We start from the raw sequence: 144,179 nt of genomic DNA, 5'->3' as shown, positions 1-144,179 counted from the left end.
GTGCCTCATTGGGGCCACAATCCTCAGCGACCACAGGGCCGAGCGGGGCGACAGCTGCCAAGCCAGAAAAACAACGGACGCCATTTTACTCCATGTGAACCCATGAGAAATTCCTGGAATGGCCGTGATTGTAATGTGGTCCTATAAGGTTACATAATGAGGGCGCTTCATAAACATAATCTCCGCTTCCCTTTTCCTTCCTCTTCCCTCGATGTCACCTTCTCATCTCCTGCCCGTGGACAGGCTCACGTTCTTGCAGCGCTGGATCCGTTTCCCACCCTCCTGCTGTCTTTTACATATTTCACATTATGAATTGGGACTTACACAACCGTGCTTACACAGCTGTTGTTTGATTGCAGTTATGATTTAGCTTATGCATGTCTCTTTTAATTTTAAATTTATTCCAGGTCATGAAACAGTAAATATCTATAATTCCTGGCATGTACCCGGGCTGAATGTTGATTTCTGAATATTTTGTTCAGCATCTTGCTATAAACAAAAAGGTCCTAGATGAACACAGCCAACAATTGTGTTCCTTCACAAGTAATTTATGCATTCATACTGTGATTGTTAACAGGGCTAAAAAAGGTTGTTATTACTCTTTGTAATATGATTTTTTTTTTAATCATGAAGGTTTCAAATTTCTTCCCAGAGCCAATGATATTATTTTCTATGTGTGTGACATTATCTGAATGTCAGTCTGTGTCAACCACAAATACAAACACATATACACTGAGAACATAAAAAGGGTTGGATGGACCTGCAAACAGCATGGATCCTCAGAAACCTAAAGCTTATATTATATGTGATCCATATAAAAGTGAGTTTTCTCACAACTTGACTGATAAGGCTGGTGTGGAAGCAAATAAACTCATATTCCAATCTAGTCTTTTTCCAAACCATTACCATGTAGTTTGCTACCTGAACATAACCAAGTAGGTTTGGTTTTAATCACAACGTTTAAAGCTGTGTATCATAAATAGGGAATGAGAATGGGTTGTAGCAGTTAAAAATGTTACAATTCAATGTTTCTGTGGTTCAGAAATGGCATCATTTAATTCTGGTAATTGGGTTGCATTTAAAAAAAAATCTGTGTCAAGTGAATGATGGTTAATCCAGCTGCTGTTGACAGTAGCTTGGCTATTAAAAATGAGGAGTTTGGTCAGAGAGAATCATCAGACATCCTGCACAATCAGTGATCTGCAGTGTTTTTAACTCTACCTTCTAGTATTGGCTCAAATCGCTTAGTACCTGCTGCCAAAAAGTACCAGGTACTATCCACAACCTTTGCTAATGGAAAATCAAAAAATAGTAAGTTAGTATTTCAGCACTTCAGTTTTCAGGGGATTCTGTTGGTAGATTGCAAGTTATTGAGCATATTTCATGTTAGCCAGAGGATAACCTCTTTATTCTGATGACCCAGTAGTGTTTAGTCAATCCCTAACCCTAAGGTCAGATATTGTGCAAGCTGTTTATTCTGCCGGGACTTGATAAACATGGATGCATATCAAGGTCATTAGTGGGCTTTTAGACCGTGAGCCAGACATTTCATGGTCATATTTTGCGCAAAACTTAGGAGTCATAGTGGTTGCATGTCAGATCTTTTATGTCAAAGCATCAGACTGAACTTTAAAAAAAAAGTGTATTTAACCAAACAATCCTGTTCAGTGTACATAACACTCTCTCTTCCCATCCAATTTTGTACGTCTTGCACATAAACCACTGGACCAACAGTGTTGACAGCATGAAATAACAACCATGTAACAGAAGAGACCGATGGCGCACTTTTTCCACAACAGAGGGGACTACAGTTTACGTCTGCTGTCCGTAAACAAGCAAGATCGGCTTCGATATGTTGAGTTTTGTTTATGGTGCACTCGTTCTCCTCTTGGCCGGCTCCTCTCCCTCCTCTTTGTTTCTTGGAGTACTTGGAGTGGGTGTTGTATGAAAAGGCCTATTTAAAAAGGACCTGAGGGACCCTTGGCTCTCCCCAACAGCTGCCCAGCTATGCCCCCTTGTCACTCGCCCCTACCCCTCAACCTCTCAACCACTCACCAAAGCCTTGACATCACAGCAGAAAAGCGTAGAACAGCACCAGCAGCTACTGTCCAGCTGTAATGAAAGGAGCCTTTTTCTGGGTTCTCAGGGTGATGCGAGGGTCAGTTTTCAATCTGTGTGAGGTTACCGGCTCAGTCTCATAAAAATATACTTTGACACTTTCTGTCTGCTGCAAAAAAACCTACCTAACTTCTTTGAATGTGATGTAATGAATGTTAATCAGCAGATCAAAAACCTGCATCTCATATCAGGAAGATGAACACTGATTTAACAGCACCCTGCATGCATTGTGTCACTCCTCCCGCCTCACCCTCGAGATCCACCCACCCCCCTTCCTCCTCACCCTCCTCATCCTCTTTCCTCAGGCAGGAGCGGCAGATGAAAGGGAGCCCGAGCAAGCATGAAAGGCAGCATCTTGGCAGTCAAGTTGACCTCCAGGCTTTTTTCTCCTCTCCTGCGTTTTTTAATCCGTACCCTCCCACCTATTCACCTGTAAAGCCCTCCACCTCTCCCTTCCTAATGCCCGTCTGCTCCTTCAGCAACCCCCAAAACCTCTCCTCCGTGTCTGTGGGTGGGATTCAGAAGTTCGAAGCAGGGTGATTAAGACTCCGTCATCCCATTATTCCCTGTTTTTACACCAGAGGGAGAGCCTTAAAATGTGCCCATCGTGGCTTAATGGGCAGATTTTATTTTGAAAGCACATTTTTGTTAATCGCAGAGGGATATTAAAGTGTTATGGCTATTCTGCAGGTCTTATTTTAGCTCTTATCCTTTTGCTGATAAAAAAGGATCAGAGCATGAGGTGGAGGGGGATTTGGTGCTTAGAAGAGGTTGAATGAAACTTGCTGATCTGAGGCAGTCGCCTTTGGACACGCCACAAAGGGCAGTGTGCAGCGTAAGCATGACCTCATTGTATGCAGGTGCGACTGTTATCAAAGGTGAAAGATAGAAAACTGATTTATGGATATTAGATGGTTCTAGCCAGCACCTAACAATGATATCTGTTCCATTATATAGCCCTTCATTCAGAGAATGCTTTTATTAGATGCTGCCCAGTAGAGTAAATTCACAAAGGCCTGTTAGAAAAGTTCTGACCTATTAGTTTATTAGTATTTGTATGCACCTACAATACAAATATTTATGTTAGATTATTTTAGTGTACACATTTAACACAAAGTGACAAGACTTCACACTATATCAATCAAATAGTCTCACTCTCATGAAATAAGTCACTTTATTTCTAGTTATAGTGCGTTGGTATTTATGCAAGATAAAAACAAAACACACATTCAACAGGAAAATAACACTATCTCTTCTTTCATCATTTTGTTCATAATTATCATAAAAATAAGGATTAATATTGCTGATCAAGGCACAAATTGGCAGCACACCCAGTACATAATATAAAGTGCTGATTTAAAAATGAATAAGAAAAAAATATATTTTTAAGCTTTATCAAGATGACTTCTGGGCTTTACGTGATGCATTTTTAATATTTTGTGTGTGTGTATACTTGTACATCCTACATGGTGAGGACCGGTATATGTTTTAATCAACAGAGTGAGGACATTTTGGTCTTCACTTCTTTAAAGGACTGTTTGAGGGTTAGGACTAAGTCGGAATTAAAATAACAACCAAAAATAATAAAGTAAAAGATAAATTGAAACAAAAATCGATAAATTATGTAAATTATTTTGTGAGTTATCATAGTATAAAAACAGAGGAAATAAAATGATAATAAACATAATTTAAATACTAACAGATTATTAATTAACTGTTTAATTGTAATTGAGTAAATTAAAAATATATAATAAAAATGTGAGTTTTCATAATAAAAACTGAAAAAAAAACTAATACAAAGTTTTGGATAAAGTTTAGGTGTTACTAAAGTCAGTATTTGAGAACTGCAGATGTGTTTACAACTGGTGAGTACCAAAGGAAGCAAAACATTTAAAGGCAAAGCAAACAACTGGTTGAACTCGACGTCCCATCACAGCAAAGCACCTGTCAGGCCTGCCCGTTGCTAGGCAACAGCTCCCCTCGCCTCTCTCATCCACTTCGCTTTATTATGCCGGTCTGTTTTTTTTTTTTTTCTTGCCCCTCTTGCACACACCCTGAAAACTAACCTGGGTGTTCTGCTTAGCGAAGAGGTTTTATTACCTCGGGGATGGGTATCGTTTTACCACGCCGAGAGGCAGTGAGCGGTGTTAGCTGCCACGGTGAGGACAGTTTCAGCGCCGGGGCTAACTAGGTTTGTGCTTCTTTCTCCCTCTCCTCTTTCCTCTCTCCCTCCTTTCATAGAGATGAACAGCAAGGCGCTAACAGCCATGACAAATCAGGCATGGAATTTATTCAAAAAGCAATTCAGTCTAAACAGTGGGGAAGATATGGAGCGGGCCTTTCACCAAAGCAGGCACCCACTGCAAAAACACCCACAACCCCTCTTCATTTCAACCCGAGAGTGATTAAATGTTGGAGCCTGAATGCTCAGGCTGTGACTTCTCAGCACATAATTCACGAGTTAACGAGCTATCATAATTACATACAGAACAATGTACAGATGATATAATAGGTTTTCATAACCTAACAGAAGCTTGCCATATAAATGCAAAATGCATTTTTCTTAGCTTTTAAACATTAGTGTATCTCTTTTTCTCCTGCTCCATCATGTGTAAAGATGAGCAGGACAGATTAGGTGCTGAGTATGTAGTTTTGTTGTCCACTGTTGTGATTTCTTTCCATTTGGGCTGACTATTAAAATGTCAAACTTATGAGGAAAGCGTGCAAAAACTCAAAAACTTAACTAATGCAACTTTGTGGAATCATAAACATGACTTAATCAGGCATTTTGTGTTTTATTTATAGTATATTTTAGTGTTTTTGAGTCCTCTGTGCTGATTTGCTGTTTTGTGCTGCTTGTCTTGGATGTCAAGTGATGCTGTCATTTTTTAACTGTCAGTGTAAAGTGTTAGAATGGATTTTGTACTTCTTTTGTTACTTCAGCAATGTTGGCAAAACTCTGTCCTGATAGAACAAAGAAGAACTCAGTGCCCAAATCTGACATGGCACATCTGTTTCATCAGAAAAGTCAGTTTTTGAAAACCGACATGGCTCAGTTCAAAATTCAGTTTCAAAACCAAACTCATCTCTTATTGACATGATATTGACACAGATGATTTGCTTCCACTGCACTTCATAGGGACATTTTTTCACACAGAGAAACTGTAGTCTCAGTTGTTACTGAATATAAATCATGCCTCTAACTGCATTAAATGCAGAAAGAAAAAAAAAACCCTGTTCTCTCAACCCAACCCTTCAGGTTAAACAGCAGCCTGGCAGATCTGACATGGCCGACTGCAGAGAGGCGCCTTTATGCTTTCAGCCTGATGAGCCAACGAGGAACAGCTGAGCAGGCAGCAGGTCAAAGGGATGATCAGCTGATGAGAGGCAGGTGTGCAGGAGCAGGAAACCTGCCAAAGGCTCTTAGAATTTGCAATTCATTTTGTGCATTTCATACTTCTGCCTTTTTAAAATCTGCCTAACATGCACTTTTTGTCAATATGCCATATGCAATGTCCTGCAGTGCATCGTTTTGCACAGCAGATGAACTGTAGGCCAATTATGGTAGAATACACACAACATTTATGTTAATTAATGTACAAGATCTATTACAGATAGATCTGCACTGTCCACTCTGGACGTGCAAAATACACACTGGAGTTCAGCGGTAATCACTGATTAAGGTTAGGGACAAAAAAACAGTTGGTTAGACTTAGAGAAAGATCACTTCTTCTGACTATTGGACTGTCGGACCGATGGGAGGTTGGAACAATCAGATGGCACCATCCGAGGAGTATGTGACTCCACCATTCACCAAGGCAGAAGTCTCACTCTCTGAATGCCTTCAGCATAATGTTTTGTAAGGTTCTAGTGCAGTGCATGTGCAATTAGCAGTTCTGTGCAAAAATGCTCAACCAAACAACTTCACATGCAATATTGTGCATCGTTAGGCTTTGAACAGCTGCCATGACGTAATTGTCTCTTCTAGACATGTAAGATATACTGCCACAATTAAATGATGGTTAGCTAACGTTAATTTAAAAGCTTGACAGGCTAATATAAAATTTGGCCGAGTGCCGATCTGCAGGTTTTGATTCCATTGTATAGCTCCACAGCAAAACTATTAGAAATCTTTTAGCCACAATATAAGCTTATCTTAATTTCACAGTTAGTGCTGCACTTGCTTGGGCCCAACACAGAAACACACCCGCCAAGTGTGACGTTGATCGGATGAATGCACACACACAGATTCCAAATCTAAAGTATGGACGACCCTAAGCGACAGGTGTTACCATGAGACATGCTCATGTTGCCTGCCAGTTCTTATTTTTATTCTTAACAAACCTAGATTGCTCATTTCCTAGAAAAGCACACCTTAAAGAACAAAAACGGCACACAGAATAAAGCTTCCAGTGATTGTTACAGATGCTTTCAAATCATCATCAAACATGTCTGGCACCTCGAATCTTATTTTGTTCCTAATGGCTGTATTCTGCAGGAGTCTGCAAGCTGCAGATAGACTCAAACTGCAATTTCTGGAAATGTAAGCTTCATACCTACTGCCAAAACTCCCAGAATGTTTTTGTCAGACTGGACTAAAATGTCTAAAGCCTGGTAATTTTCTTTCAGCTGCCAGTTTTTGTAATCTTTCCCACATAACTTGAAACATGTTTTAATGTCAGTATAGCCTGAGATAGAAAACAGTCCAGATATTTTAAATATGCTATTTTCAATAAAAATGCATATGAATAAGTTGCAGGTATAACATGATGCAACTCAGAAAAACAGCTACTTAGCATTTGCTGTCCACTCTTCTGTTTTATCAGCCGGTGATAAACAAGTCCAGGAAAACAAACTTTAAATTGTTTGTACATTTTGCACATTACGGAACATTTTTCTGCATCAGTTAAGCGAAGAGTTTAAAGGTCCAGATGGCGACATAGCGGTGACCCTGTTGTCTCTGGTCAGATGAAAGGGGCGAGCAGGTGGTGATGTTTGTTGATACGGGAGCGAGGACGTCAGGAAGAATGTTCCAGATGTGATAATTGTTCACAGTCTGAAGAAAAAAATGTTGAAAGAAAAAAAAGAAGAAGCAGAAAACCAACAAGCGGCAGAAGTGGAGAAGGTGAATAGTGAGAAGAAGAAACCTTTGGGCGCTCAGTGAGGGTCAAGATGTTGCATTGTATTCTACATTGAATTCACCAAAGCCTCCAACCTTTCTTCATCTTATTCATTCAAATTGCTTCCTTTTCTTCGTCTCATGTATTTTCTTCTGTCTGCTTTCATCTCCCACTTGTCAATCTTTTTCGGCTCCTTTTTTCTTCCCAATTCACACTTTTGTCATGTCAGCCTTCCTTGTACTTGTTCTTGCTTTTTCTTCCTCTTTTTGTCATTTATAAGCCAGTGGTGTGATCAAGGGTAAAGGCTCATTTATGCTTTATGCTAGATATGTATACAGCCGAAAGAAATGTCCACACGCTACATTGTGCACTATTTCCATGAGTGCAGTGTGGCTAAAAGTTCAAGAGGGACATAACCAAAGGACTTGAAGAAGAAAGTAAAAAAAAGAAAAAAAGACAGAACTTTTCGAAGAAATATTATAGTAACTGTATCCCACATCGAAGACGTTTGGTGCTTAGATCACTGATCAGACACATCTGCAATGCCGCACTTTCCGGTGTGTCACGGTCATTTTGAATAAGATCCCCACCACCAGTGAAGGTATAATTGATTTATACATATTTAACAATCTACGTGTGATATTTAGTCTATGTACATGGAGATTTACATGTCTAATTACAATACGAAAGTAACTCTGATGAGAGAAAGCAGTAAAAACGCTCGGACGACACTCAGGCAACAATCTTAAAAGTACATCATCTGTATTTTTACTGTACTGTATTTTTTTTTTTTTTTTTTTTTTAAATGTATTTTTTTGGGCTTTTTCATGCCTTTAATGGACAGGATAGCTGAAGAGAGACAGGAAACAGGGGGCAGAGAGAGGGGAATGACATGCAGTAAAGGGCCGTCCGATGTGGGACTCGAACCGGGGCCAACTGCAGCGAGGACTGTAGCCTCTACACATGGTGCGCCTGCGTAACCCACTACGCTACCGACCACCCCGCTGTACTGTATTTTATTGTGAAGGACGAAGTGTTTTGATAACAATGGTTGATAACGGTGATATTTATTTGGCTTACCCAGAAACATCCATTTCCCCCACGAAAAACTCAGCAGCGCCTGTTGTTTAACATCGAGGAGATGGAAGTGACCGATGTGGGATACAGATAGCACGGCTAATTCACCGGTGTTAGCATCCTTTTGCCGACTCAGGGCTAACGTACACTGTTAAAACAATTTACAGTCTCAAAGATAAGTAGTTAGACTCTAGTTGCACTCTGCTTAATTAATTGGAAACATAACATGATCATTTATATTAGTAGTTAATCTGATATTTTGATAGGATGTTAGCCAAAAGCTGATACAGTGATGCTAGCAAAAAGGATTCTCTGTTCAAATGTTACAACGCATTGAACTGCCTCACAGACCAACACTGTCTAAAACGCTTCCTTGCTTTTGCCTCTTTCTTCAGAAGTGAATTATCACTCCTCATTGCCCTGTTTGTTGTTGTCAGAAACTGAGATGCCCTCTCGTGAAAATATCAAAATTGATGCATCTACTTTGATCCAGATTGACACATTTGAACTATAGGATGGATATTCATACAGTCGGGTGCAGTCATATTCAAGGTTCCCAGACGAAGAATCCTGATGAGTTTGGCACATCTCTCACTCTTCCTCCATTAAAAGTCAAACATTCAGCAGCAGTTCAAAGTTCTCATTAATCAGGTAAAATATCTCCAAACATCTACAGGATGGACTGGCACAACGTTCTGTTGGTTTCAGACTTAAGACTTAAAATACTATGTAATAGATATAAAAAACTGGAGCACCATGTGCCCAAAGACTATATATATTATGATAACAAAAACTCACTAAAGGAATTTCAGAATTTCAGTTTTGGGGACTAACTGGTGATCCTCTGACTTTATCCTCTGATTCTCATGTTGATGATACATTTAGGTCAAAACATCTCTGCTGAAGTACAGTTACAGTTACTCTCCTCTCTTCAATGATTTTCCTCTGTTCTATTGCCTCCATATCTCTCCATCCTCTCCTCTCCTCCTCATAGATCCTAACTCCTTCCCTCCTTCCTCACCTCTTCTCTCCTTCAGCTTTCCTCGTTTTGTCTCTTTTGACATCCCTCTCCTCCCCCTCTCTCTGCTCTCGTTTCCGCTCTCCATCCCCTCTTCCTTTGCTTTTCTTGCATCGACCTCTTCTTCTCTACTTATTTCTCTGTGCACTGCTGCCTCCAGGAAGTGCCTCGTCAATGGGAGCCATTGAGCATGCCCGGCCCTGGCCCAGTTGGGCCTCCCTGGCCCGTCAACAGTTGTCTTGGAGAGGGACAGCGGCCGCCAGAGCTGGCCGTCCTCCTGCAGTGCTCCTTTGACCCGGCCCGGCCCGAAGCTGCCGGGCTGCCTGCTTCCAGCCCAAACAAGCCGGTCCAGGGCCAGCAGTGGTGCTGCTGGTGGAGGATGTGTGTTTGTGTGTGTGTGTTTGTGTGTGTGTGTGGCCTGCGCAGTTGGTTGAGCTCAGTGTCACAGCACAATAAACCTTCTGGCTGGGATCGACTGTCTGACAGCCACTGGCTGACGAGTGGGAGCAACAAGATTTTTGGGATTTCTGTGTTTGGCTTCATTTTTTATATGAATGTGAGAAACATTTTTAAAATATCTTTGTTAAAAACAATCATATTTTAAAACATTATGCAGTGAAAGGCTAATGTTTCATCTCCACAATGTGGAATCCACATAGTGCTCAGACAACAAACATTTTAAAAGTTGTGTGCTTATGGTCTTGCAGACAGACCTGACAAAGCATGAATTCAGACGTTTTACACAGCAGCATCATATTTTAATTATTTCAACATATATCTGATCCATTTATTGCAAAATCAGTTTATTTTGGGTACTACAGCTGTCATCAACTAAAGGAACACTATTATCAACATTGTTTATTAAATTGATCATGCAAAAGTACCAATCTGACTGTTTTCTTCACTGGAAATGTACTCATAAGATTTTTCTAAATAAATAATTCAGCGTACTGACTGATACCAAATCACTTGACCAGTCTACAAAGTGACTAATAGGTGGCAGACTTATGGGTATATAATGATAATATAAGACTTTACAGGCTAACTGTATAGTTTTACTTTAGCTGATTGGTGGAAATGCCCTGCTATGTATCCGAAGCAGTTGTTGATGACTTATGACCTCTCCCTACCAGTTTTGATGATATAAAACATTTCTTAAACAGGTTTATCAAACATTGTGAGCAAAGGTCGTTGAGCACAAATGTGAAAAAAAAGACAAGATATTTGGACAGAAATAACCTCTAAAGGCAAATAAAATAATCATCTATAAAGGAGGCTACAGAATATGTAGAATATAAAAACACTCTGAGCCATACAAAAGAGCTTCGTATCATATCGTGTTCACCCAATATCCATGTAGACACAGTTAAATCAAAGCTGACAGTCTGCACTTTAATCTCAGCCCTTTGTTCAAATCCAGTGTTTTGGAGAACAAAAAGAAAACATATCACTGTCTGACCACTTTTTGACTACACTGTACTTTAATTGCACATTGAATGTATGTTTTTATACATTCTGGCTTCAGCCCTCAGTGACCCTGAATAGGATAAACAGACGGATGAACGCATGGGTCTACTATATAATTATACTAATCAGTTGCAGCCTCTGTTTCTGAGAGAGAAAACGTCAGAAATATGAGATTTATGTGATTTTATTTAGCTCTCCATTGAAATACCATACAGAGACACAGCCTGTGTGTGTGTAAGTGTATGCAATACTGGAGTTACAACATATAGAAACTATGCTCAAAGCCACAGTTGTGGCTTCTCTCTAAAGAAGAGAGTGGCTGATTTATGTAATTATATTTGGCTCTTCTTTGGCGTGATGCAGGAAAACACACTGCAACTGTATGGCTGCATGTGATACTATAATTACACAATGTACACACTGCAGTATGTGATTATACAATAAACCACAACCTGCGGTTTCTTTCAACAAGAAAGGGTTGTTGTTAAGAATAAATGGGTTATAAAAAGTACAGTACAGACCTCTGTGCTTACCGGGCAGCTGTGGAGGGAAGACAGAATAAATGTGAACAAGTCGGATAAAACTTTTTAAACATTGCTCACAGGTTGAACTCTTCATCACCAATTTGGTCTGATCAGACATATGGAGCTCTGACTGATGACAATAGTTTTGTTTGCATCAACAAATTTCTATGTGCATTTAAGATTTTCATGAGAAGAGGCTTGATAGTGTAACCTTACTTATTTAATATATTTTTAGGTTATTTCAATGATTTAAGTTACTATAATATACAATAATTATGTATTTATTAATTTTGATGTGTAGTATTTAAGTTGAGATTACTTGTCCCCTTGGCCTAAAGTTAACTAGTTCCAAGAAATAAGGGTCACAGTGGAAACACCAAAATTCGCTTGAAAATGCACATAAAAGTTTTAACGCTCATTTGTGGTTGTTTGTCTTTTTCCGAAAAATAGTTAATGAGCTAAACAGGAGATGGAAATGATTTTTCAGAATAAGTTCTTATGTAGCAAACTTTTAACTCACATGACTTGTGGGTGGCCAAAGTTGACTTCTTCTACTGTTTACTGGCAGATTAGCCTACAGCAATACATCACACTGCCATCTTCTGACAAAAGTATGTTTATGCAGCTTTGTTTAATCACTCTAAACCAGTTGATGGAAAGGTCCCTAATTTGCATTTTCTTTTAATGCACATTTCAAAATTTTGCTACAAATTTGTTTTAACTTGAATGGAAACACAACGTAGAAGCCATTGACCTCCCATCAGTTTCAACCTTAAACTGGAATACTTTAAGTTACAGTTGGTTAGTGATCAGCCTCTCTACACACCTCTACCAGCTGTATGAATGCATGCATTTATGTATTTTGTCCACGTGAGGATTGGGCGATAACCAATCATTATAGCCTTTGTTCTTTGAAGACAAAGAAAACAGCAAGATTACGTCCTTTTATGGAATTTTAAGGAATGTGAGCTTTATAATAGCTATGCATATATGTACTGTATAATTATCTACACCACAGTTATGCAGACGGTTGTTTACAGGAAGAAGTGCACGTAACACTGTGCAGTATTTTCATCATATGTAGGCTGGGCAGGCTGCTGTGGTGATGAGTTCTGTTATTAACTCCTTACAAACAGGGGTGGGGGTAGATAGCAGTTGTGTACACCATCAAACAAAGCTGGGAACATGGAGATTAATATGAGATGCAGCTCAGCACTGTGTGGCACATTTTTCCAGTCATAAATAAGACATTTTTTTTTAACTCAAATAAATTGTGAAAGTGTGTAAGTACATTTGTTACACAGATTTAAAGATAAATGTAACCATTTTTGATGACAAGAATTGATTAGAAAAATAGCCAAAATCCTTCCAAAATACCACATTAAGACACCAAGACCACTGGGAACACCACAGAAAGATTTGATCTCAAAAGCTTTTAACAATTTTTAGATATCTGCAAGAATTACATGGCCAACACTTATTGTCAACATCCCGAGGAAAGCCATCAATCTTCTGCATGCTTGACGCCTCTAGTTTGTGCTTGAAATTGTGTGTGAAATTGTGAATTGTGGCTGAAATTAAACCATGGAGATTAACATCATCACACATGAATCTCACATTTCGAGTCATACCCAATTTATGCAATTCTAAGACTGTTTAGGGACCCCAGTATGCAGAAATATTCAAATACAAAAGGCAAAACAACATATTTGTACTGTATGAAAAAAACTACTTGAATTTTCCCCAATATTAGCATAAAGTGGGCATGTCTGTAAAACATATTTTAATTGTTGAGGTGAAAGGTCAAGGGACCCCTTTGAAAATGGGCATGTTGGATTTTTCTTCGACAAAATATAGCCTAACTTTTGAGCGACAAGATTCACGACCATTGGATTCTAGTTTCATATACTAGCAGCTTTTCTGTAGTGGTAAAACTGTGCCCACTGCAGCCTCAGAAGAGACAGAAGAGGTTAGAAAAGTGGTTAACAAAGAAGTTAATGCTTTAATCTTGCTCTGCTTTGGAAAAATTATAGAATTTGGAAAAGACAGAATATGTGTCAAATAGCCCCAAAATATAAATAAATGTACACATGAGAGCATGTAATGATATATGACACCATAGTTGAGCTACACAAGCTTCACATGTTTGATATTGAATGAAAAAAACCCATAGAAAGACCATTATGTACATAGTTTTGTTTGCTGTGTCATGTTGAAAGGAAAAGAATGATGGCAATACTTAATGCACTTGGCTGCAAAACAAGTTGCAGACTTTGAATACATTTCACATCATCAAACCAGCCACTGTGACACCTGCAGCCTCTGACTGATGTTTCAATAAAGAAGAGAGTTTATTTCCCTCAGTCAGTAATAATAAGGGACACAAGAAGAGTGGAAAGTATATGAAACTTCCCCAAATCACAATAACTCTGCAGGACTTTGAATTAAAATTACCAACCTATGGAGACACCTGCAGTATGTGACTGAGGTGAAAAAAGCAAGATGGAAAGTGCATAAAACCAGCTATAAACACACCACTATATATAAACACATTACTGAGCAGGTGTTTTATCCATCTTTAAAAGCACTCTACCATGATAAACTATATTTTACCGTCATTTTAATTGAACTTCTCCAACAGTGCTTGCGGTGTTTTCCAGCACTGTAACTCCATATTGATTGCAGAGAACAATGGACAACTGAAGGGCCTTTGTAGTCCGGCTCTTGACAAAGGGGCCTCGTGCCATTTGGAGACGGATAGAAATGCAGCGAGGAGTACAGAGCCGCCGGACTCACCTGTCACTGCACACTGAGGAGCGTTTAATCTCCCTCACAGCTCATCCATCACACGCTGACAGCACAGGAGACAGCAGCTATGTTTACATGTGCAGAGTGTTTCACTTCTTAACCTGGTTACTGGAGCGTTAGCAATATTTTAGTCCCGGGGACATGTATAGGACCTTTTCAGTAAATAATACTTTAATTTATTTCTGCAGCACATAGATCCACTGCCCTTGCTTTGAATGAAAAACAAATAAATGCTGAGAAACATTTTCTAATATTTAATTTTGCATGCACAGTAGCAGCCTGGTTTGGATCAATGCATATAAATGTCATAGCTGTGAATAACCTTGCTAAGCTCATAATTTAATTAAGGTTTATAGGTAGATTTGGATGTCAATAAAACGACATGGCAAGCGAGCAGTACCTACAATCACAGCCACTATGGGAATCCTCATTTATTTCCCCTGTAGGCTGTTAGAGGAAGCCTCAGCCACTGAGGGAGCTGCCAGCAGAAGCCTTTCATATATTTTATGCTGAAGACTCGAAGCAGACAGGATTTTTCTATTAACTTTTTTTTTGACAAGAGGGAAAGTCAATCCCACAGTATCAAAGGTTCATGTAAAGGACTGACAGCTTAACCTGAATAATACTGAATAATAAGTATGAACTGTAGCAGGGTGGCTCTGTACGATCCTTCATGTACTGTATTGTGCTGTACAAATGCTGGTAGTGCTGAATTAATTTCTATTGTGTTTCTTGCTCTGGTTATATATTTATTATACATTTTTATCCTGGCTGGCCACTTTCTAAAGGCTCAATTAGCAAATGTATCATAATGCTGTTTGCATTTTTTTTTGTCATAGGATGGCAGAGGAAGACATCCTCATCAAGTGTGAAGCGAATTTTTGCCTCGTGTTATCACCTGATTCAAATGTTTCAAAATCGGGTGAATGGGCATTCTCACTGGTTCATCATTAATAACTTTATTTATATAGCACCTTTAAAAGGGTTCCATTTACAAAGTGATTTGATGGACAAAGCCAAGCAAGAGCAGAAGACAAAAGGCAACATAGCAAAAGGTTAAACAGTGCGGCCGAACAAAACAAAAATCAGAGTAAAATACATACAAGATAAAGATGCAAAATCATAGTGGACAGTGGGCAAATGAACAAGTAATATTTATTAGAAAATATACAAATCTGGATACACAAACACCCAAATATGAAGTAGAAGCAATATAGACAATAAAACAGTAAAATGATGCCTCTAGTAATTATGAACAAAGTCAAGGAGGTCTCGGAGGATGACAGCAAAGAGAAAGCAAGGACAGTCTTTTAGCTGTTCTTGCAGGCTAAATGTTACATCACTCATGTTTTGGAGTAAAAAGTAAAATATTGGCTTCCAAAATGTAGCCGACTAAAAGTATAAAGTAGCATGAAATGAAAATAATCAGGTTATGTAACAGGTATATGTGTAGGACCCAGATGCAGCACACAACAAAGGAGAAACAGTTGGAAATTGCCTTTAATTGGTTAACACCAAACCATGGAAAGTACAGGCAGACAGTACAGTTGTTTCTCTGGGCTGGAGATCTCTAAAGGTTCGAACTCAACCCAGGGGCTTGGGCCGACTGAGCCGAACCGAAGAGCAGGTGAGTTCTTGTTGCAGGCAGATACAGGCCACTCACACCTCCATACAGGCTGGCTGTCAGAAACACTCACACGGAAGAGTTGGCAAGGAGAACCATGCAGCCAGAAACCAAAAAGGCTGAGGCAGATCTCGAGGTCAGGGACAGACGGCTGAGGTGTTACTGTGATTCAGATGAGGCAGTTTAGTCAGGAACAGGCTGGGTCGGCAACAGGAAAACAGTCTGAAGGTGAGTGTTGGAAAGTGTGGCATGAACGTAGAACAATCTGGCAGTGAGTGTGTTTGAGACAGGAGCCTTTCTACTGGGTTGATTGGTGATCAGAGAACAAGTGAGTAGAGTTGGCTGATGAGGTGTCAGTGGCTAACAGACTGGGTGATGCAGAACTGTGACAAGTAAAGATCAAGTACCTAAGAATTGTACCTAAGTGTAGTACTTCTTTCCATTCACTGCTGTTCAATCATTTTCCTTTTGAATCTTTAAATCTAACCTGAATCTCTGTTAAACAGAGACCTGATCCGTAAAGGTTTCTGCTTCATACTGGTGCATGGCTGGAGTGAACTACAGTAAACTTTCCAAAGTCAAGAATTAAAAGTAGAGATGCAAATGGCTTATTTACAAACCTGCAAAAGCTGCACTGTTGAAAGAAACATGAGCTATGCTGTTATTCTGCAGCATAAATAAGTGTGTTTCATCATGCTTACAGTATACTGGCTGATGGCAGCATTGTGGTAACTACAGGGGGTGAGGTTTTCATCCCTTATGCTATTGATCTGTTTGCAGTATGATATCTCAAAAAGTTGCAATCTTATTTGGCTGTTATGCATAAAACTCACATGGAAGCCTGTTTACAACCAGTATAAGAAAAAACAACAAAACTTAAAGTTAAGCACAATAAAAATACCAAACTTGAGATAGAAAGTCAAAGAATCGTGACATTTAAGCTCATAATTTGAGAAGCAAGTAACTTTTGAAGTGAAAATCGGAATAAAGTAATTCAAAAATTAGGAGATAATCATTCAAAATTGTTATGAACCCATACGACCACATAGGCTACAGGAGATTGTTTGTTCCTATCCTCTCATACAACCCACAGGAGTGTTTTCTGAATTAACACCCCTATAGGTGTCAGGAAATAAACACTTGTTTTAAATATGTGACTAATGTTGAGAGACAGACACAGTTTAGCTAGGTTTAAGCAACAAAACTACAGCATGTAAGAAAAAGATTGCGGTTTGGGTTAAGTAGTAAATAAAGTTTTGAGTACATTTGCTATTTGTTTCTTTACTTACTTTCATTATGTACATACCGTAGTTATGCATGCATTACATGTGATGTCGTTAAGTAAAGTTATAAGTCAACCTTGACATTTGGTTTCAGTCAGGAGACAAACTTTCCGGATTTTAGTCCTGTGTTTCTTTGACTCATGCATCTACCCTGACCTCCTGCCTACATAGACTTTGTCGCTCTTTATACCATCTCACCTGACTTCCTCCTTTGCTCTTGTAACCATCACTACGGCCACTAGAGTTCTTTGTCTAATGAAATGTAAATATTGGTTGCAATAAGCTGCTTGTACAAATTACAAATGTCTTTGGGTCTCAAATTTTCACTTACTGAGTAAAAACTATGAGAGTCATTTTCATTTTTTTTTAAACTATTTTATCATTTTGACTTGAGTCCACATTAGTAGGTTGAATTTGTTACTAGATCAAAATGAAGGGAAACATTTTGAGAAAGTTGAAAGTTTGACTTTGATGATGGAGATGATCTTTGAGATCACAAATTATCTCAATAAACCAGATTTTTCTGTTCTGTCCAAAACATACCAATCTAAATGCCCAAAACCGTGATGCTTATTTTTACCCTTTTTGCCTGTTGATTGTGTCGAAACTGTGTCCCACATTACAACAACAACAACGCCGAGGTCCTGCGATATGACCTGATGACGTCAGCATGAGTCAGCCTCTGTGGAAATATCCTCCGTTGCCGTCTGCAGCAGCCGTGAAGTTCCTGTTCACACCTTCTATCCATCGAAGTGTGCCCTGGCCCTGTGTACACGGTCAGCGTGAGCTGTCTCGACAGTAGCAGCTAAGTTTCACAGCTCCACTTTAAATTCCACATCGGTAGCATTGTGTTACCTCGGTGTCATCAGTCATGTTCATTTTTGGCTGACAAAAAAAAGAGGAGGGGGGGAAGAAGTGTGTTTCTGTGCATGATGAAAAACTCTCTGCAAGGTCAAACGAAAAAGTGAAATGTGAGGGTGAGAAAAAGAGATATATTGTTGGTGGTGTAAGTTGTTAAGTTTGTCATTGATGCTTCTTTGTAGGTCAGACGTGAGTGGGAGATCGGTACTCTCAGTGGGGCTACCGACAACCAGTTTAAGGTTATATAAATAAAAGAGTCGGGGCACGAGAGAGAGAGAGCTCTCTCTTTGTTGTTTACCTTGAACGTGAGATGGAGGACGGTTTTCGCATGTGGAACCATTTCCCCCAGCCTTAATGACTCCTAATTTCATGGCAAATAAACTAAACAATGATGCCTTTGAGTCGTGCTCCATTTGTGAAGCATTGCTAAGAGACAAAATCACATTCTTTTTCAGTCAAAGTGCAGCTTTAAATGCTCCTTATCTACAAATTGACCTGCAAATGCTCTCGGCTTGTTGTTGTGACCTTGTTTTTCTGGTTCTGCAGTGAGTTTAAGGTCTGGTGTCTCATGCTGTGAGCCTGTCACGCCAACACTTTATTTAGGAATTTATCTGGTTATTGGCATACCGATCGCTGCATTATGTACAGGCTCCAGAGTTAAACTTTGGTTGCTTTGAGTCTCAGAATAAAGTTACCCTTCATTTGTACAGCAGCTTATTATGACCAATATGTACATTTATTGTTTGGTGGTGTCCTGTAATGCCCATAGTAATATGGATGAAAGCCAGGATAGATATGGGCATAAAGTCTATTTAGCATCAAATAAACCCAGTAGACCAGTGTTTGTGTCCCCAGTGAAACCGAAAGTCAACATTGTTATTTTAAGTTACATTTCTAATTTAACTACGTCACATTAAACTACGTAACTTCTATAACTTCCGTGTCAGGAGGATGAGGTATGAGACACAGTTGTGGACTTGGGGTATCTTAAACTTATCCCAGAGAGATAACCACAAAAAACACATGTGATTGGATGGAAGAGGGGGAAATATCTAAATGAAGCAAAACAAAAATAAATAAGCTCTTTTAAATGAAAAGGCTTGGATACGGAGAAACAAAACCACCACTGCTGAGCAGCTGACCTAAGAAACGAACTCACAAGGCATAACATAGACCTAATAAACATTCATTCATTCATTCATTCATTATCCTTCTCCACTTATCCGCACTCTGGCAGCGGGGGGCTGGAGCTGCTCCCAGCTGACATTGGGCGAGAGGTTGGACAGGTCGCCAGTCTATTGCAGGGCAGACACATTAAGACAGACAACCGTTCACGCTCTCATTCACTCCTACAGGCAATATAGAGTCAAGAATTAAACCTAAGTGCATGTTTTTTGACTGTGGGAGGAAGCTGGAGTACCCGCTGAGAACCCACGCTGACACGGGGAGAACATGCAAACTCCACACAGAAGAGCTGCAGTCCGGAGTAGAACTGGCGACCCTCTTGCTGTGTAATTAACAATCACAAAAATGGCTGTAAAGGAAATATCTAAATAACACAAAGAGCTGGGCTTGATAACTACCCAGGGCAAAGAACCAGCAGACTAGAAGACACAAATAATCTCTAACTGCATGAACGGGGAAGAGGAGACACTCACTGCCTCTGAAGGTGAGATAATGAGTCAGCACAGCACACTGGAACCCAACTACATATAGGCCTCACACACCTGGTCCAAATCAGGGGCAATCAGAGACACACACACACCTGACACTGCACTGAGCTGATCACAGATCACACTCAATGAGCAAGTGTTAGACCTGCAGGCAAATCTGATTCAAATCAGATTCCTACTCAAATCCGATTTGTACGGCTGACTGTTTTTAGCAAGTGTCCAAATCGGATATGGCTCTGTTCAGACTGGGCCACATTATTGACTGATCTGACAGGTTGCTATTGTAATGGCGTCATATCATTGCGACGGCGACAAGAACAACAACAACAAACATGATGGAGGCAGGTCACCTCAGTATATCGGCCTTATCACTGTCCAGTAGAGGTGCACAACATCTCAGACGCACCAGGGGAGAAACCGGGCGGATGGACGCCCCCGTGGGGCCCGTATCAGTCGGGCGCAGCTGCCGGTGGACACCTCTTCTCGTCACGGACAGTCAAAACCGATCTGAGTGTTTGGAGCGGTTCAGACTGAGACGCTTCTGTCCAAATGTGATTTGAAACTACCTCCTGAAGGTGGTTTCGATCCGGTCTGCAAAAATCGGATTTCATGTGATTTGTGACTGTTCAGACTTCAAAAGAGCCATCCAGTTCCAATCCTACTCTGTAACTACCTCATGTTCTGCAGCAATTATATTGTGGCAATATATGTTTTCCTAAGACTAACCACAGAGTTTTGAACCTAAACCAAGACTCAAGACACAAAGCGGAGGGGTTGTCTGATCTTGAATCACCATGAAATATCATAAATTAATGTCATAAACACGATATAAGAAATTAACAGATGAATGCTGTATTGGATCAATCAGAATCATATATTCAGCAAATTCATGTAATAACTTAAGTTTTGAAATTTTTTCATAATTCAAACTTCACCAACCAAGAGAATCGTTTATTTTTTTTGGTGGGCAACCTAGCCAGCAGCATGGGCTGATTAATTTTTCAGGGATTTAAATGAACCCTCAATAATCTCCAGGTTTTTTTTTTTTTTTTTTTAAGATATACTGTTGAACAAGTGCTCCCTACAAGACAGGAAGATAAGTTGTAGGTGATAATCCTGTATTGTTATCCCTGACCTGAACATTTTTATTTTATTTTGCCAATTAAAGTTTAACAGAACATATGAATAAAACAAACATGCTATACTTTAAGTAGCAACAAAGATTAATCTCTGTGAGAGATTTGTCCAGAAAGAACTAGATTCTCACTATCCATTTATTTCCCACAGAGCCACTGGGCAGCTGCAGAACTGAGAAAAAAGAAAAATAATAGAAGATTTAATCTGTAGTTCTGTAACAGCCCAGTCTGTATTTTGTATTAATATGAATGTATTCAAATTATTGTACATCAGATGGTATGTTTTGTCTTGCCTCCAGTCTCTGTGTTCTGTCTCTTACTGTTGCATATGTGAAACAACAATTTTAAACATCTAGTTTGTAAACTCCATCATATGTGATATTCCCACAGTGAATATTCATGGTATCTGTTGCTGTATTGCAATACACAAAACCTACTTTTACTGTTTTTTTAATCAGTCATTTCAATAACAAACATGTAATTTGATGCATATGAATTTTTGTATGTTGAGACAATACTTTAGATTGAAATGTCATGTTTTTGTGAGTTATGATTTGTTTGCATGACCACCCTCTCTGTAAATCACCAAGGTCAGCTTCAGAAAACCACCAGAGGGAATCGTAAACATACCGTGCCCTCGTCTCCCTTGACTCATCCTCCACAACGCTATTGAACACTGAGATACCATGACCAACACCAACATTTTTCCCTCATGATCGCACATCATGGGTGAACATGTCAAAACAGCTCAGAGACGACTCTCAACAACCAGGGCCTCCCCGTCACCCTCTAATCCAGCAATTAGAGACAAGGCCAGAGAGATGGAACAGATGTTCCATAAATGGGAATGGCAGAGGGAGTCCTGGCCGCTGATGGTATTCCTAATCTCTCGGAGGACGACGACCAAGGAGAGAAAAAGGAGCAGCCACCCTGCTGCAGCACAGACTGGGGTCAAACAGTGATCTTGGAATAATTCATGGGGCTTGTTTTTAGCACTGTCAACTGCCAGAAGGGTGGGGTTTGCTTCTCAAGGAGTCATTATGCCTTGTATCATTTACCCCCTTCAGAAGGTTCACAAAGTCCAGGAGTGTAAGAAAGTAACAGGATTTTGATGTCCTCTCAAGCATGACTTTACTTACTTTTAGCACTTTTAGTACAAACAATTGCAACACTGGAGGTCTGGACACAACATTGAAGGCAGGGCCCTGTTTACCCTGAATTATCTTTGGCTCTTTAGCACTATGAGCCTCAAAGAACATGCTCAGCAGAGACTTCTAGTTTAGCCCTCTGCTAACTTCATTGGACATAAAATAATTCAGTTCTGCAGCTCTTATTAAATGGATCCAAGTGTATCAAACTCTGATAGTGAAAATGTGTATGAAAATAGTCTTTTGGGGCCCCATGGCATCACATGACGCACCTGGAAGTTGTAAAACGATGGTTTGGCCACGATGTCATAATGGCTTCACAGCCTAGCGCTTTCTGGATGCTTCATTTATTCTAGAATGCGCTTGAAAAATCAAAGAACATGATTCTCACATAAGCACCAGTTTCCCTCAGATGAGCAAGGGCACGGTGAAGCATGTAGAGGACAGCATCGTTCACTCCAATGTGTTGTTTGGAATTTGGGTGGATGCTGCTTTGGAGATGTACACATGATGAAGAGGAGGAGGAGGAGGAGCAGCAGCATTGGCATTGGCATTGGGTGAGGCCGCTGTATTGAATCTGTTGAAGAACTGGTTGAGTTCATCAGCTCTTTCTACATCACCCGCCACTGGCTGTCTTTTCTTGTTGTTGTAACGAGAGATGGTGTTGATTCCTCTCCACATTTCACGGATGTTGCTGTTCTGTAGATTTCTCTCCAGTTTATTCTTGTATTCCACCTTTGCCATCTTTAATCTCTTCTTCAACTTATATTGTACTAGTTTGAGCCGTGCTTTGTCACCATCTCTAAAAGCTGCCTTCTTCTCATTGAGCATTGCCTTAAATCACTATGGGACAGTATTTCTTTGGCCTTTACTTTGTCATCATGTTGAAGCTGTATTTTCTTAGTTTTTATAGATTTTCTTCTTTCTAGTGGTCAATATCAATTCTCTTAGCATTCCTGCAAATTCAACTTAAAATGCCTAAAAAAAAACACTGAAAATGTAAATTGAAAGCTGTTCTTGAATAGTTTGGAGTAAATGTGTGTGTGTTTTGTCACATTTGAAAGGTAACACTCTGGAGTTTATTCCCAAAGAGTCAGAATACTGTAAGTGCTGCTGTTATTGAGTGATGGAAGTTGAAACACAGTGAGAAAAAAAAATCGTTTTTTTATTGTCCACCTGAATATTTTTGGTAAATACAGTCCTGCAGATCATTATAGCTGGGACTTTTTAGCTGGAAAAAACAATTTAGTACATAAATATAACAGTATAGTAACACCCCTATGTCCCATATATGGGTCAAGGAACGCTAACAGGTTAAGGGAGCTTTAAATTGTAGATTTTGACTAAACAGCTACTCTAAAACCATAATAACAACAAAACATTGTAATTTCTTAAATTCTATGTGATGGTCTTGTGACGCCTTGAATTGCTCCACCATTGATAGCTGTTAGCTGTTGGCTGTCCTTGCTTTAAAAAACACTGAATTGAATTGAAGTGAGTAGTTCTTTAGGATCCAGGTTAAAGAGCTTGTCTGCACTGGACTGTTTCAGGTGGTGTGAAACTGATTTGCACAGTCAGGGTCAGATCCAAATGCGCTATGTTTCAAAGTTTTGTCCAGCAGTTTGACAGCGATCTGCTTTTGGCTGCTGAGTCAAAGGGTTTTATGTGCTACTTCTGGTGTCCAGAAATACAAACACCGTGAAATCAGTTACAGTAGAAACCTGCTGTGAACACGAAGTAAGACAGGAGGAGTATCTTAAAATGTATATGTAAAGTATTAAGTCAATCATCATTCACCTGTTGGCATTGTTACAAAAAACGTTAATACATGTACTTCAAAAGTTTTAAAGAGCAAGACCTTCATTGCAACAGTGTCACCTGTCAATCAAAAAATATAGGCGGTATTGTCTTTTCTCCATAAATGGATTTCCTGTTGATGTAGTTTGAGGGTCTTTACTTAGCTCTTTCCTTTCTTTTTCCTCTCTTCCTATTGTACTCAGAGATTATGTTTAGCTGTACAATAAGACTTCGGTTTAATTTTAAAACATTAACCATGAACCAAACTTCATTTATTTACAGAGTTTTAACCTGCATTTTCTTAGTTTTTCTGCTTTGGTTTGAAAGAAAAAAAAAAGAAAAAAATATCGAAAAGCAACTTTTGCTCCTCTGACCGACACCCGAGAAGAACCCCGCTGTCAGAGGGGCATCCACAACCCAAGCAGCAAACAAACCTATGTTGGTCCCTAAACTATCATCAGGTCTATTCCTGCAGCTCGGTGGGACTGGAGTTCTCCAAGGAGCGCTGAAAACCGGATTGTTTTACACACACCTGTTCCTGAACGTCACTCGGCTACACGCCTGTCTCACAGGGAGCGCAGTTAATCGCTGATTTGGCACACTTACAGTGACAACATACCAAGGTCCAGTTTCAGGAACTTAACACACGCACACACACACACACACACACACATATACACACACACACACACACACACACATGCAAACATACTCCCACGCTTATACACTCACACACAAATAGATGCACGTACAGCTTAAGTCCTATGACCCACACAGATCTACACACATTCACACACACACACACACACACACACACACACACACACACACACACACACACACACACACACTGGCACAATGGCTGTGTAACACAAACTGAAACCTCATGATGAGACAACCAGTCGGGCCACTCAGCCTCGGCAGCCATCTTTGATTTTCCTCTGACTGTTGACTCACCAAAATAACTTCAAACCATGCAAAACACATAAAGCTGCGTTTTCAAAGCTGGGCTGAAACTTGCAATTATTTTCAGTTGTCTGCAAAAAAAAAGAGAAAAGGGGGGGCTATAGTTTGTATATACTGGAAGGCTTGAAGCTTTGTGGCTTTGACTGAATGGGAAACAATTAAAGTGCTTCTTGGCAGCACATAAAGCCAGACGGCGATAAAAATGGCTGAGCTTTTTCAGCAAGTGAGGCCCCTCAGCTCGGCCCGTCTGGAGTCAGGAGAATCTTCTAGAAATGTTCCTCCTGGACTCTGCACTTTTTCCTCCTTAGTTTGTGAGCACATTGTACATAGCTGCAAAATACACCTTTCTTATAATTGCAAAGACAGTAAAATAAACAATAATTAGGGAGTTGATTAAAATTGATATGCGAATTCCTTGTTGCATAGCTTGCACACAACCATGCTCTTATCGACGCTTCCATCCGTTTGTTTTTGTAACAAAATGTCCCATCATCCACGGGGCCAACCAAAGCGATCTCATCAGCTTCTTCGTTCATGTTCACTGTGGTTTGTTGTTGTTTGTTGAACTCATGAACGCTAGTTGGTGCTCCAGTATACGTAATTGGTCCGCCTGAAACTCATCCAGTGAGAAATGTTTTGCGGTGCAAAAATAAGTTCGATAAAAATGTGTCAATTTTTTAACGCGTTAATTTTTGTGTAATTAATTAATCTTAATTAACGCGTTAAAGTCCCGGCCCTACAAATAATAAACAATATTTATTGCAGAGAACTGGGACTTGGACTGTGGAGGAGCGAGAGGGACCTGACGACACTGACTACACGCCTCTCTACACCTCAACCTGACTGAGACGAGTCGCTGCTAATTCATGTTAGCATTAACTGGAGCATTAAATGGGATGTTAATATTACTTACTTACCTGGAAACTGAACAACGACTCGTTGGAGTGTCTGTTAGTCCAACCAAACGCTGAACAAGACATTTTTAAATGAACACAATGTTGAAATAAACATTGTCATCAAGTATGAGTCATTAAGTGAAAATGAGACCAAATGAGTCCTTTTATTTATTGACACACTGCCGTGGATAGGCATTATTCTGCATCATTTCTGATGACAACTCATTTAGTAACTTAGTAACCTATCAATCAAAGGTAGCCAAGCTCCAAATCATATGATTTTTTATCGTCTATTTTCTTCTAAATGCTAGCAAACTAGCAAGCTATCTGTTAGCATGAGCCTGAGTTTGTTATCTTTCTACTACAATAGCATGGAGCTGTGGCCTCTCCATATTCTATTTCTGCAGACAGACACTTGGCAGGGCAACAAACTCACACATTGTCTTTAATTATCTCCGCCAGGCGTAAGTCTAATGGGGATCATGTGCTCAGTCGTGTCTGTGAGTCATCTATCATACTACTGGACCCATCAGACTCGATTTTTTGTGCACATATATGACTCTATGCTCAAGGACCTCTCTCGGCTAAAAACAAGCCTTACCTGATCTGTTGCAGGAAACATTTTGGTGCCTCAAAAAACTGACATCCAAGAAAAGTTTGGTCTCATTTTCAACTGGTGCATCTGCAGATTACGATGTTTGATGAATAAAATCCCTGTTGTTTTTAAAAAAATCTTTTGCGGCCATCTTGACTGTAACCGTGTTGTCATGCATGATGAGTTCTAGCCAATCACAGCACACTAGGCCAAGTCTGTAGTTGAACACTCTTGGAAAAAAGTAATGCAGCTGAAGGGACACTTGATTGAGGGACAGACACTTGGTGGAGATCTGCACTTTTCTAGTTCCATAATTGTCTTTTGTTGTCATATTTGTCTGACATTTGCCACAGACACAGAACAAATTCCAGAAAGGACAATAAACAAAGCTAAAACAAATGTCCCTGATCTTAGTCTGGCCAGGCAAACACATGCTCACACGCTGCTCACATGCTTTCTACAGTATTTTGAAGATTTGCATGAGAAAAGCTTGATGGAGACTTTTGAAAATGATGATGGAGGTTTTTACGCTCGAGCTTTGTTTATTCGCTCTAAACCAGTTGATGAAAACATCCCTAAAATCTCACGTTTTCTGTATTATTATTATTTAAAAAATTCACTTAAGATTCACTTAGACTTTAATAGAAGCATGGCTATGTATAACTGTTTTAACACAACATTAAATTATGTTACAAATTGCAGCTTGCACATTGGAAATTTGGTGAAAGATTAATTTTAGCAGATAATCTTATATCTGAGAATCTCTGAGAATTTATTGATGGTATATGCAGAACATTTATCTGAGAGATTTGCCTGAAACTGACATGACCAGTGAGATAACTTCCCAAGAGAACGTGGCAGCTCTGATAATGTATACACATATACATCTGCTCACTGTCGTGGAGTAATGTTAGTAATAAGTGATGATTATTTTCCAAACCTCAAATCTTTGACATTTGACATATATAGAAACCGACTTACAGAAAACACATTGAAGTTATGTTTGATTGAATATTCTTGAAGGGTATGTCATATTTTGAAAGGAGGTTTGCTTCCTACAATTCTTAATCAGCTCCATCAAGGAATGTTATGTTTTCAGCTTGGATTGGTTGTTTGTTTGTCAGCAGAATTACAGAAAAAACTACTGGTCTGATTTTCATACATCTTGTTAGAAGGGTTTACAATACCATGATCCAAGCAAGAACACATTACATTTTGGAGCGAATCTGAATCATGGGGCAGAACAAAATATGGCATTTGGCCTTGCTGTGCCCTTCTAGGTTTTTTTTCCCCTCAAGATTTTTTACATTGGCTTGAAAATAAATCATTTCCTTTTCCTTATTTGCTGTGAAAAGTTTAACAAAAAAAAAATCAGTTAAATATGAATTTGCTCTCTATGTCGTCATTATGAACCCATCATCATTTAAAGCTGCTATATAGCCACACCTCCTGCAGCTCCTCCCCCCTCTGCTCGGCCGGGTGAGAGGTGGTTTAAAGGTCGCCAGCAGCCTAAAGAGGGAGAGAGTGGGCTTGATGACCGACAGCCAAGCAGAGAGGGGAGTGGGGAGGAAGAATGGGGGGAAAGGAGGAGGAGGAGAAAAAGAGGGAAGGGGATGGAGAGAGGAGGAGGGAGGAATGGAAAGCGTCCACCAGCGCAAACACCTCTGAAACAGAAACATCCATTTAGCAGCGAAAACAAGCCCCCCTCACAAGACCTCCGTGAATGGGCCACTTCAGCCGGCCGAGGAAGTTCCAACGAGGGGCAGGATGTTCCCCTCAGGACGCACTTGAGACGGGCTGAGGGCCAAAAGCCTGAATACATAGACCCCTCTCTCTCTCTCTGTCACTGTCCAGCTTTGCCCTCCCACCCGGCCCGAGCGGCTTCAGTACCCCTCCTCCTCCTCCCGGGCCCCCCCTGCCTGCCAGCCTGCTCCTTCCCCTCCTACCAGCCGTTTACTGAGCTGCAGCCAGCGAGGCGGCGAGGGAGGGCGTGGAACTGTACTCAGCAAACAAAGACAGAGGGGCAAAGACTTTCCGTGATTAAAGAGCAGTTAAGATGCTATGAGAGGCTAATTTGTTCACTGTGTGACAGAATCAACAGGAACTGGGGGCAGCTTTTCCTGCTGCAGTTTAATGCAGAATACCGCTTTGATTTAAAGTTTAAGCTTGTTTACTTGTATTTACATCCAGTGCTTTCCACTCACTGCAGCCTTTATGCATGCCAGTACGTTATTACATGTGTTTTTAAATATAATTTCACTGTGTCAGTATTTCACTGTGTAAGTATATAAAGTATATTTGTATATATACAAATATACTTTGTATGAATATGCACACATGTAAATATCTAGAAGAAGAGACTGAAGACCCTACTCTTTACTCTTCACTCTTGATCTACACTGACGACTACGACAAGTATTGCACTGACCGATGACCACTTGTGTCCTAATGGACTCGAACTTGACCCATGGCACTTACTCTTGCTATGTTACTTGACTTCATCCTTGCTTGTGTTGTATTACTCTCATTTGTACGTCATTTTGGATAAAAGCATCTGCTAAATAACATTGTAGAATTGTAGATTGTACAACTCTACAATGTTAACCCTGTTAAGGGCTGACAACATCGCCAAGAAATCATAGTTTCTACAGCAGAAATATGACCCACTTTACAAGAAGAAACAGAAACAAAACAGAATTAATAAAAAGCATGGCAAAAAGACATTTCTTGGCAAACAGAGATCAGATCAAATAACACATGTGCACTGTTGTTGGTTACAGTCTTTGTTCAGGAAACAGAGCTGGCTCAGGTGTCATTAAGGGCGTTACAAAGATACTTCTGATCTCTTGTGTGTGGGTTTGTTATCGCACCTGATTTGAATGTAGTCAGACAATTGAATGGGCGTTTATCAGCGCTTATCGACCCATACCTATGGGCCAGTAGAGCCATGGTCCACCTGTTGGTAGGCCAATATATCTTTATCAGCCCTTTCAAATACGGACAATAGATTTATTTCTCGAAGGTCAGGGCTATAAAGTTCCTGGTTAGGCATTATAAAATAAACTTGAAAAAGTTAGATAAAAGCATATACGTAAATGCAAAAAACTGAAGTAGTTATGGGGATGACGTTAAAACCAGAAGTGAAATAGTCATTTGTGGTTAGTGCTTATTAGCAAATGTTAAATTAAATTGCATACAACCCATGCAACTGTGAGGCACGAGGCGACCTCTGGTGGAAGTAGTAATTATGGCAGAAGAAAAGCAAGTCAGGTGATGTAGTATAAAAATCGACAAAGTCCATGAGGCAGGAAAGTCCGAGTGGATGGATCATGGATGTATTTTAGGACCTGGATACCAGATCCAAAGATGACGTCTATTCAGTCCAATAAGTATATTGTATATATAATATTGTGGTCTTTGTGGAAAATGCTTTTTAAGCTGCAGGGGGATTTTTTCGCTGCAATACAGTGAGTGGCCACTGGGAAAAATTACCTGAAAGGCTGAGCGGTGCTGCAATAAACAGTTCTTGTAATACATTCTATGATGGATGGATAAAAAACACAGGATTTTTGGGATTAGGTTAATTAAAATGTAAGTTAACTTACTTATTTCAACCCAAACTATGAGCTTTTGAACCTAACCATGTAGTTACATTTGACCATTTTTGACCGTTTAAACTGTATCCTTTTCACAAAATTAAATGTGACAATATGAACGGGCATGTATTCAAAACAGCAAACATGTGACTGTTTCACACTTTAAAGTAGGACATCATTTGAATTTTTATAGTGGGAAACGATGACATGGCAAAGGTGCTTAACATCAGCACCTTAGCATTTAACTCAAAGCACTGCTGTCTCCAAGATCCACCAGCATGGCTGCATAAAAGCAAAATCCTAAAGTATATTTGTCTAATTTCTATACAAAATATCTAATACACTTAATAAACACCTTTTTTTAAAGACATATTAACAAGCAAATCTTCCATTGTTCCATTGCCAGATTTTCTTTTCATTTTCACTACAAGCAAGAAACACCTTTATATTCATTTTTCTTTGAGGTGACATTTTTCCAGTGCAGACTCTTATTCTTGCGAGCATGTGTGCCATCCAGGTCCAAAAGCTTGTTTGTATTCAGTTTCACCCGCAGTGAGTTTGTGTAGAAGGAAAACAAGCCCTGATATCCGCGCCTGTGCTGACAAAAGAGTTCAGACAAAACAAACCGAGACACTCTGCAAACAAACTCACTGTGGAGTGTGTATTCTGTGGTATTTTGGTTTCATTTCATTTACATAAACTTCCAAACTTTTGATTTGTTCACCATGAATTACAAAGTCTGTTTGGCTTTTTCTTCTTTTTTTGTGTGTTGGACTTGTTTTTGCCACAGGACCGGTTTGTTTTTCCAAATACATGCTCTCAGTGACAGACACAGCAATGACAGTGAACGCTATTATAACATGTTTATTGAAAACCTTTTTTGACAGCATAGTTTGTCAGGCACAGAGAGAGAGAGAGGGAGAGAGAGAGAGAGAGAGAGAAAGAGAGAGTTGTGAAATAGTTTTTTTTTCCCAGTGGGAGATGTTTGCCCAGAGGGTTTGTTGTGGTGGAATGTTACAGAGGATTCATCATGATCAAAACAGGTACATTGCAACAAACAAGCTATGAATTACAAATAAAAAAAAGTCACATAATGCCAAATGGTTAGTTCCACCTTTCTATGTTAGAAACATGAATACAGACGGAGGAAAAATAAATTATGTGGGACTGGAAAAAAAAGGACAAACATGATTTTGTCTCGCTATTGTTGTAAAAAAAAAAAAAAAACCTGAAGTGGAATGCAAAATGAGACAGAGCAGAAAGAAAATAAACTGTATATGAAAATCATTTCCTCTCTAAGATTCTTACAAAATAGCTCACACGGCTACATAAAACTCTACTCATGTACATCAGCAACGTAAAAGCATATTTCAAACTATAAATTAATCTGGAGCTAACATTGTCGGGTTAGAGCTGCGTGAGAAAATGAGAATGGGATGAGAAGCTGTGTTAAAACTAACCATTCCAACCTGGGAAACAAAACATTCAGTTTTGATATCTCTAGCATTGATTACACCCCATCTCCTCTCAGGTTCTCATCTTAAATCCTGATTTTCTTTTTGTAGAGCGGAAAAGAGAATAAATAAGTCAGTCAGAGTGGAGACGACAGGTGGTGAGAGGCTGATGTGTGACTGTACATACAGTAAAAGTCCCTCCCTGCTGTTTATTCAAAGAAAGCGTGTTCACTCTGAAAAGCATTTGTTGGCTTTAACTTGTGTCTAATGAGCAACACACATCTGGCACTACTTTCACTGCCAATACTGATATTGTTGCATTAGAGCTGAGGATATTTTGCTGATATAAATACTGAGTTTGTTTTGATGAAAAATATTCTGAAACAGAATTTAGACTCGGATACTATTTAATGCCCCATTAAAGTTTAATATTTCAGTTTTTTCCTCCTGGTTAAGCCGCATTATAACTCAAAAGCAACATTAATATATAATCATAACATTTTAAAAACAAAACTGTATCCTGTCTGTGTCACTGCTGTCCAATGAAATGTGTATTTTATCTCCAATTTTGTTGAAATAATGGATCAAAAGTTAAGTCTAACGGGAATCATTGCTAATATTAAACACACCCAGAAGCTTGTCAGTGTTATTTCTTTCTTTTTTGGCAAATTTACACTATTAACAATATGCCGAATTAGCTATTAACAGTTCTTGTTTGCTGCATACCCATGCATGTAGACAAAGGTGTCATGATATTATTTTGGTTGTGAAGAAAAACTAAAAACCTGGTAAGTCTGAGTTTTTTTTATCATGATTTCAAAGCAGATTTATGTATGTTTACATGCTGAAAAACTCTGCTTTAGATTAAACTACATTCCCTTAAACAAACTTGTAGATATAGAACACCCATTAGGTTATTTAAAAATGTCAAAAAGCTGAGAACAGGCAGGTTTTACTTAGACACCAACAAAATGTATCAGCTAATGGAAACACTGGTCTAATACTTGGAAAAATCTGAAGGGAGGTCAATAAATTTAGTTCTTGGTTGCCATTTTTTCTTCTATTTTGGATCTCCAGAATTCCACGCTAATGTTTTAATTTGTCTGCTCACACAACACACGTTAAAAACAACACATCCTTTTACAGAGAGAGACAGAGGCCTTCAGAGTTTCAACAGGCCAGAGGAGGGACTAAATAAAATAAAAATAAAAAGGGGGGGGGGGGGGGTCATTATCTTGTAAAATAACTACTCTACATCATCTGTATCATCTTCTGGCTCTTTAATGAAAAACAGCACTGAAAAAGCAGATAGCTATGAATAAAAATACTCTCACCATAGGGAAAGCTTTTACCCAGCATGGAAGAATAAATAAAACAAAACAACGTTTCATTAGATCCATCCAACCTTTTACACAAGTGCCTTTTTGTCTGTCTTGTTCACTCGGGAAAAAAAGAAGAAAAAAAAAGGCTAACACGTACATAGCCTGCTTCTGATAAGAACTGCTTCTTTTATTTTGATATATTTTTGTTGCAATTATACATTCAAACTGAATCAATTAATCTCCTTTTTGTTCGCTAAATTGTTCCAGGCACTTCATAGATTTGGGCCAAAACTGCAAAACTGTACTCAGAACAGAAATAACGATATTGGATGTAACTTTCACTTTACAAAGGCCTTGTTTCTGTAAATAAACCAATGAGAAAGCACGTCATTTGGTGCTAAAAAACATAAAAATCTCCCAGTGTAGCAAAAGAATTAAATACATAAGTACTTTTATTATTTGGGGGGCGTTCATTAAGTACTGACACAGTCTTGTTGGGTGTCTTGACACAAATTTAAAGTTCACACACTGGAATAAGGCCATTGCAGAGCAAAAGTGGTACCACCGTTTCCATTTAGCGAGTGAATCATGTTTCTGAACCCTTCAATTCCACTTAAACGTCGCTTTCCCTTTTGTGACTTTGCTAAAAAAAACCCTCTGTAAACATTTCAACCCTTACGCTTTTTTGGGGTCAGATGGAGAGAAGACTGCATATTAAAATAAAGGAAAAATAAAAGGGGAGATATCCATTTGGCAATCCCGTGATCCTTCCCTGCACGTGTAACCTCCGCCCGCCTACATTCGACAGTGCAGCATTTGGTTCAGAGATGTGGTGAACTCGGTGAAATAGACTTTTAAGACTAATTTGGCACTTTTTTTGTTGTTGCAACTAAGCTGTAAGGATCCACCACAGACTTCAGAGTCTCCTTTAACAAACAGATATATATATATATACTGTATATATTTTCTTTTGTTTGCTGTGTGATTTGTAAGTCGCACAGCATGCCTTCATTTCATTTCAGTATTAATACTATAGAGCAGCGATAAAATCTCGAGCGTCTGGGCAGGACTCAAGCACAAAAGGACATAACAGCTTTTTTTTTTTTACATTTCAAGCTGATGTTTTTATCCAAGAGTGTGCACACAGGTGCTGAGTGTCTTGCTCAAGGGCACTTTGACACCCCTCACACAGCTGATTAGCATTGACCCTGTGACCTTTCTGTTACAATATAAGAGTTTGAAGCCTTCAGAGAGACCTTTAACTAAAAAAATTCCACATATAAATGCTAAAAAACACCAGATAATGGTGAGTTTTTGCATGGATTTAATTAATTCTTGTATATTGATGTAATTTTTCATCAAGGCTCAGAATAAAGGAGCGAGACCTTTCTAGACTATTGACGTTCAGCAGTCACACGACTGTTTAAGAGGAACAGTTTCCGCGCTTTTACTGGACTCAAAGCCCCAGAATGCATTGCAGTGTAAAACAGAGTAAGTTTGTGGTAAGAAATGCAACGTTCACGTTTCTTTTTTGGTTCTTTTTGCTCTTAAAAAAATCTATTGCTTTTAGTTCTCTTTCACGTTTTTCGTGATTTTCTGAATGCTGCAAGTCCAAGCATGTTCTCCAATAACTGCTGAAAAGCATTCTGGGAAATGTAGTTATAACTAAAGTTGTGTAAGTAGGAGGATTTTTCATGCTGCTGAGGTTCTCTGAAGGCTCTTTATGATTCACAGCTAGTTGTTGTTGGTGTTTAATATGTCTTTAAGTACTTCAGCCGTACTAAAAGGCCTCTCTGTACATTTCTCGAAGCGCTGCTATTTCTTGCCCAGCAAGAGTTAATCGTTGCTTTGATATTGCAAACGTCAACTTTTCAAAGCCAGAATTTTGAACTAAAACATCCAGCTTCCCTTTCAGCGGGAGCCTTCAGTTCACGAGTCCTCCTCTGGAGGTCGAATCACACTCGCTCCCAAAAATCATCTTTGTGTCTGTCATACATTCTTATTAAAAGAAAGAAACAGTGAACAAAAAAAATAAAATAAAGATGGATCAAAAACCAGAGGAGTCTGTGAAAAATAACGTTGCAGTTCTGTTGTAAAATAAGTTACGAAAAAAAAAAGAAATAAAAATCTTTGCGTACAGTACTAAAATCCTAAACTAGACCTTTTCGAACTTAAAAACCACATGTTAAGTCTATAAATATCTATACAAATATACACGTTAATTATTCAAATAAACCTTTTCTGTATCACTTTAAATGATTAAATGTTTTACACTTTCATGACGGTGTCCTCTAGATTGCAATGCTTCCATCCTAAAACAATACTTTAAAAAATGTAATTTTTTGTCTTTTAAGTACATGGCTGTGAACAGCAATATGATACATATTTGCATTTATATATTTACAATAAATCATTTTCTAGATACATAAAAAAAACCCTCTGAACCTCATTGTACTAATTACTGAATGGCCCTGAAACTTCGCCTCGATGAGGAATTTGTTCCATGATTATCATGTTTTTTTTCGGGATGCTAACGATGGCGTTCATGTAATCCTTTTTGTTGTTGAGGGTTTTCTGTGAAAGAAAGAGTCCCATCATTGAGTTGATTTCTGGCTTTGCTGGTATGTTGTCAATGGATTATTTTGGATCGCAAACTTTTATTGCGATCTCAGGGCTCCGTGCAGACGAGAGGATAAAAATCTGAGGTCCTCTCCTACTGGTTGCCAACCAGTCACTGACCAATGCCCTTCATTCCCTCCTCTTTGATCCTTTTTTCAGTCTCAGGAGGTTTTTTTAAATCCCAGTAGGCACGGAATGGTTTCACCCCACAGATTGTCCGTAACAAAAGACTGGCCTGAGTACAAAAATATAATTTCATTTCTGAAAAGAAGAACACAAACACGTTTCAACGGCAAAAATAATCCTTCAATGTTTCAAGAGTCCCTTGGGGGAAGATGAGGAGGAGGAGGAGGAGGAGGAGGAGGAGGAAACCTCAGTCAAAGAGGATTTCGACCAAGAGTTTAAGACGAATCGAAGAGCTGAAGCACTGTGGAAGTATTGCATGCTGAGTTTTCATTTCCATATCTTGAGGAGTCATTGAGAAACTGTGAGAGGAGGTTAATGTCCAACTCGCCTCCCCCCAGCTCACGTTTTATGTCCTTATCACGCCGTTACTGGGAAGCTGTTTGGGAAGACAGGGCTCGTCAGGCAGCGGGTCGTGGGCGAACACTGAGTCGTCTCCTGACGAGCAGGTGCTGTTGGAGTCCTGACAGGTGGGCGAGTACTGCTCGAAGGGCACCGCCAGGTCCAGGTACTCCTGTCAGAGGAGAGGTCAAAGGTTACACTGGGGTGTCATACTCAAATCCTGCTTCTGTGCCCACCAAGAATAAGTGAAGAATCATGTAGTTTTACTGTATTATCACTTATATTTTTTAGTCTGTTTGTAAGTTCGACAAACATCATGTGTACCTTTCTTACATCATTTGTATTTTTTTCTTTGTCTTATATGATTTAGGTAATGGTAATAAAGAGAACAGTACTTTCTATTGCCCTGTTGGATTATTACTTGTGCAAATACATAAAGCTGCAAAAAAACTCCAAACCTTACATTTAAAAGACATGAAACAAAAAAAATATTTGTTCCATGTTCAAATCTTGCATTTTAGTGTTAATATTTCTCTTGTTATATGCTGAATGCATGTATATGTTAAAAAAGTGTTTTTATATTAGGGCTGTCACAATTCTCTATATCCTAAATCCATTAGACTCTTGATTTCATGGTCACAATTTGATTACATTTTCGATTTAAACCTTTTTTGTTTCAGCCCATTGTTAGACTATCGAGTCTTGATTCATAAAGTTATACCGATCGTTGGTTTTATGCCCTGACAGCTTTCATTTACCTTCTCCATTTATTCTTTGAAGTGTCATAAAACTGTCGTATGTTTCTGGAATATACTGAACTAAGGCTATATGGTCAAATTTTTTATCTTTTCAATCCTGCTTCTGACTTGAAACCTTCAAAACCTCAAAAATCATTCAACATTACAAATTGTGACGCCCCTATTTTACATTGTAATCCTTCCTGTAAAATATTTTTGATGAGTCATCTTGAAGTATTATTATTATTGCATTAGACTGAAGATAACTGCTGATCTTTCCAACACATGAGGTCTCTGTTTAGCTAGCATGATGTTTGTTGTAGGGCAACTTTTTCGGACAAATATCTGTGTGCATGCGATTAAAGCCTGATAATAATCTAAATAACCATTAAAAAAAACATGAAATTGCCCTCCTACTCTGAGACTGAGATAGGCAGGGGAGCATTGGCACTCCATGCGACAGATGACTACATCAGAGATACATTTTTTCAGAAAGCAAATCTCCACTCCATTAAAAACCTTTATTATCCATTATTCTGGAGACAGGGTTAGAAAATATGGGACAAACATTTACGGCCACAAGGGAACTGCCGATTTTAGTAAAATTGTCTTTTTCCTGTTCCAAACAATCATTAAATCAGCTTTTATAAATCCAATGTTGGTCGACCTCTAGTTTAGATCTCAACATCTATTATGATGTTGAGAATTCATTTGTCTGAGTAAAAGAATAAATAAGTCAATACAGGTTAAAATATAAGTTAACAGTTATATCATTAAAAACAGTTCATGTGTGTAATATGTGATTAGAAAGAGACTAAATTTAATTTCATTGATTTGAGGTTACATTAAAAAGACTTCATTTCCCAAGATGCTCTAGGAGCAGACGTAACGTACGTGATTACGTCAGAGTTTGTTGTGTTAGCAAGAGATGTGGAACCATGGCATGAACGCACACGCTGTATGTTTTTTTGCTCTTTTTTATTTTTCACTAAAGAACGTCTGAATATGAAAGAAAAGGTCTTGCTTCGTTATTTTTAGTCAAGAAGTATTTTCTGCTACAATTGATGATGAAAACAAAATATTTCTAAAGAACCTATTCTAATCTACTAATTTCTAACAATGGGGATTATTTTAGTTAAATTTCTAGAAAAGTTCCAGTGGTCCAAGGTGACAGTAAGGTAATGTTTTTGTTCTAGTGGTTGTGTGTGGTGAGTGAGCAGCAGCTGTGCAGCAGGCAGACTTACATCGGTGGAGGTCATTGATAAAACCCGGTCGTGATCTTCTACCAGCTGTCTGAAGGTCGGTCTCTGCGATGGCACGGCGTGCCAGCACTCCCTCATGATCATGTACCTGAAAACAGCCACATCAAGGTTCAGCTCCTCTGCATCGCTTCCATTAAAATGAAATATAAACCCACAGCGAGTGCTCTCAGATCTCGGGCAGCTTCCAGTGATTCGTACTGGTCTACTTGATCTGCAGCTGGAGGCTGATGGTCTGTAATTGAGGTTTAAGTAAAGTAAAGGCTCATTGTTTTTGGTTTTTACCAGTTTTTAGTTTCTTTTGCTGTGTTTCCAGCTGCAAGAAGACACTGTTCACCACAGTTACCACAAAAATGAGGAGAAACCCCAAATGAGCTGCTGATCGTGTCTTATAATCTTTGGATCTCTCTAAGCAACTGAAAAAAAATCGAAATATGGCTAAACAAAGTTTTTAAAATCAGATTTTTCCTAGGAAATTTGTGTTTTAAAACCAGATTCTGACCAGTTTTTTTAGCCTAAAACACTTTGGGTATTTTCGAATATATAAAAAAAAGTTCTAAATTGTAAATAACACTTAAAGAAGGATAAGGATACATTTAATCTACTAAAATCTTCATTTTCTTTATATCTTAGAGGTTTTGTAACCAGTTATGGTAACTATAAATGAAGGCTTGTGCTAGAAAGAAAATCCCAAGTGAAATATTTAATTCATGAAATGAACATCGAAAAAAACTAAATTATACCATAACTTTAATCCATAAAGACACCTACAGTTCATGGGTGCAGTTGGCGGGTTTGTCCATCCGATGTCCCTCCTTCAGCAGCTTAAAGAGCTCTTCTACAGGGATCCCCGGGTACGGCGAGCCTCCCAGGGTGAAGATCTCCCACAACAACACCCCATAGGACCACCTGAACACAAACACACAATGAATACAGATTAGAGGTCAGAAGGCACTCATGATCTGAAGCAAGATGCTTGTGTCCCACAGATAAACAAATTAATGTGGTTGGGCAAATATTGATCTCCAGTAATGCTTACTGCACTCAATTTAAGAATCAATCCGGCATTCTTATTGTCTTGGGCAGTCAATCAATATTTGTAAAAAAAACAACAACTCGTCCCTCAAGCCAGAAAGGAGACAAGTAAAAACTCATTGGAGAGAAATGGAAGACGGATTATGCTCTCTTAATAGATATAAAGGTGATATGAAAAAAAGAGAAGTAATTGATCCAACAGATCGTGTCAGTTTGTTTCTGGGCATCAATCTTTATATAAAGTTTAATTCCTTACAATAGGTCAGTGTAGCTTTTAGTAAACATTACTCAAACATGAACAAATAGTTTATTTGTTGACTATTTTCCGCTGCAATTGTGTATCAGTTGCCTCGGTCCAAACATTTAAATCGTCGTGACATGAAACAGCTCGACTAAAAAGCCACCGATCCAATGATCCACAGCTTTGACTAACAATTAGCCAATCAGTGCCATGGGCGGGACTAATGCTGTCAAGCCATTGCCAAGCTGTGCGTTTACATTAATGCCATGTTTCTCAACTTCCCAACTTTATAGTTAGTTTTCTTTCTGATTGGTGTCACTCTTAAAACCAATACGTTGGATTGGCACCAGTGTCGACTTAAGATGACTTTATATTCAGGTGGAATGATTGATAAGCAGTGTTTGGTTTGGGATAATCGGTTAGAGAGGAAGCAACGTCAGACTGAATGTTTGTGTTTGATATCAGGCAAATTTGGTCGTGTGAGCTCAAAAGCATTAGGCACACTTCCCAAGAGATTTAAGGCGCTTTCACAACCCAAAATTTTGTCCAATTCAATTGAACTCTGGTGCGGTTAAATCCTTGTAACGGTTCATTTTGGTGGCTTCTGAACTCTCCAATCGTATTCTGGTATGGACCAAAACTACCAGTCTGACACCACTTGCGAGAGGGGCTCTCAGTTTGTTTCCAAACAAACCCGAGTGCGGTTCGATCTCACTTTGAACGTAATCCGACCCAATACAGGAAATTAACCGAAATGCAGCGGATTGTGGGCTACCTGCACAGGCATTTTGTGAGCTGTACATAGAGCGGCAGATGCAACATGACTGGAAAAGGACTGACTTTGACTTTTGCTGAAGTCTGATGTTTGATTGATGCATTTGGTAGGAACACCAGAGCAGGATAGCGGCCGGTAGAGTGAAAGTTACTCCATGTTGCTTTGTGTATTTCCATGTTTACATGTTCCACCACCAACTTTCCAACCAATAAGAAATAATACTCTTTCCAGCTTCGCAAAAAAACCCCAAAACAAACCAGAAGTATCAATTTCACTCTGATTCGGACGAATCAAGCGGACTTGGGTTGTGAAATTGTCCTTAATCACCTTTACATTGTTCTGATCGCTTAGTTTTAATAGCAAAATGCTAACATAATGTGTCCTGAGCACCAAAACAGCCAAAAGGAAGCACAAAACATGAATAGAGAAGCTTCTTATAGTGTGTCTGCAGTTACAGTGCAGCTGCTGCCTGTTGTAGAAACTGTTGCACATCCTCTAACACGAGCCCTCCTCTCTGTCTCTCCGTCTGTGTCAGTGAACTGCCGCATATTCCTAAATGGCTAAAAAATGAGGGGCGGTAATCAGATAATGGCGGTCTATTAACCCAGTGTACTATTGTTCGGCCGCTGGTCCAGTGAATCAGAATCAGACCCCTCCTTCTACCGCGGGCGCTCAGCGGGTTTAATCTAATTATCCATGCTGCGGTCCAGAGGGTGGAAAACAGGCGCGACTGGCCGAGTCGGATCGCCCTGCGTCCAAACACACGGAGTGAAAGGGCACTGAGGACTTTGGGTGAAAGAGAGACATCAATATTCAGAGGTAAGAAAAAGGAGGAAACTGAAGACTGACATTGAAAATAACTGAAGCCTAACTCATTATCCCTGTTGTGGGATAAATGAGGTCTTCAGGGTCAGGACGGGTTCAGGACCATCTCAGGGACGACCACAGGAATCAGCAGCAGACTGTTTATATTCACAGCTAGCGGTCGAGCCGTGAGGCAGCTATTGGGAACAGGCAATCATGATGTAAACACTTAAATTTTTATCGGCACCTGCAGCAATAAAAGACTGAGAAAGAAGGAAAACATCACTGTGAGGTTTGGATGCTCTGTGAATGGTAGAGACGTTTGTATTCGGTCCAATTTGAGCAATATTGGTTTCTTGACGGCCGATACAACACTCATGTTTGTGGATTGAAGCTGCCAATAGCTGTATACCCCCCCCCAAAAAAAACAAAACAAAAAAAAAACAAAAAAAAAACAACAACTGTCTTTTACACACTCTAAGATGAAATCTGGACACAAAGACTCTTTTCTCTTTCACTTTCTTATGCTTCCTTCTGCACACAGATCTTGGATCACTCAAAATATATGATCATATTTATATCAAAAGTACAAAAAAATGCTCTATGGAATCGCTGGATTTACAGGATTGTTGCAACCATGTTTAAACAGACCTGAATTATTACAAATTTAAGACACCAGAATACTAAAAAAAAAAAATCTGGTTTCTTAATCTTGTTTTTAAAAAAATTAACTATATCACAATATATACTGATGTTGGATTGTAAAATTATGTTAGAATTAAAGTGTGGTGCTGCTCCACATGTCCTAGAAGATGTCAGTGTCCTGGACAAGTATTATCTCTGTTAACTGAGCTTCAAAACAATTGATATGGAGGCCATATAAAGAATTTCATGCTTGTTAATTTAATAGAGGAATGTGTGGAAAATAACATTTGAAAATCATTCAAATTTTACTTTAAATAAGTCAGATTTTCCAAATAATAAATTACCAGAAAGTGGAAACCTTCATGCTTTTATTGGTTTATTGGTCTGGTTTTCTATCATATATATTATTTCTATGAATGAGTCAGTGCCAAAAGCTTTTGTATCATGCTATATGCTGCATGGTTTTGCTTTGCTTTTAACTAACTAACAGGCGGAGGAATTAAAGATCCATATCTGCACTAAATAAGCCTGAATTTATCTGTATTTAAAAGGTGAAATCAAAACTGTTTCTCTGCACAGAAAAAGTGTGAAACAACTGTGTTAATATCCAACAAAAATGGCTCCCTGAGTTTTCTCACAGCCAGTTCTGTCCTTAGAGTTGTAAATGTCTGGAAAGCTGTCGGAGCTGTGAAGCCAAACTGTGGCGTGAGAGCTGCTGCACGCAAAGGTTTCCTCCCATTCAGTCCTTTTCTTGCTTCTTTGTCGCTTGATTGTGTGTCAGATTTGCTTAAATGTGTTTTAATTGCCCCCCCACCCCCCACCCCGGTCTGTTTCAGCGTAACAAATTTCAGTTAAAACCATCACAGGTCAAAAGTCAGAGTCCCCCGGGGTGTGTGAGAGTAAACTGGCTGCGGAGCGACTACTGTATGGAGGGAGGAGGAGGTTTGGCGGGAGGATTGACTCTGTAATCCAGACCTGCTGAAATAACAGAGCGGGCTGATTCTCCTCTCGGCTTGTTCCCAGTCTAGTGTAATCACACGGCGGGCCAGTGTTGACAGGGGCCTGTGTTTGGTTTGGATGGCTGTGCTGGGGACACAGCGTCTGGCTGCAACCAGTAGGGGGGTGCGAGGAGCGGTTCGGGGGGGGTTCAGCTCGCTGCCGCAGCACAGATTGACTTTGTGACCTCCTCTCCTAAACACACCTTTCTTCTCCTGATCGCAGGAATCAGAGGTCGTAAAGGTGAGTTTGTTTTCGGCGGCCTGATTTCTTTGAGTTGTTGTGGAAAAACACCCCGAGGGAACACCTTGTGGTAAATCCACTGACCCTCTTATCGCCTTCTGTTCTGGGGCAGATTGGATTTACGCTTATAAAACGTGATAAATCCACCGACTCTCTTATCTCCTTCTGTTCTTGGATTTATGCTGACAAAACAGCAAGTTTGTTGAGGCTCTGTTGTCTTTCTGTCTCTCTCTGATGTCGTGTACGGAGATTAAAGAACAAACGCAGCGAGGAATGTGCAGCCACTGATACACAAGGAGCTCAGGATTATCAAGGGAGCGCAGATGACAGCGAGCGGGAGATATTTGGGAAGGGAACGCTATGATTCCATATTCACACGCACAAACTCAGCGTTTGATGCTAACGCGCTCAGTCATTATATTTCAACACTCGGATTCCTCCGGTGTGCAGCAGCTCCACATGAGCGGGCAGTTGGCATGTGGCAATTGGTTTGTGCAAACTTACACGTCGCTCTGGTGCGTGTAGACCCGGTCGAACAGAGCCTCCGGAGCCATCCATTTCACGGGCAGACGACCCTGCAACAACAGAACCGCTTGGTCAGCAGAACCATTCTGTACACAGCAGACAGCAAAACATGGACCCAAACACACAGAGTCCAGACACCTTGAACTTCAGCTCACCTGTCCTTTCATAACAATCTCAGCCACATTAATTTACTATAACTGTCGTATTCTGAACTCCTTGGACTGTTCCTCCTTCCTACTTGGACACTGAATTCATATCAATAATGTTTTTTCTTTTCGTTTTCTTGAGTGTAAAAATCTTCATGCAATCTTCAGCATATGTTCATCATATAATGGAATTATTTCTGGTTTACTATATATGTCAGACTTTATTTTTGCAAATGTATGATTATATGCTAAAGAAAAGATGAATCTCAATGTGTTCATACATTTTTTTATGTTTATCTTTTTCCTTTATCTTTGTTTGTCACAAATCTTAAAATGAGGCATTTCAGACAATCATAAATGGATGATCTATGCATAAAATATCAAAAATAACACTTGCATAGGAATGTCACTTGCTAAATCTCAATAAAAAATTTTTAAAAAGAAAGGTTGATATCATCAAAGTACTGTTATAAGATCAAGTATTCTATGACCTCAATTTGATGAAGTTTCTTTCTCTTTAGAAAATTTCTTGCTGGGTAAAATGGCCGCGGTCTCCCAATACCTTCCATTTAGTCAAAGTCAAAACTGACAATGATGAGCCAATAATATTTTTCTGACAGAGAAACCAGATGGAATGAGACTCACGTTTGTGGTCTTTTTGTAGTAGTCTATATTGTGCACATCTCTGGCGAGGCCGAAGTCGGCGATCTTCATAACGTTGTCCTCTGTCACAAGGACGTTCCTGGCTGCCAAGTCTCTGTGGATACACTGAGGGAAGAAGTACAAACGCCTATCAAACACACAACAAATTGCACACACACATATTCTCGTACATAATGACAACTTTCATTTACCATTGACTACTGATTACTGACTACTACGACTCAAAGGCATCCTACTTTCAACCTTGAAACTTATTCCAAACATAAATTAACCTTGAAACTTATTTAAATCTAATCCCAACAACATCATTTTAATTTTTTTTTAAAGATCTTAACTGTAATTTCAACCTTTAAAGTGTTACAAAACTCTAATATCTAAATGTGAACTAACCCTAACCCAGTCCTCATTCTTGATGGAGGTACGCCAGATCTGCTCATTGTTCCAATGTCCGGTTGGTACAACGAGTCCAAAAGTACACACTAGAGCCCAGTTACTGCCAACATGCTTCTCAAAAATCTATCATGGTGTAACTCTGTGGTTAGGAAATGGTAGGTTGAGGTTTAGGTACAAAAAACAACTTGGTTAGAGTTGGAGAAAGGACTTCTTTGTGCCATTGGCATGTCAGAACAATTGCATGGCAACACAAATCTGCCAAATAAACGCAAGGACTTTTGGGGTTTTGGCTAGTCATTTTTCATGATGGCAGCCAGGTCACAAACTTTCTCATTTTATAGCTGATCAGTATGCTAAATTATTTTCTGAAACATTTGAGGTGGGAAAAAGAGAACACAGGCACAGAATCTTGATTCCTTTTCATCAGCGCTGCCTAGCTTGAAAATTTGATCTGAGTTTTGGTGCAAGTTGAGTTGTGATTATGCAAATTCAGTTACAGCAAATGGTCACGCAACTGGCTGAGCTGCTTCCATCATGCGTCCCACAACCGTTGACTTCACAAATGTCAATAGATCCAGTGTATCTCTACCATTATTCTATCACATAAACAAAACAAAAAAAATGTCAACATGGCAAAGGTCAATTGATGACATTTCCAGTTCACGCTAAGGTTATAAGATAACATGTTTTTTAAATGCACAGAAAATGCATTTGAAATATATTTACTACATTTAATTTACAGTGTCTTGCCCTGCCTCACATGCCCAAAAAACATTCTAATTTCCTTATTTTCTGAGGAACAAACATGCACTCATCCACACACAGAGCTCAGTTAAGTCAAGCAGTGATTTGCATTTCAACATCAGCGACACATCGTGGTGGCGGCTGACCTTCTGCGAGGCGAGGTACTCCATGCCTCGGGCAACCTGGTAGGCGCAGGACACGAGGTCTTTGAAGGTAAGCTGCTCGTCTGGGATTTTACAGGTGTCGAAGGAGTAGTCCATGCCCGGTGGCCGCCTCGCCCGCAGGTACTCCCTCAGGTTGCCTTTGGAGGCGTATTCCACCAGGACGTACAGAGGACCTGCGTGCGACATGGGGAGCGGGGGTCACTTTCAGAACACAGTTAATTTTCGTGTTAATTATCCGCGCTGCAATGAAGTGCAGCCTCACCGTCCTGCGTGCACGCTCCCAGCAGGTTGATAATGTTTTTGTGTTTTCCAATCATCTTCATCATTTCCATCTCTGACACCAGGTCTGACAAGTCTTTGTCTGTGGCATCATCTGAGTAAACAAAGGACAGTGTTATTCTAGTGAATATCTAGTGACAAAGGACAAAAATAGAGAGAACACTTCAGTTTGAGAATGTGGGAGGCATGAGACCAGACAAACTAAATTATTATGTGTACAGGGAATTTTTAAAGACATAGACACATCCTGCTGGTTTCATTCAGGAAATGTACAGAGCAGAGCACCTTTGCTGCTCTTGTCAAGGTCATGTACAACAATCACTAACCTTTCAGCATTTTCACAGCAACATCGAGCGGCTTATTGGGCTTCTCCTTGTCTATGCCGATGGCCTCGGCCATCACCACCTGACCGAAGCATCCCTCGCCCAGAGGTTTACCCAGAGTCAGCCTGCAACAGCAGCAACACAATCTTAGAGCTCTTTCAAGTGCTGCTGAAGGGTGTTTTTCAAAATAATTCTTCTACAGTTTTGAATGAGGCTGATTTGATTGCCAAGTACAATAAGTGGCGGGGGAAGGTGTCATTGTGACCGTGATGTATTGATGGCCTTCATGTTTTTACACCACATAATGCTACAAGGACAACAGCACAGTATCTGTCACCTCTGAAATATGTTGCCTGGCAAAAACAGCCACCATGTTTTCTTTCTGACAGGCATTTAGACAACAGTGATGAATGTTCATCTGCAGAAGTATTTGTTTTTCTCACCGCGTTCGTGGAAACTCCCATTTTGGGTCCGAGGGCAGCTCGAGCTCCGACACATTGGCGAGCATCGGTCCGTCGCTGGATGACAGGCGGGCGATCCTCACCAAAGGGGTGTTGGAGTTCATGGAGGAGTTGGAATCCAAGGACACCTGCTTGGGTGCAAAAAACAAACTGTTATAGACTCTGAAGAAGACGAGGTGGTGTGAGCTTAAACAATGAGACAGAGAGAGTGGAGAGGAAGCCTAACGTGACCTTTGACCCAACGCTGAATACTTTTACAAAGCATTTTATAACTAGCCTATAAAGGCTTATAACATTGACCTTAATATTCAAGTTAGAATCTAGTTAGTTTTAGTTTTACAGAGAGAAGAAAACTAAAAAAGAAAAAAGATTGTGTTGGCTCAGGTCATCAAAATTAGTCAAAAAGTCAAAATTGGAGTGGAAAACGAGAAAGTAAAGAGAAAATAAATTTAACTCAAGAAACATTTTTCTCTTGATAGTCTAAGTGATTTTACATGTCGAACACAAGGCCAATAACCCAGAAATTGAAATGGTAAATATAATTTAAAAAAAAATGTACTTGTCAGATGCCGCAAATGTTTAAGCTTTGGTTTGTAGAGAAAGGTGTGTTGGAAAATTCCCAGATGAACATATTAAAAAAATAATTCACCTTTCAAATTTAAAGCTTGAATTTAAGGTTGGAATGAATAAGTGAATAACTTCGAGATGGAATGCTTGCTGGCAGCGACCGACTGCAAACATCACACATCTCCGAACCAATGTCAGCAGCTCAGAGTTTCTCTAAAAAACAGCCTGACTCGTGACACCAGCAGTGACTTTTACAAACAGCCGGCCTGTGGCTGTGCACAGGAGGAATCAGGCAGTAACAAAGACGAATGAAGGAGGGAGCAGAGGTGGGCGAGTGCGTGGAGAGGTTGGACGGACGTCTCTATCCATCAGTGAGCTCCATTTCCAGACTGGCGGTCCTGCCGCCGGAGCCCGCCGGCTCGACATCCTCCCACCATTTATCTGACTGCTCGGGGGACCTGATGGCTCCGGCCCCGCTTTTGATGAATCTGTTTGTGTCAGAGTCTGCCAGCTCGGCCCCTTCAGGTGGGGTCCTCCAAAAACATGTCCATTTACAAGACTCCCCTCTTAAACTTCTCGACTTGGAGGAAAATGAGAAAAATGCTGTGAAGCTTTAAAAAAAAAAAACAACCCGACCACAATTTCAGAGGCATGAAAAGTAATATCTGATAGAACATGCCAGGGGGTTTATGGGAGATTTACTCAGAGTTATGAAAAAGAAAGGAGAGAACCAGGAGATTAGCTTTACAAAAACGAAGCAAAGATTACAGAAAAATGCAATAAGATCTTTCCCTGCACTGCCTTATAAGAGCATGTATATGAAGGTAGCAGAATAGAGAAGATTTAGAGGCTACAATTAGAGCATCTTTTAAAAGATGAGGCCTAATATTACCAAACAAGTCTGCTTTTATATAAAAAGGACTAATTAGGACATTTCCAACCTTTCCAGCTAAAGCCTGACTTTGGCTTTAACAGTCGTGTTTGTTTTCAAAGAACTGACTTTCAAGCAATAGGTTTCCTTTCTAAAATGCATCTTTTTGCATTTTGAGGAACACAACCCTTCAATTATGAAGCTGGAAAGCTGGAGCTTGCACAGAACAACCACACAGCTGCTGTGGGAGTCCAGCAGGGTGGAGCAGAGCGGATAAACTCATCTCAAACATTCAAATGATCTTTGCATCCGCAGTGCAAGCACAATAACTGAAGACTTTTCTGGATCACCGATATTGTAGGAAACACAAAGGACAAGAGCAACACTGAAGATAGAGAATTAGAAGAAGATATTGAAGCTCAAATAGAAGTCTTTTGATGAGAGTAAAGTGGAGTGACAAGAGGAGAAGATGAGGGTGAGGGTGTATCAATTAGTGTGGAGAGAGAAAGTCTGTAAAAGGAACTCTACCCTGACCTGCAGATAGCCCTTTTCCCTTTTTGGACATGTCTGATTCCCATTCCTGTTTTGACTCCAACCTGTCCTGGTCGAGCCACAAATGGATGTTGGCTCAATTTTTTCCTCTGAGCACAACCCCTCTGAAAAGTCTTTTTTTAAAAACTTCTTTGCTACCACCTAATCGAGGAGTTAATTGGATTTTTAATCTGACAAAGACACTTTTAAGATACAGAATCAAGTCTATAAACATCAGATCATAGCCAGTCTTAATCACAATGAGAATGGTATGATTTTTCTCATCTAATGCTCGGCAACAAGCACATTTTGCAAAATGTCGAACCATCCTTGAGTCTTGTTTTCAGTGTATTGCCTATTTTGGTCTCGAGCATGACTCTGTTCATCTTGTCCTGGTTTGTATTCTGTTTGAACTTGGTCGTGTATTTGACTCGGACCTTGACCGAGGTTTGTCTTGAACCCCCGAGAGCCATTGACGAGAAGAGCCGTGCAGACTGCGGGCTGCGGATATGCAGCTGCTCCACTTTATGTTTCTCTCCAAACAGTTGAGGGGCGAGTGTGCGTTACACAGAGTGAAATCTAAAACTAACACTGACAGTCACAGGAGGGCATAAATATCCCTGAGCTGAATCTGCTCCAAGATAAATGTGAACACATGTCACCAGTGTGATGCCTTCCAGCGTCCGCTCGACGTCATCAACACAGCGGGACAGAGAGAGATCCACGACAGATAGATGTACAATATCCGCCTCTATTCATTTATACTCTTAGCAGCGTGAGTTCTGTCCTGTGAGCAATTCTTCTTGAAAGTTATAGAAGTTGAAAAGACCGATGTTGCAAATATACACTCTTCTGCAGGATTCTCTACACGGCACGGATGCAAAAACAAACAACACTATTTTTCCATGACTCTCCATAACTAATTCAGGGTGCTGCTTCCTTGAGCTCATAATGTTACTCCTTTGATTATTGAGGTTGTTGTCCAATTAATTTAAATCCTGCTGCAGTTCAAATTTGTAGGGAAAAACCTGCTGAAAACAGCATCTGATGCAATCAAGTCCCTGATGTGATTTTTTAGAGAATATGTGCTTTTACTTGTTAAGCACCCTGGAAATTCAAAGGTTTCCCCAGCAACCCCTAAAATTTGTCTGATGCTCTAATTGAAAAAAAAGCTTAATTATTATGGCAAAATAATTACAGGTATATTTTTTCTGTTTTCTAGCAGGTTATATGATGTTTTCACCTCAATTTGGTGAAAAAAAGGGTCAAATTTCTACATAATTTCAACCACATCATCTGCATCATGTTCGATCAAACAAACATTAAAAAAAGCTAAATTGAACAGACAGGGAGAGAGAAAAAGAGGGAAAAGTGTTCATACGAATCTTGTATCTACTTTCTGTTACCTGTCTCTTGAGGGGGAACTTTGAAAGTTTCTGCACGGGCGGCGTAGGCAGCGTCTTCTGTGACGTCATCCTCATGCGGCACAGAACTACAATGACGACTGCGAGGATGAAGAGCACGCAGCCCGTCACATAGATGAGGATGTCGGCGTAGTAGTCCTCCTTCTCGGGGCTCACTGCTTTGGGAGGAGGAGGTCACAAGCGGCATGTCAGTCAAAACACACACAGTTATCCATACGTTTGCACACCTAATCTCACCAAAAATATTTTTTCTTAACAATTAAAGGGAACTATTTCTTTGCTCAGTACCAGATTTCAACTGAGCAGATTCTAGGATGCCCCTTTATATGGAATAACATCTATAAATCAAAAGAGAAACAGATCAGAAAGTAATCAGCTTGTAGTTTTATCCTGCAGCAGGTAATTGCACCTGTGATATGCTTCTCCCCAGGGAGGTAATTATTGTGTTGAACATCGAACACAAAAATGTCTTTAAATTGCCTCGTAGCCTTGAGACATTGAAACAGACGATCCGCTCTGATTAAAAAGCGTCTTTCAATGGAGGCTAGATTGCATGTTCGGCTCGTTCAATTAAAGGGGCGACGGCACAGTTGCAGCACACTTAAAACGTGTTAACAAGTAACAATCTATGATAATGCATGATAATTAGGTTTGAAAATGAATGTCAAAATGTGCTAGTGAGCAAAAAAAAGAATAGCAATCATCGTTCATTGAGTTGAGATGGAAGAAATGGGCGACAAGAATCCAAAGAGTGGCAGAGAGAAGAGGAATATACCTGGAAGCACCGTCAGCCAGGCAGAGTGGAAATTAAAACCGATAGAGTTCCCTGCCAGACAAGTGTACTCGCCCGCATCCTCAAAAGACACATTGGTCAAGGAGAGAACCTCTAGCTCCTTATCTGTAGTGTTAATATCAGCCGTCTGTGAAATGATGAGAGGGGGGAAAAGATGGAGAAGAGAGAAAAGAAAGAGAGGAAGAGATAAGATATCATGAGCCCAAAAGCTTCTTAGAGGAAACACCAAATACCCCTGGAGGAAAAGGACAGCAGTGAGGATTTGAAGGAGTCAGCGGATCTGTTTCCTTCAGCTGACAACACGACACCTGAAAACACCCAAGCAGCACCTTCACCACGCTGCGAAAGAAGCTGGCTGTTTCAATCTAAAACCACACACACAATGCAGAAAGCTGTTGCACTGCAAAACATCTTCTTATCAAGTAATTTTATGTCATTAAGTCCTAAAAGTGAACAAGTCTGACATTGCAGAAGAATATTTTAACAATTTTCTAGTATGGCTTTTTTCTGTCTTCTTTTAACATACAATAAAAAAAGAAAACAGGCTGAAATATTCTTCCGGCAATTTCAAATTTTTTTTGCTAAGTATTAAACAAAAGGTACTTGATAAGATGGTCATTTTTGCAGCACCACTTTTTTTTTTCACAGTAACAGTTTTCTTTTGGTTGCTGCTAGAACTCATGTGAGTTTAAATTAAACCAGCATGGAGTTTACCTGATGCCAAAGCAAAGCAGACCCATCACCAGAAATGATGGCACCTCGCTGGTGTGCTGGCAAAATCAAATGTGAAAAACGAGAAATGTTTCGACCTCTCAAACGCCTAAAAATGCTTTGAGGAGTGCCTCATGGATCTATTCTAGATCCAATGCTTTTTCGTGGTGTTTTCTTCCTAGGAGGCTGAAGTTTATTTGGTGTTTGTCAGGCTGTGTGTGTGTGTCAATGCATGAACCTGTGGATGCATGTGCATACATGGTTGCAGCTATTGCAATTGCTTTTTAATGAATTCTAAAAATTTAATTGAATGAAAAATTTGTTCATAGTCTGTAAAGTTTTCTTATCATTTGAAGTCACATATAAAAGGTATATTAAAACATTTTCTCTATTATTTCAGCTGTACAAACATTACATTTAGCATTATAAAGACAAATACTTTGTAGTTTGCAATATATTCAATATGGTTGCTTTGAAATAACCTTGAAATTACTCAAAAAGAGCATCCCTGCAGATGTGGCTTTTCCCCTTTGACTAATGGTTGGTGTGATGACCAGTGGGGGAGTTTTTAAACCCCATGTCTGATGTGGCTTGGTAGACGGTGGGGTGGGGGACTCTGGTTCCCCAGGCTCAGTAATGAACAGTGACATCCAGACCCAGTCATGAATCAGAGTCCTGCTGCATGCTTTCATATAAAAGCACATTAATACAGCTGAAGAACGCACTCGCAGGGAAATCAATACCGCTCTGTGTGTACAGTGTTTTTTTTTTATGTTGGCTTTTTTATGTTTGTGTGTGTGTTTGTGTGTAACAATAGTTTGTGGGGGAGCGAGGGCGAGGCTTTTGAAGATGTCACAGTAATTAAAGGTGTGATATTGTGTTTGTTATTGATTTGGGAGGAAGACAAAGTGGCACTGAGAGTTAAAATGGATGATAGCTACTAGCTAACACACAATGTGAGGCTTTAACTGTGTGTGTGTGTGTGTGTGTGTGTGTGTGTGTGTGTGTGTGTTGTCCTAATAGCAAGCCAGTGAGCCAATCAAACCCACAACCAAGAGGAGCCCCGCAGAGAGGAGGAGACACAGCAGAGGATCGAGTGTGGAGTGCGGCTGGCGCTCGGAGCTCAGGATTTACCTGGTGTTTGTACCTTAAGCCAGAAAGCATTTTCCGACTTGCCTACAAAGTTGGAGGCTCGACACCAGTACTTCCCAGCGTCTCTCTCTGTCACGTTAGACAGTTTCAACTTAGTGTGGGCCTCAGTGTGTTTACTGACAAAACTCTGTAAAGGGGACATTAAGAGGCACAATGAGGCCTTTACAGCCTGCGGGAACACATGAACAGAACATAGATGCAAACCTGGAGAACAAAAACACACACAATGAAATATACTGCAAACATTTTACATTCGCTATGAATTAAAGAAATGATATACAACTTGATTTTCAGCTGCAGCTACAAACTTACTGTAACACACAAATATAAGAGTGGTATCAATCTTCTCATATAACCGAAATGAGTTGTGATTGTGGATTTCTACTCTAAATGCGAAGAAATTGATTAAAATACTTATTAATGTTTGTTTTTTTCCCCTGTGCATTCCAATATCACACCCAGTTAAGACTAACAAGAAATCTTCCTAAGAGACTTTTTCATATTTTTTAAAAACTTTTAACAAAGTTATACTTCCAGAAAACAGTATATTCAAAGTCTACTAAACATATGTATTGTGTGTGCATAGTACTGTCTGAGAGAAGGGGTGTGGCTCTATCTAAGTCCACTTTAGATGATGTGGAACATTGTAATTGGCTAACAAACTTCCAATTACAACAAAGTTTGTGCATTTGAGTGGAGTGAAATGACAGTAATCATAGATCTAAATACCAAAGAAAAGTTACGTCTATTGGAAAAGACTGGAACCTGAACATGTTTAACTTTTACTTGTAACTGACTACTTCAACATAGGACTACAAGTACACACACACACACACACACACACACACACACGTTCATAGCAAAGCAGGCTGTCTGTGAGATTAAAAGCATTTCAACGTCAAACCTGTTAAGATCATAAAAACACACACATACACACTGTACATTAGACAGTAACACAAGACGTCTATCGGCAGATTAAAGAAATTACAGTATGTCAATCAAAGTGTGTGCGCTGAATGCATAAACACACACACACCAACACTTGATCGCACACGTGCTGGAACACACATTGCTTGTGACAGGCTCTCCAGCGGAGAAACTGCAGATGAATAATTAAACGGGCAAAGCACATAAAGGAGAAAACATATCATGTTTTATGGTTGCTTAATGAACATCCAGAGCTCGGCTCCAGACGCCTCCCTCTCCCTCCCCACGCCGGGGCGAGTCGCTCATCGTTAACTCTTTTTCCAAGCATCAAAAGAGCAATTCAGGCATTTCTAAAAAAAAAAAAAAAAAAAAAAAAAAAAAAATCTTGCATGACCCCCTCCCACCCTCGGCTGTATTTAACTCCAGCAGTATATGCCACACATGAGATGTCGCAGAGTCTGAATGAACTGTGGTGGGACCAGAGAGAGAGAGAGGCACACACAGATCTCAGTAAATACTGTTTCAATTATGTGGTAGTCGAAAATAGAGCGTGGAGCCGCGGTCTGGGCTGACAGGCGTGCTTTCCCCCCTCTCTCTCTCTCTCTTTCTGTTGGCCTGTCTTTCTCCTCCTCTTTCTCCCTCTCTCTCCCTCCTTTCCTTCTTTCTCTCACTCTATATAAAACATCCACCTCGCTACTTAAATGTGCTGGAAATTTTACTCATCAGCCTCGTGTTTGAGTCACTTTTCCACAAAAGTTGTGACAGCAATCAGGACTAGAAACATTTCTGAATCAAATGTCGGTCCGTTTATGTGAAAGTCACAGCATGCAAAAAGTTAAATAAACAGATTTTAAAGAGGCTTCTTGTTCTGTTTTATTAGAAGACTCAAGTTATGACTCCTACGAAAAGTAATGCACTGGAATTTCTAGGTATTCCAAGAAATTTTGTTCACTGACAAAGCAGCATAATGTTTAAAGTCTATTTTATTAAATCCTGAAATACTGTAAATAATCTATTTAAAAGGAAAAGTTCAACACTTAATTAAGTTTTCAGTCTTTATGCTCAGCTAAGATAACCAATTGTTAGCTGTAGCTTCATATTAACTGTATTAATCTCGCAGTCTAGCTCTTAGCAAGAAAGATATCTCTAGATATTTGTCTTTGCGGTGAAGGTTTCTCTAATGTCACATCCTGTTTTATGTGTATTCATTGATTTGTATCTCTTACAACTTGGAGCAATATCCTAGTAAAACCACATTAATCCGCAGGCAATCACTTTCCACTAAATTTCTGCTTTTATACCAGCTGCTCATAGCAGAAATATATTTTATTTTTTAACTAATAAATGATAGAGCAAAAAGATTGTAAAACTGGTAAGAGCTCATCCAGCAGTGAGAGTCTGGGGCGATGAGCATCTCTCGTGCTCACGAAGGTTATTAATTAAGGCTTCAGCTGCAAAATAATCCATCATTGATGCAGCCGGTTGTAGAAGTGAGAGCCTGAGAACCCTCTTCTACCTTGATATCATTATTTTTTTTTCAGCTCACGGCTGAATAAAGTCGACCTAATGCAAAGCCTCAAATCCATCACTTGGAGAAATAGATGAAGCCAGAAATGTTACAGAGTCTGTTTCTGTCTCCTGTCACTCTTCTTCTGTTTCTCTCTCCTTCCCATTCTCACTTTCTGCCTCTCTCTTTCGTTTCAATTTCACCTCTCACTTCTTTCTTTCTCGTTCCTTCATTCTCTGCCCTCCCACTCACTCCCCGAGTCTCTCGCCCTCCATCTTTACCCACCACTCTGTAAGACATTCTCTCTCTCTGCTGACTTTGCCCTTCCTTGTGTTCCTCCACTCATTTTTTCCATGGCTTTTTTGGGTGCCTCTTCCCTCTTTCCTCTCTCCTCCTCCTCCTCAAACCACGCGACGCAGCACATCTGACGGCAGTGGCGGTTAACAGAGCCCGTCTCTCTCCCTGCGTTGCCGCCACCACGGCAGTTAACTTAGTCCAAACCAGATGTTTGTTTTATTCCCTCGCTCTCTCTAGAGGCAGAAAAAAGAAAAGGGAGAGCCCAAATAAGAAAGCAAAAGGCCTTCTTGGTTTTTCGATTGGGAGTCTTCCTTTCTTCACCCCAAATAAAGAAAACATGCCTCGCAGCGGGTTTAGGGTGTTGTCCTGCTCGGCGAGGAATGCTTTCTACTCTATTCATTAACACCATCGCTGCCCGGGGAGGTGATGAGACCTCCAGGAGTTCCTCTTTAACGGGACTAAACCCTCCTATCTGATCTGACGTCTTCCCCGCTGTGTTTATTTAACCTTCATTTCTTGATGTGGGATTGCAGCATCAGAGCAACCATAAAGGCTGCAGACAACAGAAACAATACAAAACATCAGAGCAGTCTGAACTAAAAAAAAAAACACGTACCAGGATATCAGTTATTAATGCACGAGGATACCTGCAGATGCAAGTCAGGTAGACACACTCTTTCACAGTCTTGCATCTTACTTGATGTATAATTGAAGAGTTCATTCCTGAACAAGTAAACAAGGCCAATCAGCAATAAGATGCATCATCAGTTCATCAAAGTTGGGCGATCGGTGTAAAGGGTACGAGCTTAAAATGTCCAGAATATGACCTTTAAGGTGGATTTATGTTGTTGTCTGGCTGCTACTATCACATTATCTCTGTTATTGTTTTGTCTTCTGACATTTTCTTTCCTTTGTCTGCTCCTTTTTCTCATCTCTCAACATCAAAATGAAGCTCCAGACTTTTGTTGTTATCTATTATTGGTTTGAAAATTCCACAAGTAAACTTTTGAGAAATGTATACATCAGTCCTGTGGACATAACACATAGATATATATGATATGATATGATATATTTTATTTTATTTTACAAACCATATCTTATGTCCATCCTTTACTTTATATACTGCTGCACTCAACTATACTATGTTGTAAAAGTTACTGTTACTATTACTATTATTGCACTATATACTAAATCTTATATCATACTTCACTATGTTAATATGCTGTACTTTCTTACCACATAATATACTACTTTATATTTCTATTTTCTTTATTCATATAGACAACTCTAACTCTGTACATATATATCCTGCCAATACTGTAGCTATCAGCCTCTTAACTTGTCAGTACTTTGTACATTTATCTCAAACTGCTCTTGTTTGATTCACATTTTTATTTTTTTTACATATATATTAGTTGTATTTAGCTTTTTGTCTGTACTTATTCCTGTCTTTATGTTGTCACAACACCTTATCTCCCCCCTGGGGATCAATAAAGACTTATTTTATCTATCTTATCTTATTTTATAACTGATCAATTAGTTGTTCAAGCTATTGTTGGTTTGTAGACAGTGTTGTAACAACATGAATACATTTAAGTTGGTAAGAGGTGCTGGAGTAAATGCTATGATGGAAGTTTTCAAAGCAAGTCAATTGGATCACCTTGAGGGAAAAAGAATAAAATCCACCTTTAATAAAGCATTCATTTAATTTTAATCCACCTTCACAAGTTGCCAATCACTGTTCACTGTTGCACTAGATTTAAGCACCACATGCAAGTGCCACAAACAAGAACAGAAAGCAATTTTTAGGTTATTATTAGGTGTGTATTTCTCAATGCTGCAGTGTGTAGGAAAGTGCAGGTGAGATTTTGGTTCCCATAATGAAGGTGTAGTGTTCGAGGAATGAACTCGTCAATTATACGCTGCAGTGAAAAGAGCCTGTGGGCCCCACAGACCCACCTACTGTAAAAACTCATTAAATAAGACATTTAAGAGAGATTAACTATGAGTGAAATTATCATAGGGTAAGATGTGCTCCCGGCAGGTGAGACCCAAACTCATTAGCGGCGTGCGCTGCAGACCCACCTTCAGGATGTTGACGTAGGGAATGCCGTTTTCGCCGTAGCGGCTGCCGTTGATTTCTATGTGTTTGAGCCACTGGATGTGCGGCTGGGCGTCGCTGTAGACCTTACAGTGGAACTCCACGTCGCTGCCCACTACCACTGTCTGATTGGCTGGCAGACCTGCCTGCAGGATGGGCCTGTGGGGGGAACGCTCTGAAAGAGAAAGCACGGAGTCATTAGCATGGGAATTATGTGCTGCAGGAAATGAAGACATACGGTAGTCTTAATTTTCTTTTTTTTTAACACCAACAATCCTCGTGGGTTATTTAAACCACTGGTGCATGCTAATGTATTCGTTGTTTACACAGAAGCAGAAGTGAGAGTAAATGTTTCCATGTTGTTTACCTAGCACATCCAGCTGGTAGGTGTGGGTGATGGCGCCGTACTTGTTCTGCACCACACAGGTGTAGTTTCCCCTGTCTGACGGCACGGCGCTCTCCATCACCAGACTCCACTGCTGGTGTCTCAACTGGAGGGGGAGGAAAGAACAGTCATGTGTCATTACAGCACATCTACATTTGTGAGGATGCTTAGCCGATTTCAAGAAACCTCCAGGGTAGCTTGGTGTCATATTTTCAGTGCTTATTCTGTAAATTTCCACTTATGATAACATACAGTATCAAGAAATGTTTATGTATATATCTCAGGCCTTTTAGAAGGCATTTTAGAAGATGTAAAAAATGTATAACCAAGATTCAACCAAGAAAATACTGCACACGAAATCACAAACCGAAGCTGAAATAGAAATAAACAAACGCCTCTCTCACTAACAACTGAGCGCTCTGTCCAGAGTAAACCATCCACATCTCTTCCCTCGCTCCCTCCTTTGATATCCTTTGGTATGAAACATCACAGAGCGGCCAGGTTGGTGAAACAGAGCGTGCTGTGTGCAGCGTGTGTTTACTGAGGTGCAAACCCTTTTGAACAAACATTTAAAATGGTAATACAACTTTAACCTCCTTTTATTAATTGCACACTGGCTGATGCAGAACAGAAGAGATGTGCAGTAAACAATATTTTGACAGGGTGTGATGAGAAACAGTTCTGTGTGCCCACAGCGCAAAGTACAACTGAGATCAAAAGGATTGAGGAGCAGATGAGAAGGTGTCTGCTGCACATCAGATTTTACACGTTTTTATACTGAAGAAATATGACGTGACATACTTAGTAATTCTCAAGATGCAAGTTACTAAACAATGATGGCAAGAAAACAGAATGTCACAAAGCTTCAAATCGTTTCAACTAATTGATTTAAAGAACACTGCATATGGGATTATTTACAGTTTAGTCTCTTAAAGTGATTTCCTTCTCTCCCCCTGCAGTGAAGGCAAGCAGGGTTTTTTTTTCACCTCTGAAATTGGTTCCACTGTGCCAGTCAAGAGCAATCCATCCCCGGAGAGACGAAGTTTAAATTTTGCATCGTAATTCAAACCAGGTGTGTGTGGATGGCAGCGGCAGACAGATACTAACTTGACAGATTCAGAAGCTGCTTCAGAGGCAGAGTGAGCAGCCCGTCACAGCGCAGCACGGCGAGGCGAGAACAGAGAACCTGCTACGCATCGACAGGCAGAGTCTCCACGGGCCAAGAGGGACGACCTCCGCGGCTTAAGTGGAAACATGCGGCGCTGTGCTCACTGCTGCGAGACAAGCGTGGAGTGAACTCCAACCGAAAGAGGTCAGAATTACTAAAGAAGGGACTGAGTGATGTCAACAAAGAGGCTTTTCAGGGTGGAACACTTAACATCACCTGCGTAGGAAAATGTGCCGACCCAGAGAGGGCTTAGTGTTTTTACAAACGTTTAACCCCACGCGTTTAGCTCGGACGCCAGCCAATCACGGGACGTATATATTTGTAAGGATCACGCTCTCCTCCCCTCCTTCTTCTCCCTCTGTCTTACAGTATACACTCCTTCTCTCTCATTCTCTTGGAGGCGCATGCGGAAAATAATTTAACAGTGTAAATATTATGCCTGTGTGTGCTTTTTGCAGTTGCATGGTAACATAGACCAGGCAGCCCGCTCGACGCTGGCAAATGGTTTTTGAGAGGAGCTGGCTCCACCCCGTCTACCCCTCTCAGAGTCGGGGAGTCAAACTGAAGTCAATGGCTGCTCTCATGAGCAGATGAGTGACGCCTTCTGCTGCGGTCGCTGAGCCCGAGCTGAGAGCAGAGGAGGAGGAGAAGGAGGGGGAATAAAAAAAGAGGCGACGCATGAGGAGGAAGGCTAGAAGGTGGTAAAATACGAGCTGAAGTCGATGCTCAGTAGAGGCCAAGACCACCAACAGAAACAGAAAGAGACTGTGATCAGAGTTATGGTCTTATTTAGGTCTCAGTTTCATAAAAAGACCTAATTTAAAAAAACACTTGTAGCCAGGGAAGGTACATTTACTTTGAAGGAACTTTTGATGCCACTAAATGTATCTGACAGCTGTAGTTACTGTGCACATTCTGATTTTACATGTAACTGGACATGATTATGGCTGCTGTCAAGGAAAGAATCTTGCACTCAAAATCTCAGCTTAGTTTCATCTCAATAAAAAATGGATTTTTGATAAATCTGCGCAGGAGTATGTAATCCTTTAACTAAATCTGTCAGCACAATGGAGCTCCAAGATTTATAACAAAGCTGATTTTTATCTTGTTTTGTATGTTCACATTTGGGGAATCTGCTCATTACAATATTCAGTTGTTAATTTTATCAATAAATATTTATAATAAGTACTTTATTAAGCACTTGCAATGAGAAATACATTTTTGTTGATTTGGGTGTAATACGTGCAGTGATGGAATGTAATTAAGTACATTTACATTTACTTTACTACTATTACTAATACTTTAATATTATTGCATTTAAATACTTTATATTTCTACTCCATTACATTATGAGGCAAATATTGTACTGTAAGTGGAGATTTAACATTAAAAAAATGATAAATTTAAAGTGATTAGATTTTTTTTTTTTAACTAAACAATATATTAAGTAGTGAAAATTAGCCATATCTTAACAAAACAATCAGAGTGGGGCCATTCTGCATAATGAGTACTTTTACTTTAATTACATTTTATACTGATACGTTTGTCCTTTCACTGAAGTAAGTTTTGAACGCAGGACTTTTATTTGTAGTGGAGTAATTTCATGGTGTAAGGGATATGAATACTTCTTCCACCACTGATTACTTTTTTAATTTTACAAATAGGTGACAAATCCATATCCACAACACAGCCTGAAATAACAAAAGGTTTGTACAGCATCAGAGACAATCACAGCCATCAATAAATATTATGTTATATAATTTGGTCTTATTGAGATGGTGGAAAACATTGTTTCACTTGCAACAGCCGTATTTTATTCACATCATTTTCATATTTATCAAACCATTCCCTGTTGCACGGAAGCACTTGCATTTTTATATGTTTCATGCTTTTATTGAGTTATTTTACTTTAATTTGTCCCTTGTGTTTATCTGAAAGTGAATATGCAACTCATAAAAGAGGAAAAAACACAACTTTCCATTTCCAAATGAAAAGTTGAATTTACAAGCAATTAAACACTTTCTTACCAAGCTGTATGCACTCAGTCACTCTGCTGTTATAGCCTTACTTGGTCAGGTATGACCAGTAGTTTATGGTGTCTGATGTCAGCTAATCAGTAGACTTCCCTTGATGTTAAAGCTGCTTTAAGTGTGGATATCTACTGGATTCTAACATGCAACATATACCCGAATAGAATCCCTCTTTATTAACTTTGAGTGACATTTCCACTTAAATTCCCCTCTGTCTTTCCCTTGGCACATTTAATTATTTTCTCTGCACTTGCTACTTGCTTTTATGACCATGTTACACTGGCTAACCCCTGTTGAACCTGCAGCATTAGTCCCCAAACGTGATAATCCCATCCATTCCAATCATGCCAGATTCCAAACAGAATTAAATTATTAAGGAGCTTACGTTAGAGTCATACGAGGCTTTAAAGGTTTTAGGGCTTTGGCTGTGGACCTACAGAAGGGCACAAGCCATGGGAATGGACAAGGAGTTTCACACTGTAAAAAGAGTATCTGAAGGAGACATTAAACCAACATGCAGTCTTTGTGCAGAGGAAAAAGAAAAGAGGAGTAGGTTGGGACTTCAGTAGTATGAAATATCTTGAGACAAATAAATCATTTTAAGATATTTTTGCTTGCCTTACAGATCCTGCCATGGAAAACAGTGAGGTTACCTCACCCTATTGGCAGATTCTTTCACTTTTTTTTAATCAAAACAAGAATTCACGTGTTGACTGCCAGCTTAAACGGTTCATAAAGATACAGACATTTTTTGCAGTGTGGTAGTTGTCTGAGAAAACACAGGAAGCTCTGCTCCCTTTATAGTCCAAACCCTCCGTCTTCACCTCGCAAAATAGCCCTGTCAGAACCAGCGGGGCCAGTTACCAGAATTTATGACTGTGTCAGAGCGGACCAGTGGCCCAGATCTGCGCTACCGTCTAATTTGACCTACAGAGAAAGCGGAAATAGATAGAAGCGGCCCTGAGGGCTCGCTATTAAAGCTGGCAAAGTTTGTGGGTCTATTGCCGGAGTTTGGCTCTACGTGCTATTGCATCAACACTGAGGCGAAGACTGTAAAATTGGAAGTAGAGCATTCAAACGGGAAAGAAATGGTTGAGGAAACAAAATAAACAGGATAATCTCTCTTTTGATATCCCTGGTGTATTTTGGTCAAACGACAGGGGAGAAAGGTGAATGACCGTGGAAGGTCTAAAATTAATAAGAGTCCAAAAATAATCTTGCAAAGTGTAGAAATTCCTACGCGGCCTACGGAGACTCACAATCCAGGCTGTGTTAAAATCTGGACTGGAAAAACAAGGATTTAAAGTGCTTAAAGTCTTAAAAAGTAACAGTGTGGAGCCAGTTTAAGAGCCCTGCCTTGGAAAGCTGTCAAAACAGGGATTGAAAAATCAGTTAAGCACCGAGCGACCTGGACAAAATGAAACACAATAATTACATTGTCAACTTTTGTTTCGCTTGTGCCGCCGCAGTTTAGCATGAGCACAATAAAATCCCTTCCACCATATGTGGCAGCATACAACAGCATTGGCTTTGGCTGTCAAAGACTGACTCAATAGGCTGGCGACACGCCCATCTCTCCCCACCTCCATCTGATGGCTCAATAGAGAGGTGAACTTTAACCTCCAGGCCCTGCCCTGCCATAATGGACAAGGCTCCGAGCGCCACAGTTGTCTGGGAAGGCGCACAATACTCTGGCACGTCGCCCTGCTGGAATTTCATTTTCCATTTTACAAATGAGCCACACATCCTATTTACCGTTTCATTTAGTTTCAACAAACGTACCATTTAGTTCTCTGTGTTGCATTTCAATAGACTTACAAAGTGCTTGTAAGATAGAAGTAAATGTCTGAACAAGCTCTGATGTGCTCCTGGGAAAGAATATACTGAGGAGATGTTAAGTGTACAACTATACAGGCCCATAAAACTGGATAATCTACGGATTTGTCTGATTTGTGCTAATTATACCACCAATACTGACATGTATGCACTCAAGTTGCTGATACTCTACTTTAAATCTTAAGTGTTACTCTCTTTCCAAACTACAAATTGTAGGAATTTTCCCCTCAGCAATACATTACTTTGAGGCAAAGCATCCAGACCATCATGGTACATTAAAACTGTCCACTAAAAACCAGACCTACTGAAAGAAAGTTATTTTCAGCAGCTCTTCAATGCAGCGTGACCCACACTAAGGCTTTCCAGGAAACATTACTGCCTTAAAAAGTTCATTACACAAAATATCCTTCACAAATGAACCAGGAGAAAAACAATAAAGAAAATAGAACTGAACATAAGTCTTTTTCTGTAGGAGAGTGAACCTGATGACAGCAAGTGTGATGTTCGCCTGTATAGAAGATGAACCCCTTGTAAAAATGGTTGTGTTCAGGGAACAAAGCAGAACACGGTGCATCCTTAGAAAGGCCACTTTCAACCACTCCAGTCTGAAGACAGGAGGTATTTTTGAAGGCGGGTAATGGACCTTAATGGTCCCCCTCAGTCACTAACTTTGCCTCACACTGATCTGAAGGCACTTAGAGTAAATGACAAACTGTGCTGGTAGGCAGTGCAGAGTGAAGAGCAGTGCACTGTGCTGATCAGCATGGATCAGTTAGCAAGTCACTTACAGTCACACACACGCTCTCCCGTGCCGGAGAGACGGGTGACAAAATCACCCATCACCCGTCCAAAACTTTTTTAAAAAATTGGACACGGACATGATTTATTCAGCTGAAATTAACCACGGCTGTCAATTCAAAAACAGTCTTGTCTTTTCAATACGGATGCCAGCTTCACCTTGAGGACCCCGCTGGAGGAATAGAGTCTTTAGAAGGCCATTGTCAGGCTGTCAGGGCTCCGGGTGCCCTCGTATCTACCCCCAACCCTGCAAGATGAACTCATCACAAGGCAGATGTGAGGTGGGGTGATGAGGGCTGTGACACAGCGAGACTGAATGTCTGTCCTGACAACAGATTGTTGCTTTCAGTCCGTCTCATGTCTGTCTACACAATGACGGTCCAATCTTGGAAACACTGAACCCTGATTATTCTTCTAGCCTCGTGATTTTTATAAATATCTGTAACTAAATAAAATGACTAGATGTGATTCTGGTTGTTTCTCAGTGATTTATTCTGAACAAATGGTGCATTTTATGCTTCCTGCAGCTTACACAGTGGAGTAAGTTTGTCTAAAAATATCATGAATAGCCAGAGGGCATCTAGAGAAAACGTTTAAGGAATAAAGAATCAGGATAGCACAGTGCTTCTCATCGTGTTTGACTGACAGGTGATCTCTGGGAAATGCAGTGCACACAGACACTAGCAACAAAGAAAGGAAAAAAGGAGAATCAGAAGGATAACCATGTTAAAAATTATGTGGCAATATAATGGTATTAGGCACATCACTCAACTTAATTAGAGATAATGTGATTTTCAGCGCAAATGTGCAAATGTCTGTGGATCTTCAGTTGTTAGCAGACTGCTTTAAAACTGATGAGTTTTTAAAATAGACTTTTCCAATGATTGAGCACTGCAGACAGAACTTAATTCATCTTCATTGTCAGACAAATAAGCCTCATTGCTTGCTGGGAGGTGGTGGGGTGAGCAGAGGTTTTGACATAAGGACGGTGAAGGTGTTACCCCTGACCCCTCTGAAGCCAGACCATGTCACAGGCTTGTCTGTCACCCAGCACCCTGATTCTAAAGAGGGTGACCTCTGCGTTCACCTCCTCAAGGCCAACAGCGGCCACATGGTGACTGGCAAACTGGATTTTAAAACAGCTCCGGGACAGGAGGGAGGGAGGGAGGAAGGGACACGAGTTAAAGTCCTGATAAAGACACAGAAGGAACATCTCAATAACTGCCACCTCCATGTTACATCTCCATTAGATTAAATACATGACATTAGTTGTTTAAGACTTGTGGAAAATGGTGCATTTTAACTGCATTTCTATTGCTTGCTAGGAATTTAAGGTAGCTTAAGATATAAATAAGAGACACTTTCAGTTAAATTATGTACTGAAATCATATTAATGACAAATTCTGACACAGGAAACTGAACTAAACTTGGTTACTGAGACTGATGAGAGCAGACAAAGAACAAAGTTTTTTGCAGATGGCTTTTAGCACAAAAATACACTGCAAAAAAAGTGTAAAATGTAATCAGAATCTGAATATTTTTCATTGGCAGACACAATAAATGTGAAGGAGTTTGTTCAAAGTCTCGTAGGGTGAAGGGGCGTTAAAGCAAAGTTAATTGAAAGTGAATTAAAAGGGTGAGTTCTTCCCAGCAAGATAAGGCAGGTGGTAGAAAAGTGTTTCTTTTTCATGATTAAGGTTAACTGACCCTTTGACCCTAACCCTGTTAAAAACTAAAACGAAAAAAGCTTGAGAAACCTTCTGCTTGAGAAGAAAAGGCAGCACGACAGGAAAAACAATTTCAGGAAGTGTGGAATTGTGTGTAGAAAAGTGGACAGGATGACATGACAACACGTTATAATCCTGTACAAAACTGTTTATGTTCTCCTCTAAATCCTTTTCATGTTGTTGTATAAAATCAGAATCGATCCAACCTCTGAGTCAACCTCCACCACAAATATAACATGTCCTGCTTGGTTGGACACCTTCCGTACTTTACAGCGCCTACACTTTCAGCATAGGGGGCCACAGTTGGAACTAACCCCGCAGCATTGGTCGGTGCCAAGCTCGACCCGCTGAGCTATACAGAGCAGAAAATGTACAGGAATTTGTCTCAGTGGCTTGTTGACAACTTAGTGTCACAACTCACACTGACACAACACAGTACAAGGCCAACAGGACCTCACATACGCTGTAAGGGCTTACTATGGATAGTCTGCTATACATATCACTCTCTAATTACACATGTAGCATCCCATCGGAGCATGTGCTGAAGCAGGGGAGCGCACAAAATGGCTTCGGCTGCAGGAGGAAATAAAGTGAGCGCTAAGCACCGCACAGGCTACTTTGTGACATTATGCTGATTAGGCTGACATTAATGACTTAATATAGCATCAGTCACCACAAAAACAGCTCTATTGTGTTCTATAATGTGCCACTGGTGAGTCTTTTCTGCACAAAGGGACACTTTAGAGATCTGCTGAACAGATGGGATAAATATCTAAGTGCTCTCTGACTGGTCAGTTTGGGATTAATTTGCTGTTAAAAAACGCAGCCGCAAATTTTACCATTAGCAAATCTTCACGCATACTAAACATGCTAAAAGTTGCTGTCGGGGAGCCACTCCACCCCGAGCTGGAGTGTCCTGAGGGCTGGTGACAGGTGTGTGTGTGTGTGTGTGTGTGTGTGTGTGTGTGTGTGTATGTGTGTGTATGTGTGTGTGAGAGAGAGAGTGGGGACAGAGGGAGGGAGACAACTGCTGTTGGTCTGCTGGGAGCAGATGTTGGAGATCTCTGTAAACTGTTAATAGCTGCAGGATCTCATTACATTTAACTCTTTAAATGCCAAACCTCGACTGGGGAGAAGGCGTCTCTCATTGCCTTAGTAGTACCAGCCTCTGCTCAAGTTAGGATGCAGTTTCAGCTCCACAGAAAGAAATGTCCACTTTTCCTTCTTTCTGCTTATTGTACTTATTAAAGTCTTTTAAAATGCCTGTCTGGGTAGCTTTCCCTCGCAGTACTTCAACATCAAAAAGACCATTTTTAAAATATAAAGTGAGTGTTTAATTTTTACAGATTAATGATTTCATCCATCAGCACTTTATTAATGCACTATGAGGACTAAGGGGGAGGTTGAATGAGACACAGGACAGAAGGATCCTGGAAGATTTCTCATCTCTGGGAATCTTTATAGAATTTCTATGTCATTAAGTTTGAGTTTATTTTGAACCAAAACACACATTTTGACTGTTTGAATTCCGATGTCCTTACCACACTTGGTTTGTCTTTTAATCCTACAGCTCAGGGCCATTAAAGCAACACAAAAGTAAACCAAGCCCTGTAACTTTAAGCAGTGCCATTCCACATGAGAGCCCAGTGTTTAGAGTGAATCCGATGACAAAACTGAGCACAGCAGCTGTTTGCTGCGCTGCATTACTGTCAACATTGAGCTATCACGCGAGCATGCATGTATCCGTGCACCACTCTGTTTTCAGCACAGCAGTTTGACCCTCTGAATTTATTTCGGTCAGCTTAGCCAGGGCTAATAGCGGCCTGAGTCCTGCCGAGGGGCATCCAGCCCTGCGGCGCATCTTCTGACCTTTATTTACCGTGAGAAGATTCACAGAGCATGAGCGCTCTTTCAGCACTCTGCTTCACACTCTTCCAGTTATAGCAATTCACACCAGGGAGCATCACAACACTCACAGTGATCCACTGATGGACACACTCCACAGAGACTGGACGAGCGGGGGATTAAGGCACTCTGATGGGAGCTAAAGGCAGGCAGAGCATCCTGCTGGCAGGTTTTTTGGGAGGTGGTGTGAAGATTTAAATCTTTAAATCACAGCTCAACTCCTGTAACCTTTAGGTGTTAACATGTTTGAAGTAAAGTTCTCTCACCCTGAAGCCTCCCATCCTCTGCTCTTCCTTGAACTCTTTGCCGTTCTTTAGCCAATGGATGGTCGGAGTCGGATTTCCGGACGCAGCACAGCGGAACTTGACGGTGTTGGCGGCGGGAACAGCCAGGAGCTTCTTGTCCATCCGGTCAGGCCGAGTCCAGTATGGAGCTTCTGTTGGTGGAACACAAAGACAGTGTTGTGTCAGTCATGGAGAAGCAACAGAGCATACAACCTATTAAAACATTTAATGGCTAGTTTACAGAATATTGGCAGGTCACAAGTCATCTGAAATAACTCTGAAGTACTGAGTTTTTTGAGATGTCCGAGTCAAGTGTAAAGTCAATTGAGAGAAGTCCAAATTAAGTCTTGAATGGTTTGATATTCACGTTAAATCTCTCTTAAGTCTCAAGCCAAGTTTAAAGTCAGACAGTCTCAAGACGATGCGACGAGTCTTCGTGAGCAAACTGCAAGTTGAGATGCAAAACTTTCAGGTGTGAATTCTGACAATTAAAGTTTTTAGTATTTAAAATGTTCCCCTTGAAAGTGTTAACAGCATTTTTACGTAGTGATAAAATATCAAGTCCTTTCAATGAATATCAGAGATTGGACCAAGTCATTGTTTTGCAAGACTCAATTCCCAACTAAAGACTGAAAAATGCTAAACTTTGAGTCCTAAACAAGTGATAATGCCTCTTCGCCAAATGTAATACCATTTTGACAATGGAGTCAAAATATCTTACACTGTGACAAATGTATTTGATCTTCATGGTTCTCTCCTACGACTTTATTGGGTTCTGTCTGACCGGTTCAAACAAAGTGGATCTGGGTAATTAAGTCGACTTGTTGGGAATAAATAGTTGATTCCATAAATTAAGGTAAATTAATTGATATGTAGCACATTCTTTAAGTAACTTGCTTTTTAATTGTTGGGGTTGGAGGAAAGTATTAAGTATTTTTAAGTCAAAAGGCTCAAGTCCAATTAAAGTGACAAGTCATTGGTGCCGATTCAAGTTGTATGTACCATTTTTTGATCAAACTGAGTCTAGTCATCAAGTCATCAACTCGTCACATCAAGTCAACTTGTGACTAGAGTATGACTTGTGTCCATGCCTTGGGTGATTATAGTTCTGTAATGTTACTAAGTCAGAGCCTGGGACTTGAAGGTTTTTGTTTTCAGGTCTTCAAGTCCTCATTTTGTGCCTTGAATCTGACTCTGAAGATGTTCCACTTTCTTATCCTAACAGATCAGTCCCTAGTAGTTTTCCATTTTCTGGTATGTTTTCAAAGATCATAGAATTTTTTGGGGAAAGACCCTGTAGGAATTCATAGTTACATGTTTTTGTAATTGCTAAAAGATGGCACAGACGGTACAACTTGCTCTTCTGCCCTGTCTTCAAATTGGTCCATCTTGGATGAGTTATGCACTCTGCCAGAACAGATGTGAGGTTGTGGTTTCACTGGAGGTCTTCTCTCAACGCTCTGATAAACAACGTGAAGTACCTGCACTCATTTTCCCTTCAGTGTCGAGCCCACCCTCTTGTCCCCAGAGAAACATTTGAGTTCACAACACAACACAAACGGTGTAAAACACAGTTTGACGGACGGTGAAAGGAAACAAAATGGTTGCGTGAAGCGTCACGAGGACCAAACAAAGCTCATCGTCTTCTTCCCCCCTGATAACAATGCGAGAGTTCATTTGAATCGTCCGATCCTGAGAGTTTGGAAACCTGTCAGGGCGATTTATTGAGTTGTATTGAGAAAGACGGCGGACAAAGAGAGTGTAGCGAGTCAGAGAGGCCTATTGTTCCCGCTGTGTGGGTGTGGAGGGTGAGAGCGCCGAAGCATGGCTCACTCACTCTCTTTATAGGTCTGTGTGAGTATGTGTGTGTGTTTCCCAGGACAAAAGCTGGGGAGGTGGCTGACCGGTCATCAGATGTCTCTTTTACTTTCTAAATGCAGGAGGAGAGAGAGGAGCTAATTACCATCTCAATGTCTGCGCTTGTGTGTGTGTTTGTGTGTGAGTTATCAGACTCGGGTCAAACAAAAAGTAATTCTCACCCTCTGGCACCACATGGGCGGGCTTTTATTTTCTCAACTCAGGTGAGACGTCAGAGAGGTGTCGCCTGTCTGTGATTGGCTCTGATCTACAGCATGTGTGTCTGTTTATCATAATGCTTTCTGATGCATTTCTGACACATTTTATTGGCTTCTGCTTCACAGAGTAATTACAAGCAGACCAGGAGAGCGGTTCAGCGATGAAAGACGTAGACGTTCTTCTTCTTAGAAAGCAAACAAACAGAGCGTTACTTCACTCTGTTGAGCAGACTATGAACTCGGTGTGTGTGTGTGTTTACAAACTCTAATGGAGCATCTGAACGCTGCTCCCTGCTTGAGTTAGAGACTCCCCAGCTCGCTAAGACAAACGCTCTCCACGTGCAGCCACACACACACACACACACAGATACACACAGTGCCTCCACCTTAAAAGGGAAATATCTGTTAGATTTCATTACTTCTCTCTCTGTGTCTCCTCCGTCTCGGTGTATTCGGAGCGACACTCTGCGCAGCGTGGGACAACCCTCCAAGGAGTCTGAACACATTGTTTTCTTGGCATAGCAATCAGCCACACACACACTCGGTCAAACAGAAACACACACTGAGTTTTTAAACAGTCTCTCTCCTGATGTGTGGTCCTCCCTCCTCCTCCTCCTCCTCCTCCACCTTCCCTCTGCTGCTGCTGCTGCTGCTGCTGATCCTTCAGCCACTATGATGTCTTTAACCCAAAATAGACTCCTGTGTGGATTCAGCACGTCTCCATGGTTTTGTCCCAAAAACACACTGAGATTGGTTTGGTCGCTGACCTTTAGCGGCTAAGTGCTAACTGCTGCGTTTCTGCACAAGATCACCTGTCAGTCAAAGTGAGTGGGCACTGCTGTGACGTTTTCTTCTTCATATTTTCCGGATATTAATCTTCTGTAAGTGATGCTTGGCCTTTATGTCTGAACAGAGATGGCAGCAATTGCTTCTCATCAACAGTGTTGGAGGTGGGATCTGCTTATTCCCTTTCAAAGTGTCTCAGTGGCGCACTATGCCAGAAAAGTTTGAATTCCTTGCATAAGAAATACCCAGATCTTCACCATCTATTAGGACTTCGGGCTACTTCCGTTTTAGTGCTCTACTAACTTGATTTGACCTCCCTCAGCTGGTGACAGAGCACAACAAAAAAACAAAAAAGCTATACATTCATTTTTTTCCCTTAAAAGAGAATGGGTATAAACTGATTTTCACCCTGTTTTTGTCTCAAGGTATTTTAAACTGATGTTTTTGGATGTGGGCAGTAAACACCTCCTGTGGAAATGACTGAAGCTTAGAAAGCACTTGAGATTAAAATGCAGACCTAAAGTGATTAAAGCAGAAATGCTGCAAATCTTCTTAAATTTGTGATATTTTAATAACTTTCTTAGCTTTTTTATTGGAATTAATGCGTGCTGTGTGTAAATAAAGATATACTTCAATGCACCGATGTATGAAAATAGATTATTACTTGATTTAGAAGTGGTTTCCTTATTTTGAGTCATGTTATTTTGGTCTGCTCCTGGATTCTTAACAGCTTATATCAGGTTGACACAGGCGCTTTGCAGTGTAAGAGAGTAAAAGAATGCAGCCTTTTCCGAGACAGCAGTCGATATTTGGGTTTAAGTGTGTTTTCTGATTTACTGCGGAGAGTCGTGCTCTGTATGCTCAGCAACGCGCAGGAATCCCATCCCGTGTCTAATTGGGTGGCTGGTATTTCCTCAGCAGAGGGTAGTGGCATCTTCTAGGAGGGAGGCGGGGCGGGCAAAGCAGATACCCCTCAAACCCCACAGGGACGGGTTTGGAGATAACCCTGCCCTGCATGGATATGCAATCACTGTAGTGGAAAGTGGTTTACCATAACATGTTCTCTGAGCTCAGCAGTTACAGTGTCATGTCCACCTGTCAGCTGCAGAGGTTAACTGAGGAGGGGAATCTCTCAGGGAGCCTAAAAATACACGAATGTACTTCTGTTGTGCTGTTTGTTTGGTTTACACCTTCACACACACTTACACACACATTCAATGGATATGCCTACTGGGGAAAAGTATTTTGTTACAGCTACCAGTTTGCAATATTGCATTGGGTTATTCGCCTGAAGCATCATCCAAACTCAGTGATATATTTATGATTTGACAACAGACACAAAGCTGTTTGATTATCCATCTTTCCCTTTCAAAGTTTGACAGATACCATAAGAATCTGTATCTGTATCTGTATTTTCAGCCAATGATTTCAAATGCAATGTGCTGGCACAGTTCGACTCACATTGAACCATATTCTGTTGTGGATCCTGCCTGGTACCTGCTACTTTTTTTTGTTACCACCTTGGTCAAGGTTCGAAGCGTGCCAAGCTAATAATAGCAGGTGGAGCTAACACACAGCAAAACCACACACCAGCACAAACCTGCGCTTTTTAAATTGTCAACCATCAATAGCAACTGCCATTTTTTTATTCACCAAATACAGATTTAAAAAACTGGCAGCCTGCAAACCCATGCTGTGGTTCACTGAAGAAGTGCAGACATTCCTTTCAGAGCTGGATGGAGAATCTGCCAGATGATGATGGTATTTTCATGCAACGTCACTTTAACTGACAGCCTTCATTGACCTGGTTCTATTTGCAGTGGAAACGAAGTTATGCAGAGCATTTGGTGCCAAAAGTTAGTTGTTGAGGAGTTGAGCCAAATCATGCATTGGAAACGAGTGAATAGTTAGCAGGGTATCTCAAAATTGTAATTAATTTAAATGGAATTTGGTAGAAAATTAGGCCATAGGCAAAAAATAACAGGAGAGAAATTGGAGAGGATCCAAACATTTTTTCGAATAATTTCTTTTCTTACAAGATAAGGCTTTTGTTTGTGTAAGTGCAGTAGTTCAAAGGAAGTAAAATCTGGCACCTTTATCCTATGATTGTCTCTCACTGTGATGCAGATCTAGATGCTAATTAAAATGAACTAAATATTTTCTATTATTAAAATAAAAACATTCAAGGATTGTGCATTCTTGCAGTGGAATGCTGTAAGCATGTGGTGCATTTTTGTAAAGTATGACTACATTCCCTCTGTAACTGGACCGGTATTGCAGTTACAAGTGTTCTACACACATGAACACACACCCACACACAACCCCTGCAGCTCTGTTCACTTTTCCTCTGACTCCTGGCGCTGTGTTGCGGGTCGGAGGAGCGTGACAGTGGCTCTCTATCAGCCCAACTTCAGTGCAACAGCAATTAGCTGCAGCAGGACACAGTGCGGTGCTGATCGCCACGGCACAAGGCCCTTCAGCGCTCAGACACCGATCTGGGGGAAAAGGAGGAGGAGGAGTGGGGGTCTAATTGTGTAATTGTATAATTTGCCCTCGCTGACGCCTGCGAGCACACAGGCAGATTTCATTACAGATTACACTGGAGCTCTTTGAAGGCACGCTGCCCCGGAGGGCCTGCAGGGACTCAAGGCAAACAGAGTCGGAGGAATGGCGGCCACGGAGCAGCATAGCGTGGCCCGGCGTCCGGCTCTCTGCTCTCCTGCCAGGGTAAACAAGGAGGCTGCATAGCTCAGGAGCACAGCACAGCACAGATTAGGCTCTGTTAACATTCCTCCCCCCCGACACACACACTGCCCTTTCACTTTAGCAGGCTCCGAGTGTGGACCCTGCTTTACACACTGCAAAAAGATACTCACTTTCGTAACTCATCTACGTCGTGTGAGATCTCTGACCTTTTATTTGCTCTTTTGTCGGGTCATCATGATAACTCTGACACAGCTTTTGGTCATGATGACTGAAGGGGCACAATGACCCTCTGAGGATCTATTCAGGTATTTCAAACCAAACATTTGAACTGTTCATTTAGCACATTGTGATGTGTATTATGATTTATATTAATGTGGCCTTCCAAAAGCAGATTTCATAATAGATTATATCAGTTTTTTTGAGTAATGAATGTCACACTTTGACATGACCTAACTTGAACTGACTTGAACCGCCTAATTGCAGTTTCTACAACCTATGTGTCCATGTTTCCTCCTTGCTGACCTGAATAAAAATGTCAACCTCTTAGTTTAGTAAATAGAGGTGGGACCCAGTGGTTGGGCTCTCAAGTATCAAGTTATTTGAGATGTCCAAGTCAAGTTTAAAGTCAATTGAGAAAAGTTTCAAGTCTGTCAGTCTCAACTCCAAGAGGGTAAGTCCTAGTCAAGTCATAAGTCTTTGATGAGATGCCAATTGAAGTATCTAGTATTTAAATGTTCCCTTTGGAAATGTTGGCAGTATTTTTTACGTAGTAATATTGGACCAAGTCCATTCAATGAATATCAGAGGTTGGACCAAGTCATTGTTTTTGCAGGACACAATTAAGTCTCAAGTCTTTGCACTCAATAACTAACTAAACTAAACAAGCCATAAAAGTACTCTACAACAAATGTGATGGCAGTTTAATAAGTAACAATATATTACATTAAAAAAAGAAAGTGTATTCATTTGTTATTCGTGGTTCTCTCCTGAAACTTGATTGGATGCTGTCAGCTTTGGTTCAAACACAGCAGATCTGAGGAATTAAGTGTTGAATTTTGACCGTTAGTTGACTCAAGAAATTATGAGTAATAAATTGATTTGTGGCACCTTTTAAATTACATAATTTCTAACTTTGTTTTTTTTTGGGAAGGTTTAGAGAATTTTAAAGTCAAAAAGCTCAAGTCCAAGACAAGTCAAGAGTTATTGGTGTTTAAATCCAAGTCGAGTTGGAAGTCTAAAGTCATCAAATTTGACTCCAGTCTGACTTGAATCCAAACTCTGTGACTTCAGTCCACACCTCTGTTAGTGGACAGCATACCGTGTGTCCTGAAGGCCTGCTCTCTCAGTCTGAATGTCTTTAGAGATTTAAACAGGAAAGATACAGAGGCAGCAGATATGGCTTCTATCTTTCTCTTCGAATAAAAACGAAACACAAATCTGGTGTCAATCTTACAAATTGGTTGATAATATCATTTGTGTGCAGGAATTACTGTTGCTGCGGGGCAGGCGTCTATCTTCTCTGCCTTTTCCCCCAGAAGGCCATCTGGAGGTTTTGCTGAGAATGAGCTCATGACTGCAGCAGCTTGTCTGTCTTTCTTTCTGTCTGTCTGTGTGTATCTCCCCGGAGAACAGTCAGCTGTGGCCAGCAGCATCATTTCAACTGGCAGCTACAGCGACGGCTCCGAGTGACTCAACTCTTCAAATCTTTTTTTTGTGTGTGTGTGTGTTGTCTTTTCTCTTCTTTCACTCTGCAGTTTTCTCTGTCTCGCTGCCAATCAGCAAATGTTTTCTGTCCCGTCTCCCTCATTAATAGCCCGACTCTTTCACCATCTCCACATCTCTGTTATCGTCCTCCCTGCGTGTGGATGTGGACGCTCTTCCGCTCACCGACAGGGACTCTCCGTCTGGCTGTGTGGCTCGTCACATGGCTCCTTCCTGCCATAGCCGGCTAATTAGCGGTGGCTTAGCGGACATTAAGCAGCGATAGGGGTTTAACGTTTCTGGGCTAATCCCTCTCCTTTTGGCCAGGAAATCGGAGCCTCGTATGTCATGAGGTAGACTTACATCCAGAGATTAAGTCTGGCAGTCTGAGGCTATTTACTGGCATTCAGGATGTCTGCAGTAAGCTGCTGCCGCTGCTGCCACTTCGGCCCATTTAGAAAACACTTCAGGCTTTCACCGCCAAGTGAAGCCGCGCATTCAAACACATTCAGGTTTTACATTGCAGGTGTTAAGCTTATCCACGGCGACTTTCAATACAAAGACAGCAACAGGAAGCTTTCTACAGTGTTACTGTACGGCTTATTCTGTAGCTTTCTCCTGTAATCTCTCTGGATAAGAGCATCAGCTAAATGCCTTAAAGAAAAAGGCAAAACTGTATCAATATAAAGCAAGATTACATTTTTATTCTCCATATCCAAAGTTGGAAAATGCAGGGATTAAATGTTGAAAATGAGCCAGGGCAAATAATATTACCAGACATTCCTTTTGGGTGCCACTATAACATAAAAATAATTATTATACTTATTTTCAGAGTTGTAAAATGAGAGGATTAGGATAAATTAGGAGGTGACTACTTGATCCATAACTGGGCCTTTCTTATTATTTTCCAAACAGCATTACTAACAGTTGTTACCTGTTTTTGACAGTCTGTCTTTCTCAAAGCTCCCTTTGCATGCTGCTGTCATCAGCATCAGCTGCCTCATTAAAATATAGATTTCTTACAGGAAATCCTTTGCATAAAAAATCGCAGAGAAAGGAAAAATCGGCAGCTCCACACAACCCTTAACAGCTTAAATGGAAAAATGTCGTTGTTGTTGTAAAAAATAAAAAATGAACAAGTTTTCACATGATGTCTTGAGTAAAAATGAAAAATCTACTACCTCGCTAAATAAGTATAGAATGAGCTAAATGGAGCTAGCATCCAAATCACAAACATTAATGAAAAAACCATTAATACTAGATCACTGTAATAAAAATAATAGATCATGCAAGTTACTGCTGGCATCACAATCTATCTATGTGCACCCATCTATACCAATGACTGAACCCAGCTTCTCCCTTTATGCACAGGGTGGAAGTGAGAATTTAAATACAAACATTAATGATATTAATATGTTTGAATGACTAGGATTTCTATTAAAAGGTGTCAACGTTCAAACAACTAACCAACTAATTGCCCACATACTGTAGTTCAGCTGCCACATCATTTCAGTTAAATCTCAGTTTTGTTCTCCACCGGTTCATATATCCCCCCATCTCTCACTAACAAATGCAGTTGTATGAAAATAGAGTGGGTGTAACATTAACGATGACAGTGCAGCATTCAGTGTGAGCCACTGTCACAGTCTCAGTGTTTTATTTAGACAGTCGATTTTGTCAGAGCTTTTTATGGCGCAACTTTTACAAAGAGGCTTTGATTTCGGTTGGGCGTCCGCCTCTCGCTCCGTCACCGAAAACAGTTCCATATTTCGCCTCTGGCACCAGTTTTGTCGAGCAATTAAGGTGGACTGGGATTCAGTTCAAGATATGATGGTCTGTTTTTGGCTGTTTTTCAACTCCTGCATTCCAAGGTCAACCCTCATATAATCGAATCCTTCTTCTTTGAACTACTGTTAACTGTCAGAGTGTGCAAACAGTTGTGAACCTCTGTGAGAAGTTAAGTATTTGTAATGGTAAAAACATAACTGAAATCCGTCTATTTCTCTCTTTCTGCAGAGTGTGTGTCAGACTCTATTGTCTCACTCACTTCACCTCTATTCCGTCATCTCTACCGCTCTCGCCGTATTTCCATCATTCCATTTCTTATTTTTTTCGTTTGTCTGTGACTGTCTGCGTCTCACCTTCCGCTGTCTCCCTCCGTGCGCTACAACAAAGGCAGCACAGTGTTGCGTCTGGCTGGTCGAGAGCCCGCCGAGGGGTGGAGACGATTTCTGTCTCTCTAGAGTCATGCTAGCTGACAGAACAGAGCGTGTAAAGCGCACGCAGCCAGCAGAAGCCGTCCCTCATCGTTCTTTGTTCACCTGCACCTGAACTCAGCACGTCTCCGAATGCCAAAACAGCTCACATCACAACCGAGCGCTGAGAGGGGTGTTACCTGCCGGAGAACCGCCGCCTTTTCATCTGTGCGATAGTGCCGTTTAGTTTAGTGCTCTGGGGAGAAGCTTTAATGTGAGCACATCGAGACAGTGAGCGGTTATGAGAGCCATATAATTCCAATTACAGATATAAAACTCAGACCACTCTCATAAAAATCTAATCAGTAGCATAAATCCGATGATAGTCAGGTAATTGCCCATAAAGACTCCTTTCAAAGCAATCCTTGTGGCTCCTACAGACCAAATCTTTCTTCATAGTGACAAGTAAAATGCAGATTGACTGTTTACAACATAAACAATGTGAAGAGAACTTCTGTTGCACAAAAAGTCTACAGCAAAAACTTTGCTCGCACTTTAAACCTGTTAAAGTTTGCAAGAATCAAGTAACTGGAAGATGATGATAGAAAATCAATACGTGGCGGTCTAGTTTATATTATCAATGTATGGAAAACACTGTAACTAGATTGATGTACATTTTATTTCCCACTTTCTTATGCAGTAGACATTTAAAGTCTGACTGACATGTAATGGGCATTGTTTTAGGAAATATGCCTCAGTCTAGAGAGGTATAAGATTCAACTTTTTTCCCTTGGTTTAGCGTTGAAAAAATGAAAACAAAAATGACAATACATTTTAACAGAATTTTGAGGAAAAAAATGGTAAAAAAAATGTTGCTGCATGATGCCCATTAAAACATCTAAACATCTTCCTTCTCCTCTCTCTGACCCTTCACAGCAGTTAATAGCTGCCACTCTCAGGTTCATTCAGCAGTCTGTGTGGCAGGTGCTGCTCATTAAGCTTAACGACCTAGTTCACGCTCCTCAATGGGACTCAGGTTGGAGATTTGAGGTGAGAGCTCAAGGACACACTAATGCTTAGTGTTTAAAGGTTTAAAATACTATTGACTGGGGACAAAAAACTGGAGGTTGTCACAATAATTAGTCAACAATTGAGCTGAAAACAACACAATTAAAAAAATAATTGTTAAGGATGACAATGACCTACAACCATGTTTTGAAGCAGTAAAACAGTATTTTGCAAGTAAATAGCCATCATTGTTTCAACTTTGAGGCAAAGTTCTTTTGCTATTCCGGTTACCGGATTTGTAATATAATTGGCAAATTTCACACAATTACATGGTAGTGTATTAGCACATTATGCTGTCAGTTTAGTCAGCAGTGCTTAAGTCAAAAAACGTGATTAAAAAAAAATAGTAATTAAGAATTCACCATTTCCATTACCTGCATCTTCTTGATCTTCGTAATCTTCATCATCACCAGACGACAGAGAATCTAAAAAAAATAAGACAGAGTGGAATTAATATTTTATGTTTTAAAAAATGGGGAACAAATGTCTTTTTCCATCTATTCTCAGTCATCTGGACAAAACTTCTCCATTCTTTTGACTAGTTGAACTACGTTAGCCATCAGATAACACAAAAGGTACATCTGGAAAGCTTATAGCCCAGAAATGATTCCGTGCAAGACAAGAAGGAAATAAAGAGGTAAAACAAACAAAGCAGGAATTTTGTGCACGTTAATTGCCCAGTGGAGATTAAATGGTGTGTGTTCACACATAAACACACACATATGCACAAAATGCATATTAAAATTGATTCTGCTCATTGAGAAACTCTTGAATGAGTCTACAGTTCTCTGCAGCGTGGCGGCTCGCTCAGAAATCACAATCAAAACATTTCCCCAGACGTTAGAAATGAGAGTCATTAGTCCTCGTGTGAGTGTGTGTTCACATGTGTGTAGACACAGACAAAAACAATTCTTGCAACACACACATACGCTAACTCTCGCTAACAGTTAGCGTGTCAGATGGCGTCTAATTACTCTCCAGTCGCAGATACGACTGTTTAGATTCGCTATATCACACATTTTCATGGCTGCGTTGTAATTATTTTCAATCTGACCTCAAAGTTTTCTGGTTCAGCTTCACAGGTCTGGTTAATGAGAGCCAGATGTTAGCTTGACAACCCCGGTGAGCTAAAACTGCTCCTGAAACTCCTGACGAGCAGGTTTATGTTTCTGTCATTCTATCAGCAGAGAGAAGTCTTAGACTCACATTACAGTTTGGATAAGTTCCATCACTGTTAAAATAAAGATAACAAAAGAGTGAAAGTAGTGAAATCAGAGAACAGCAGGTGAGTTTCAGACAACACCCAAGCTAGCCTCTCTGTGAGGCTGCATTTTAGCTAAATGCTAACGTCAGCATGCTAATAAATTTAGATAAAATGTTTACCATGTTAACTATCTTTGCTTAGCATATTGGCCTGCTAGCAATAGCTAATTAGACACTATTAACACTTTGAACATACCCCACAATATTAGATTAATCAAACTTTTTTGTACATCAAAATTGATAAATGAATTCAAAATATCCATTACAACCATCAACTGCACTAAAGTGGAGCTACAACTGCACTTTTACAATGGAAAGTAATGAGAAATAGTATTTACTGATATGTGTTTGAATGCTTACAGAATATTTCTAGAAAGTGGACCTGTGCTAATATGATATTTTATATTATATTTATCCTTGATAAATAACAGAAATTTAAGAAACTATTTTGAGAAATTGCCAACTATTTCTTGGCCTTTGGCTGCCATCAGTGACAACCACTTTTTAACTATGAAAAGAAACCCCAATATACATTTTAATAATTGTTGCATCAAAACATAAGGAAATGGCAACCATATTATCAGTTTTGATTAGCTAAAGCAGATACCTGGCTGCTTTTAAAACGTTTTTAAAAAGTGAATTTATAAGAATAAAAAGTCTGACGGATTCAATTCAATTCAATTTAATCACTGCCAATAACAACACAGTTTAATCTGAATTTGAAAGTTACAATTTTAGCAAAAATATGTGCCAATTCTTAGCCAGCCCTCTAGATATCTATGTTGCTTCCACAAACCTCTAAACACAAGTTGCTAATTTTCATACATTTCATTTTGCAGATAACATCTTTCATCCCCTCACATTAGAGCCTCTTGCTTCCAACATGTGTACCGTGTGTGTTAGTGTGTGTGTGTGTGTGTGTGTTTGTGTACAAAATGAGCTGGCCGTTCTCTTCGCTGTCTGGACGCCATCCAGGTGTTAAATCTGATACCGCTACTAAATATCTGACACCTTACTCAAATATTTGAGGAAAAACACAATAGTCCATGTGTGCTTTAGATGGAGCTGAGGCTCTGTGTTTAAAGTAGAGGGAAGAGAACAGGATATTGCCGCCACAAACTGTATAAAGTCTGACTTCACAAGTAATTTAAACATGTACTGAGTGTTAGAATGATATAAAATGCCTGACAATGGGCTGCGATGAATTTGCTTTCTGTGTGGTTTTTCTCCTCAAAAAGCCGAGCTGGAAGCTAATGCAGTCGTCTCACTTCATCTCAATGGGAGATTTATATTGCACTTGTTTGAAGGAAAAGAAAAATGTGATTTTTAAAGCTGAACATGACTAGCAAAGATGAATGTTTTCTTCCTTTTAAGTCTGTGATGTGGGGACTGTGTTTGCATGTGTTGTCCTGCAGTCTGAAGATGATCTGTGGGTCCAGGAGGAGAAGCTGTCCACCACTGATCAGTCCCGGAAAAGGCCATTTTCTCCCAGGCTTGCAGCCAAACACATGCGTGTGTGTGTGTGTGTGTGTGTGTGGAGGTGGGGGGTGAGTTGAGAGGGAGCGAACCCTCTCATTTCTTGCCACCCCATCTGTTTTCAATGATGAAATGTTTCGAGCTAATTGCTTTCTAATTAGTTGTCAATAACGGGCTCAGCTGGTGTCCATGAGTTTTACGGGAAGAAAAGCCGCCAGACTTTTAAGCTACTGCTCGCTCCCTCCCTGACCCCCCACACCCACACACACCCCTCACCTCCTCTTCTCCCGCATTCCTATTAGAGCTCTGTTTGCATCACACACTTGTTTAAGACGTTACTCATCCCCTCATACGATAATGAATTTCACCTTTGACTGCATCAGGAGGGGGAATCTGTGTGAGACTTGGCCGGGTGTTAGCTGGTGAAAGTCTGCGCCGGAGTCATGCTGTAAATGTGTGTGTGCGTGTGTGTGCAGCTTGGCAGGCGGCTAACTGGGAGTTGAAACTGAGCAGGAGGAGAAAATAATAGAACTTTCCTCCCTGAGCAGAAGTTTTTCACTGTTTTTTCTTTGAAGCGTTATGAAAAGCTGTCATGTCGAGACATCACTGCTGTAACTGTTCCACTGTGTTTATTGATAGGAAATACTTTGAATCTCAGTTGTCTGTCAGACGGGCAGAAAAACTGAGGCAGGTAGGTTTTCTGAGAGCGCAACAGGGTGCAGCCAAAGTGCCTGTTTCCATTGGAACTCTGCTAGGGACTCAAGTGTCTTAAAAAATGAGTATGTCCTCGGTGTTATGTCTTATTTCAAGGGAAATGTCACTGAAAACGGGATTACATCTTTTCAATCTTTATCTACATTGCAATAATTATTTATGACCTACAAGTTGAGCTGCACAAATATTAAAAAGCATAATGCAATATCAGTCAAAATAATTGCTTGAATTATATATTTTTCTAAATCGTGCAGCCCTACCTGTAAGTACAATGAAAAGTTTTATGCACAAAGTATTACGCTTATTTCTGATCCATGCTAAACTAAACACAACACTGCTGCACAAAATTCATCATCACAGGTTATATAATATTGTGGATTATTACTGTTCAGCAAAGGAGTGACTGTTTCCCTCATTAACTTAGACAGACTTCTAGATGTCAGAAAAAGGTGAACTGAACAGAAGTGCTTGAGCACAATATAAGCAAAGCATCAGTCTATTCTTGCGATGGAGAAGGACTAAAGAGTTAAAATCCCTCACCTGTCACGCGGAGGGTGTAGTTGCTGAGCAGCGTGTTGCTGTGTGCGAGCCGGCACGAGTAGACGCCCGAGTCCTCGTAAGATATATTGATGATGCGCAACATCCTCTGGCCCAGCCGCGTCCGGTTGCTCGGCACCAGCCCGGCGCCGTCTTTGAACCAGACGACGGGCTCTGAGTGGTCTTCCAGGTCACACGACATTTCCACAGTGTCCCCTATGCCCTGAACATAGTCCTCCAGAAAGGCTGTCTCACTGGACACAGAGTCTGCACACAAAAAGACAAAAAGGGGCTTATGAGAAAGGTATTATGTTTTTCAACATATTTTGATACACATCCAACAAAATCATTACGTAGGCTTAAATTTACACATGACTATGAATTCTAGTTTTCATTTATAAAGTAAAAATGCCAAATATTCTCTTGTGCTTCTTGTGATTCAAATGTGATGGTTTAGTTTATTTTTTTATCTGTTAGGTCGGTTAAATACTCCCTTAATTTATTTAACTGTAAATTAATTTGATGCAGTTTGGACTTTTGGTTGGAAATTTGAGCAGGTATTAATTGAAAAAAAGAAATTAAACAACAGGCTTATCAATAATGAAACTGCTACTATTAGACCGCTCAAATCAGGAGACTATTTAGGGAAAACAAGGCAGATCAGGTGACTTTTGCTTGCCTCTCCACAGGTAAAGTATACAGTAGAATTTTAATAATTAAGGGTTTAAGATTTTGTATAAACACCTTCTACCTTTATCCAGTGTGATTAAGAGACAAATTATTCTAAGTATAAGAAAAGCCCCACCCCTGCCTGAAACAAAGAAGCAGTGATGCAGAATTAACCGCGACCTGGCAAGCTATCAACTAATCTGCCTCTGGAAGTCAGAAAAGTGCAACTTTTTATTCCAGCATGAAGTCGGGGGACAGATCTGGGTTGTGTGGAAATGACCCACCCCCTCCCTGCACCAACCTTCCCTGTCAAACACCAGCTCATTTACTCCAGGAGCTCCATGTGCCAGCTTGGTTAGAGCCAGGGAAAAATCAACATGTTTACTGGCTCCACTAAGGATGCCGGCCTCCGCTGAGGATGGAGGAGACATGGAGGGCACGTCTGGATAAATAAACACTGGGTCCCCTTGTGTCCCCTCGTGTCCTTCCATCAGAGGTGTCTTCTCATCCAGACCTCAATTACACATCATCGCAGTCGGGGAGAGACACACTCATGCGCACTCTGGTCACTCTGGCAACCATTCAAGCGAATGTACACAAACACGAGGACACTTATGGGCACACAAATGGATGCATACTTCCTCATATGCAAGCATGCAGCACAAACACCCGCTGTGAAGGTCTTTGAATGAGCTGCTTGGGCAACAGAGTACACAACACACACACCCACATGGCCATGGGAAAGACTGAATGAGGTGTGTTAAGAGCATGATTTATGATGGCAAATACACCCACTGTTGACCCGATGAAAGACCGGCGGCCTTATAGAGGCTCGCTGACAAGCAGCGAATGTGAACGCGGCCCTCTCACGCACGGCCTCGAAACTGACATCAGGATATTGAAGTTGAGAGGCAAGGTTGGAGTCAGGAGTGGCCCAGACAAGACAGTCTTCACGGGGAATACATAATAGGTGCTCTAAATTATAGATGGGCTCTTTCAGTGCGAGACAGGCTGCTGGTGCGGACAAATGCAGCCTCACAGACGGACAGACAGACGTGCTGTTTATGTGCGAGACCCAGCAGGTAACGCTGCCAGAGCTCCTTTGAAAGTTGGCACATCGTCAGTCTAACTACAGTCAGGATTTTCTTCAGCAGGCCTTAAATAAAGTGAACTGAATAGATGAGTTGTGAATTGTTTTCTCTCCCTTATTACATCCATTAAAAATCCTGGAGATGTAAAGTCAATAATGTGCTTAGCATGGCTGTGCAGTTCTCTGCATGGCCTCTGGCTTTGACAACAGTATTTACAACGCTTCTTTTTAAGGCAGAAAGGCCCATTCAGCAGAAGAAAAACACAGAGGCGACGGCGCACAGAGCATAAATTCAAGCCCAGCATGAATGGCTCGATACCTTGGTGTATTACTTATGACCTCTGTGAAAGAAAAGGAGAAAATAGGTCTTAGAATATCTTCAGGTCTTAAACATGGAGAATTGGGCTTTATGGGGTAGATATAATAATCTCCAGAGACTCATAGCTCACTTCGGCTTTATGGAGCCCGAGCAGTTGAGCACAGCCTCCTCTGGCAGCACTGAGGCTTGACTGGAACTGTTTTTTTTGTATTAGGTACATGTTTCCCGCTTAAAGGACCGGTTCACTCAAATTACAAAAACATATTTTCTCACTTACACCTAATGATATCTAACCATGCAGATAGCTTCATTTTTTTATGCATATTGAGGCCTCTTTATGTGGATTAAAAATATGGATTAGACATTTAAGCTTATTAAATTAATAGAAAGGCAAGGCAATGCATTTTTATGATCCTGTAGCAAAAAGAATACTTTTGCTTTGATCCTGGGAAAAAAGATAGGAGGAATGTTTGTGCACTGCTTGGATGTTTACACTGCCAGAGGCGAAACAAATGCAATTTACCCAAAGAACAAAACAAAACAAAGATATATCCGGCATACATTAAAAAAGCCCATTTCTCAGGTGTCACACAAAATAGCAAAGCCCTTTTTTTTGGTCACCATCAATGACAAAATATCTGTTTCTGCTTCAGATCCTGCACTTTGAAATGCAGATTTAAATGTGGAAAAAAGCTGCTTTGAATAAAAGTGGGATTTGGTTTGAAAGGCTTCACTTTGTGTCACTGCACAACCTTTCAGGACAGATCTAGCCGCCGCTGAGCTCCAGCAGAGACTGTAGCTGCCTTGCTGTACCTTTCAAGTGAATGTCCTGTAATGTATGGTCACAGGTTTGATCACATTGACAAGAGACAGCTCTTTGAAATGTGGTCATGTAAGTGTGTCAGAGAGAAATATGCACAGAGAGAAATTCCCAATTAGTAAGTGAGCACTTTAAATTCCTAAAGAGAGAATTCCAGCTGCTGTGTGCCCAGCTGTGCAGGACTGTGTTGCTGCACTGAGCAGGTGTGGAAGTCAATGAATGTGAAACAGGCCGTTCAGTCACCTTCCTCTGCATGCAAGTAAAGGATAAAAAAGCAGAGTGTAGGTGGAAATCAAACTGGGCCAGTTTGTCTCTTGTGGTTGTGTGAATCTGACAGGGAGGCTTAATGAACCAGAGTCCTGGAAAGACGAGAATGACGTCCATATTTCGACCACAGGAAGTCTTCCAGAAACCATTTAAGGAACTCAGGGGTTTTTTACCTGCAGTAAATTAAAAAGAGCACATGCATTCTGTGGTGTTGTTGTCACATGCATAATGATTTGAAAAGCTTTTCAATGTGTTATCCATCTAATTTGACACATTGTTTCATAGCTTGAGATTTGGTAGAAATAAAAGTCTGCTATAGAAAGAGGGTTTAGTTCTTGGGACCATTTGCTCAAAAATGCTCTTTATTCAATTTAGGGTTTTAGCTGCACATGGGTTTTAAAAGCTGCTTATTAAAAGGGTGGTACCAAGTTGCCAACAACAAATGTTGATCGTCTTTATATGAATGTAGAATTTGTAATTAGACTTTAAACAATGACTGGCACATTGAAGAGAAACTCTTGGCCTTGATATTTATTATTCAAATATCTGGTGGCTTCACTGGAACCCAAGAGGCCAAATCGTCATCAGATGAGTTGCAAGATTGACCCTTTTTATGCCAAAAAATGTACCATTATTTAATGAAAACTCTCTTGAAAAACATGTGGGTATGACAGAAAGAAGTCTTTTGGTAGATTCAGGCTAAAATAAATGACCAATCATGATTGACATCAGCATCCATACAACACACTGTCCATCAGTGGCCTAATGATGTACAGTAAACATAAAAGCTATAAAGTATGAATAAGAGGAGGGTGTGTCTGCTCTGTTGTCACAAAGAGACATTCCTGCACTTTGTGATTAAAAACATTAATTCAAAGGCTTTGTCTTTTTCAAATCTTTTGTGTTTATGTTCTTTGTTCTCTTTGAAACCGGTTTGATATCAAAGCACTTCATGAATAAATCAGACCTGAAGTGATTCTGACAAAGCAGATAAATAAAAGCTCTGCTGCAGCATCCTGGTGCTGTCCAGCCTCGTATCGACATCTAGACGTTCCCGCTGTTTCTTCGTCCGGTGCGGCATGTGTGAGCTATCGGCTGCCTGGTGTGTGTGTGTGTGTGTGTGTGTGTGTGTGTGTGTGCGTGTGTGTGTGTGTGTTTGAAGGGGGTGGGAGCACTCTCACCGGAACCTGGGGCCAGCTGGAAGCAATGTGTGATATGTTCTTGTCGAGTGTGTGTGTAAATGTGATATGTACATGAGTGTGTATGTATCTGTGATTGTGAACGAGGAAAAGTGTGTTTGTGTGTGTGTGTGTGTGTGTGTGTGTGTGTGTGACGGTCACTCCATAAATCAAGAGGCCCCTGCCCTCCCGGCCCTTCTTACCCTCTCGGCTCAATATCATAACAAATAGCCCTTCAGAATAATATAAAGTCTCTCTTTGAGATGCTGCGACTTGCTGTACGTTAACGCGCCACATACAGACTCCATCTTTTCTGTCCATCTGAAGAGGTTTATTTATCCTCGACAAACTTCTCCAGGGGCCGGCGGGCAGGCCGCAGCCCTAGGGATGAAAAGAGCTCTTTATGTGGGAAGCCTTTCCACGCCTGCCTCTCTAACACACACACACACACACACACACACTGAGGGACTGAGCGAGGGATCCTGGAGGAAAGAGTGTAGACCAGACAGAGAAGCTGTCGCCATGTCTGCTGTCATATCAGGTCACAGGAGGGATGACGTTTAGCTCAGTAAACACACATAAATCCAGTTTATCCAGCAAACTTATATCTGAGAGGGCTGATAAAAAGAGCTTTAGTGCTTTACAACACAGGCTGGTTGATAGGAGTATCCATGACTCAAAGAATACATTTCCAGACGTTTTTCTCTCCCTATAGGAGCAGGGATTTGGTGCTTTGTGGTTTAGTCCGTTGGATTATTAAGCAGTAATTCTCTAAAAGTTGTTAACAGACTTTAAAAGTAAACTGATAAAAAGATGGACTTTCTGAGCAAATTCAAGACCTTAAAAAAAGGATTTCTCAACATTTTTATTGTTTTCTAATGATCTTTTGCACTTATTTGAATGAAATATGTTCAAATCAAGATTCAATAATTTTATTTTTTCCTTTCCTTCAAAAGCAAATCCTTAACTGCAGATGTTGCCAGTGTGTCACCCTGTTTTCATCTTTCGTCTCTTCACTCTGATGTTACTGTCTGAGTGTCTGACACCGGGTTTTAAATGTACAGCAGGTAAAAATGGAAAACTCCACATTAAAGTTAAAATGAGACATGTGGATCCAGACTTGATCCTTAAAATGTTAAAAGGATTGTTTTGTGTCAGTGTGTGCAGATGATGCTACCTGATGCGTATCCCTCTTTAAAATTCAGAGTGAAGAAAGTATTTTCTGAACATCACATCTGTCAGTAAATAACTAAATCGTGGCAGTTTGTGATGAATTCATTTTCTGCTCTGGAGGAGATAAATACAGAGTTTCATCTCCGCTGTGCTGAAACACTAAACCTGTGGGTCTTCAATACCACATATCCTCAAGAGAAAAAAAACCTTTTGCCAATTTAGTATGCTTTAAACTTCCTACTGACTCTCTGGCCTGATTTATGGGGCTCTTTCAGAATAACGTCTTCTTGTTCGGCCAGGCTGCTTTGCATAAAGAAACATCCCTGCAGGTTCAAACAGGCCGGCAAAAAGGATCATAAACAGTAAAAAGATTACAAGAGTCTCTTTCTTTAGGGGGGCTTAACAGGTACTTTTATAGAGTCTGGTTGAAAAGCTGCAACACATACCTTTTTAAAGCATATCTGCGTTTAAACCACTTTTGAAAGTGATGGATTCCAGATGGGCCAGGGAGACATTCATCTTTATCAAGCTGCCTTTTTTCCTCCTCCTCACTACACTGCACTAATAATACAACAGCCCATGTTTCCAACATCTGCAAAGCGGGCTGCTCCCAAACTAGTGGCAAACATTTCAGCGACAAATGGCTTTTTTTATTGCAGGTAATTAGTTTCTTGCTTCTGCTGCTGAAAAAAGAATGGACTCTCCTTTTCTCACAGAACAGGGAGAGCAAATAGTTTCCACATTTCTGTGATCACTAACAACCAATTGGCGTGCATGTGTGTGACGCTGGGATGTGTACAGTGTGTCTGTACACATGTGGGGACATCTAAGAGCAGTGTTTACACAAGTACAGCTTAGAATTTCAGACTTGTTTTCTGCAGTGTCTCGGGCTGGGGATGGCCCAATGGATGATGCTGTTGCCAGCTGCAGATAGCTGACCACTACGGCCAACATCATGATTTAAAAGTCCCCAGTCTCAGTCCTTAGTCCTGACAATTGTGCAACTATCATGCATCAAGTTGCAGTTTGGATCTATTTGTGCAGTATTACTGTCATATAACTGGTCGAGCGGCTGCAAAAGGGCATCACTGATAGAGAAAAAGTAGCCTCTGGAAACACTGGATGAGTAAGATTGGACTGTGAATGGGCTCAAAATTGCAAAGAAAAGTAAAAATAGTAGTACAACCCTAATTCCAAAAAAGTTGGGACACTGTAAAACACAAATAAAAAGAGTTTGCATCAAATTGGGTGTACATATTTACCTAAGTTACCCAAATGTATTATTAGATATCTTGTCTTTGGACAATGTTTAATGTTTAATCGATTTAATCGATTTGCAAATCCTTGCATTCTGATTTAATTACATTTTTCACAGACTCCCAACTGTTTTTTACTTGATGTTGTAATAGTAGTTAATATCAAACATACAGGTGTATCTCAATAAATTAGAATATCATAGAAAAGTTTATTTATGTTAGTACTTCAATTCAAAAAGTCGAAATAACACATTATATAGATCCATTACACACAGAATGAAAAATTTCATGTCTTAATTTATTTAATTTCCTCTAATTATAATGATTATGGCTTACATTTAATTAAAACCTAAAATTCAGTGTCTCAAAAAATTGTAATATTACAAAAGGACCACTTTTGAAAAAAGTATGTTTAATATGTAAATGTTGGCTTCTGAAAAGTATGTCCATCTATATGACTCAATACTTGGTTGGGGCTATTTGACTTGAACTACTGGAAATGGACTTTTTCATGATATTCTAATGTATTGAGATGCACCTGTATATAAATATGAAAAGCATAAAAGAAAGCATATAAACGACACATTGTGCTGTACTGATTGTTAGTTTCCACTCGCAGATCTCTGCAGTCAGCTTACAAAGTACAATCTGACTATTACCAAGAGGAATGATGGCCAGTGCTAAAAAAAAATTAAGCCCCACAATGTGATAAAAAAAAAAAAGAGTTCATTTCTAAAGAAATTTCCTGAAAAGCTCTGGCCACACAGACAGACAGCCTGCTTCAGACCGTGATGTCCTCCACAGCAGCCCGTCTGCTCGTTGCGTCCCGCCAACAGATTCTTTTACTTCTGCTTCCTATGCTGAAAAACTGGAGTGGCTGCCAACCGTTTGGCACACTCAACACCCCCTCAGACAAGCCAGCATCACATGACCTTCAAACAGGATCTGTGGAGCCTCCCCTCCTCTCCTCCCAACCATCAGCCCCCCTCCTCCATAAAGAGCACATTTCTCTTCCTCCATTTCACAGCTATGCCTATTGTAAATCCTGCTCGTCCTGGAAAAAGCTCCCTCTTCTTTTTTACCCCCTCTGTTTTTTTTTCTTTTCTGCAATGTGCAGAGAAAACCCCTAATCTCTGTTTAATATGGTTTGGCCGGATGTAAATACCTTCGGACAATGCCCTTAATCTGGGCCAGCCTGACAACCTCACACCGTTGCAGAGAAGCCTGCCAGGAGAAGATGGAGAGAAAAGAGGGATGGCTCGGCGGAGATCAAGGAGGAGAGGAGAAAAGAGGAGAGGAGGGGGGGATTCCCCAGCTTGTTGCCTCTATTCTTCACCAAGTTGAGCCGCGCTTTATCAAAAGAGCCCCTAAAATCAAGTTAAAGATAGACGTTGCCTCTAAACATCCCGCCCCGGCCTGTGCCAGCCTCCCCCCTCCGCCCCCCCGGTGCCTGGCCCTCCGCTCGGCTGCGCTAACGAGCATCGGAAGCTACTGTACATCCAGAGCATCTTGGCAGCGCCCAATCGTCTTTGCTCCTTTCATACCCTCATCATCACCCCCACCTGCCCTCCATCCCTCCAGCCGCAGAATAGGACCTGGGTTTGGTCCATGGTAATTGTCATTCCAAAGACGAACTGGCCTAGTTTCAATTCAACAGACAAGTGTAAGAAGCTTGGCCCACAAAAGCCAGGATGTCTGCGAAGTGTGTGTGGGGCTACTATACAACATAATCACTTCCCTTAACAACACCAAGGAACCAATCCGATTACAAGGCGGCTTTTTGGATCTCAGAAAATGGACGTCAAAGCTTCTTTTTTAAGGCGGCAACACATCTTTATACCTAATTTTCCCTTAACAAAGACATCCGGGCGGATATTTTAGGAGTCAGCTGTGCAGTTTATTGATTTAAGGTCACTCGAGGAAAAGCCACATGATTTCACACAGACTTTGGAGGGAAAACTGATGCTAGGTCAGCACTGCTGTATCCTGAGAGGCTTGCTGAATCAGGGAAGTGATCAGAAAGAGACAAAAAGCAGAAACTGGGGCACGAGCACAGAAATAAAAGTTGGTGCTGCGTGTGAGCTACAGAACCTAAGAACAAAGAATCCTTGAAAACTGTACTTACACTTAAATACCTGAAAAACCAAGGTACCATCATAACCATCCTACTGTCAATATGTAGCTTTCCCTACAATATTCAAATACAACCAGAAATATTAAATCAAATCAAAAATAAATCAAATCAAAAATAATTTATTTATCCCAGAGGGGAAATTCAGTTAGTCTGTAAGCTCTGTTAGAATTAGAAAGGAATAGTTGATATAAATAATGTGAAACAAAATATGTAGGTCCCAATAAAAACAGTGTTTTTTTCCCCCATATTCTCTGTTCAGACCTGCAATAACAGGTGATCCAATCACACCTCGGAGGACATCTGTTCACACCTGGCATTAAAATCTATCTCTTCACAAAAAAACGATTGGCTAACACAGCGGACGTAAGGATTTGTAAGGGGAAAAGTAGATTCCAAATCAATTATCCAATTCTGTGATCCCGTCCGTGTTTTCCGCATCATGGCAATCCAAACTCTAAATGATTTGAATTGATTACAAAGAATGAGACTGCTTCTAAAAGTTCAAAGTCCGAATGCATCCTATCTACAATCCCAAAGACAAGAAACAGCTGATGGAAACCATCTCTGAACACACTGACGCAGCATGAGGAGGCGCCTGATTGAAACGTTAAACTCTGACCTCTGGTGACCCCGACCCCTGCCCTGACCTCTGGCAAGTGTCTCCCCCACACACCCCACACACACTCACACAACTTTTGATACTCCCCAGCTGGGATGACCTGCCCCCACAAATGTCTCCTGTGATGGCTGGGATGATGATAGTGTGTGTTTGAGAGGTGACAAAGCCATCAGTGTCATGGAGTGTGGTCAATGTAAAGGCACACTTGTTTTTGGGCTTGAATACACACACACCTACACACACACATATATATACGAAGCAGGACTAAAGGCTGGATTGTTCTGCGATGAAGTGTCGTCGTGGCAGTGCTGCAAACCTACACAGCAGCACTGTGCTTTCACTCTATAAGAAAACTCTGCAGTAATCCTGTTTACACTCTCTCACACTTACTTTGTGCTTCACAGAAGTTCACAATGGTGACGAAGAGAAGCTTTGAACTGAAAGTTAAAACCTCATCTGGACTTGAATTAATCTGTCAAGCATTACTAAGTAGGAGCTTTTCTTCAACCTCATACTTGTTGTCTTCACTTTGAATAAACACCAGCATCAGCAACAGAAATATGCAGAAAACATGCATCAGGACGTATGAAGTCCAGTCCTGGAAGTGTCTATGTGTCCGATGTGCAGCCTGAAGTCATATCCTTTGTATTTGTCAAGAAATGTTGGGGGATTTTAGAGAAAGTTTACACATGAAATCTATTTTGAATGGCTAATTTCAACAAGGGACTCTTTTTAAAGTCAGTTTTAATTAATTTTCAATTTTTTAAAAAGAATTTTACGATTTAGACCTCCATGTAGGGGAAAAGAAAATTCAGAACAAAGACATTTTTACAGAACATTTTTGGATTTCGACTCATGACCCAAGTATCAGTAGAAGGCTCTCATTAATCACGCTGTGGAAATTTCAGAATAACATCAAATAAAAATAAAAAATCTAGCACAATTTTACACTAACAGATCTGATGAGGGCCTGAAGGAGGAGACGGGGGTGTGTGTGTGTCCTTGGGTTGGGATCAGCAGGACATAAAAGCGTTTACTGCTCTGTTTATGATGCTGTTTATTAGTGCGGCGGGACTGCGAGGGTCCGTCTCTACGTGAAACCCGCTGTGGGTCTCAGCTGCCATGTGCTTCTGATCACCAGGAGCACAAACACTTCCTGTTCGGCTTCCTGTCCCGTACCTGCCTGCTACTGAACCAACGAGCTCTTTTTCTGATCGTCTGCTTCCTTTTTCACTCTTAGTAAGAAATAATTTTATTGTCATGAACTATCGAGGAAAAACCAGGAAGCTAACAATGACATGTTATTGGCATATTGACTCCCCCGGCCTCCGTTTAAACGTGGTGAAACTCTTCAACGCAGGACTGGTGGGTTAAGTGTGTTTGCTTATGAGAGCAGGAAAGCCTCTAATCCCATCATCCCTCCCTCCTGCTTCGCTCCAGGACCTGCCTTCACTTACAGCACAAACAGGCCACAGAGAGGAGCCTCTGTTTGGTAGAAAGAACAACTGGAGCACAGTTGTCCTGAGACATCTATACCAGACATCTATAGCCGGAACACTGCACAATAGTCCTCTGGAAGCACGGTTAACATGAACTAACTGAAAACACCAAAGAATCATCTGCTCTTCAGTTCTTGCACCACAAAATCATCATTTCGCAATGCTAATATACCTCAACAGAGAGTGTTAGCATTGCTAACTAGTTAGCCATGCCCTGCAGGTACCCGGACAGCCCGCATATCTATGGTAACCACTTCAGTAACCAGGGTGACTGCGCCTGTATGCGCTCCGCTATGGCCTACAGTCCTGCTCCGACATTCATTAAAGAGTCAATGGAGGTTCCTACGGAGGACAATGCAACAATATAGTGCTTCACACATGAAAATGTTCACTTGCTTTTCCATTCAGCCGGCGCCAACGTGCCACTGAGCAAAGCGCTCCCACTTGACTTCCATCTGCTCCTGAGAAGCGGCTCATTGGCCAACAGCTTCAGGCAGCAGGAGTAGAACACTGAAGAAAGGCGATCACTAAAAACATCAGAACCTGAGCATAGGACATGAAACTTATAACCATTTTGATGATAAATTCATTATTGTATCTGTGCCCTGCTTAGCCTGTTGCCCCCGCGACCCGGCCCCAGATAAGTTGAGGAAAATGGATGGATGGATGGAGCAATTGAATAAGTTAGAATGAAGTGAGAATTATGTTTATTTTATTGTTTGTATAATGTGTAACAATGTTAAAATCTTATTTACTTTAATTTTATGTTTGAGAAAGTAGTTCTCTGGGTTCATTTTCAGAGTGGTGAAAAATTGGTGCACAATCCACATAAAAAAGGTCTAATTTCGTTCCAGCAAAAAAATGACTATAGCGGTCGGCCTCTAAAGAACACACCACCATATGGATAAGTCCAACTATAATGGTTATATGGCATGAAATAAAAGCTCAGCAAATTAGTATTGAGCACTGCAAAAACATTTCAGCCAAAAAAAACGTACTTGCTGCTGAGTTATTACTTCAAGTATTGCAACTTCTCCTTGTCAGCGATCAAGGTCGACAAAGGGCAATGATGACATCATGATCCTTTAAGAAGTCTGCAACTATGTTGTGTTTAAAAAGATCAGACACAGAGCTTCCCTGGATAAACCAAAAATAAAACCCAAGCCATTACACAGTTAAAAATAATCTAATGTTTTCCGATTCTGACTTTGCGGTGAAACGCAGCAGATAAACGGGCGAACGCTGCGCCAGAGATGAGGAGAAGGTTGTCACATGAGGAAAAAATGCACTCAATTACTAGATACACCGCATTGAAAAATAACATTTTCATGGGAATTATGAAACAATTTCTGACCTGGGTTATTTTAAAAAACCAAAACTGGAGTCAGCTCGACTGTCACTGCTCCGCCGTAAGCCAGCACAACACCAAAGTCTCTCGTTCTCTTCTTTCCATTACGCTCTGCAGACAGTACCAGGGTTTATTATTTTAGCTCTCCTGGCAAAATAACATAAGGGGAGAGGGGGAGAGACGTGGGAGGCATAGAAGCCGAGTTTGGTTTCAATACTAGATGTGTCAGCTGCCTGGATGTGGGGGGGCTTTAAACAGAAGTACATGTGCCTGAGGAGGAGGAGAGGGCATTATTATACTCACACATTGTAATCCTTGCATAACATGTTTTGGAAATACTCTACATAATTATGGTCAAGCCAATAAAGCTAATTTGAATTAGCCCTGGCAGACAGGAGGAGGTGGAGGAGGAGGTGGGGAGGGCAGATGTGTGAGTGACCACGAGGAAGGAGGGAGAGAAAAAAAGAGAGAAAGAGGAAGATAGAGGGAGGAAGAAGATGAAAGAGACACACACACTCACAATGACAAGCAAGGAGGTGAGCACATACCACTACATACTCACTGCACTGCCTCTCTCCCACCTCCTCTCCTTACACACACACACACACACACACACACACACACACACACACACACACACACACACACACACACAATGTTGAACACTGTCTGTTGGCTCCCTGTTTCCATTCACAGAAATGTAAATGGGGTGCAGCAGAGCCAGACAGGACAGCTCTGCTTCTGGTTAGTGGTCAGAGAGAGAGAGAGAGACAGACAGACAGAAAGAGAGAGAGAGAGAGAGAGAGAGAGAGAGAGAGAGAAAGGGAGGTTTGGATAAAATGTCTAATGTTCAGCATGTCAGATACGTCACAACATATAGATAAATGGAGACATAAAACATCGTCACATAGGTTTGAATGTGAAAGTGAATGGTTGTCTACGTGTGTGGGCGCTGGGATAGTCTATATATGTATCGTCTATGTACAGTATATGCATAAGCATGAAAGAGAATTGGTTATTGGAGGGAATTTGCCAATGTTAATAAGATCCCTGCAGCTCAAAGCTTCACAATAACTGTGTATTCAGATGGTTAGAGGTGAGGCGATGGAATAGGATCCAGTATGAAGTCCAGTTTTGATTTATGAGTTTTAAACTTAGCAAATACTAAAATACTAAATTCTGCACAGAGGTTTGTAATGATATTTGACAGGATTTTACAGTGATGATTTTGATTGTCTTAACAACAATTGGCAGTAAACAGCTGAAATCTGTTCTAATTTTTCTGCCATATAAGCCTATGTGAATTCTATGTAATTTAAATCGAAAAAACGTCATAGAATTGTATGGTGATAATTGTTATGGTTAATATGTCCAAAAATGTAAAATAAAACAACCCATTATAGTGCAGTTTGTACAAAAATGCCCCCAAATGCCCTACAATAGAACATTGAACAACAAATCTGAAACACTTGACCAAATACAAGGAACACCAGCAACGACTAAAACATCAAATGGAAGCATGGAGAAACAGAAACAAGTAGAAGACTGTGTTTTTGCGTGCATATGTGTGTGTGTGGCACCCCCGTTTGGGGTGTAGAGGGGGAGTCAAGGGGGCTGAGTGATGGGTGGGACAGATCAAGCCTGGATTGTCTCTCTCTCCCCCTTTGTGTGTGTGTGTGTGTGTGTGTGTGTGTTGGACTCCTTACAGCTCGGCACACAACCTGCCATCTGTTTGCCTCTGCCAGCAACAAAATACACTCTTCCAATGGGGTTGGCACAAAGCAGGGACACGGACACACACACACACACACACGCAAACATGTTTATACATGCATGAGGACAGTGTATATTGGCTCCTTTTTGCAATTGCCATCCATCACAACAATTCAGTCAGAATTATGCAATTATGCCGACGGTGTCCATAAATCCAGGAGTCAGAGAGTAAACACATAACCTTCAATAAAACACCATCAACCCGTCACTTCACAGCTCAGAAATATTTTGTCAGATTTAACTGCAGCTCCAGCTGACTAACCCTCAGCTCCCCCTCCCTGCGCGCCCTCCAAAAGCAGTCCTCCTGATACGACACAATGAGCCTCTTTGTTCCCCTCCATGTTTGCCTTATCTGTTAAGTATCTCAACAATTTCCTTAAGGGGAGCTTTGTAATTAAAAACCCACCGTATGTCAACGCCGCTGTCAGCCAGCGGACTTGGATCACCCTCAACCATAGCCAGAGGTAGAGCAGAGGACATGTACAGGTGTGTGTGTGTGTGTGTGTGTGTGTGTGTGTGTGTGTGTGTGTGTGTGTGTGTGTGTGCATGCAGCAAAGACATCATTAGGCTGAAACGGGGGAGTACAGGCAGCCTTCAAAGGGCTTAGAAAGTGGTAGAGATTTGAAAAAATCCAGAGAGAGAGAATGATCAGATATCTGTGAAGATTTAAAGCTTAAAATGTGTTTTTATAAGTGTCACATAATGTCTGTGCGCTAAAAGGGGAGCCAAAGTAAAAAGAGACATAAAGGACTACAAAAAAAATCCCACTCTGGAAAAGGTGGTAGGGGTTAGACGTGAGCAGAACACACAGACAGGTCTGTATTTTCATCCATAATTCATAGAGTGACATGCAGAGAGGGTTTCAAAGGGCATTAATGAGGTGTATTAATACATACATAGCTGCGGCCTGCGGACAAGGTTCATACGACGGCCCCTGGCTGACAATGACCTGCTGATCTACAGCTGTCTGATAATTCTTTCCATACACGGGGAAAAGCACAACGAGGTGTTCATTTAACCCAAACCTGAGACAGACAGGGGATTATACACTCTGTGACTACAGATGAAGCTACAGTGACTCAATATCTACAACATAACAGGTCACATTCATGGACAATCGATATATGTAGCCATACAGAGCTGATAGCTGGGTGTTGTTTGGAATTTTTTTAATCCTAATACCAACATGAAACGAAGGTTCTTGTAGTATAAGCAGTGGTGGAACGCAACTAAGTGATGTATTATATTTATGTATTTCCATTTTAACTTAATAGTTCTACTCCACTTCATTCAGTTTTAGTTACTTTTCAGGTCAAGATTCAACATGAAAAACATGATCAATTCTTATGAATGAAGAACCTGTAACCCTAACCCTAATAACAGTATATTAAGTAGTTAAAATTAGCTTGACAACAGTAGAATGCTGCTTACATAAATGCATCAATAATAACAATGTAATATTATATTTGGAATATATAAATAACAATATGAGTGGGTCCATTCTGCATAACAAGTACTTTTGATACTTTAAGTAAGTCTTGATGCTGATACTTTTGTACTTTTACTTAAGTAAGATTTGAATGCAGGACTTTTACTTGTAGCGGAGGAATTTCACAGCTTGATATTATTGCTCTTATTTAAGTAAAATAAACAAAACTGAGTATGGGTAAATAAAGAAGACTAGAAATTTGACCTGACATTGAATGCCAGCTTTCGGTACTTGACGGGTTTCAATACTCAGTCTTGCAGACTTATTGAATTTAGTCAGTGACAAAGTTGCAGTTTACATCTGTATCTGTCTGTGACTCATGTAGCCATGACATTAAACAAAGCTTCAAATATGGATGTTACTGCCAAGAACCTACAAATTCTAAAAAGTAGATACTTCACAAACATCTTCAACCAAACAGCTCAGACGATCGATACAATCACAAAAGTTTCAAGGTGGCACCCAAGATTAATTCCGAACAAATATGAAAAATTGTCAAAATCTCCCCTTCTCTACCCGAGTAAAGGCACTGAAAAATGGCCAGTGAAGTGTTTTTGCAGAACATTACAATAATAAAAGGAATTGAGGTTCAACACCCAGGCCTGGTGCTGAAATATGAGCCACATTTTGTTTCACAATTTCATCTGATTCAAGCCGAACCATTTTCACTTCAGTCTGTGATCTGATATGAAAACCTTTAATAACATTTTGCTTAGCAACAGGCATTTTCCACTTCTGCTCAACTGTGTGTTATCCTTGGAAAAATACTGCGTCTAGACAGTAATACTCTGCAAGTTCTTAATGAAAATCTCCCTAATACATAATGTGCTCAGACAGATGACACAACACAAAGCAGAACATAATTTGCCGTATCATGTGGATTTAAGACATTCTACAGGTAAATAGTCCCATATTAATTAATTTTATGGCTCGGCCTATTTCCTGTAAATCTTTATTGACTCTAAATTGTGTTCAATGTTTAATTCCCATCCAACAAAGTGTCTTAAGAGTCCACTGGATTAAGTGCTTGATGGAGTGAGGATAGAACAGCCATTGTTCAATGAATCGTCATTCTGCAAAGCTTATTTGGCCTGTACGCTTCCCATGCTTGCCAAAAGATTTCTTGATAATGTTGCCAGGGAAATGAACATTCATGCAGAGACTCATAGAGCCAAAGTGTTGCTGCAGAGGAAGAAGAGAAACCGTTTCGGAGTAACTTTACGCTTAAGTTGTGATGCACCGTCCAATTTTCAGAGACTCCCGGTGTAAAGCCCACACATGGAGCACCGCTCATTTACATAATAGGATGATTAAAGGGTAGTGATGTTGAGAGGCCCAGAGAAGATTACACTGCCATCATACTTGAGAAAATAACCTTTCTATAAATGCACGCTGGAGAGGAAGAGTTACCGTGTGTCTTTCAGAGTAAAAACTCGCTAAACTTCAGGAGAACAAAAGCAGAACTGATCAGCAGAACCGTGTCCTGGTGGAAGTGTGTCTGTGACCAATATTACTGCTCATCCTCATCTATCTCATCAATCTTCAGGGCACTTGGGACACTACGGACTAGAAGTGCATGTGTCTGAATGAGGGTACTTGACCCTAACATCGACTAGAAAGTTACTCGGACAGGATCACAGAGTCTATCGCTTCAGACTGACGTTTCAATCTGCAATATTTACGTCTCTGTGACATTTCGTCTTCAATCTGAACATTCCAGAGGCATAATGGGGGGACCAAGTGATCCCAGCTCTGTACCGCCTTCAGAGGTAGTAACAGAGGTGTTGAATTGGTGAGAGGGTTCGAGATGGGATCAATGTGAACTAATGGATCGGGCAAGACAGGAAATATGTGACGTACATTATTTGCACGATCAAAACTTGGGTAATAAGAAAGAACCGTATCATCAAAAAAATACCAGTATGAATGTCCTAGGTGCACTTGGGTAGACTAGGGGGAAAAATGGGAGGACAATAGAAGCTGACCAGAAGGTAAGGCATTTGGGGTGACAAGAAAAGTAGAGAAGCTCGGTAGGGTCCTACTGGGACTTGGGTTGACAAAAACAAACTATGGACCAGATTCAGACACATCGAACAAAGGGGTACCCTCTAGGTGTATCCAAAGTGCTTCCAGTAGGAGGAAAGTTTTCTCTACACTGTTAGGAGTGTGTTTTTCACACTGAATTTTCCCTGTGAGATGAGCTGAATAACAGCTGGCTGTAACACTGAAGTTCTAAACTTAAGCTGCTGGCTGAACACTGCATGCTGGACTACAGTACACACACACACACACACACACACACTGCCTTGAGGACAACACTGCCACTATCAAAGACTCACAGAGCACAGGAGAGGTTTTCAAAAGACAAGTGTGTGGTGTTGAAGAGAGGGAGAGGGGAGAGTGGTCGGAAAGAAAAATGAGATCTGACAGAGAAAAAGAAACACGGACAGAGAGAGAGAGAATGACAGTGTGTGTGTGTGTGTGTGTGTGTGTGTGTGTGTGTGTGTGTGTGTGTGTGTGTGTGTGAATTGTAGAGCCTGAGCGTAAATCTGTGGATGGCGTGGTTTTAACGAGTCTCCTAATGACCTAAACAACCCCTGCTGACATTTACAGTCCTTGCCAGGGGGGGAGGCAGGGGGGTCAGTGACCTCACACCCACACACACACACACACGCTGTCATTTTCTGTTTCTAAAAAAGACACACATATTTGCTTTCTTCTCTGGTTGAAGGACGTAATGACCACACACACACCCACGTTGTCTCTTTTTCGCGCTCTCTCTCTCACACACACACACACACACACACACACACACACACACACACACACACACACACACACACACACACACACACACACACAGAGTCGCCGCCGTCCTTTAATTTTTATCGTTCTCTCTTTTCATCTTCTTTTACTGCCTCCCTTTCATAATCCGCCTCTGCTCATACAGACATAACATTCACTTAACTGCAGACTCCACGTAGGCTTGCTTTGTAACACACACACACACACACACACAGACACACACACATACACAGATGCAATGGCTAAAACGGAATGTGTTGAATTTATATGTCGGCAGTTTCACAGAAAACGTTGGAGCAGAGGAGCCACATATTTCATCTGAGCTCCACGGGGGGACCAGCGGGGAGTGTGTGTGGTCAGTAAATACAGAGGGGAGAAGAATAACACACACACATACACACAAACACACCCAGCCTCTGTTCTTTGTCATCAGTTTCTCTCTCACACACACACTGGTCAACTTCTGAGCCTCTCAAACATTTTTTTTCTCCCCTCAACATTTGGAAATGCCACCAAGAGAAATAAACAACACCGTGCTGTGAGACAACATCATGGTGGACTTAATGGAAACAGGGAATTACATCTCACACAACACACACACACACACACACACACACACACACACAAACCTATCTCACACATGCATAAATACAGAGCAGGGGATGACTTTAAGATTCATTCTAGAGAGCATTTCAGAAGGAGGTCTGTTTATTTGGGCTGTGTGTGGCATTCTGGGAGATCTGTCTGAACATTTGACATTTAACCCAAAAAGTTTTTAGTCATTATATACCATAACTTAAACAGCTCACTAAGCATACTGTGTCTGATCTGTTGGGTGTTACATTCATGCATTAATCTCTAACTGCTCGACTAAAATATTTTGAAATATTAATGAGGGTGTCAAAATTGCAACACATTGCTTTTAATTTATATCTACATGTGTGCTGCAAGCTTTCAAGGGCATTTCGGCCCTTAGCACCTGCTAATTTCTGACCCTGAAACAGGCACTAATCTGCACCCCCACACAGTCACACACACACACACACACACACACACACACACACACACACACACACACACACACACACACACACACACACACACACACACACACACAGAGCATCACACACAGAAAACACAGACCTAAGTGACGACTTTGCCCGGCTCTGTAGCGGCTGAGGGGAAATTGTGCCATCTGCCAGTAAACGACAGTCATTTTATCCCCACTGCTCGTCCATCTGTGTACGTGGGGAACTCTGCTGGAGGCCAGGGGGCCGCAGGGGAGATGGGGGAGACGAGACGCAGGCCGGAGATGCCTACCGGGCACAGAGGCCGCTGTATGTGGGCATCACAGCCTTCTTTACCTCCGGATTATAGACAAGACGATAGTGTGGATGGGATGTTACAGCTTAAACAGGAGAAGTCTTTTCTTGAGATGAAATATTTAAGTTTCAAGGACTGTATGATTTCAAAATCAGTCCACAGATTATCAGCTCAACACAAGAGAAGTTAATAAATGGGTAAAAACCTTCCATTTATTTAGCTGGATGGTAATTAATCTTAGACATTTATTCAGTTTCAGCTTTTAGAGGGATTTGTCGTCCCTGAAAATTCTGAAGGTATAAATATAGACTGTTTTTTTTGCATCTGTTGTCATGAAGGAACGTCTAATACATCAAAGGTGGAAGACAGTGACCGGAAAGGCCAAAAAATAAGTCAAAACTTCATTCCAAATGAGATTTTGAGCTTCACCCCGAGACAAAAAACCTTCTCTCTCACCCAGAAACGTCTGCTTATTTATTACATGTTATCACCTGACCGCCATCCACTTCACATCAAGTTAATGATCACACCTGAACACGACAAACATTAGCAGCCTGAAACAATATCCTCTTCAGACAGAGCTACGTGCCCCGGCTGTATTTGGCCTTGTCTGCATACCGCGCAGGTACACAGAGATCACAGCCTGAACACCCGCCACCCGGAGGGCTTTAAAAAAACACTCTCTGCCTTTTTGGATGACGCCAAGCATGATAGGCTGTGATGGCTCCCAGCAGGGAAGGCAATCAGGCGGACAGAATCACAACACTTCCATTGTAACGTTGAGGTTTTACATGAGAGAGAGCAAGGGGGGCAGAAAGAGGAGAGGGAGAGAGGGAGCTTTTGGCTATGAAGAGTGGAATTCACACACAGGTAGAGGGCTGTCAGACCAGCCTGACGCAGAGCAGCTTTTAAATCTTTTCGGGCGAGTCAAACTGAAGTCAAAATGCAAGTCTTTAAAGTCTCTGAGTGCTTAAGGCTACGTGACTTCCAAACCATTGAATTATTCCAAATCATTTAAATGCAGAGGCCTAAAACTGAAACGTACAAGGTCTTCTTTTTCTTGTTCTAAGCAGATCAGAACTTGAGATTAGAACATTTTTGCCTTCAAATCTGAAGTCAAGTCAGTACTTTAGGTAGTTAAGTCTAAAGTAAGTCAAGTGTAACATCAGTAAAGTCCAAATTAAGTCCTGCTTTTTGTGATTTAAGTCTGTGTCTCAAGTCTTGAGTGTGCATTTAAAGTCTGGTGTCAGTTATTTTAGAGACAGCTGAGACACATCACAACACACACACACACACACACACACACACACACACGTATCTCTGCTTGCATAAGACAGCTGGGTCTCATCCCAAAAGCGCCCGGCTCCTCATCTTTCTTAATGCACTGTAGCGTGTAAAGTGTGTCAAAGACTCATTTTAAATAACTCTCACATAAAAAGAAAAACAACACTTGGCTAACGCCTCAGAAAAAAAAAGATTACTCTGCTGTGTTAGTTTTTTTTTGTGCAATATGGAGAGATTAAAGCAAACACAGTCAACGTTTACTTTGGACTGATCTTTGGGTGTTTCTCCGCCTCGAGAACAAAGACGGAAAAATCGCGCTAAGCTCAGCGAACCAAGAAGAGTCCAATTAAATCCTCCTCGTAAAAAAAAAAAAAAAATCTCTCACATTCGTATAAACAATAAATGTGCCTTTTGAAATGCTCCCATTTGAAGTGATGAACACACAGAGAAATGAGCGTTGTTCTAAGCAGATGTCATATTAGCGTGGACAATGAAGCAGGGAACAATCAAATGTGTATGAGCAGCTAAACATCGTCTTTCTTGTTTCTGGACGAGCACCCTTTAAGGCTTCTTTTATCCTGGTTTATGACTGAGTGTAAAGCCAACATGAGAGGAGAATTCTTCTGAGCTGTGTGTTTGTTGTTGTGCTGCAAGAAAAGTGTCGTTTTAAGTTTTCTTTCCTAACCTCACGTGAGAGCAAAGACATTATGCTGTCTGACTCACAGGCCGAAACCAGATGAATTCACAGTGGTATAAAAGACAGCAAAGAGCTTAATATTTGGCATCATTCTTGCTTAATAAATGACAAAGAAAAGCCTATAAACAGCCATGACACCTTCATGAACATCTAGTGGTCTTTCCTCTGAGGTAAATGACTACTTATCCTGAGAAAAGCAGCAACAAGTAGATTGTATTTAAATGTACTAAGCCTGTAATGTGGACATTCAAGATTATAGAGTACATTTTTTTCCTTGAGCTTTAATATTCAAGTTTCCAGGACCGTATGATTTCAAAATCATCCCACAGATTATCAGCTAAACACAAGAAAATCTAATAAATGACAACTCCTGGTTAAAAACCTTCCAACTTTACATTGGATGGCAATAAATCTTATATATTTATTAATTTTCTCAGCTTGCAGAGGGATGTGTCGTCCTTAAAATGGCCTGAAAATGTGAAAATCCTAAAAACCAGAAGGTATAAATGTTTTCCTTTTCATTCATTTTCATCCAGTTCCTTTTAGATTCAGGTTTTCCAGACTGTGTTTCTGTATCTGTGGTCTAGAAGGAACCTCTATCACATTAAACGTGGATGACAGTGACTGAAAAGGCCATTAATTCTAAGTCTAAACCTCTAAATTCCCAATTAGATTTTCAGCTTCACGTGGTACAAAACATAGCAAATAGGCTATTAATATTTGGCATTTTTGCTTGATTAATGACGAAAAACCTTCATGAACATCCCCCTGAGGAGGCTGGCTACTAATTCTGACCAAAGCAGCAACAAGTGTGCACAAAGCCTTGTTTTCTGTCCTGAAAATCATCAAATGGTTTCAACGTGTTGCAAAAGTTTCCTCTGTTTGATATTGTGTCCTACCTGTAGGCTGAGCGGTGGGCAGCCGGGCCGGTGCGACGCAGAGAGGCAGGAGGATGAAAAGCCAGAGTGAGCACCACAGAGCCGTCATTCCTCTGGACGACGAGGTGAAACGCAGAGCAGTGAGGCCCGACTCAGACAACATCCTCTGTTTGCATGCTGTCCAGCAAAACGGCGGCCTCCGACGCCGCAAGAAACTATCCCACAATTCCCCGTCACTGACCTGAAAAGCAACACAAAAGCAAAAAAAATGAGGAGAAATCAATCACAGCTGAGGGAAGACTGGATGCTCATAATGAGATTCTGTCTCAGGTTTGATTATGGCAGAACATGTCTGAAATATGAAAAATTAGACTGCAAATTGAACACAGTACAAAGAAGCGCCTCAGGGTCTGCACACATGCTACTATATTTTGACCTGACATTCCACACAGATTTCAAGGATTAGAGTGGAAATCCCTCTTCGCAGTTTTTCTCAGAAACTTTCTCAGAGCACCTGATCGTTAAGATGGGTGGATAGGACCTCTGGATATTGGAACAGCCAAGGAAACCTTTTTGTGGCATGCCCCCAGCCTGGAATACAAGTTCATTAACAAATCCATTAAGTTTTCTGCAGAAGAATCACATTATTTCAGACCTAAACAGCCTGTCATTTCTTCCATAGGACTCTTTTCTGCTTGAGAAACTCTTCTGCATGGTTTAGCAAGCGTTTGACACGGATTCACTAATCTTACTGCAGGATAAGGAATGCCGAAGTCTACAGTATCAGTTGCCCAATGTGCCCGGCGGCTCGCAGGAGGAGGAGGAGGAGGAGGGAGCATGACGGCTACGGCGAATGACGGCGGAGTGCTCTGCTCTCTGTTTGCTTAAGCAGGGAGAAGCTGGAATGCACTGAGGTACGAGGAGAAAGCTGTGTGAGCGAGGTGCCCAGAAAAGCAAAGCACAGAACCCCCCACATGCGTGCACACACACACACACACACACACACACACACACACACACCAACAACTGTTAGCTTAAACTTTAGGGGCTCTGTCCAGCTTCAGAATAGCCTTGGCTGTGAGACGTCCACCCCCCGACAAAAACAGACGCACAGGTTTGGCGGACACACACGCAAACATTTCAGAGTGCTTCTGCACACAGAGGTGTATTGTACACACACACACACACACACACACACACAGTCCAGAGAAGGGTTGTGTTGTCTTAAGTCGTAACAGTACTGTTTTTCTTTTCCTCTTAGGACCTGTGACCCACTCCTTGCTCAGCACAAACTGAAGCCCAGGCCGGCTCTGCGAGGCTCTGTTTGCACATTATCACTCCTCGACACCGACTGGGGAAACTTCACAAGACACACATGAATAGATAAAGCAGCAGACACATACACACACAGGCTAATCTAAACACTGCACCTTTCAGGCTTCAACATACTGCAGCCTTTTATGTTCTCTATAGGCACTTCGGGGAGCTCTTCTTCTCCTCTCTCAGCCCATCCTCACCTTCTCACAACAGGACGCCTACACGCTGCTGCGGTTTGTTTATACAGCATGATAAGGCCTTCGCTCTCCGGGCGTGGAGGTAGCTGATTGCAGGCCTCTCTGATTTGAAACTTTTGTTTTCTCTGGCAGACACAGACACACACACATAAAAAAAAATCTCTGCTTTTTACAGCCACTACACTCCGAGAGTCTCCGGAGTTTGTTCATGTCAGCGTGCTGATCTGTTTAGACAAGAAACCTGACAGATTCCCAAGCCATGTGAGGAGAGAGTGGAAAACAATACAGGCTTTTAGATTGACAAATCTGGTGACAGGTAATAGTTGAGACTACATCGTGTACAAAGTGAATCCTTGAATCTGAGGAGCAGCCAAGAGTTGCAACATGATTGATAGCATGAAACTGGAACAAATTAAATCCTGTGTAAGCGCAGTAGGTAATATGTGCCCTTTCTTGACTAAACGGTAACCTTATATCCTCTATTTTTTGAAATATTGAGTGATGAAACTCAACTAAGAACTTTTTTTTACCCCAGAATGAGACATGCTGAACATTGGAAATGAACTCTTCACAGACTCCAACTAAAAACACTTTGATTTCACTTAACAACCTCGAGAAGCAGAGAAGAAGAGGAGGCGGTATGGATCCCAAAGACCCAGCGAGGAGTTCAAAGCCTCCAAAGTGTTTTCATGCTAATATTTTCTTAAAGCATGAAAGGGAAACACAACCAAGGCGGTGAATAATACATGAACATTAATCATGCAGAACTATCCTCACATTGTAATAGCTCGGAGGCAGAAAAATGCTTTAACCGGGGTTCAAATCCCTGTCATCCCTCTCCCCTCTGTGAGGATCAATGCGAGGCGGTCACATGCTAGTCACACCTCTCCGGAGTGTCAGTAATCTTTAATAATTAAGCCGGAGAATCAACAGCCGAGGCCGGATCGACTTTGTCATTTTGGGAAAAGGGGATTAAAGGTTTTTGGGAGAGCACAAGTGCAAACAGCAGCCGGGTGGAGGGCAGATGGGTGGTGTAGAGAAAGATAGACGGACGCACAAGTGGGTAATCTTCCATATCAGTGCCTCTTTCTTCTTCTACTCCTGTTTTATAAATTCTCCCATTTATTCCTGTCACCCTGCTCCTCACCTTGCCTCCCTTTCTTTTGTCCCCCGCTCTACCTTTATCACATCACCACCCTCTTTTCAAAATGCATTCAAACGCACCCTCAGGTGAGAGGAGATATCGATCAGCTGAGAGGCAGAGAGAGCTCGGCTTTCTTTTTAAATCTGTCAGAGGTGCAGTGTGACTCCAGGTGAAAAGCCCTGCAGGCAGAGGACTCGGGCTGACACTCGTCTTGTCATGTGTCCTACGCTGCACGTGTAAAAGACTATACCTGTCCACACAAACCACAGAATGTAAATCCACAGAAAAAATAGGATGATTTAAACACTAAATGCTAAGATAACTCTCTTTAAAACTGCATTATAAGCATTACAGCAGATTAAACTGTCCATGTGAAATTAAACAGTTAAAACACTTCATGATGCTGATTTTAACTGTTTTAATTGCCTTAGACACATTATAAGACCTGAAGGGTTATTATAGTGAAGCTATGGGGGAAAAGGAAAACCATTATAGTGCCACTGTCAACAGGCACAGTATGAGTTCATACAGAATATAGGACTACTTTAGTATGAAATACTAAGAATTAGAGTTCATTATTTAGTATCAGAGAGTCAGTAATAGGAGTCCTGCAGAGATACAAGAAGATGTGAATATTTCACTGCTGTAACACCTACGGTTTTTAATATTGGAATATTACAGTGATTAGTGAGTGAGCTTGAAAAAGATCAGGTTTTCTTCTCAGATTAGACAAGTTGGCAGCAATTAATGTGCTATTTTCCTCTTTATTAAAGAGCAGGAGAAGAAAGGGCATCCAAAACTCCACACAGGGGGATGGTCTCAGGCCAATTTCGTTAATGAAAAGAGGCAATCAGAGACTCATTTGGAACCAAAATGTGTCTGAAGCTAACCTCTGATTGAAAACGCTGCAAACTGGCATGCATTATTTCTCGGGTCAATAGATGCAATTAATTTGCAGCATTAGCCAAACTATTATCACCCGCACGCTTGTTTTATAGCTCCCAAATTTAATAGGCTCAAGCAAGACAAGTCCCAAATCTCATTTCAGCCCCCCTCTCGAAGGATGCTATAATCCGGTAATTTTCTCCGGTGATGGTTTGACATGGTGGGAGTCAAAGCTGAGCTGAGTGGCCAAAATCACCATCTGAAACCCATTGAAGCGCATGTGTTTGAAGAGGGGATGACTGATCTGCTGCTGAGGGGAGAGAACCGCATAGTTCGTTCATTCAAAGGGAGGAGGGAGAGAAAAAAGTGCTGCTTTCTGGAGAAACTTCAGAGATGATCAGAGGCATTAGGGAGTGCGGCTGTGTGAAAGAGGCTGATGTGTAATTCATATTTCTGCTCCTCACCAGAGAAGACGTCACTGTTGCAGTGAGGAGAAAAGGCGTGTTCATTCTAAAGAGCATAGGATGGCACTGAAAGTCAATATTTTAATTTCCCACTGTGAAATTATGTAGGGAATCGTTTTATTGGTGATAAATGGGAACTTTAATTAGACGCATCTCATGGGCAACCTCAACCCATCCTGATGCGTAGGCCGACTTCCACAATTCATACATCTCCTATTATTACTTGTATTTCATTCATGAATCTTGAATCTAGAATCTGTCAATCATTTAAAACTGGACAGATTGTGGCGTTGAGATTTACTTTAATTTAGAGGCAAAAAAATCTTTAAACAAGTTGATTTTCATTGAAAATAGGAAAATTTGTTCAAGCAAGCTCCAGTTTCATGGGGTAAAAAAATGACACTTGCAGCTCCGCAGCGTGCGTAATTTCACCAACATGCACCACGCACCGTGCATCCAGCATTAATAAGCAAAGACACGGGAACCTGTGCGCGCTTTCTTCAAACCAAGGTGATAGAATTACGCACAGAAAGCTCCGCTGGCACCGGCCGAGATCCGCCGATTGCGCACAGAGCGAAGAGCCTTTCCCTCTGCGGCACCTGTGCGATGGCACGGCCGTGGGGCTGGTCCTGCCGCTCCACGCTTCGCACACACACTTTACACACTTGACGCGGAGAGGCTGAAGAGCTCAACCTGTCTGACTCATATCTACAAGGAAGTTGAGGTATTTTTCTCCTATCTTAAAGGCTGCATGTTCGTGTGCAATAATAGTAATAATGAGTGGCTACATACCCAAAGTATCCCGTTTTGACAGCAGATCTCAGCCTTTCAGATGTCACCAAGCATTAAGAAGAAGAAAAACAGCCTTTATTCTCCAGAAAACTTCATAAAAACCCACAAAACTACTTTAGAATCCGTAAGTCCCCGCGCTTCGGGGAGCAGTTTGGCGACAGTAGGAAGAAAAAAAAGTCAGAAATCCCCCTCACGACTTGACAGCGAGAGTCCTCGGCTCGGGCACAGTCGCTGCGAAAGCACAACTTCTCCACTAAATCCCGTTTTCCAGTGCGCGCTGCTGCCCAAAGTGTCCAAACCTCCAGAAGGCATTCATCCTGTGGTGCGCGGGGCGGTGTGGAGGAGGCGGCGGACTGGACGCAGTGAACGCGGCTGCTCGTTCAGCTCCAGCGCGGGTGCCAGTCGGTGTAGTTTCGTTGCCTCGGATCAACCAACTCGGACTGGTGGCTCTCCTCCGCTGGCTGCCTGTGAAGTACGAGCTGCACGGTGCTGCCGTCAAGAGGCACCGGCTAGGAGACCGGAGGAGTTCCTGTTTGTGCCTTCAACATAAAAGCGAAGCCAATGAAGCAGTGACGCAATGGTTTTTTGAACATGCGGAGTATATTTCAAGTGGGAAATCAAGCAAGCAAGCAAGAAAGAACAGTTTTTCTGTATAAGTTTCACTTTAACAGTGCAACTTCAAGGATGTATTATCTTGTAGAGGTTATTTTGATTTATTTAAAAGTGTTTAATTGTTTTTAATGGGCAATAATCAAGTTAAATAAACGATGATGCTTCCAACAACAATCTGTCTTAACTTTGCATAAATGCTTTCCACTCCTCACCATTATATCACATGCTTCCTTGTTTCAAATACTCATATCAAGGCATTTAATGCATTTAAAAATATATTTTAATAGGCTACATTTTTACTTTTTTCTGCACAGCGTTTTAAAATTAGTTTTAAAAATATGGAGTAAAAAGCTGTAAACCAAATACGAAACGTTGCAATGATTGTATGACTAAATATACAAATGCAGTTAATAAAGTAGTGTACACGTAGCCTAATCCAGGTGGATCGCAATTAAGCCATCAATATCACATTCTGCCACGCAGCGAGAAAATACTTTTATTTTGAAGGGTCCCATGTGTGTCATTGTGTGTATGCACGTGTTGCGGACTTGACGCTGCTCTCCTCTCTCCAGTCTCCGCGGTCCGGGATGCCTCCTGGCTGCCTCCGCCGGGCTGCGCGCCGCCGGGACAAACAGCAGCAGCAGCGGGGGGAGGGAGATCAGATTTCGGCGCGCCGCTCCTCCGGGGCCGCTGGAGGCAGCAAGTGACGCCTGCTTCAACTCCAAGCGCCTCCCACCTCTCATTTTACCCCGTTCAGAAGAAAAAAAAAACTCAATCAAGCGAAGCGTTAGTGCAGAATCCAAAGCTGCTGTTTGATTTGTGAATGCTTCACAGTCAGTGGTGGTTTGGGAACCACCAGGGGATGTGGAAGGTTCTCTAGGTGGTCTTTGGGAAAAGAGAAATACATGAGCTTCTATGTCACTCCGTGGAGTTGAATACAGTGACTGGATGTCTAGAGATAGTTCACGTGTCTTTTTAGGTATCTCCAGGGGCCATAAAGGGATAAAATCCTGAAAGAATCGGAGCTGGAGCTGCAAAGGGGCCCTGCAACATGACAGGGATTAGGGATAATGTTTGTGTGTGTCAGAGCTGTATTTGAAGTATTCTGACATTGAATCACTGATTAATCCCCACAGATTCTTAACACACAAATAAAACAAGTGTCCTGTATTTATATATATATATATTTTAAAAACTTGTGACTTCGACAAAAAAAGTGTGTTAAAGTTTGATATGTTTTCTTGTGGTCCTGAATATAACAAATGTCAGTTTATCTTCCTGCAAAGTAATTTATTTAGTTATAGTTTCTTTACCCAATCAGTGTTGGAAAAGTTACTTTTGAAATGTAAGAGGTTACAGATTACAAGTTGTCTTTTCTAAAAGTTTTAGATTCACAGAAGTAATGTATCTTATTACAATACATTACTTTTACAATACTTCAGAAAAGTAAATTGTTGACTTTTTTTGTGAACAACAAACTGTTTTTGCAAGTATAGTGGCAGTGTACAGGAAACTTTTCTCTGTATGCATATTAATATTTCCTCCTATGCCTGTATCCTCAATTTTTTTTATGCATGCATCAGCTTTTATAGATTTGTACTCAATACTTAAAAAAATCTTTTAAATAGCTTTGCTGCTGGTAAACAGGCAAACTCTCAAATGTGTCCCAACACCTCTGCTGACCTGCTTTGTCTGGAAATATGTCAAAAGAAGCTGTTCCTGCAATGCTGGATCCAAAGCAACAGAATAGATGTTACATTCTACATGCAAGCTTTTTTTTTTAAATCAAAAATAATATATGCAGATTTAACCCCTTGTTAATCTAGGAGTGCAAAAACTAATAGATACAATTGGGAATAATTGGCAAAGAATTCATCATTGATTAGGGTCATGAAACTTGTTATTCCCCAACACTGCCAGCAATGTAGAAGTTTAGGCATCAGTGTGGCCTACTTTTTGATCAAATTTTTCCAATAGAGTTCAGAAAAAAAACAGATTCTTGTGGGGAGAGGTTATTCAATTGGTAGAGATGTAACCATTCCGGTATAGTTAACCTTATTTGCTGAGTGATTTACTGTTTACACATAACCTCTTCATTTGTTTTATTGCTGTCTTACTGTCACTGTCAAACTGCTGTCACCCGTTCCACTGCTGTTCATTGATTCAAACACTGTTACAGTGTAAATTATGTCGTTTTTCCAGGCAGAATGGCCTTTCAGTCATTAGTAGATTGCATCCAGCTCAAACCAACGTTTGTGCTTAGTGAACAGTAAATGACCATTAACCGCCCATTTATTCTGCCGTATACTTCAGCCTTTGGGCTAATTGCGGCTGTCAGGACAGAGGTGATAGCCGCTTTAAACAACACGCCAATTACTGTCATCTCCTAAACTGTGTTTTGAGAAGGCAACTTTATGACGCCATAAAGCGGAGCAGCCCTCTGCTTAGTGACTCAGGAGGCTGGATGAAGTGTGCCGCATTCGTCTGTGTTTGGTTCTTCACTGTGATTTGTGACAATCCACGTCAACATGTCATAAATAACAGAAAAAGGAGGAGCATGGTCAGGTGGATGGATTTCACACCTTTTATGGACTGAACCTCTAAACAAAACCGCTCTGAGGTGTGAGCAGTTCGTTTGCAGTTCAGCCAATCAGACTGTTGCACTTGAATAAATGAGGCTAAAAAGCTATGTTTTTTTGGAGCAGATTTTTAGATTTCTTATTTCCCACCCAGGTCATCATCATGAGACCATTTAAGTTAAATTTGCACACTTTAAGATTAAGACTGAATGATTCATCAGTAAATCATCAGTGAAGTTATGGTGGCAATTTCAAGTTGTAGTAATTAAAAAAGTTTCATTCTCAGTTCATTTAAATTATAAACTTTGCCCGACACAAGGCCTTCTCCAGTAGTAATTACCACTTGGATGTTGACCTGAGTGGTATTTGCAAGATGTTAAATTATATTAACAGTATATTTTATATTCCTGTATGTGACATATTCAGATATTAGGTTTCTTCTTCCTTGACTTTTCCCCACTAAATTAAATTTAAAAAAATTGGGTCTATGCTGGAATTTTCTATATCTACTCCACAAATTACATATTTAATTTTTTTTAAATGGCTGGAACTGGACGTTAATGGCAATAAAGTTAATTTACAGTACCTTTTAAAAAAATGGAAGTTTTTCAAGTTTATCGCTACAGCATTGACTAAACAAAGAAAGTAGGTTAAATTGGGCTTTTTTGACACCAAACAAAAGAAAAGGACCCTTTAAATAATTTATAAATAGGCTATACAGTACAAAATATCTGTTTGTTTATTCACCTTTAATAGGAAACACCTAAATAATCACAGCGAGTAACAAGTTTTCCAAAACTAACTCTTATTTTATGCTGAATTCCACCAGACATTTCCCACTACATACAGGTGATAATGCTTCAGTGCTTAACCTCATGGGAAAGTCAAACGGACAAACAACAAGCGACTCTCATTAATGTAAGAAGAAGAAGAAGACAGCAGACTGATGATGAAGGCACGGCGCGCTGACCCTTTGGACTACAGTGCTCTGTGAGAACCGTCGGTGGGAGGGAGGCGAGCTCGAGAACAAAAGCCAGCCGGTCAGGAGGAGAGGTCATACAGATGGTGAGAATGCTCAGTCAGACAGCTCGAGTACTGATGGGCAAACTGACCAAATGACCCCTTCTCACATACACACACATGAAAGCACACATACACACACACTCCTTGGCGCTCCACAACTGCTTGTGTTACTAGGAAAAACAAAACTCCTCTCTGCAACCCCCGCAACATCTAATGAACACACACACACACACACACACACACACACATGCACACACACACACGCACACACACACACACACACACACACACACACACACACACACACACACACACACACACACACACACTTTCCTCACATTCCTCGCCCCCTGCCCTCCAGGGAACAGATCAGCAGGAGATGAAAGGTGAGGCCTTTTCATTTAAAATGGAGTTAAAAATTAAACAACGACAGAGCAGAGGAGTCTCAGTTTGATTACTAAGCTGCGATGATGAAGACTGAAACATCCAGAATCATTTCAAAACCTCTTCAGTTTATTTGGACGGCGTTATCAGCGTGCATATTTTCCACCGATAACCCCGAGACGCTGGTAGCATTGGCTGTTTTCTCTCGGTGTGTGTTGCACATTGCCTGTGTGGGCAACAGCCAATTGACTCGCAGTGGTTTTGTGTGTGAGAATTGGACAAAAGCAGCAGGACTAATCATTAACACGAGTGACTCAAGCCGGACAAAGATGCAGCACAAAGGGAGGGAGGTGATCACTGAGGCCACTTCACACTCGACTGGATGCTCTCTGCTGCTGACCCACATACAACAACTGTCACAGTTCATCTCTGGTACCGTCACACACAAACTTACTGTAAGCCATTCCCATCTTGGGGGTCGGGACCCTCCAGTGGGTCACGAGATGAATCGGAGAGGTCGTGAGATGATATATAGGATAGGAAAGAGGTAAAAACACTATAATTGTAGTATTTTTGTTTCTGACTTCAATGATCTTTTTCTTTATGAAATGGTAACACTTAAGTAGTTACAGAGTATCAGGGATTACCTGGTTGTTGATTAATACACAATAAATATTTCCTGAATAACTAAATCTTGGGCGATTTAATAGGAAATTATGAGTTAGTTGAGAACACACTTTGAGAGCAGATCTGCTTCAAAATTTAAGTGTTTTTCCTCAGCCCATGCTACACCCTTCCACCAAGTTTAGTAAGAATCTGGCCAGTACTTTTTCTGTAATGCTACTGATAAACAAACCAAAACATAACCTTCTAAGTAGGAGCAATGGGAGTTATTTTAAAGAGCCACTAAACAAAAAGCTTGAGAATCACTGTAGTATATATGTAAATATGTAAAACCTGAGCAGTAGCCGCTGAAGTCAATGAGGAGGAGCTGCCAAAAACTGCAGTTCCTTAACTGGCCACTTGAGGGTGGCTACAAAAGGGAGTAAATCCTCATTGACATCTATGTTAAAATGCCCAGCTTTATAACACAAATGAAAATGTTTCCCGACTTGTACAACAAATGTTTTACATCTATATTGCTAATTTCATTCCATCAACAAATCTTAATAAATCCTAATGCACATTTTGAAGATTTGCATGAGAGAAGCTTGATGGAAACACCAAGATTTAGGAGATTTGAGGTAGTTCTCACTCTAAACCAGTTGATGGAAACGTCCCTTATTCTCATTTTCTTTAATGCAAAATTTCAAAATTTTGCTTCAACAAATCAAAATTGCTTCGACTTTAATGGAAACACAGCTAAAGGTAAAACCCTGTTTTTTTATGCAAGTATTGCAATAAGAATATTGAGAGCAGTTAAGAACTTAACAACGTTATAAGTACCTGTATGTTGAAAGAATAAGTGTCTAGACAGTTGAAGTCATTAAGGTATCCTATTGGAAGATGCTGCAGAAAGCTTGATGATATAATATTTATATACACTTCCTTTTCATGATTTACATGATTAAATGCAACATCAATTTCTTGCTGTGACACAGCTAACGAAGAGCTCTCTGTTCCTTCAGAGGTTGACTAAAGCTTAAACTGGCAAGTCAACTGTCACCAAAGTCAAACTGTGTGCAAAAGCTTTGTGAGCGAATCAGCTGTTTCAGGAAATCTTATCTAGTCATTTCTGTTTATCCCAGTGGCAGATGTTTCAGCCCGATTCCAGCAAGTGTTTCTTCATCACAGAATGGTTTTCTTGTTTGAAGTGGGGAATTTTGCCCCAGTGTATTTAAGAATGTATGCATCTGCACATACACTCATTCACAAACAAGCATTTGATGTGTGCAGCGACAACCTCGGAACACATGGAGATGCAGCCGATGAGAGAGTGTGTGCAGTGACTACCATGTAACCACAAATTACAATGAGCACCCACACCTCAAAACAAAATGAAACCAGCAGGTTTGAAGCTCGATGTGAGCGGAGCGGAGCGCCCTGCGGGGTTCCAGCGCACTGTTTGTGTTGTCTCTTCGCCTCCGCTGGGTGTAATGGCCTCAGTAATGGGAGCCTTTTGGAGGGAGAGGGGAGAGAAGCGGGCCAGTCCGCCTTGTTTGGCACCGCGCTCCCATTACACTTCTCCTGAAGACCACCGAGCTGCGAGTCATTTTCACACTGCCGCTTGGCGTTTTCCTCACTGTGAGAGAGGAGGACTTGTTGGTGAGGGCGCAAAACAGTTTGACAGCTTGACTCTGAGCTCCTGGGTGTTTGCTCAGAGAAATGCATCTAAAGACTGAGTGAGAGTAAATCACTCAGGCACAACTGGATCACTGTGTTGAAAACTCTCAGAGAAAGACTAAGGTCCTGTGAGGGGACGGTTGTCTCTTGTGGCAATGAGGAAACCGACTGAATGTAATTAATGAGAGATATTAGCTATATTCACAGAGGACTTATTCTACCTGGAGATCGGATAGGGTAGTGAAAACAAGCTCTGAATGGGGGTTCATTATGAAAACAGCTTTTTGACTCCTCATTCATGAATAGAGTTGCAAAGTGAGTTACTTTGCATAGATACTTCTTCATATAACTGCTAATGTAAATTTACCAGCTTTTAGTGTGTGTATGAGACGTGCCAGGCTTTCCATCAACTGTAATGTAAACCCAACTGTGGCAGTATTATACACCTTGGGTAAATGACAAAATATAAATACCCTGCAGCTCCACTCACGGCGAGAGTAGGAGAGGTGAATGGGGTACACATGGGCAAAATAAAAGATATATATATATACAGCACTATGCAAAATCGTGTTTTGATAGGATGCTTTTATTTTGAAAGGATGAAAAGAGAGACTTGATCCTGTCTATCGTAAAAACTAAATCAACTGAGATGATACTGTAAAGATAACGTCAAGGAGTTCAATGTTTTATGTTTTAGCGCCCGAAGAGGTATGAGGTTAGTTTTCACAGTAATCTTGCATATTTAATTGTATTTTGTGTTTAAATAAGTTTTGGATAAAATTAAACCTAGTAATTCATGCTAGCAATGTTTGATATAGTAAACTCAAATTAATACTCTTGTATTTCTTTATTCTATATTGTTATTGCAACCTCCAGTTTGCATAGATACAATTACAATTAAAAAATACACAGATCGATTAAAAATTCCATGTGATCGACCAAATTCTGAACAACCATTAATCTATCATTGATTAATTATTCCCATCCCTACCCCAGAGACACTCATTTCTGTCCCGTGTGAAACCAAAAGTTGACATTGTTATTCGGAGTTAACCTGCAGTTACATGGTAATAGAAGTGTGGAAGTAGTTCTTTTCTAGGCCAACCCTGCTCTTTTACCGTTACCTTCCTAACTTTCTGCAAATTTGGAAGTTTATTTTGAAAAGCCACTATGCATGTAACTAGCTGTTCTCTCCTTATAAAAACAACACAATAGGTCATTCTACATTCAGCTCAATACGACCTATATTCAGAGGTGGGTAGTAACGTGGGTAGTTTACTCCGTTACAAATACTTGAGTAACTTTTTGGATAAATTGTAATTTTAGGAGTAGTTTTTTTGGACCATACTTTTACTTTTACTTGAGTATATATTTGAAGAAGGAACGGTACTTTTACGCCGTTCTATTTGGCTACGTGATGGTAGTTACTCTTTTTTTTTTTTTTTAATCTTTTTTTTTAATTACATGCGAGATCTATTTCTATGTCTTCAGCTTTCAACCAATAAAAAACATTAGAAAATGATCTTGCCAATTAAATACAGCGACTTGGGTCAGATGACAAGTGTTGTCATGTTGGTCATAGCCAAAGCAACAGTGAACACGCACTTTTTAACGGCCCGTCACCTGCCTTGACTCACATATGAACTAAAGTGACATCCCATTCTTAATCCATAGTGTTTAATATGATGTCGGTCCACCCTTTGCAACTTATGGCAATATATTGTGTCTTTAGTTTGAAGATTGCTGTTTTATATGTTGTTTGCTACTATTTTATACCGTTTGTGTTGCTTTCAAAAATAAATCCGGAGAAAACGCAGTACTTGTACTCTTGAGTACTTGAGTAGTCTTTTCACTGCATACTTTTTTACTCTTACTTGAGTAATTATTTTTATCAGTACTTTTACTTTTGCTTGAGTAATTATAATCTTAAGTAACAGTACTTTTACTTGAGTACATTTTTTGGCTACTCTGCCCACCTCTGCCTATATTTGCGTTTTAGACTGTCCTTCCCTGGCCTCTAGCAGACATACTAATTATGAATGATGCTGAGGCAGAGTTTAAAGCACAAAAGTTGCACCAGGGAGGGGTGCCGAATGGGTCAAACAAACTCTGGACCTTCACCCAGGAGAATGGCTTTTGTGACCCATGTGAGGACAATCAAACGTCCATGCATCATGTTTTATGTAACTATCACTTCCGGTTGTCATGTTGCCCTTAGTTACTAACCCTAACCCTAACCCTTGCTTCCAGCATTTACCTGCATTAATTGTGTTTTATTGCACCTAACGAGGATTTTTTATGCCCTGAACCTAGAGCTATAGTTTTGTAGCCTTAATTCAACAAAACCGCAGCCTTTTTTTATGTACAATGAAATTTTTAGAATGCTCAGTTCTGTACAAGAAATGCTCATACAGGTCGCTTTGGACGGTATTGACCGACAACCTATTCTGTCGTTTAGGTTGGAGATCTTGATCTTGTAGAAAATGCCACACCATTCCCAATGCAAACTGAAACAAAGCAAAAGGGCTCCATGTGTGTTTGTATCACACCTCAAGGGTGTGTTGGTATCAGAATCTGAGTCTCGTGACAAAACATTGGTATGAGAGGAGTTGGGATGAGAACGAGAATGTGTTGGTTATCAGGGCATCAGTGTTAATATGCCTGTCAGTTTTTTTTTTTCATAACCATGCAAGTTGTGGTCATGGAACTTTGCAGGTACACAGTTCAGATCAAAATGAAGGTAGAGTTTGAAGATAGGTGTGGTCCGAGCAAGAGTGCTGGAAGTAAGGGGGCAGGAAGTAACGAAAGGAGCGATTGCCTCCCCGGTTTTTCTCCCCTGGCGTGTTGTGATGGTCTTAAGTTTAAAACAGAGTTCATCGAAAGACACACAGTTAATAATAGTCTACAGAAATTGTTTCAAAAGATATGAAAAGTTTGTCCTCATAAAGGCAAAATTAAACTGTAAGACTTCTGGAGGGAGTTTTATGATTTTTTCCCACCTGTATGGTAAATGAGCCTATTGGTGCGGCTGTAGAAGGGTTGCAAAAGTTCTCTTTCGAAAAACGTACTTTGAACAATCTGATTTTGAGGATTGGAACTCTCTTGATGCTTTAAAAAACCCACCGATATGGTCCTCCAAGTAAATTAAAAGAAGTTCGTTAAAGATTATTTGCCACTATTCAGGGCTGGTTTGGCACAAAGTGCACTGAGATGCTAAATCTTGTCCGTGTTGTCCCAGCACACAGAGGCTGGTTGTTCTAACGTCCGGGCTTTGGCACACTCCGCCTGTCTCCATTTCCAGCTTCGGCTTTACCTCCCTTCTGCTCTGATTATGAGCTGAGGTGTAAAACTGAGAGTCAACAGAGCAAACAAAACAAGGCCTCAGCTGTGTTTGCATTTGCACTCACCCCCCAAAAAACCTCCAAGAGTCAAAAAGGAGCCCTCTTATTTTCTAGCAACCTGCTTTCGCTTCTCATGGAACTCTGCTGAGAAAATCTGCTGTTTACAGGAGATAAACAACAGAAGCACTACGCCACACATATCCATTTATATTTAAACTAAACTCTGAGACAAAATCAAACAAGAGGCAACACTCCTTGTGAGGCCAGAGAGCGAGCTAAACGTCTGGCTTTGAGACGGCGCATGAGTTTCTGTCTGTGTTTGCATGGCGGCAAAGAAAGAAAGATTTGTAGAAATGTGAAAAGGAGGAGAAAAAAAGCATCAGATAAAAGAGGTAACATTTTTTCGGGTAGATTTCTCTTTCCACGAAGGCTTGTTTTATTCCAGCGCAGGCTTAAACACTTCAGTCTGATCAAACAAAGCAGTGTTATCTAATCGTTAGACCTGAACGTCAAGTGATATCTTGGTTAAATAGGCAGCTGCGAGTGCTTGGCAAGAAGCACAGTGGAGAAAAAAAAGAGATTTGAGAAAATGCGAACCTCAGCCTGCTGTGTATCAGCTGTTGTGTGGCTCGAAGAGTTGGCCGACTGCCTCACTGCCAGCCAGACAGTGTGAAAAAAAGCTCTATTGAACTTTATTGAATCAAGGTGGAGATGCTGGAGACACGGATCTGCGCTTGGATTAGAGTGAAATGTAGCGTTTTTTCTCTCAGCACTCAAACAGTCTGTCCAAAATAGATCACAACAAGAAGTGAAAGTGAGTTAAACTAACTTAGACACTTCAAAATCAGAATACGTCTAATTTGACTTATTAAAACAACTGAGATGCCAGATTCATACGAGAGTATTTCCTCCCATCAGAACTCAAAAATACTGCTCAAAAATAAAACTTTTTTCTTCAGTGTCCCACAACTGTGCTTAAGTCCAGTTTCTACTGAAGTTCTTGTTTTTTATTCTACATAACAAATATAGTTAAATTATGCATAATTTATTATAATCTATGCAAGTTAATTTGCATTATTAAATTATTTTAATTAGTTTTTCAGTCATTGGTTGAGTGTCTTCTTTATTTCTATCAATGGTTTGATTTGATCAATATATTCTAAACTCTGCCTACTGCCGTCTTTGTTCTTTTCTTCTCTCCTTCCTGTTTTCTTTACTTATTTCTTTCCATATTTCTTTCCTCCTGGCACCTTCCTTCCTTCCTTTCATTCTTCATTCTTTCCTTATTTATTGCTTCCTATCCTCCATACTTTTATTCTTCCCTGTCTGCTCTCTTTTGTCCTCCCTTTATAGTGTGCCAAAGGAATGAGCTCCTAAACTAGGAAGAAAGTTAGCATTTAGCACCCTGGGGTCTATCCTCTCAAACTCAATCAGGATTGTGAACGGGTTTTTGCTTAGGTGCCTGAAATAAGGGCTGTGGTTAACACAAGCTTAAGAGATGTTTGCGTTTTGTTGTACTGCATAAAATACATTAGTTAATACCCCAACTTGTGATTTAAAAAAAAAAACGTTTTAATGTGAGCTTAAAAGGCAGGTGCTAACAAGTGGCTAAATGAGACTCCAGTGGTTGTCGGGGACATTAAACTTCATCACGCTGGACACGGATGGGAACTCTTTCACTAGTGCACCTTAACAGCCTCTAGGTGTGTTTTTCAGTGCTCCTGCAAATTATTGTACATTGTAGATTAGGTCAATAAACAATTTATCAGGCTATGGTTCTGCTAGCTTGTCAAAACCGCCGGTGAGCTTGTTGGAGATCATCTGAAGCATAACGTTAGTGACTTTCAAGGCATGCAGCTCTAGTGTAGTTCGCTATAGCATAACGTTAGCTTTTTACTTCTGTCGTCTGCATTAATGCTTCATGGTGGTGTTCATTTGTGAACATTATCCTGCTGAACAAAACGCGTAAGCATCAGAAACATGTGTTTGCCACAGAGCTTATTTTCTGCAATGATCCAAAATCCAATGCAAAAATAGGTGAATTCTCAATAGACCCCATGATGATGCTACTTCCGGGCTGGACTACAAAAGTACATCATTTACTTTGCTCCCTATAGCTTCTTTTTCATTTGCCTCTGCTCTTCCTCCATCCTTAAATTTTTTTTAAAGTCTTTTTTCCTGCCATTCGTTACAATCTTCTCTCCTGTTTCTTACCCTCTTTAATCTGAAAGTATTAAAGCTCCAGATATGAGGTCATTTCTGCTCCTAAATGTATCTACTTTGGATACATTCAGTTTTTGTACTGGAGACTCAAAGTGTGTTAATGCTACTTTCACTAAAGTGACTAATTTGAGTTTTTCTTCCGTCACTGTTGGGGGGACAGCAGGACTTCATGTTCAGTTCCAGAGGACGGTCCAAGACACACAGCAGACAGCAGACTATACATTTCACTATACAAACATACATGGAGCACAGCGGTAAGCAGGCACACAGCCAAAACAGTATTCAAGCTCTTCTGTTGAGGTTACATAAACTCAACTGTCTTACTGGGTCAGCTGCTCCTCTCAGAGCCACAGTCTCGCATTATCGGAGCGTCTCAGTTTTATCTCGTAGGCGCTGTGATCACACGACACTGCCGCTACATTGGTAATGACACACAGGCATCTGGGTGATGCGTTCACCTGAGGCTACTGCTGACACAGTGACAGAGAAGTGGAGCCGGGAGGTGGAAGTCCTGCGGTGAAGAAGATAAGCTACGGGAAAGTGGCGTTAAAGAGGAAGATGAATCTGACTGGAAACTTCATGTATTTAAAAAGAGTCAGAAAGCCCCTGAACAGCTTGGTGATGTCACTTATGTCAAGGTCTCAAGGCAATTTCACGCCAATGTTAAGCAATAACAGAAGGAGGAAACCATGATGGTAAAGGCACAGAGACCATTTCCACACCAGCAGTGTGGAAATTGCAGCCAAAAAAGGCCAGAATCCAATGCAGAAACAGCTTGAGTCTTTAAATACCTACCAACTGCCTTTATATATTCATAAAGGATACATGAAGATGAAACTGTAAAGATATGATTTTATAACCTACAAAATAGTAGTATTTCCATTTTAGAAATGTTTATTTCATAAATAAAGAGCATAGTCTATCTACAATCTGCAATCTACATTGTTGGTTAAATGTACTTCTTACAGCCTGCACAGAGTCAGTGAGCACAACACTACAGCTACTTGAATATTTGGTTAAATCTAATGTGTTGGCAGTTGAGTCAGAGGTTTGGATCCAGGCTAGGAGTTGGTATCTTTGGCTGAATCCCTAAAAAATCTGTTCAATCAAGAGCTATTGCACACAATAATCGTGTTTCTGTGAACAAATTTCAGTTTGAATTTTGAAGATTCGAATGAGAAAAGCTAACTAGCTAGTGAGCTAAACGGGAGATAGAAGTTCTGTAACGAACATTTAACTCACATGACTGATCAGCTGTTTCTGCTTTGGGGGGCCAAAGTTGTCCGATTAGCAACCTCTTCTTTGTTGTTCTTTCAATCTCTACTTCTTCTACTATTTACTGACGGATTAGCCTACAGTAACACATTATACTGGCTTCTCCTGATGAACGTGCGTTCATGTAGCTTTGTTTATTGGCCCCAAACCAGTTGATGGAAACGACCCTAATTCATATTTTCTTTAAAGCATAATTTCAAAATTTCACTTCAAAATTCATTTAGGCTTTTCGCCGGGAAACATGGCTAATGTGATGCCACTTTGTACTGCACAATTTTCTCACTGCTGATACACAACGGTGTGAGATGATAACCAAAAGTCCACAATTTGATTAGATTTTATGATCATTCATTCATTATCCTTAACCACTTATTCAAACTCAGGTTTAGCCGACAATTGGGCGAGAGGCGGGTACACCCTGGACCGGTCTCCAGGCTATAACAGACAGACAACCATTCACACTCTCATTCACTCCTATGGGACATTTGACCAATCCAACCTAAGCTGCATGTCTTTAGACTGTGGGAGGAAGCAGGTGGAACCGGAGAGAACCCACACTGAAATGGGGAGAACATGCAAACTCCAGAGAGAAGAGCCAGATTCTATCCCACTATCCTTTTGCTGTGAGGTAAAAGTGCTAAACACTACCCATTTTATGATCATGATTTGATTCAATCATTATTTTCTTTCAGCAATGAAAGCTATACCATTCTAAGACTATCAATTCTAACAAAGATCAATGGATCCTTGGTTTAATGTCCTGAAAACTGTCTTTTACACTTTTATATTCCTCTCTAATTAGATAGGTTACATTGTATCGAGTGTGATATAACTGTCACAGTTTACAGTCAGGCCATATGGTCAGATTTTTCAGATTCTGCCTACGTTCTTGTTTACTGAAATTTAAAGCTCATTTTGATCAATTTTTCAATTCAGGATGGAAATCGTGACACCCCTAATGATAACAAGTCAGATTCTTTAATCATTTTCTAGTCATTGGAACATGAGCTCATCTACCAGCAACAGAGAAAAATAAGAGTTTATAAGGCTTGACAGCTTCCCCGGTAGCAATCCTTTACAAGAATAACTCCTGATAGTGTTCGAGTCCTTAAAGGTTCAACATGTGAGGTTAAAAGAAGAAACACCTTACAGAGAAGGTCAGAAATTCTGACCTATTCCATATTCCAGCCCGCGCTCAATTATCATGCATGTTTCCAGCTCAGGGTTTCCTTCTCTCTGTCTGTCAAGGAAAGAAGAGAGCAAACGAAGGCGTGCTGCAAAGACAGATGAAAGGCTATTTTCTGCCCGCTTCTCATCCAAAAGCTATTTTTAGCCTGCTATTTTTTTTATAACCACTCCCTCAGTTTTCTGCCAACATCAAAAAGCCGCTGCAACGATCGAGGGCTTGAAAGAAAGATACAGTGAAGAGAGGAGATTGGGTTTCATAGAGCTGGAGAATTATGCATCTGCATGTGCGTGGGTGTGTGTGTGCCAGGTCAGCGCCATCACGTCGTCTCACAAGCAGTAATGTAGCGTAGAGGTGACCGTTCAGGTGGGGGATGGGTGTGTGTGGTGATGTAAGAAGGGTTAAACTGGCTATTGGCAAATACGGTGGTGCCGATTTCTCCCATGATTCAGCTGTGTTGCAGTGTGGTGCCCTTTCAACTACTGCCAGTCCTTTATCACATGAACACATGAGAGAATATGTTGCCTTCATCTGACAAGAGCAAGATATTTTCTCTCTGTGTGTCTCTGCTGCATGTGGCTGTTTTAATGACTGTGTGGGAGGGCGGAGAGGCGGATCTCTGACCCGGGTTCTCACATTTTTCCGCACAGAACTGCCGGGCTCGTCCACTGGATTGCAGGCGCAGCAACGTGGGAGGCGAGGTGGAGGTGGAGGTGGGGGAGGAACTCACAGGGCCAGTCAGACCTGTTTGTAAAGCCTGGGTGAAAGCAGCACACAGAGCACCTCGATGACTGACTTCAGCTCGACTTGATTTACAGTCTGCCAATCTAACTAGACGTTATCGGCTGCTGTGAAGTGACACAAGGCCTCATCACTCTACCGCTGTCCAAACAGGCGTGCATGACAAGTGTTTAGTTCCATGCTAATTCCTTAATCACTGTTTAAACAGAATGAAACCCATCAATTGTGACTGAATTTGTTGTATCAACTGTTTCCATGTTACTGTTTGTTTTGCCTTGATATTTGACCTTCATTATCACTGTTCAATGCACCCAAGCTAAACAGTCCACGTGAACAGGAGCTTATTAGGCAATACAAAGGATACAATCAGAAGAGACTTTGCTCCACCACATATTGTCACCGTATTTTGACCTGCAGTATGTTTCTAGTTAGCGGCGGCTCCTTAGAGTGTCCTTTAGTACATTCTTAGAAACAACTTGTTACAATTCACTTTCATGAACTGAAACACTGTGGAAAGGTCAAAGTTTTAAGACAATAACTTTCCTAAATGAACATCATGCTATGTTGAAGAAGTCTTGAAACTATTGACTGAGACCATAAAACATTAGGAAAATGCTTATTAAGGTAATACATCAGGTGAGAATATGGTGATTTTCTCAAAGACAGTCTGTACAGTTGCCCCCTGCAGGCCAGTGGAAAGAATACAGGCATATAAGGCATTTCCAAACAGGAACCAGTGACAAAATAGCATTGTTGTCTTAATTTAATTATCTGGAAACACTTTTTATAACAATTATGTATTTTTAAGTTGTACCATTGCATAATAATCTTTTGTGGTGAAATTTGTGATTAAGATTAGATTCGTTGTGTATTTTTTTCTAAATGGGATCACAATTCACAAACTGAACCTCATGCTGTATTGAAGAAGACTTGCATCTAGCGATTAAGACCATAAAACCATTAGGAAAATGTTTATTAAGGTAAAAAAAAATCATGCGAGAAGTAGGGTCTCTTTCTTAAAGACTTATGTACAATCTGACTTCTTTTTGCAGCCAGTACAGTCAGGTCAGTAGGAAGAATACAAGTTTAAAGCATTTCCAAACAGTAACCAGTGGCAAAATAGCAATGAACTTAACCATCTGGAAAAATTTTCTGAACAATAATATATTTTTTAGTTGTGCCATTGCAATTGTTTTGTTTTTTGTGGTGAAAGGTAAACGTCATGTTAAATAAATGTAATCATCTATTGTGATTAAGATTAGATTAATTGTGTATATTACTCTAAATGGCATCATAATTCAAAAACTGAACCTCATGCTGTATTGAAGAAGACTTCAAACTAGTGACTAAAACCACAGAACTTTAAGACAATGTTTATTAAAGTAATAAATCAGGCGAGAAGTAGAGTCATTTTCTCAAATACTGATTTATTTTTGCAGCCAGTGCAGTCGCCCCCTGCAGGCCAATTGGAAGAATACAGGTTTAAGACACTTCCAAACAGGAAACAGTGGCAAAATAGCAATATGGTCTAAACTTTACTATCTCGGGAACACTTTTTGCCATTGCATAATAATCCATTTTTTGTGGTGAAAGGTAATCGCCATGTTACACAATTTGAATCTACAATATGTCATCTAATTCACAAGATTTCATGCGACTCTGTTGAAGTCTCATTCACTAACTGAGTGACTTTGTCACGGCTTTGTTGGCAATCTGTTCAAACAGATGCAGAATGCTACTGATCTTTTCCTGTCATTGATGTGTAAACAAGAGAAGGCACACATGAAATCAAAGCCTTGTGTATGCATAAAGACCACAGAGCCATGTGTATGGATATAGAAGAGAAGCGCTGGGAGGTGGTTTTACCTGCGTTCCTGCCCTGAGCAGTGAACAGGTCTGGGAGTGTGTTGGCAGACAGCAGGTATGTCACAGTGTTTATCAGTCATCACTTCACTTCAGCTGGCCCCGATCTGTCACAAGAAGGTACAGAAATACCTGAAGTGAGCTGGCTGTGTTGGAGGTGGAGGCGTAGCTTTATGGTAGACAAGTTGTCCTCATGAGTTGTTACGCAACTGATAGTAAATGCTCCTGTCAGGAAGGTATTTATGCAGTCCTTAGCAAGTGTTTTGTTTTAGTTTAGATAATGCAGTGTTTCTAAATTTTATTTTTTAATTTTTACAGATTTACTTGTGGTTGATTGTGTTTTCATTCAGCTGATATTTGCACGTCTCCACTTTTTATTGTTTTAATTCTAATGAAAACAGCTGATATTTTCATTTTAACTCCATATGTATTTGTGTTTATGTGACAGCTGATGAGGCTCAGGAAGCCCTCACAGGTCATCTTATTAAATCGTATATTTGTTAACAGAGACCGATCATTTAAAGTCCAGTTTATGTATGTTAACATGTTTTTGTGTCATGTACACATTTCTTTCTGCACTATCAGAAAATTTCACCTTCATAGAAGAAAGACATTTCCATATTTTATTTACGTTTTTAACATCTAGATTCTACATTTTCATGCATTTGATTATGTATTTGTGTCAGCATCAAAGGGCAGAATTAGCAGGATGCACCACCTTTCTGCAGGGGTGTCACGACTTCAGTTCTAAACTGTAAATTGATTGAAATGAGCATTCAGTTGCAATTATTGAAATCAGCAGGACAGGCAAACCCACACTTTGTCCGTATTGCCTTAGTGTGGCACATTCCAGTAAATATGGCAGTTCTATTACACTTCACACCATGTTGTTCTCTTTTAAAGAAAAATTTGAAAATGTAAATGACAGTTGTCAGCAAATAAACCAATTATGCGTTGATATTTATGAATCAACACATTTTAATAACTGTAAAGCCTTCAATGCTGATTTAAAAAAAAAAAATCAAATTCAATTATAGCTTTGGAGAATGACACCTGGTTGCTATGACTTTATCGAGTCCAGCCCTCATATCCTGTGCACTGTTATTGGCTGGGGGTTACAAAGGGTGACACCCATAAACAAGGGCACGCACCTCTAGTCATGAGTGATTGAGACAGATTTTTCTTTTTAAGTTTTAGTTTTTAAATAAAATAAAAAAATCAGACTCATTCTGCCCCAATCATTTACTTATGTATTTTTTTGAGTGTATTTATTTGTGAATATGTTCATTTTTGGTGCATGCGTAACATTTTGGGTTTGACGTTTTTTTATTTATTGTGTGTAGAATTGATTAACATCCAGAGGCCCTGATAGCTCATTTGTTTGAGAAGTTAGTTTGTGTCTTTAAAGATATAGCTTGAAATCTAATCTTTCTATTGTTAAAAAACTAAATGAGAATCAAAACAAGGAACAAAAACCATCTTGTCTCACATGGTTAGCGACCATGTTTAGAACAGTGAAAAGCAAAGCGACACAGTGCTCATTGATTGGTTATAGTCTTACCACATTTAGCCATTTATTGCTACATCACAGCTAAATGATGATGAACACAACTGTTATGTACTCCAGTTTTGGAATCATATTTTGCACATCTGTTTGCTTGCACATGCCCACAGCAGCACCTGCGTGCTCTGCCACATGCTATCAGCGCACAAACACTGAACTCCACATGCAGATTGTGATCTCTGCTCCCAGACAGAGAGGGAAATTTGCCAAAAGCAGCTCAGCACCTCTCTGCTGCAGCGCTCGGCGAAAAGAGCAAAATGTGCAGACTGCATGTCAGTTGCTTCCCTGAGGCCACTGCATCCACCACCGCAGACCCGTCAGCAAACTTTTCCAAAAAGATCTGACACAATAAAACTTTCTGAAACTGAGAATAAAAAGCAAACTGTGATACCTGTTCCTCACCCCTTGGAGATCATTTTCGATAGCTGATGAATTTGCCTAATTCTGATTAGCCTCCCGCTGGGTCGTATCTCTGTTTGTCACTGGAAGGTAAGTTTGATTCAGTGGTTTCTTTAAGACTGTGAATGGCACAGGATGGGTGGGAGGGTGGAGGACAAAAGCCCCTCGCCGCTCCAAAGCTATTAGCTCGCTCTCTTTCCACCTGTCACACATTGGTGACTTTATTTCGACTCAGCCGAGGCCCCCTGGCAGATATCAGAGAGATCATCTCCGTCTTAAGCTAAACGACTCCAACAAGCGTTGCGGCCCTCCCCCTGCCGCCCTCCCCCCCTGTGACCCCCGCGACCCTTCAGCACCACGGGCCGCCTGAGGAGCAGAGGTCTGAGTCCGGCCGAGGAGGAGTGGCCACGGGAAGAGAAGGAGATGGGCTGAAATGAGCTCTGTCAAGCAGAAAACTGCAGGAGGGGGAGGCGACGTATATACACTCCCACCCCCCACAGATATGCACACACAGCTGGGACAAAGAGTGACACACACGCTCACACACGGATAAGAAAAAAGACAACTGCAATCAAGCTCTGTTTTTTCTTTCTTCTTCACACTCTTTCTCGTGTTTTCTCTCTTTCTCCCTCACATTTTCCTTCCCTCAACCTCTCTCTATACTTCCCCCCATCCCTATTTTTCCCTCTCTCTCACTTACACACACCACACAAACACACAATAGCAGCTGCGACAAAGACCTCTGCAGGATTAGCCAGCCTTTGTTGGCAAAACACAAATTACAAGTCTTTTAGCGCTGACTCCTCCCTCCCTGCAAGTGAGTGAGTGAGTGTTGTGTGTGTGTGTATCTATGTGTGTGTGTGACAAAGACATAAAATGTGTGTGTCTGTGTGTGCAAGCATGCATGTATGTATGTGCTTCTCACTCACTATGATGCATGAAAGTGTGCACAGGGTTACATGTGGGTGTTTTGGAGCATGTGTGTCATGCTGCGTGCAGGCAAGTGAAACCAAGTGTGTTTATGTGAGGGGTGTGTGTGTGTGTGTGTGAGTGTTTTAAAGAGGGGGGTTTCTTATCAGTCCCAGGCCAGCAGAGAAAACAGGCGTAACAGAGAAGAGCCCTCAACAAGACGCCGTCTGAAACACTGAGGAGGAGCAAGCTGTCAATTAGAGACGTCTCTTTTAAGACCGCACTGCAGCCCTGTTTGTGCTCTTCTCCTGATTCAGAGGGTTCAAATGCCCCAACTTTCCCCCTAATGGTTCTTTTAAAATCTTTGTCAGATCACATCTGCAGCATGCACATGCTGAAGCTCTGGAGGAACTAAAGGTGGCAATGCTGCAGGCTGTTTTAGTCGCTGTTTGTCATTTGTCTTCATTCAGGTGACGGGGAAATTCCCAGTGCAGCTCTGCTAAGGTACAACACAGGACCATTACTGTGCTCACCTACAGTACAGTTTGAAAAGTTAGTGAATTAAAAAGCAAGACACAAAACCATAAGGGCAAAGAACAGAGACAGGAGCTTCATTCAAAGACTTGCATTAAAAAAAAAAAATCTTGAATGAATTTTTTTTTCAATAGTCCTCAAATAAATATGAGCACATTGGAATTGTAAGAAATCTAACTATTGTGATTTTTCCCCACAGGTTTTGGTTACATTCTCACATCTTTGACTGGGATGAAAAATGCCTCCGACATCCCACATCCACGCCTTTTGTGTAGGTATTTATTTTTTTGTTTAATAGTTTTTCCCTTTCTTGAGGCAATATTTCTTATCCATGTTTCCTCTGTGAGTGTACTTTGTCCTTCAGAGTCCTCTTCTCGAGCCAAAACAAGCAGAGGAGTTATTGAGTATTGATCTGTATTGATCAACACAGCAGCTCAGTAATCATGCAGGCAGCGAGGTCAAGAGAGAAACCCAAGCAATACATAATACTGGTTGTTTTTCACATACAAGAATACTGGAGGTGATGAGGAGGTTTTATTCTTTAAGTCCTCGAATATTCATCAGTTTGGTCGTAAAACTCAGTCATGGTGAGAAAGGAAAAGTGAGAATGATGTGGACAACCTTATAGTAGCCTTTATCTGAAGAGAATTGCCCTGGAAGTGATATTTACAGTATTTTTCATCTCTCTATGTTCTGAATTCTTGGTATTGCCTTTGCAGACTTGGAAAGTGATGGAAAACTTCCCTTTACCAGTCACTTCCACTAAACTGTAACATTTTTAACATTTCACTTTTCATTAAAAGGCATTGCATTTATCCTCATGGCTTTGAATTTTATACCTCTTAAATTAATTGCAGTTTTATCTAACTTGTAAAACCTGCACTGTTAACATCAGCTTGTTGTCTTATGGTGCACTGCTGCCATTTATGATGCACTACTACCAACAACATCTTCTACAGCTGTCACAAAGAGTATGTATCACATCAGCAGCTTGTGGGTGTGCATCTATATCCACAGTCCACAAGGCAAACAATATGATCAGAAATCTGCTCTAGAGTGCCCCTAGTGGTCAAAAACTCCAGGGTAGACCTTTAAGGGTGCAAGTTGTAATTTCTGGCCACATGCTCAAAAATTGTTGGGGACAGTATTTCACCTTGTGCATGATTTACTAGCATTGACATGGTTGAAGGTTATGTTACGTTCCAGATAGACATGCAATAAACCTTGCAAAGTCTGAAAAATATTAATAATTATTCCAAAATAAAATGAAGACCTGTGCATGAATAAATATTCTGTTGCAATGGGCTTGTTCTTGGAGAGTCCAGCTCCATCCCAACAATTACTGGCTAAGGGGAGCACATGGAGACGTACAGGCCAGGAGAGTGGGCTGCAGGTCTCCATGCACTCCCCTGAATCAGTCAACATTTTCTTGAATGCAAAATCACAGTTTGGGTGCCAGTCTTTATTTCAGTTTTTTGTGTAAAGCTGCTAATTCATATTGAGCACCAGTTGGACTCAGTTGGACTGAGGACACATTGAAACAACAGTGACTCACACAAGTGCTATTACAAGACAGGATGGACAGTGGTTAGCTGGTTAGCATGCTCATTTCAGTAAATATCTGAAGGAATATGTCTTTGACATAACGTCAATTTAATTACTTTTTATTGGGAATGGGGAAATTCTGAAGATCAAAAGTGAGCACTTCTCTTTCCTTCTCTGGGCTTCTTCCAAAATCACTTCTCCCAATTTAATTAATGACACAAAACAAACCTGAATTACAGCAACTTTAAAAAAAATTATACCCCTGGTTAAAAAGGGTTAGTAATGGTAGATAGGTATTCCTATGACTGCATCGTTGTTATTTTGTAATTCAATCATGAATTTTCCACATGTGCAAATTATTTTGGAATAGATCTCACATTGTGAAAAGTTGTGAAGTAAACAGCTGTGAGATGTTACCGCCTTTAATCAGTTAAGCACTGAGGTCAGCCGTGTCAATATTTTCCCATATCTGCACAGCATTGTCTCCTTTATTTACCTTCCCTCTCCCCTTTGGGAATAGCATTCCAGCTACATCTTAAGATGGCCCCAGATCACTTAAGCCACTGACCATATGTCATAACTCTGCACGGGATTAGGCACATTCTCTGCTTTATGGGCTAACTTGTGGGAAAGTGTGTGCAGCTCTGGACTACCAGTATTACTTGGAGAAAATCCACCTCAGATCAGAATCGTGTCAAACTTTTATTAAACCTGTCTTAAAAAAACAAAAAAATTCAGTGGCAGAGAGAGAATTAATAAAATATGTTCAAACTGGGCTAATTATAGCAACAATAAAGCCTCTTCTGATATTATTCTGACACATAACGTATGAAGAAATATATGAATACGCTCATCACAATGTGAATACATGCATATGCTATGTTATTGATATATAAATAACACCATAAGCACACAGGTTTGACTTTCAGGTAGCACAGTGATTTATTCTTGTTTGTTTTGTCTCCATCGTTGTTGCTAAGAGCTAATCTCTGTGCTGTTTCTGTGCTTTATTCACCTGTCAATCAAACACAATGGGAGGTACTGTAAAGTCTTTTACCTCAGTTCTCTCTCATTACTGTTTGTGTTTCACTTTTGCTTCTTTTGGATGCCAGTTGCATCACATCCATTGTAATGCTTAGATTTTCTCAGGTAAGTACAGTCAGGAAGCTACAGCAGCAGATCAAACACAAACACGTCTATGAGCTGCATAATGCTTGAATTGCTTGGATGCTTGTCGTCTGTTGGTCATTCTTGATAGAGAACTGTAGATATATTAATTTGAAAATAAAAATAAAATAAAAATGATTGGCATGTTATTTATGATGATCTCATTCCATTGGCAGCACCCTATACTACTCAACACTCCAATGATAGCAACATAACCAAATAAATCAAATTTGAATGCAATACCTTGAATATGTATTATATTTTTTTCTTTTTATTGTAGTCATATTGACTGAGCATATACATGCAATACCCCCTCACTCAAAAATGTGTTTTTCCTATGTTTATGTCCCCTAGAATGTCTAACTTTGACTATACTGACTTGTATCGGTGGCAAGTTCGTCACTGGAGTGGGAGATGTCTGTGAACTTTCCTACAATCTGAGATTCAAGGATATGTGGGGCAACTTCGACAACTACCACAAAAAGCCAACCGCAAGCCCGTAAAGAAACCTGAAACCTTTAGCACAGTACAGACTAGGGATGTCACGATTACAGATTTTCTTGGTATGATTATTGTCAGAGAAATAATCACAATATTACAATTATTTTTGCATGAATTAATTTCACACTACTATGAATAAGTTAAATCACATGAACACTCCTTATAGGTCTTATTTTTATTTCCCTATTTGGATGCTCCCATAACAAAATAATATAGCAACAATGTAAAGTAACCAAAAAAGTACAAGATGATTTATAATAATCCCAGGGGGAATGTCATATATACTAAATGTTTAAACTATTAAAATAATTTTAATAATCTGTTTGTCTAATCTTATGTGGCCAGATAAAAATAATCGTTATGATTAACTAATCATAACGTTTAATACCGCGATTAATCGTGAAGATTGGTAATCATGACATCCCTAGTACAGACTGGTCAGTACAGAGTGTGAAAACACTGCAGATATCGTACAGACATCACATGATACAAGCTAAACGATGCAAACGACATGTACAATTATATACATACAGATACTTCTTAATAGACTCCTCAACAATGTATGGTTAAATCTCTCAGAATCTCTCCGATTTTCTTCTAATGCAAGTCATCTTGATGTGCACTACTCTTTTATTGGTCAACCTAGTGCAAGCAGCGGTTGTGGGTTGAGTGCATAGGTCAAATTCCGAATTTCTCAATGAGGATGAAAGACTTTTGTTTCTTTTTTTCCCTTTTATGTGCGAAAACCATGTTAAACAAGAACTTAATTGTAGCGTGTTGAGTGTTTTTTACTTACTTTACAACATATCTGAAGGGGGACTTTGGGAGTCCCATTCACTGTTTGTATGCTTTGGTGTGCATCTTGACTTTGCGCCTCATACACACATTTGTCAGGCATAATCCTCATAATTTGTCTTGAGTGAGATATAAACTGTAAATTGTGTAACTTATTTATCCGTGAACTCAAAGTCAGAGACAAATGTGCTTTAAATGTACCCCAGTTACTTAGTATGTTGGCACTTTGCACTGGCTTTATTACAGGTGCATCAACCCATGGAAAGCTTCTTTAAGGTCACGATAATTCTGTGCAAACACCCAAAGTCTTAACAAGTAGATTTACGTGTTTTTATGACAGAAAGGACACGACGAGTAAATTAGGCCAGCAGGGAACACGTGTGAAGATTCATGTCCCACTCCTCAATAAAGACGGTCCACTGTAATGATCATAGCAGCAGGGAGCAATAACGAGACAAATTCCCCCATAAACCAGTTTTAGTGCTGCATTTATGTAACACATAACCTTTTATGTACAACCTTCAAAGCCTGATGGAAATCAGTGTTATACATTATGCATGTTGCAGATGAAGATGAAAAGCAGCATGGCTCCAGTTGTGATATGTGTGGACAGTTTGTTGTTGGGTTGAACCTTTTCACCTTGATACTCAATGATTGTATGAAAGTAATGCAGGGTTCGGATCTATGGAAAACATCTCAGCTATATACATATATGCAAATGGCAAGGTCACCCAAACATTCATGATTGTATACTTTAGCATTTGAATATGGGACTCTGACTTACTACTCATTTGTATTACATGGTCATTTGCAGATGATAGTTGCAGAGGATGAAGGTGATTTTTTTTTTTTTTTTTCGATACATACTTTTATACCCTAATGAATCTAGGCTTATTAAAGGCAGGTAAATATAATTTTTCACACATGAATTGTCTGGAAACCAACATGTACTTGCTCTATCTGTAATCCTGGAGGCAAAGAACATGTACGGTATACAACAACGCATTCCAGAACTAAATCAATAATCTTCACCTTCACATACATTTCTAAAGACTAGACTTGCTGACCTGACACTGCTGGGTGAATTGTCTCCTCATTTGCATAAAATTCATATTTTAACTTTCGACTCCTTGCGTCGTTGCTCAGTCCAGCATCTCCAGGAACCCTAAATGTCTTGTACAGTGATTCCCTGCAGAAAATGATATAAAAGGTGACTGAAAATCACATTTAAAGTGTGATTAAGTTACATATACTTTTTGGTAAAGGACCAGTATTTCACCGGGTACTTCCAATTGTTCTCATGGCTCATTATTCCAAAACCCCAATAATTTGACTGAAAGCCCATTTGTCCGACAGCCCGTTATCCCCAAAACAAATGCCCATTGCTCCTAAGGCCCAGTGCTCCAAAAATACACTCACCCTGCAGTTAGAAAGGGTTAGGGTTATAAGCACATGGCTAATTACTATGCCAAATTATATCATCATACCTCCCACAGGTGCAACGTAAGGTAGTAGGACCTTTTGGTTGGATATTTAATCCAACAAGCCTTCTGGACCGGAAATCAGTTCAGTTCTGACAGCCATATATAAATAAATATATAAACACACACACAAAAGAGAAGGTGTGAAACACTGGGAGCCAGGACCGACTGACTGCAGGCCATTTATCTTTTTAACTGCAGGAAGATTGTGTACTTTTGGAGCAGTGGGCATTAGTTTTCAGGATAATGGGCTGTTGGACGAATGGAACTCTTTTTGGACTATTGGAGTTTCAGAAAAATGTGCCCTGGGAGCAATGACATGGCATCATTTTACAAACACAGAAGTGGATCTGAAATGGAGCCAGCTTTTGGAAACCAAATCTACCCACACATACACCTTGTTTACATTAAGCAAAATCTATCTTTAAGATGTCTGTGATGTTTCAAGTAGGACTGCAGGTAACAGAGTTTTGTGGAGAAAGTAGTGTAATATCTACAGACTAAGAACTTTCTTGGAGCAGTGTATCAGGTGGATATAAATATACAAACACTGTAAAACAATTCCCCTCTTCAAAGTATCACCCTCATTCCTACTCACTTGTGCACAGGTTCTATCAGAGACCTCAGTAGCGGCAGAGCCAAGAATCCAAGATATGTAGTGTTAAGCAGAGGTGGATAACAGTTCAGCACTCGGACCGGATATGCGACAGTCTTAAGATTCTTTGTGCTGTTGAATACCTGTCTTTCTGCCCCAGGGGACAAGCTGCTACCTTCAAAACACCCACTCAACGTGCACTCAAGTCACTGCACAACAAACACAAAGAAAGTTTATGCATGCGATCATGACATAAATAACTTCCCAACGTGTGGATCAAATGACCTGATTTGTGTGTGGATATTTTCCTGCACAGGTGCAAACAGCGTAAAAAAGTTTCAGCACTTCTCCTGCGTTCAATCAGGCTGCGTTCACATAAATTAATGCATTATTGAAACAATAGTGCTAGAGCAGCAAAACAAAGCATTAAAATGATTAGAGTACTGATTCCAATTCAACAAACAAGTGAGCTTCATTAGCTGATGATAAAAACTGTCTCATTAAAGCAATCATGATGATAATACTCAAAATCAATTTCTCAGACTCTCAGCAGTCTCAAGGGTAATGGTGTGATTAACGATGGTGGGTAACCTTAATTGGAAATAAACCTAGAAAAACATGTAAGGATGTTTATGTTGCATTGTGGATGAGGTTCACTGGGATGGCAGTGGGTGGTTACCTTGGAAACAGCAGAGGATGGTCCTTCAACAGGGTGGATATTATGCTTTAATGCACTTAGAAAAGAACAAAAGATAAAGTGCAGAGTTTACTGCAGACTAGCATTCTTTCTACTTCTATACAATTCTACTTACTCAAACTATCAGATCAAATCAAGTGAAGTTCAGGAATGCACCACAGCAAATTAAACAAATATTGAATATAGAAAATCCACCGGATATCTGTAAAAACAAATTGTCCAAAAACATGTAGAGTATTGAAGTGTTTTTAAAGTTATAGCTTGACATTTTGGAAAATATGTTTATTTAGCTAAACAGCTATATTACATTACATTACATGTCATTTAGCTGACGCTTTTGTCCAAAGCGACATACAATAAGTGCATTCAACCTGAAGGTACTAGACTTAGACCACAGGAATCATGTAAGTACATAACTTTAAGAGCCAACTGTCATCGCTACAGGAGTGCTATATGTTAAAGAAGAAAAGAAGAGAAGAAGAGAAAAGAAGAAGAGCATTTTTTTATATGTTAGGTGACCATGACTTAACCGAGGTATTGTTGGAAGAGGTAGGTCTTCAGCCTGCGGCGGAAGATGTACAGGCTGTCTGAGGTCCTGATGTCGGTGGGGAGCTCGTTCCACCATTTGCGTGCCAGGACAGAGAAAAGTCTGGAGGAGGTTTGGAGGCGAGTTGACCCACGCAGGGTGGGGGTTGCCAGTTGTTTGGCTGATGCAGAGTGGAGAGGGCAAGCAGGGTTGTAGAGTTTGACAAGGTCCTGGATGTAAGTAGGACCTGAACCATTAGCAGCGGAGTACGCCAGAGCTAGACTCTTGAAGCGTATCAGCCACAGGTAGCCAGTGGAGGGAGCGGAGGAGGGCTATATGACAAGGTCAATTCCACTCTCATGTTTACCCATCCGATAAGAAGTTGTAGCTAGTGGTGGCTTAGTTTAGTTTAGCATAACAAGCCTGGTTCTGTCCAAAGTAGGGATGGGCGATATGTTAAAGTTTTTCGACGGGCTACCATCAGCTATACATTGCTGATTGCTGATATATTTGCAGGAGTGTGTGCGGCGCCCCCTGGTTTAAGCTCGGAAATGTTTTCAAGAATCGAGTTGGCTATGCTTCACAAGCATTTAATGGTTTTGGTATACAAACTAAACTAAATAAAATATTTTCCCAATTAAACTGAAAAAAGCTGAACTAAGACTGGCCAGTAACTAAGCCATCGTAAAACACACTTCATTCAAACTCAACTTTTTCCTGTATGGATGATGTGATTTGGAGTCTCCGCTTGGCTCTTTATCTTTATGATACAGGTGAGGCTTAAACAACGTTGTCTCAACAGACTCTGGCAAAGAGAAGGACAGAGCCGGACATCCATTAATCCATCTGTCCCAGTATGGCACAACATGCCACTTCTGACTTTGCTTTTAAAAGATAACAGTCATCATTCACACAGCCACAGGAGGTTGCATGCTTGGAAATTGTACATATTGGTCAATTTTGGAGAAGGAAAAAGAACAATATACTGTTTTTTCTGGTGAGTAAATTGAAATAGTATGTCATCATGTTCAGAGTGAGCTGAAATGGTGCCCCCAAATGGCATTGTGTCTGAACTTAGTTCTCTTAGATTTTAGCAAAGCAGGAGGTGTATTTTTCAAAGAAACTGCATTTACATTGTTTTGGTTTATTTAAAGATTTATTGGAGCACAGGAGGGACGCTATCACTGATTCAGAGCTGGGTCAGAACCAAGACGTCCCAAGGATCATCCATCATCTGCAAACAGTCCAGTCTGCCCCGACAAAGTAATAACACCTCCGTGGACCTGGCTTGATAGCCTGGATAAAGGACCCAGCTGGACCGGAGCTCACACTGATGGGGACTGGTGCTCCTCAGTTTGCCCTCCTCTTTCTTCTGTCACCGGATCTGTCTCTCTTCAGTTTGAGTGTCTACTCGTCTTTATCTGCCTTTGTGTTGGACTGCATTTCTGTTTCCCTGCCTTTGTCTGCCTTTCAAAATCTAAAAAGTGATAAACAATGTTCAAAAGCATTCTTTGACAGCAAGTTCAAAGACAGTCAGCCTACCCCTCCTTCCGTTTCTCTCTCTCTCTATGTATATATATATATATATATATATATATATATTTCTCTTTTTATTGTCTGCCATGAGTGGACGCTTGCCCACTTTCATGCTCCCTCCCGCTGTCAGTGATGCTATATTACAGCCCAGCCGGCCGCTGCAGTTAAACACGGGTTACTATGTCTGGTTAGCGGTTTTGTTCAGTCTGACACCCCAGGCTGTCCTCCCTGAGCCCAAACATTTTGTGTTATGACAGCTAAAAGCAGGGAGCGTAATTACTGCAGCATAGTAACCTGAGTGTTTCTGTGGGGGCGAAAGGACTGCATAAACACACACATCACTCTTAAATAGGTCGCATCCAAAATAGACGACCGCAAATAAACCACAGTAATAGAAAGAGCTTTGAGAGCACTTCAGCATGAACAACACTAGCTGCAGAGTGCTTTAGATACAGAACAAATTCTGATATAAAAGCCTCCTGTTTCTCTCTCCTAGTTTGGCTTTCATTCTGTCAAGTAATATAAACAGCTGGTAACACCAGACGCAGCCTGTATAAGGTTAAATATTTCGCTCACACATAATACACCTGTAAAACAACACTGAATTAAAAAACAAATCGAAAAAAACCAGAGAACACATATCTCCACCAAGGCTGCACAATCCCCTAAACTTGCTTTTAAATAAAAGATGTTGTCAAAAGTGTTGTTTTATTTTTTGTTTTTTTAAATCAGCACCTGTATCAGAATATGGATCTGCATCAAAATCATGGGACAACAGCCTCCTTGTTAGAGCGCGTACAATTAAGGCTTAGTTCTTGGGCATGGGTTCGAATCCGGCTCTGAGCCCATTCCTGCATGTCTTTCACTCTGTATCTCTACCACTATTGTAAAAATCTGAAAAAAGACACATGAAAAATTTCATGCAAGAATCAAATTCAAATGACTGCATTAGTTCATGAGAAAATGTGGTCTTATGAAAAAGCGTAGAAAGCTACTTGTGTCAAAGGATTTGAAACTAAAAGAAGGCTGAAATTACATTATTAAATGGTTGCACGGCCTCATCTTAACATTGTATGTATTTGTATTTGAACTACAGCACTGGGCTAGTTTTAAACAACAAAACTACTTAGTTAGAGTTAGAGCAAGAGGCTGTGACAGTTTTGTTACTATAACGATAGAGCAATCAAATAACTTTGCATTTTCATTGCCGGACAGGAACACGGGTCTCTTGGGTGAAAGTCCTGTGTTTGTATGACCCATCCATCATCACCCAAAACGGACCTCACTTCTGGAGCACTTTCTCTGAGTGTCTAATGTAGTCCAATATTTCTGGCATGTTCAGTGTTTCCCCTACCATTATATTAGGGGGTGGCCCGCCCCCCCAACAGCACCCCCCGCCCCCCTTGAAGATCAAGTTAATTTTATTTTCTATATTGCGCCAGATCACAATACAAGTCATTTAAAGTTACCTTTCCTATATATCTTGTCCTTTTATTTAACAAACTAAATAAGCTTATGTTATTCATCCTATTTACACGACGGCATGTCATTTCTTTCTCTACATGTCCCGCACACAAACACACGTGTGCCAGGGTTTCCCATTAATTACCTAGACTGTGGCAGCTTCCTCCGAGACATCCGTGCGCATTCACACACGCATTGAATTTACCGAGCTGCCCACCCCACTTCTCCACTGCAAAACAATTCCAGCATGATAGAGAGACGCCTAAATGTCTACCTGTCTGTATCAGTCCCATCACCACCATGTGCTCGTGCCGAACTTAATACCATTAACCTGTCCAGGCCAACGGATCTGAACCGATCCGAACACACTGTTGTATACAGCGTTTGGTTAACATTAGCTGACAATTAGAGTTGTTTTAATCACAAAAGGCTAAACTGTGCCTAACGGTCTGAATTACTTCCTGTTGCACAGTGTGTTAACAGAATCCACCACAGAATTTACAAGAATACTGTCAAAATAAGATGCCTTAAATAAAACATACAAGAATCTTTATTCTCCTATAAAATAATTAATTAAAAAATATGCAATGATTAAGATCAGTGTATATATGAAAATAGTGGCATTAGAATCTGCGAGAGGCCACTTAATTTGGGCTTTTTATGGCCTAGCCAGCTAACAGCAGCACAGTGACAAGTAGGATAACAAAGATTCTATGTCACGGTATCTCCTGACTGTGAAAATGTAATGTGAGGTGTTTGCCCTCATGTTCATTAAAAAATATAATATCATTTTGTTCACACCAAACTTAATTGAAATCTGCCATGTCTTTGAGTTCTTGAGAAAACTAAAAAACAAACTAAAATCAAAAACATAATAATGTTATTAATGTAATAACCTAATTGGACAGGTAAGTAGCCAACTCTATGAAAATTTTAGAACATTAAGCAATATTTTCACCAAACACTGTACTGTGCAAAAAATATGTCAAGTCGAAGACATTAACAATAACTTAAATTTGAGCAGTTTTTGGACAGAACAATGGGAAACAATTGCACAGATCAATCATCTCCAATAAAAAATATAAAAGTTTATTGTCACTAACTATCTGTTTTTTATTTCATGCAAATGAGCAAACACAGTATTTTGTACCCATTATTTAGGTACAGATTAGGTAATTTCCCATATACACACCATGTAGAATAATACATTTAAATGAGGCCATTTTAGAGTAATACTTCATATTTTACAATCTTCTTGAACTAACCCTTTGAAATTCAGTCTTCAGTGAGCTGTTATTTCATGTAAACTACCTCTGCTGGTCTTGTGGGTTGCATTTATTTCCTCCCTTGTGCCCTCCAACAGCCGAGCCTTGCATTCTCACGATAGCTTGTTTTGACAGGAGTTCCATGCTCCAGACGGACCGAGTATTACTTGACTCCAGACCTCCCCCTTCAAATGCACTGAGCCTTGCCTCAGAAACCCGATTAAAGCCTTGAACAATAATCTTCCTCAATTTCCACCCCCTCATCTTCACTCTCGCCTGCCCACTGCCCCCCTCCTTGCCCCTCGTTCTCAGCCAGACCTTCTCGGTTTTGGTCAAAAAAGCACAGCGAGATCCCTGGCGCCGGGGTCCGTGTGTTTTTACAACTGCTTGGCTAAGCGCTAGGAGCAGCCTGTTAGCGCTGCTGTGTCCACCACTGAACACTAAAGACAAAAAGGATCTTTGAAGAAGGGGTGTTAGTGTCAGTCGGTACATCCCCCTCTAAACCCCACAAGTATTATGTTTCAATCCGGGTGGATTTACTGAACCGATTGACTATCGCTGTTCAAAGATAGACCCAGGTCTGACGCTGGGGCTGCACTCCATCTTTAACCTGTTTTCCCTCTCCTGTGCCTTTATTTAGCCATCATTCATCCAGACTGAGGGTGCTGAGCATGCACGCACCTTTTCACATACTGCTTCATATTCATCCACTTAACACATACACACCTGAGCTGTGTCCTAATTCCAAACTGAACATATTTCTAACAAGGTTTTGACAAGCCTGCAACTAATGATTCATTTTATTGACGATTAAACCCTTCTCTTATGTTGTGTCAAATTGACCTATTTCAAAGCTTAAAAATCTAAAAGAAAAAATAGTTTAAAGTATTTTTTCATAAAAAGAAAAAAAATGTAAAATAAGAAATAAATAATCAATTTGTAAATCCATTGTATTTTATATGTAGGCATTTCCAATGTACATAAAAAAAAGTTTTAACATGCATTTTTTATGAAAAATTGATTGGAATGTTCGTAATGGAGTTATTAATAAAATATAAACAATGTTTATTGGGATTTTCATTTGAGAGTTTCAGTTTTTCAGTAAACGTGCCTCGGGACAGGAGGGTTAAAAGAAAAGAAAAACATTTTAAAATTTAAAATCTATGGAGAAACAATTTTCTTACTGGGGATTTCCACCGGACGTGTTACAGCAGCAGCACGTCTCCACAGCGTTTTTGCTGCGTCTGTCAATTCACACTGGGCGCGTTACAGCAGCAGCACGTCAGCTTAGCGAGCCGGCCGTATACACGCGAGATAACGAGATCACGCGATAATCCTGACCATACGGGAGACCGCAAGATCCCGTGATAAACTTTAAACTCTATTTATACAGTCTATGGATAAACTGTGTGTATAAAATAAACAACAACAACAAAAACCAACTTACTTTGCTTCTCTGAGGTGAAAGATATGTTGATCTGACCATCTATCCTTATAAAAACAATATGTTATGTCATAAATGATTGTATGATGTTCCACTTAAACAATCAGTCTCTAGTCGTCCGTGTCGCCGATCCTCTGAGACCCTTTGATTGATTGATTGCTGATCTGGTGCCCCGGTCATAACATAATGTTGATGTGAAGTAGTTTTAGGCTGCATGAACTGCGTATTGTGTTTTATTTTGAAAGGGGCGGAAGTGTTTTTACGCTGATTCTGAGTCGGACTTCCTGTCTGGTGAGATCTGCTCTGTTGAGATTCACGCGATTTGGTAGCGTCTCGCGGAGAAATAGAAGTCCTACCTAACCGTGTGTTCAGACCGGACGCGTAGCGAATTTTCGCGTCGCGTTACTTGCGCGAGTAGTTGAATTTACTCGCGTCACTCGCGCGAGTAAATAACTCGCGAATTTTCGCCCAAGAGACTATTTAGCGCCAAATAATTCCCTCCATTTCATTCTGTCATCAACCATGACAAGCATAGCGTCCCTGTACCTGCTCTGGAAGTCCGAGATACGTCGGAAAACACGCCGTCGTGTCTGGGTGAGTGACATCATCCGGAGGCGCACTCAGCACGGAGAGAGGACCGCAGAGTACTTCCACCTTTTTCCTGTCCCTCCTGCCGACCCACTCCTTCTTCCTGCCTCTTTTCTCCTCTCTCTCATGTATGTATCTCGGACACTGTCGTCCAGAATCTCAACGCTGATAGGCTGTCCCGACACAGCGTCACGTGAATATTTCGCCAAAGTTGAATTTATTGAACTCACGCGAATTCGCGTTGTTTCATTCGCGCCGCGACATTCGTGTCAATCGCGTCATTCGCGTTGCGCGAAACCCGCGATTCGCGCCGCCGGCAAAAATTTGTGTCTATTCGCGTGTTTGCATTGACTTTGTATGTAATCTTGTCGCGCGAAATATTCGCTACGCGTCCGGTCTGAACACACCGTAATGCTCGCGTAGAGACGCTGACGCGACGCTGCAGTAACGTTACGCTACGCGCCCGGTGGAAATGCTCTCATTGATTAGAGTGTTACCTATTTGCAACGTCATACGCGACGCTGACGTGACGCTGCAGTAACATGCCCGGTGGAAATCAGGCTTTAGTTTATGTTCTGTTGGCAGTAGTGCTGAGGTGCTGACATAGATAGCGATTTACATATTTGATTATTTCCTACTCTTTC

General features: G+C 40.6%; 1 protein-coding gene across 1 annotated transcript; it reads right to left on the bottom strand.

Annotated features, from left to right (window-relative positions):
• Positions 1 to 30,622: 30,622 nt before the first annotated feature.
• On the bottom strand, positions 30,623 to 109,347 carry fgfr3 (fibroblast growth factor receptor 3). Its single transcript, XM_059352664.1, has 18 exons — positions 109,016 to 109,347; positions 104,238 to 104,457; positions 81,599 to 81,862; positions 77,980 to 78,030; positions 67,057 to 67,226; positions 57,309 to 57,432; positions 56,926 to 57,116; positions 50,229 to 50,373; positions 49,436 to 49,611; positions 46,043 to 46,191; positions 45,603 to 45,724; positions 45,260 to 45,370; positions 44,980 to 45,170; positions 43,679 to 43,801; positions 42,867 to 42,937; positions 38,395 to 38,532; positions 37,609 to 37,714; positions 30,623 to 35,799 (listed from the first exon to the last, which is right to left on the bottom strand). Exons 2-18 carry the CDS (start codon positions 104,377 to 104,379, stop codon positions 35,635 to 35,637), a joined length of 2,439 nt encoding a protein of 812 aa, XP_059208647.1. The 5' UTR covers positions 104,380 to 104,457; positions 109,016 to 109,347; the 3' UTR covers positions 30,623 to 35,634.
• Positions 109,348 to 144,179: the final 34,832 nt, after the last annotated feature.

Source organism: Centropristis striata, chromosome 16 (assembly GCF_030273125.1).
Source record: "Centropristis striata isolate RG_2023a ecotype Rhode Island chromosome 16, C.striata_1.0, whole genome shotgun sequence".
NCBI classification, from domain to species: Eukaryota; Metazoa; Chordata; class Actinopteri; order Perciformes; family Serranidae; genus Centropristis; species Centropristis striata.
Note: the sequence above shows the minus strand (reverse complement) of the source record. Positions and strands in the feature narration are given on the sequence as shown.

What these genes read in the sequence shown, in the direction of transcription:
- fgfr3 (XM_059352664.1), bottom strand. Translation starts at nt 104,379, where the DNA reads ATGTTGTCTGAGTCGGGCCTCACTGCTCTGCGTTTCACCTCGTCGTCC. An exon ending in CGAAGATCAAGAAGATGCAG is followed by an intron (nt 67,227 to 77,979) that starts GTAATGGAAATG and finishes TTCCACCAACAG; the next exon opens with AAGCTCCATACTGGACTCGG. An exon ending in TGGGAGTTTCCACGAACGCG is followed by an intron (nt 45,725 to 46,042) that starts GTGAGAAAAACA and finishes CTGCTGTTGCAG; the next exon opens with GCTGACTCTGGGTAAACCTC.